At 34.2% G+C, this 107,195-nt stretch overlaps 12 protein-coding genes and 1 long non-coding RNA gene across 17 annotated transcripts; 4 read left to right on the plus strand and 9 right to left on the minus strand.

Moving 5' to 3' along the window:
- Positions 1-4,850: 4,850 nt before the first annotated feature.
- Positions 4,851-6,772, minus strand: LOC114746839 (protein PIN-LIKES 2-like). The gene has a single exon (XM_028935124.1). It carries the CDS (start codon positions 6,730-6,732, stop codon positions 5,371-5,373), a length of 1,362 nt encoding a protein of 453 aa, XP_028790957.1. The 5' UTR covers positions 6,733-6,772; the 3' UTR covers positions 4,851-5,370.
- A 5,520-nt stretch (positions 6,773-12,292) lies between these two features.
- Positions 12,293-15,542, plus strand: LOC114746845 (uncharacterized). The gene is made up of 3 exons (XR_003740316.1): positions 12,293-12,699; positions 15,327-15,329; positions 15,533-15,542. It is a non-coding gene; the product is annotated as an uncharacterized LOC114746845 (long non-coding RNA).
- A 2,735-nt stretch (positions 15,543-18,277) lies between these two features.
- Positions 18,278-24,027, minus strand: LOC114746846 (ABC transporter G family member 7-like). Its single transcript, XM_028935132.1, has 12 exons — positions 23,663-24,027; positions 23,311-23,501; positions 23,072-23,222; positions 22,775-22,907; positions 22,213-22,414; positions 21,302-21,578; positions 20,812-20,943; positions 20,282-20,502; positions 19,579-19,791; positions 19,347-19,431; positions 18,670-18,946; positions 18,278-18,583 (listed from the first exon to the last, which is right to left on the minus strand). Exons 1-12 carry the CDS (start codon positions 23,945-23,947, stop codon positions 18,573-18,575), a joined length of 2,178 nt encoding a protein of 725 aa, XP_028790965.1. The 5' UTR covers positions 23,948-24,027; the 3' UTR covers positions 18,278-18,572.
- Positions 24,028-25,596: 1,569 nt separating this feature from the next.
- LOC114746826 (pentatricopeptide repeat-containing protein At1g71060, mitochondrial-like) lies at positions 25,597-27,915 on the minus strand. The gene has a single exon (XM_028935109.1). It carries the CDS (start codon positions 27,845-27,847, stop codon positions 26,192-26,194), a length of 1,656 nt encoding a protein of 551 aa, XP_028790942.1. The 5' UTR covers positions 27,848-27,915; the 3' UTR covers positions 25,597-26,191.
- A 5,968-nt stretch (positions 27,916-33,883) lies between these two features.
- On the minus strand, positions 33,884-38,271 carry LOC114746825 (pentatricopeptide repeat-containing protein At3g56550-like). The gene is made up of 2 exons (XM_028935107.1): positions 38,001-38,271; positions 33,884-36,440 (listed from the first exon to the last, which is right to left on the minus strand). The coding sequence occupies exon 2, from the start codon at positions 36,358-36,360 to the stop codon at positions 34,603-34,605; it is 1,758 nt and encodes a 585-aa protein (XP_028790940.1). The 5' UTR covers positions 36,361-36,440; positions 38,001-38,271; the 3' UTR covers positions 33,884-34,602.
- A 1,926-nt stretch (positions 38,272-40,197) lies between these two features.
- Positions 40,198-42,435, minus strand: LOC114746801 (heavy metal-associated isoprenylated plant protein 22-like). Its single transcript, XM_028935079.1, has 3 exons — positions 42,304-42,435; positions 42,091-42,166; positions 40,198-40,617 (listed from the first exon to the last, which is right to left on the minus strand). The coding sequence occupies exons 1-3, from the start codon at positions 42,376-42,378 to the stop codon at positions 40,325-40,327; spliced, it is 444 nt and encodes a 147-aa protein (XP_028790912.1). The 5' UTR covers positions 42,379-42,435; the 3' UTR covers positions 40,198-40,324.
- Positions 42,436-44,470: 2,035 nt separating this feature from the next.
- LOC114746831 (mediator of RNA polymerase II transcription subunit 21) lies at positions 44,471-47,553 on the minus strand. Its single transcript, XM_028935117.1, has 5 exons — positions 47,246-47,553; positions 46,227-46,478; positions 45,448-45,525; positions 45,204-45,255; positions 44,471-44,857 (listed from the first exon to the last, which is right to left on the minus strand). Exons 2-5 carry the CDS (start codon positions 46,431-46,433, stop codon positions 44,781-44,783), a joined length of 414 nt encoding a protein of 137 aa, XP_028790950.1. The 5' UTR covers positions 46,434-46,478; positions 47,246-47,553; the 3' UTR covers positions 44,471-44,780.
- Positions 47,554-54,573: 7,020 nt separating this feature from the next.
- On the minus strand, positions 54,574-62,297 carry LOC114746835 (CWF19-like protein 2). Of its 3 annotated transcripts, XR_003740315.1 has the most exons (13): positions 62,133-62,297; positions 61,776-61,848; positions 61,090-61,656; positions 60,375-60,578; positions 60,123-60,287; positions 59,629-59,946; positions 58,900-58,983; positions 57,846-57,925; positions 56,944-57,307; positions 56,128-56,340; positions 55,224-55,575; positions 54,812-54,979; positions 54,574-54,701 (listed from the first exon to the last, which is right to left on the minus strand). XR_003740315.1 is itself a non-coding variant. In XM_028935121.1 (12 exons), exons 2-11 carry the CDS (start codon positions 61,818-61,820, stop codon positions 55,240-55,242), a joined length of 2,376 nt encoding a protein of 791 aa, XP_028790954.1. In that variant the 5' UTR covers positions 61,821-61,848; positions 62,133-62,297; the 3' UTR covers positions 54,574-54,979; positions 55,224-55,239. The 3 variants fall into 3 exon arrangements, 2 of the variants coding, with proteins under 2 accessions (XP_028790954.1, XP_028790953.1); XM_028935121.1 differs by having other exon boundaries at positions 54,574-54,979; XM_028935120.1 differs by lacking the exons at positions 54,574-54,701; positions 54,812-54,979 and having other exon boundaries at positions 55,026-55,575.
- A 2,460-nt stretch (positions 62,298-64,757) lies between these two features.
- LOC114746827 (uncharacterized) lies at positions 64,758-73,559 on the minus strand. The gene is made up of 6 exons (XM_028935110.1): positions 72,993-73,559; positions 72,614-72,759; positions 72,001-72,169; positions 71,070-71,168; positions 65,319-65,401; positions 64,758-65,221 (listed from the first exon to the last, which is right to left on the minus strand). Exons 1-6 carry the CDS (start codon positions 73,380-73,382, stop codon positions 65,101-65,103), a joined length of 1,008 nt encoding a protein of 335 aa, XP_028790943.1. The 5' UTR covers positions 73,383-73,559; the 3' UTR covers positions 64,758-65,100.
- Positions 73,560-78,422: 4,863 nt separating this feature from the next.
- LOC114746837 (heavy metal-associated isoprenylated plant protein 21) lies at positions 78,423-80,108 on the plus strand. The gene is made up of 3 exons (XM_028935123.1): positions 78,423-78,638; positions 78,722-78,797; positions 79,639-80,108. Exons 1-3 carry the CDS (start codon positions 78,567-78,569, stop codon positions 79,929-79,931), a joined length of 441 nt encoding a protein of 146 aa, XP_028790956.1. The 5' UTR covers positions 78,423-78,566; the 3' UTR covers positions 79,932-80,108.
- An 8,600-nt stretch (positions 80,109-88,708) lies between these two features.
- Positions 88,709-92,846, plus strand: LOC114746802 (uncharacterized protein ycf20). Of its 3 annotated transcripts, XM_028935082.1 has the most exons (4): positions 88,709-89,009; positions 90,180-90,385; positions 91,172-91,310; positions 91,829-92,846. In XM_028935082.1, the coding sequence occupies exons 2-4, from the start codon at positions 90,198-90,200 to the stop codon at positions 91,847-91,849; spliced, it is 348 nt and encodes a 115-aa protein (XP_028790915.1). In that variant the 5' UTR covers positions 88,709-89,009; positions 90,180-90,197; the 3' UTR covers positions 91,850-92,846. The 3 variants fall into 3 exon arrangements, with proteins under 3 accessions (XP_028790915.1, XP_028790913.1, XP_028790914.1); XM_028935080.1 differs by having other exon boundaries at positions 91,172-92,846; XM_028935081.1 differs by lacking the exon at positions 88,709-89,009 and adding an exon at positions 89,445-89,467 and having other exon boundaries at positions 91,172-92,846.
- A 5,490-nt stretch (positions 92,847-98,336) lies between these two features.
- LOC114746833 (cell surface glycoprotein 1-like) lies at positions 98,337-100,864 on the plus strand. Its single transcript, XM_028935118.1, has one exon. It carries the CDS (start codon positions 98,663-98,665, stop codon positions 100,805-100,807), a length of 2,145 nt encoding a protein of 714 aa, XP_028790951.1. The 5' UTR covers positions 98,337-98,662; the 3' UTR covers positions 100,808-100,864.
- Positions 100,865-101,006: 142 nt separating this feature from the next.
- LOC114746834 (tubby-like F-box protein 5) lies at positions 101,007-104,860 on the minus strand. The gene is made up of 5 exons (XM_028935119.1): positions 104,603-104,860; positions 103,025-103,403; positions 102,821-102,908; positions 102,126-102,258; positions 101,007-102,044 (listed from the first exon to the last, which is right to left on the minus strand). The coding sequence occupies exons 2-5, from the start codon at positions 103,385-103,387 to the stop codon at positions 101,369-101,371; spliced, it is 1,260 nt and encodes a 419-aa protein (XP_028790952.1). The 5' UTR covers positions 103,388-103,403; positions 104,603-104,860; the 3' UTR covers positions 101,007-101,368.
- Between the last annotated feature and the right edge of the window lie 2,335 nt (positions 104,861-107,195).

The following is a 107,195-nucleotide window of genomic DNA, read 5'->3' on the forward strand; positions in this document are numbered from 1 at the left end:
TAAAAATTTAAATGTACGGAAAGGACTTAATTTGTATAAAAGTTGGCAACCGTTTTACATACATAATTATCCCTTCCAACCTTATCAGTACTTCTTTTGCATAAAGTAGAGAGAACGTTTCTTTTGGTTCTATATATATAGGTCATTTATTAAATTTTAATATAAACATACTATTTTATTTTTTATTTAATATAATTTACTTTTCTTATTTTATTTATAAGTTATTTCTAATATATCTCACATAAATCAAGAAAACTCTTAAATTTCATTAATTCTTATTTAAAATTCAATAACTTTTTAATGTTATTTCTATTTAAGATAGATTATACCTTATATAAACAAAATCAGCATAATGATAAATAAAGGATAAAATTATACATCTATATAAAAAAATTCTCTTACTGCTCTATAAACAGAACCGAAAAATATTTTTTATAAATAGGACCAGATGAGTAAATAATTATTTTTAAAAAATATACATTAAATAAGTCTAAAATCACAAAATTATTATATTTTAATAAAAAAAATTAATGCAATTTAATACTTTTCTTGATCTATATTATCTTTATAAATAATTGGAATAAAACCAGAGAACTATATTACTAGCACGATTGTCGGCAAAAGGCAATTCAACGGATTCAAATGCATTGGCTCCTGCCCAACCCCCCCGTCCTTTTGTTCACTATTTTGCTCCCTTTCATTATTATTATTTTTTAAAAAAAAAAGGTGTCTCGTCACTTGAATGCTTTAAAATATATTTTTTAGTTTTACTGCTTGATTTGAAATATATATGATTCAGATTTCATAATTGTGAAAACTTTAATACTATGGTAAAAAAAAAAAGTTTCACCAATTTTTATTTAAATGATCTTTTTAATAATATTAAAATATATTACTACTTTTAATGATAATTATAAAACCTTATTTGTAAAATACTACTTTCAATTCTAATTATAAGATTTTATTTCTTAAAAAAAATTACAACAGAACAGTAATAACAAAAGCTAACATCCTTCGTTGCCTTGCCGCCTCCACTTGACGTAAAGGTGGAGTGCAGTGAAGGATATAAAAATTTTAAACAAGATTATGTGACTGCTTAGCTAAATAGACCACTAGGACAATCTAATCAATAATAGTATGATTTATTAGGATTTTCCAGTCCCTAAAAATATAAAAACAATCTTCATCAACAACACCTCTGGAAGGATGGGATCTAATAATTAAATTAACAAATTTTATGCAAACATTTGATAGTCCAATATAAATGATTTTATAACCAGTAATGTTAATTATAAAAAATAATTGGAATATTTTTTTAAAAAATTAAATTTAGATTACTCATATTTAGTTTAAATATCCAGAAACCATAATAAGTATTATTATTCATAAACCAACGGGAGTTAGATCTAGTAGAAGAGACTAAGAGGCTAATCTTTTATAACATAATGAACCAATGTTTGAATTTTTACTGAGAAAAACGCTCACATTTATTGCCCAACAAACATTTCAATCTGAGTTGGCTCCAATAAGATAATACCTGTACCTAGCAAAAAAGTATTATTATTCATAAATTATAAATAATAAAACTCATTTTCTGTATAATATAGGGAAAATCCCAGAAAAAGCCCTTGGAATATACCAAATCCCAGATTGAGCCCTTAAATTTCGAAAATGACAGAATGGGTCATTGACCCAATTTGTCATTTGTGAAATTCAGGCGAATTGACATTTTTGCCCTTGAGCAAAAGTGAGTTTATTCTCTAAACAAATCTAGGTAACGCTTATACTGTTCTAGTGATTACAAGATTCGTTGTAGTTAATAATAAGGTACCTGACAATAATAAGATACCTGACTATGAAAAAATGAGTAGTTATTCTCTACACAAATCTAGGTAATGCTTACATTGTTCTAGTGATTACTGCATTAGTTGTAGTTAATAACAAGACACCTGACTATGAAAAAGTGAATAGTTATTCGCTATACGAATCTAGGTAACACCTAAACTCTTATAGTGATTCCTTGAATCATTGTAGTGAATGAATAAATGAGGGCAAAATTGTCAATTCGCCTGAATTTCACAAATGACAGATTGGGTCAATGACCCATTCTGTCATTTTCGAAATTTAAGGACCCAATCTGGCATTTCTCATATTCTAAGGACCTTTTTTGGGATTTTCCCTATAATATATGTAAGACGTGCACTTATTTTGTTTTTTTGCCAACAAACGTGTTATTAGTTGTAAATATATATATATATATATATATATATATATAAATGCATTGTACAATATGCATAAAGTTTATTTTTAACGGTTGGCTAAAAAAAAAAAGCTGATTTTTGGCGACAGGCACGAAGGGTGGACCGTTTTTGTCTGTCACTTGGTGAGGAGCAAACAAAGCTTAGGCCCATTGGCCTTGCAAGTTGGGATTTTGTCTCACGCCCCCTGGAAAAGGCTTGTACATTTTTGTCCCGCTTAGGTGAGTCAGGCTTATATGCAAAATACAATAAGTAAATTATATAGATTAAAAGGTTGATTAAAATTAATTAAAATAATAAATATGTAAGAAAATGAGTTTTATTTTTCCAAAAATACTCTTATTGATGGAGAAAGGGAGAGTGAATGAGGGAAAATGGATAGGAAAAATAAATGCGTTAGATATCATTAATGCACTAATATGATAAGTAATTAATCGAGAAAAATTTAAAAAAAATTGGTTGAAACTTAAATTATTCTTTAAGTGTATTTTCATGGTGCAGATGGAATTTTACCCTCAACACCTCAATTTTTTTTAATTGTGTAATTTTATTTATGATTTTTTAAAATATAATTTTACCCACAATCATTTTATTTTGGTATAATTTTATTCATTATTAAATATATACATAAGCACATGATTATACTAAAAATGATAAATATAAGAAACAAAATAGATCAAATTTTTATATCCAAAACCAAGCTTGTACTCGAGAATAAACCGGTCCTCATTTTAGAGAGAGAGAGAGAGAGAGACATCATCATCACAAATGGTGCTGCAAGTCTAAAGCAGGGCCACAGAGAAAATGACAATTATTGAAGAAAGAAAAATCTTTGTTGGACACAAGGTCATCAAAATGTTAGGGTTTTGTCAGTTTCTGGAAAAGAAATTGGCAACACACAAAAAAAAAGAAAATCCTTTATTGATAGTCATATAGCCTCAGCAAGAAGAAAAGTCAGGATCCCTTTTATAACCTCACGCATTTTTTTTTTTGATAAAAATTTTTTTTTGATACAGTTCTTAAAACACAAATACTCTTCTATTAGAAACAATCATATTCAAAACACTATCCTGTACTAAATGTAGACACCTCTCTCGGTAAGGATTCGAATATTAATTTACCACAGAATTCGCACACTTGGTTACACCCAACTCTTTTTGGTGAAAAGACAATTTATTAAGGGGAAAAAAACCAAGTAAAATGACATACAACTATTTAGACCCTATTACACAATAAAAGCAAATGAAAACGCAAGGGTCCAACTATAACCGAAAGGAAAACAGAGAAACAAAATGGACAACATGCGCACTAAAACAAGAAAGAGAGGAGCTCGGAAAGTGCTTGTCCAACTTAAGCCATGAGACAGCAAGGTAAGCAGAGGATGCAGAAGATGAGGCGACCACAATTAGTGGAATACTAACTGTGCATGACTGAAAAGTTTTGCATAATTATGTGTACAAAGAAGCTAATTATGCAGACTGATTAGCATGATACGTTCTAGAATGAAACATCAATCGAGTCACATTATAGATCCACCTCCAGAGTGTAGACTACAGTAATTATGAATTATGATTTTAGCAATGATCTCCTAAATTCTGGTTAATTTGTTATTGGACTCCCTTCAAAGCTTTTGCCTCCTATTTTATTCCGGGAAACCAAAAAAAAAAAAAAAAAAGAGTAGGGCCACAGCAGGATAATAAATTAATAACCAAGCAAGCATGATAAAGAATCTCGCAAGCAGAAAGTGAAACAAAACAACCAAAGAGAAAAAGACAAAACAAGGAACTGTGAACTTTGCAGGAGTCGATTTAAGATCCACAGGGCACATGGTGCGATTTATTAAAAAGCCGGGTAGCAAGAATCCAAGGAACCACACATTTGTTTTGTCCATAAAAGCCAAATTCATATATAATATAAACTTTGAGGCAAGACTGTAACTTACCATAAGCCATGAATACTAAAATTTATTTTAATACATGAAAACAGGTCTGGTGTTATAGAGAAACAGGAACTTGGCTTTCGTGAGAAGGGAATTCACCAAATACAAGCATTTTTAAGCTCCAAATCATATTCAATGGGATCTTGAAGATCTTAAAGACATGATTAAAATAATTAAAAAAATAAAAGAAATGAAATATATGCAGCAATAGTGCATATTTTCTCACCTCTCAGCAAAACTGTTCAATTTCCTTTCTTCCTCTTGTGCAAAAAACACAAACCCATCATAACAGCTAAAATAAGCAAAACTATGAACAGTTGCACACCTGAGAATGGATTCAATCTCCTTCAGAGAACTAGAGTCCGTCATTATAATACCCCATGGTGAGGATTTCAAGTTTATTTTTCCTCTCATATATCTGCAAATTTTTCGTAACTTCGCACAAGCTTTCAAACAGAGGAACTTCCTACTTTTCATATCTTATATCCAATTATTGTCATGCCTTCCCCTGTAGAGGCTAAAACAATGCGATTTGGACAAAATGCATTAGGAGAAGTTTTGTACATGAGAAGAAACCAAATTTTGCAGGGCAGGTGTTCAATTTGTTAGGGAGAGAGGGAGAAGGATAGAAACTAGAAGAAAGAGTGAGCATATGCAGAAGAAAAGATAACATGCACTGAATCTCAATACTTGACTGTTTTTAGCTTGTGCCTTTCAGGAGAAGGAACTATAGTAGGTCCACTCTTATCACGCAACACAGATTTTAGCTATGGGCACAAAACACTCCCTGTAAACAATATAAAGCATTCATTTTACACTTTTAATGACGAAGAAGACAGCATAAAAGGGGGAGTTTATTACTAAATCAACTTCAAAGCACAACCTAGAAAACACAGTCCCCAACAAGAGGCTTCAATACCCATTACTCTGCAAACAGTAGAAACTACGGCCAATTGTTTGACAAAACCATCTTTCAGAAGGAAAACATCATTGAACTTGGAAGCTGGAGATCAAAGGGGGAAATCACCATTTGCATCCATCATACCTACCATTGCAGCACAGAGCAGGAAACAACTCATCTTAATTTAGCCTTATACTCCATAGGATATTGCAATTGTAATAATGGGCTCACTGATCCTCCTCAGCCAAGAGGTAGTAAAATATATGGCAAGATCAAATAAAGGGCAGTATTCTGAAGTAGACGATGATATACAAGGAAAGAGAGAAAAGGGCAAACACATGTTGCCAGAAGAGAATTGCTGAAGCTTCACTAACTGCATAACCCCTCAAGCTGGCTATTGCTCCCAGTAAAATGGCACTTGGTGTAGTGTATTGTAACAAAAGGACAAATCTAAACATGGCATCATTCGCAACCAAGAAATTCAGCTGATCAGACAATGCCACAATTCCAATTCCCATAATGGGAAGCACAAGGAGTCTAGCCACAATAATACCAATTGTAGTTCTGAGTCCAAGTGTAGACTCATTTGGGCCCTCAGCGAGCATTCCCCCAAGAATAAGCATCACAGAGGGTACCATAGCACCACCTAAAATTTCCAAACTGTCCTTGAAGAAAGATAGGGGAGCATCATTATCGAAGACGAATGCTTTCAGTTGAGGCACCGAGCCAATGATGATAGCTAATAGAGAGGCAATTGTTGGGGGTTGAAGTATGTGCTGAATTGGAGTTTGTTCAGCAACGACTCTGATCCTCCTAACAACTCTAGGCTCAGCTAAACACCTAATGGACCGAGGACTGTTCCCACTGCTTTCTGGGGTTATTTCGAGATCAGGTATAGTGGCTGCGGAAACTCCTGAAATGCTCTTAAAGATCCTGGCAATAAAGGGTGTCTTGGAATGTTCAGTCTCTTTATCTTCAATTCCAGGCCACTCAGCTTCTACAAGGAGTGGCCTACTGATATCATTAAGTGGGCGTACTTCCTCAATTTCAGCCCCTTCATCAACAAGCTCATAATACTCCATAGGAGGCTCCATCATGTGATAAACGAGAGTATAAACTAGAATTACAGCAACCCATTGAGAAAAGAGAGAGACATAGGCCACACTTCTTGAGTGGCAATTAGATCCAAATGGATTATTTGAAGTATGGCAGACAGAACCAAGTACAGCAAGAGGGAGATTTCCTGTGTTTCCAAATCCTGTCATTATTATGGTAAATCGGTTAAATCGAGGAGGTGGGCGACATATGACCACCACCAAGAACCCAAGTATGCAACCAAGAGCAGTGCTCACAAGCACATTGACAGGAATAAACCACCAATCCAAAAAATTCTTCAGAGTAATGCTTTCACCAAGTTCAGTAAAGATTAGACATGGCAAGAACAGAGCAAATACAAGTTTACTGAGGAGTTTGAATGTCGCTCTGGGGATGAGTTGCAGTTTAGGGTTTGCAAGGAGCAGTCCTATGACAGTTAGGGAGAGAAGTTTCAACAATGGCACAATAGCAGTCTGAAGATCTTCACCGCTAGACTTCATATCATTTACGTGCAAACCAACCACAGGTCCTCCTGACATTTTTTCTTAAGAACTTGAAGACGAAGAATAAAATCCCCTTCTGCAAGAGTTCACATAGCAATACATAAGTGAATAACTGAATATCCAAGCCCTTTATGCGAAAATCCATCAAATTACAACAACTGTCACAAAAAAAAAAAGGAGATCCAGGGCTTCAAAATCTATATACGATAATACCTGAATTGTATTAACCACCAAATCTTTTGCCAAAATTGATTGAAATCAAAACAAGATCTCAAAACTGTGAGCAGAATCTTAATATAAATCAAATGGAAGAGTGTTTATTGCTCAATGAAAAGGTGAAGCAGATTATAAGGAAACAACTGAAGAAACAGAGAAAATTAAAATTTTAAAATCAGCAGATGAAGAAAATTCGAAACCCATTTGAACAGTTGTAAAAGTGAAATCTTTCACGTTTATCTCGCCTCAGCAACGGATAAAGGATTCACGAAATTGTTGATAAGCCCGGGCCAAAGCAAACACTTGATAAGCCCGGGCCAAAGCAAATCAGCTCAAGATGTGGCGATATTGAATTATTGGCTTTATGACTAGGAGAGAGACAATGATGGCTTGCAAATTATTTTCCTAAAATTTATTTTAAACAGCAGATAAGATTTTTTTTTATAAAGAAAACAGGTTAATTCCATAATTTTAAACTGTTTTGAATTATTGTTTAATATTAAAAATATAGTCATTTACATTCTATAGTATTGAATGACTATCATAAAATTTAGTATCAAATCTCACACGATTTTATTGTTCTTTTAAAATTATTTAAGATTAAGGTTTAAGATTTGGTTTCAATAAACAATATTTAATAAAGAGAAAAAATATATCTCAAATTAAAAATTAAGGAAAAAAAATATAGATACATGGAAAATGATTTTTTCCTAATTAAACTCATAGTTATTAGTTTGAGATATGACTCTAATATCATTAAAACAAAGTTCATTGTTTAATAGAATTAAATCCCTAATAAGGTCATACAGATAATTAAATTTTATTTTCATAACTTTTTTTAATGAAATCAAGCCTAATTCTTGAAAAAATTACAAACAAAGACCCCTAATATGTAAAATTATAATTTGGGATCTTAAATTTGAAAAATAGTAGATAAGGATTGAGTCTCACTTTTGCAAATATAAAATGTTGGTGAAATGTTAAAAATACCCCTCAACTAAATAGTGATTTGATCTATTGAAATTGTTATTCGGTAAAGTAAACTTGTCATATCCCATAGTTAATTCGTCATTTGACATATCTTCAACCAAGTTATGATTTGGTCTACTAAAGTGAACTTGTTATTTCCTATAGTCAACTTGTCATTTGGCTGAGGGGCATTTCAAACATTTCACCATGATTTCATATTTGCAAAAGTGAGATCGGGTCTTTATTTGTATTTAAGGTCTCAAATCATAATTTTACATATTAAGGTTTTTATTTATAATTTTTTCTAATTCCTTTTGGATGCGTGAGACTACGATTGAATAAAGCTGAAAAGGTTGTAACCATTCTAACTTCTGTGGGTACCACGAATTTTGTTTTGTTTTGTTTTGTTCGTTGATATTTAAAAAGAACAGAAGTGAAACAAAAACCAAAACGCGTTATCATGGACCTTTTTGAATTTTTTCAAAAAACAAGGGTTAATTAATCCGTAAGTCCTTATAATTTTAACGAATTTTAAATCAGGTCCTTATAGTTTTTTTCTTTTTATCAGGTCCTTATACTTTTACTTTTTCTTAATTAGGTCCTTATATTTACTTTTCTTTTAATTAAGTCCTTATAATTTCACTAAATTTTAATCAGGTCCATGTAGTTTTAATTTTTATTTATTAATTAAATATAAGTTTATTTAATAGATTAATACTGAAATATAAAATATTAATTAAAATTAAATTAATTTATGTAATAAAAAAGTAATAGAATTAATTAATTCAGGAAATTTTTAGAACAATTTATTTTTTGCTGAAAAACTTAAAATCATTATAATAATTCAATATCTTTAGAATATTATTGTTTATAAACTAATATTAAATAATATATACTATTTTATGTATATAATAGTACTATTAGAATTTATAAAATAAAGAATAAAAAATTCGGGACTTAATTAAAAATAAGGTGAACTTATAAGGACTTGATAAAAAGAAAAATAAATACAAGGATCTAATTAAAACAGATGAAAGTATAAGGACCTGATAAAAGAAAAAAAACTATAAGGACCTGATTCAAAATTAGTTGAAATTATAAGGAGCTGTGGATTAATTATCCAAAAAAACAATATAGAAGTTAAAGTCATATAAAGTCCGGGGCTTTTTATGATTAGGGGAAATAACAACATATAATTGTCCGAATTTACATGTATGGCGATAATGTCGCATACTTGTAAGTGTGATTAGGTAAATAGTACTCTTCCGGTTTTTAATATAAGACATAATGTTAAGTTAGTTTTAGATCCCAAATATAAGACTTATTTTTATATTTATCAAATTTTTTAAATTACCCTTATAAATACTCCCTCAACCATAATTAAGTAAGTTGGGAGGAGGAAGGATATTTAAAAAAGATGATTATGGTGTTTTAGGAAAAAACATGTCATATTTCTTTAATTAACTAACTTATCTAACTTCTTTAATCTAATCAATTAATTCAATATGTCTTATATTAAGTATCGGAGTATTCCTTTCCAAAATTTGATGGTTGATTGTAGTTTAATAGTTTATAGATGATATCACCTTTTCTTTTTCGGTTAATTGGTATTTAGTGTTATAAGTACATTACGTTTGCTGTTGATCCCAAATGCGGCCAAACCCCGCTTCAATTTTTGTTTTTTTTGGAATGGCAATAATGTATTAACATTAACAAAACGTACAACAGCTTACAACGGCACAACAACCAAGCTACGTACTCTATAGAACTAAGGAGTTCACTAGCATTAGTTGTGTGATTGACAAGAGTACAAACAGGGATAATGATTTCCTCAGGGGTGGAGGATTCATTCATGAAAATACATTTGTTTCTATCATCCCATAATTTCCAGCAAAGAGTGCCAAAAAAGAGACGTTAGTGAGTATCCATGCATCTTGGGTTGAGAGGTTCCAAAGAAACCAGTCTTGGATGGGCTTTTGAAAAAATTCTTGAACACACGACTGTGGAATGGTTTCCTCCAGTAGGTTTTGGCAGTGGGGCAGCGTCGAAGGATTTTATCTAAGTTTTCTAGATCTGCATGGCAGAGTGCGCAAGTTCCTTCAGTGGCTATACCCCGTCTGATTCGTTCTTCATCGGTAAGGAGACGGTTTTTCAAGGCCAGGCATAAGAATGTTCTGATTCGTTGTAATCCTGGCCATTTTCAGTCCAAGACCAATTTGTGCTCTGTTCAGTTGTTTACCATTCTAGTCCCGTTAATAGTCTGTCTTAATGATGAAATTTTTGTAAGGGAATTTCTGTTTGAAAACTTAATTGGCTAAAATAACCTCAATTTGAGCATGTGTAAGTATGATATGTGAGTGTAATTTGTCTTTCACTATGTACAACATATCTTTTGGGATGTGTAAATGATTTCATATTGATAGTTATTGTATATTATTGTTGATGGGTTGTACACAACAGGAAAAAGAAATTACACTCAATGATTATAGTTGCACTTGTTCAAATTATGTCTTTTTAACTAATTAAGTTTTTAAATAGGGTTTCTAATCCGATTTCACTTTTTGTTAATTGTACTATTTAGTAACCTCGCATTATTTTTCTTTACAAGACATTTATACTTAAATGGCCGTCCCAAGAAATTCTTAAATTTTATTCCTTATATTTACATGTTTGGTTGTATTGTGAAAAGTTGATTATATTATCTCGTGTCTTTAATATAAAAAAACAGTTTGATATTAATTTGATCCTAAATATAATTTCATAATTTATTTTTGTCTCTCATATTTATTAATTTTTTACAGATAGCTTTTATAATAGTTGTACATATTAAAATTTCATCAAATGATGATTAGTTATAGCTAATACATATTACTAACAAGATATTTTTAGAAAGACAATACCTATTTATTATAATAATTAATTAACTAATTTTTTAACCTATTTAAATTAGTTAATATTTTTTAAGAATGAAATTAGTGTATATATATAGACACATATATACCTAAATGAGGTGATCAATTTAAAGGTAGAAATCAGAAAAATGACAAAAGGGCAACGGAAGGACAAACCCCACCACGTAGATAAGGGGGAAAAAAGAAGACAAGCTATCCAAATCATCCACCAAACAGCATCACGAGGATGACACTAAACCAGCTTCTTTTGGGGGAGAAAAAATGAACTAAAAAAAACAAAAAACAAAAGGGGGGGGGGAATATAACTGTAAAAATAGCTTTGTCTCAAAAATTACAAAAACTCAATTTTAGGTGAAAGCCAAACAGCCATTCAAATAAGTTGTCTATCCTTCCTTTATTTGGTTATTCCCAAGAGATATCCGGAAACTAGTTTTGGAGAGAGGAGCATTGAAGTCTTGATCTTTTAGATACTTCTCTGGTTTATTTATAAGGTATTTTCAGCATGTTTCACACAAACGAAGAAAAATCTTGAACTTCATTTATTCTCATTAAAATTTAATAAATTTCCAACTTTAACTCTATTTAATATACATTATACCTTATGTAAAACAAAATCAACACAATAACAAAATGAGGGTTAAAATTGTACATCTATATAAAAATTTCTTTCAGTGTCCTATAATAAGACCAAAAAATCTTATTTCTCTACCTTATAAATAGAACCAAAGAAGTATAATCTAAATGATTTTTGATAAGTACAGGTATTTTTTTTATTAGAGACAATCCCGTTCAAAATATTGTCGGACACTAAATGTGAGTATGAACTCAAACCTTGGTGATCAACTAGTGGTTTCTGCTAGAATTGTCCTCGTCCAGTTGTGTTGAATATTTGCCGCTGAAAGGGTATATGTTCATTTTTGTTGGGTTTTAATGTCCACTTATGATGAATTAATGGGCCCCAAACCCAATATAATTTTTCTAATATTAACAATTAAATGCTTTATATGGAGGCAAAACAAAAAAAAAAGATTAAATGCACTGTTGGGGAAAGGAAACAGATTGTCCATCACGAAAACTGTAAACTAATGGGTCCTAATTCCTATATCTAAAGGAGTGCGCGCGCACACATAAGGGAACATAGAATTTCTCTTCCGAAAAAGGTTTCCTCTCTTCAAATTTCTACTTTCTTCTTCTGTCTATACATTTGCTGTGTATGAATATTAATGATTTGCTACATGTGGGTTGAAATATATATCTTAATGGAGTCAAGTAAATCACCGTTTTGACAGTTTTTAATTCGGAGAAATTCATGAGCCTAAGTACATGAGCATTATATGAAGAAAATGATAAAATCCAGTGGATCTTATGAATACACAATTACCATATGTCAAAAGAGAAGAGAAAGAACATAAAATGTGGAATCAGCGTCTTCTATCTGTCAGCTCCTTAAAAAACTGAGAAACCCATGTGCAGCAACTACAGGTCCCAATAAAATTATTCAAGACAGAGTCCATTATATATGAGCAATGGTTTACAGAATGATTTAAAACAGAGGAGAAGAACAACAATTTGATTGATTACTTTTGATAAAATGAAACATCAATTTGTTTAGTTAATCCTCTATTTACATAGTAAAGAGAGAGAAGAACATCAACTTAATGAAACTGAGCATTACCTGATCAATCACAACAACGAATGCTCTGTATGCTGTATATATCACAAACATGTATAGATTCTGGGTACCAAAAAATTTCCCCCAGATCACCCTAGCCCTAACATAAAGCAACAAATCGGAATTCTTGCTTTCACTATATACACATAGATGGTTTCCTCAAGTCCAATGAATTAATAGAAATTAAGAAAGATGAATCCCTCCCAAAATCTGCTTACACAGCTCCACCAGATGGTACAAAAGAAAAGCCGACGAAGTAGCACACTCATGGCAAGCAAGGCAATCATCCCCAGGGCCAAGCTCGGCCTCGTGTTCATCAACTGCGTCTGCAGCACTCCCAGTGCCTCGCAAATCATGGAGTCATAGCTCGTGTAGTAACGCTTCTCCCAGTCCATCCAATCTTCCGGCGGCTCGTAGTTCTTCTCATCATCTTCATCTCATGGATTCTCTTCCTCAGAATGATCATGCTCTCGTCCACCATTCTCCCGCCAAAATTCTGATCCGCCGCTCTCTCCTCCACGCCAGGACGCTGGTTTTCCTCCGATACAGGCTCGGCCTCGAATTCGAATCAGGAACTGAGAGGAATGAGGGAGAATTTAGTCTATATCAATATTTTAACAATCAATATTAGTTTTTTAATGATTAGAGATAATATTACTATGATTTTAAATTTTTAAAGCAAATTTACACTCAACAAAACTTTTGGTGCTCAACATTCTTAATAAAAATTCATAGGATAAATCTGTATCTTAATCCATTTTTATAATGTTTTTTCTTTTTACAAAGTAACATGTTATTATTAGTATTATTTAAGTATGAGATTGCGTGTAAGTGTTTGAATTCCTTTCATTAAATAAAAATGACAAAACAATATTATCTCATGTTTTCTTGAAAGTATTTACTTTTATAAATTTTTATAAAAAATTAATATGAAATATAACCTTTTTTTGTAGATTTTTGCAACTACTATTATTTTTTAGGTCTTCTTCTCATTGAATAAAATGCACATAATTGAAAAAGTCTCCTTAATGAGGTGCTTAGGTTTATCAATATTTATCAAGGAGGGAGTCATGATTTGATTATTAAAAGGTCAAGAACTCAAGATTGAAAAGCATATATATATTTGGGACAGGAAAATATAAAACTTTTTCAGAGTAAAAACTTTCAAAATAAATTTACACATTTACCCATAAAAAATAAAGTAAAAACTAAAGTTTAATAAACAGGGGATCATAACTGATAACTCCTATCAATTCCCTTTGCCATTGATTATTAGTTCACTCCTCTCCTTGAATAAATGAGTAGAGCCGAATCCAAATCATATTTGGTTATCGTAAAAACTTGGAATATGAAATTTTAGTAAGCTATCATATAATAAATATAACAATATTTAAAATTTATATTATATTATTTGAATTTTTTTAATTTTATTTTGAAAGATTTCCTACGATGCCATTATTTTATTATTTAAATTTTAAAACTTATTATTGTTATCTCTTTAGTATTATCAATTCATGAAGCGTTTTAATCTGAAATTTTCAGGTAATTTGGATACTAAAATTTCATCATACCAAAAAACAAAAAGAATTTTATTGATATTTCTTTGCCTCATCTAAATAATACATTCATAATAAATATATTAAATTAAGATGACCCTAAACCCCAATAAAGAAGGATATATGAGAATATGTGTCTATTTTTTTATAAGTTAATTAAATATAAGTTTGAAAGAATGATGCATGACTATATAATAGTTATATTTACTACATTATCTCACGTTCTCAATTATATAACTCGCGCAAAAAGAAATTGAAATTATCCAAAATTAAAACGACGATGGTTGCAAATTATAGGTTCATGTGCGCAGGAGGAGAACATTACCCAGAACAGAGTGACGGTCTGGTGCGGGCAACTGTTGCCGACAAGGTAGGCCTTACCTGACAAAGGACGGCGCTAGACTAATAATGATATTAATCAGATCCTCTTCATCTTAACCGTACAAGCATTTAAATATACTGTTTATTTTGAATTACTCCGATCTTTAACATAAGACCCATTTAACTAATTTAATTAGATTAAAGAAGTTAGGTAAGTTAGTTAATTATAAAAAATATGACATGTTTTCCTAAAACATCATAATCATTTTCTTAATACCCCCTCTTCCTCTTTTACTTGATTATGGTTGATGAAGTATTTATAAGGATAATTTAGAGAAAACTGATAAATATGAAAATTGGTTTTATATTTAGGACCAAAATCAACTCAATAATGGGTCCTATATTAAGGATTTTGAGTGGTACTTTTTTATTTCTTTATTTAATAAAGGAATTTAACGGTTTTTTAGGTTGCTTTAAATCTATTCCAGTCAATAACCTATCTTCTGTTGGCCTAAAAACTGCGTTCTAAGTTAATTACAAATAATTTTGGCAAAAAAAAAGTTAATTACAAATAAGTTATTTTTATGAAGTATACAAGAGTGATCCATTGGAGCAATAAAAGCTAGCTCGATCATATCATAACATTTGGGATACGTTTAGTTTGTTTGACTTGATTCGACTTAACTAAGTAACATTAAGTCAACTATGTTCTCAATACTGAGAGATCTTTGTAGTCAAAAAAAATTACTGAAAATCTTCTTAAAATTTTTATTGTCGAAAGATATCTCCAATTTTTAGGCCTTTAAGGTGCAATTCATTTTAGTGATTTAATTTGAAAACATAAAATTTAAGGTTATTTCTTCAATTTGTTCTTCATTTACAAGTTCATAGCATTGCAATAACTCCCCCTGAAATCCCTTTGCACCTATTATATTCTAGTTTGGTAGTTTTCATCGTCTGTCCAATCATTTCGGATAATGCTAGATTGTATCTTTTATCTCACTGTAACTATTAGTATAGAATTAGCTGATACTTATTCCCTGTACACCATCTTTTTTTTTTTGGTTGCCCACCCAGTTCACCGGAGTTTTGTTCCGACTACATCTAGATCTGACCCGCGTCGCGTACCTGGCTGTGGTAGGTGAGTCTCTCAATAGGGATTTCTGCATACACTGAGGCTCGAACTCGAGACCTTGCTTAAGCAATACCAAGCCGCTTACCACTTAGACCAACCCCTGATCCTTGTACACTATCTTTCCTTCTTCTCTGAGAAAAGAAATTAACAACCCATGCATAGGCCTTCTACCTCTAGGCAACATTGCCCCTTCAGGCTTTTGCCTATTGCAAAAAAGTTCCCACTGCTCCCCCCTACAAGAGCCTTTGCAACTCTTCTCCAACTACATATAATTTATCTTAAATTATATTCAATATTATTCAAAACAAAAGTGATTTAGATCTAGTTATATAAAGATTAATTAAAGATATATTACATACAATTGAAAAAAAGTTACATTTGCTGAAAATAAATGAAATTTGCCCAAAAACCTGCAAATTTCAAGTAGCTTTGCGGATAAAATTTTTAATTGGAAAATTCTCAGCAATTTTCCCATAATTCTTCTGACTTGATTTTTTTTAAAGAAATAGTTGTCATTTTGAACATTTCCTTTCGGTATTCGCCAATTAAAAAAATATTTACATCCGTTTCATGTAAGAGGGCTTTTTTTTTTTTGGTTGGGGGGGGTGTGTTTACTTTTTATAGTAACATGCATATATACTATAAATATTATATAAAGAAAGAAAACACGTGCAATTGGAGCCGCCTTCCAAGTTTCTGAGAAATTAAGAAACGTCATCTACACGGACACCGCCGGAGAAAATTTCAACATTCAGTTAAACCAGCGAAGCTTCAGATTATAGTTAGGATATGGGGCGGCCACCTCCACACTCTTTTCCTTCATTTATCATCCCTCTTTCATGCCCCTACGCGTCAACCCAACACAGCACGTTATTCATTTAAACATTGGACTTTTTATGCCATGCAATGCATATAGAATCTACCAATATACCAATAAGAGTTGATCCAGTTGGTAAGGAGTCGGCTCATAAAGTATAAGGTGGTAAGTTTGAATTCCGATGCCGATATGAAGACTTTATTGGTGGGCGATATGTAAGTACCTCCATAAGCTTCTCTGAACTTAAAAGTCTGATGGGTTCTCGAGATCTAACTCACTTAGACTATATTGTTAAAAAAAAAAAGAATCTATGAATATCATCAGCCGAACTTACTGACTTATATATTGCTGCTGCCTATATATATGAAATCCTACACACACACACACACATTTATAGCACTGCTTCTTCTTCCATTGTTGAAAAAGATGGCACCATCTGCTTGTGCTTCTTCTCTTTGTTTGGGCCCAACAAGACTTTTTCCAAACAAGTTCTTCATCACTACTACCAGTAATTATGTGATGACTGCACCAAGAAGCTTCATTGCGTCTGCGTCAAACAGGGACTCTTACGGCCAACATTACGATGGGAAGCTGGTGGACGAAAGCATGATCGTTCTTCGCCTGCGAATTCAAGAGACACAGATGAAGATGAAGAAGAAGGAGAGTAGTGGAAGAGGTTGGAGGATTATGGAGTGGGAGACAAGGTACTGGGAACAGAATTATGGTTCTGATATATGTGAAGCTGTGGGGTTGTTGCAGACTGTCTTGATGGAAACAAGGCCTTGTTTGGCTCTTGCCATTCTGCTTTTGGTTCTTTTGAGCTGTTCGGTTTCAATGTCTCTCTCTGTGCTTCATTTGCTGGGGCTGACCAAGCACATCTTCATGTCCATTCATTTTTAATTATTCTATTCCGTCCTAAACATAAGACTCATTTTGTAATACAATTTAGTTTACACTGCAGAATGAGAAGAAGGTTCATTTTGAATAAAGTATTATTTGTCATTCACATAGCTAAGTCAGGTCTCAAACTTCACATCATGTTACACGGTTATAACTTCTAGAAAATATGCAAGAACCCCGCAACCGACCACGTCGCTCCAGCAATGCGGCGGCGGGGGCCTTTAAATTTATCCATTCTGCCTTCACCAATAAAAGAAGTGTATCGGTGAAAAACAATATGAAAGGAGAGGAGAAAATCTCAGAAGTGCTCTAGAAGAATTTTCTAAATTTGAAAAGTCGTTGAATAAATGAGACACACATTTAATGGAAAAGTGAAATATCTTAATTAATTTTGAATTTTTATCTGTAATAATTGCAACTATATTAATAATGGATGTGGATGCTTCATCTCTCTCCTATCCGTCGCTCACGCTCATTAAAATTATGTGATCGCCGACCAAAGCACCAAGTCTTTGTATTTTTTAAGAAAACCATAATTTTGACTTTTTAATTTTGCTTTTGAATGATACTCAAAATTAATCTTGCAAATCAATTTTATAAATACGTTACAACCAAATCTATTCTTGAAATCATAATTATAAAATCAATTTTATTTAAAATTTATTCTGCCTCTACCATTTTTATTTTCTTTTTGAGAGTTCTCCCCCTTAATTAATATTCTTTCCCTCCTAATGTTTTTCCCATCCAACTATAAATATAGGGTAAATCCAAATTCCGCGCTTTAATTTAGGGAAATAAATCACACATTACCAAATGCAATCACGTTCAATCGCAAAGAATTTGACATGAACGAAGTCAACGAACCCATTTGCAGTCGTAGGAACATACTGCGGATGGTTTATACCTACAAGGAATTCACGACCAAGCATTTGGCAGCAGATCTGATTCTCTTACATTTACTATCCAAATTTTATATCTTAATTTTATTTTATATCCACTCCTAATTATAATATCTCATTTGTAGTCTCATTTCCGGAGGTAGTATTTTAAAAATTATGCACATTTAAATGGAAGAGGGAGGGAGAATCGGAACCATGCAGATTTGTTCAAATTTGCCGTTGAAACTTGAAACCGCAGCACAGCAACAAAACGCTATGTTTTACACCTATGACAACTTGCTGCTATATTCAACACATCCTAAGTAGATCCACTATACATTCATCACATCGAATGTTGTCCCCAATGGCATTTCTAATCTGCGAAGGGTGTACCTAATCACATCATGATCAAGGCCCTGTTCTATAAGGAAACAAAGAGCTTATTGGCTTGTAAAGTCAGGACTGAGAAGGTCATCCTTTGCAAAGATCTCCCTCTTTACTTACTCAGCACCTGTACGAGATAAATCAATATATGATAGTTGAGTTGAAATCTGACAAGAACAGTACTAGTGCCCAGCAACCCAACTGACTACAAACCTTCTAAGATGAAAGGTCCAACAGGATCAGGTTGATTTGAATCAACCTGCTTCACTGGTTGATTTTCAAGTGGATGACCTTCTTGTTCAGGATTAAGCTCCTCAAGTTTTGAGTGTGATTTGTCGTGGTCGAGTGCAGATGGCTCAAGTTGCTGGTACTTAGGCTTGTTCTTCTCAAGGAGAAGGTAGGTGGTGCAGTACCAAAATAAGAGTATCTTGCTTTGTGCGACCACTGTATCCCTAATTTTGCTTCCTCCAAAGGATATGCGCTCCAGTGCCTGCGAGTAAGAGAGCGCGGATCAGGAAAGCAAGACAACAAACTAACAATCTCTATTAGAAGTGTTTTTAGACTATGCGAAAACTAGATAAACTAAGATGATTGATACAGATAAAAATATGGACACATGACTACAACAGCACAAGATATAGAGTTTAAATTCAAATTATAGTGTCGTAATCATAACGTATCAAACATGATACAGCTTTCCAAGCAATGGTACTTCATGGCAAATAACTGATTCTGTTGGATAGAATCAGTGTTGTTGATAGCTTACAATAAGCAAGATATAATTTGGGGCGGACTATTTGCAGAAACCATCCACTTTTAAGCAGTTGTATTGAATTAGCCCTTAGTTGGAAATTTTTCTTCGAAAAAAAAAAAAAAGGCTCCTTCCTCACCTGTTCTCCCGTTTGAATATCAAATGGATTATGATGTTCAAATTGAAGACCACTAAATTCATTGATGCAGAGTCCCTGAAAAGCCCTGAAAGAATACACGAACCAATTTCATCAGTGCCTAAGTAAAGGAAACCATATTCATCTTGGAGTATTCTTTAGCGCGAGAGAGCTTCCTTGTACAGGTTACATTATTGGAAAACTTTTAATTACTAAAAATTAGGATTCTGCATACCATCGAATGAGCGAAATGCGAGGAATCCAGCGGAAGATGATTGGAGTATTTTCAGGATTGACATAATAGCCTCCAAATACAATAAAAACAGTCATAAGCGAGGGGCCAACTGCCATGGCTGCTTCAGTGGTTGGAACCATTGCTCCAACAGTAAGACCCATCGCAGATGCAGCAAAAGATTCCACAGTGACTATGCCACAGAATTTCCCAAATCTGGAATGTCAAGCCTAGTCAGTAATACTTGAGATAATTTTTTTGAAAACACTTTGCACAAATCATCCCATCCAAAGGGTAAACAGAGGCAGGGACCAAGGGAGAAGGCATGTTTTTGTGGGTGTCAGGATATATTCGTCTATGCTTTTCAAGAGATAAGAGAAGCATATTATTAACATTTAAATCATTTGCATTTATAACAAATCAATAAACAATGCGACTCATTTCAAACTCTATGCTACAAACAAGACCTATATCTAGTAATCTTAGCAAAGTCATTTATCCCCTCTAAAATTCATTACAGCCCCTATAAAGGAAACATGTTATTTTGACAATCCTGTCCAGAGACCACTACAGAATTTTGCCATACATAGTGCTCTGTTTTCTCATGATATCAGAGGCAAAGAAATTTGCAATCTACAGTCAAAAAATTCAAAGAAAAAAGTGACATTGCAATTGTTGATCATAATGATTGACTTGGGTAACTGACCTCAGTAATGTAGGATGGAGACGCGCCATAGGGTACAAAACAGAACCAAACATCAGTGGAAAAGCTGCTCCAATAGGAATCTCAGCGAGCAATTTTGAAAACAGATAAGGACCCAATGAATAGGAGCCTTTTGCACGTTCTCTATCTACAATTGTCCGCTCCTTTGGAAACACCCCAACAGTCTTTGTAAGAGCAGCCATAGCTGTGTTTATTGCAGCAACCTGTGAATGCCAATCATGTGAGGAGCACGAAAAGGCAAACCTAATGCAGATTCCAGAGATACTGTAATTCTAGTGACTATCAAAATTATGGATACAATTTGTGCCTGCTCAATTTAATAGTTCGTACTCATGGTTGCCAAACTCTCTCGTAAGTTTGCAGAAGTCCCACCAAAATTTAAAGACATACACCCAATGGAATCATGTAGACTAACAGACAAAAATGCATTGAAAAATTTCAAAGTCCCTCTGCCCTGTAGATTAGCAGCCAATCAGGAAATAGGAATGAAAGAACAAAAACAACCAAACAACCTGCAGCAATCCCATTCTGTCTTGTATTGAAGTCTGAGATCTCCCCATTCTCCAGAAAACCGAACCAAAAATAACAGCTGAGGCAATTGACATCCTTGCTCGAACTTTGTTTGTTGGTCCATCACGGGAAGCCTAGTCAACCATTAGAATTTTCAAAGAAAATAAGAAACATAAGTTCCACTCTACTTACATGAGAAAGACCGAATCAATTAATTATATGCATATCTAGAATTTTGATTCATAGCCAGGTTAATCAGGGATGAAGACATGAAGAAAATAACTGATGTTGAAACCAAAGGTAAGGTGGGAGAAGAAGCAGATTTATCATAAAACAAGATGTGAAAAGGAGAATTGATACTTATGCCATCTTTCTAATCGTGTCTTGCCAAATGACATGATCAAGCCTCATTAATCTTTTATTTCAAGGCAAAAATAATCCTATGCAGGTCCTATCATGCACTTTACACAGAAAGTCAATACATAGGCAGACCTGCATCCATGCTCGCCTGAGGAGCAACCAGAACTGTTTCCACCAACCTCCTTTCTTCTTAGCTACAGTTCTCATCCCAATTCTCTTTCCATTTTTGTGAAGCACTTCTTTGGTAATTGGAGTTGCATATATTATCGTAGAAAGTCTTTCAGAAAATGACTCAACAAGACTATCAATTCTCTTCTGAGAGGAATAAACACTTTCAGTAGAACTGTAGTCAATGGATATAAGATCAGCCAAAAATTCAGCAGGATTCACATGATCAGGGCAATGGTACCTGTTACATAAACAACAGTCAACCATCCGTTCAGAACTAACTGTACAAGATGTATAGCTGTAACGCTGACTTGAACAGATAAACAATGCACTGTCAAAATATTAACAAAAAAATATTGAACAAGTCAAAGGGAGCATGTGTCTCCAAAGAAACAACACTTCTACATTTTTTTTTTTTTGCAACAACGGTTTGTATAACTCAAATAAAAAAACAATGAAAAACAAGTATTCACACTATTGCAAAATATTTTTCTCAACTTGAAGCCAAAATAGAAACATTTGCAAATTATTTTTTCCCTTACATAAGCGTAACTTCCATTAATGCTCGACCAAAAAAAAACAAGAAGACCCTCACTTTTCTCACACTGGTTTGTTACCTGAATCATGGTAATTTTAATAGTTCACTACAAGAATTGGTATAAATTCATGAAGTCAAACTAGAAAAGTGAATTATCTCAACATTATGATCAGTTTCAAGCAAAAACTCTATACAGCAAAGTGTAAAATTTAAATTTCTGACCAAATTAACTCAGACACCACATCCATAAATTATTATTATTACATTTTCTTTTCAAAAGACACCCCCCTATGAAAAATGTACGATTGAATAAAACAGAGAAGGTTAGAATGACAACCCAAGTTTTGAGAAGTATGCCAATGGTTCATCACGCGCAGGGCCAGCATAAACAAGTGAACCCTCAGTTAGCAAGACGATGTCATCAAATTTGTTATACACTGAACCTCTTGGCTGATGAATAGAACAAATTACTGTATGACCATCTTGTGCAAGGTGTTGGAGAGTTTCCACCACTTTCTCAGCCTGAAAGGCATCAAGTCCTGGAAGCACCACAAGTAAATTAGTGATGAATGAAAGAACAAAAACAAGTTATAATTTGGAGTTTAACTTCTGTTGCCAGGGAAAAAAAAAATGGAGTTTAGCTTCAGATTTTGTCAAAAGCTATGAGAATGGTTAAGCCATTTAGTCATTAACGCATAAGCTTCAGATTATTACGTTAAACATTAATTGAATGCAGCAAGGAAGCAGTGCCTACGTAGATGATGTTACAGTATACTTAATTCAAAAAAATAAAAAACATTGAGCAGTGCCCACAGGGTATTATATTAGCCACGTATTAAGCTATATTATATGCAGAACTCAGATCTGTTGCTAGGCAAATAATGGAGAGGCATACTTACCGGTAGTTGGTTCATCAGCAAATATAACAGACGGGCTTGCAAGAAGCTCACACGCCAAAGATAAGCGTTTCTTTTCACCACCACTAATTCCCCGAACTTTGGCATCACCGACAATGGTATCAGCGCAGCTGACCTTCAGAAGAAAGGGATTCAAGTTGCCAAAGCGGGTAAATATGAGTACCATAGGAGTAGAGTAGAATTATTTAAATATATGATATGAAGACAGACAGCATCCATAGTTAATAATCAGCGATCACTTTAACCCATTAAAAATTACAACATATGAGGGCATCTTACCAATCCTAGCTTGAACAAGAGATTTTTCACATATTCATCCCTCTCTTCCGCGGAAGATATGCCAGGCAGCTGGAGGTCTGTAGCAAGAGACAATGTTTCTCGCACTGTGAGCTGCGAGAAAAACAGATCCTCCTGTCTCACATAAGCAAACCTACAGCCATGACAAAAATAAGAACTCTTATCCTTAGATAAAGGAATCACAAGAAAAAGCAGGAAACAGAAGTTGCTAACAAGCCTACTTATAACTTCTCTTTGAACTAGGCCTGCCATTGAACTCCAAAAGGCCTGACAGATGCAGCCGGGGAGATGCTGCTAGCTGACCCGCAAGAACATTGAGCAATGTAGTTTTTCCAGAACCCGACGGGCCCATTATAGCTAATAATCTTCCAGGCTTCGCTTCTCCGCTCACATTTTTGAGCAAAAATCTCACCTATCAATTTAAAATTACAATTACCATTGTAAAGAATGATTTCAACTTACAAACTGTCCTCTTCATAAAATAAAACGTAATATCCGTAATTTCCAATTTCCTAACATAACAACTGAACAGAGCATTCACGAAGCGTCAGAGTAAGAAGACAGAAAACTCACAGACTTGGTGGATTTATCAGAAAGAGAGCAGGTGATGTCGCTCCACCGGATTGTGACCGGAAAAACTTTGCCCGAAACCGGACCTTCGCTCTCCCCTTCATCAATATCATCATTCGCCCCATCTCCCTGGTCCTCATTATCGGTTTCTGGGGGCAACACGGGACCGGGACCAGAGAAGAGGCGGACAAGGACGGTCACTGCCACAGCAGCGAGGACCTGGCCGAGACCGTTACCACCGAAGCCTGAAACCATTTGGCGCAACTTTTTCCCGCCAAAAGCCACCATTATGTTCTTCCAGTAATTGCTTCTCTTTTTCCTTTCGTCTCGCAGGGAACTACGTTCTCTGCTGAACCTCCTTGCTGATAACTGAAAATGCCAAAAACGGAAAAAGGAGTACAGGGAAGGACGGAAACGACATCGTTTCGTCGGAGCCTTGTTCGGCTTTTCAAGACGGCATCTAAGCTAAGCGGCCATTAAGTGACGCGTGTCGATTTCCAGATAAGATATTATGATGGGTAAAAGTGGAATTTGAGTGCCGTAAAATGCACAATTTGATGCTTTTCTTTGCTTATATTCCATATTTTGGATTTCCTTTGCCTCGATCAGGTTTTAGGAGATTGGTAATGGTTTGGCGTTATGAACTGAAGATCGATCCTCAAATGGCTTAAGTGATGGATCTCTAATTAGTTTTAATTTGAATTATCAAATTCTGACTTAAAGGTTCAAAATTACACTAAAAATATAATACTACCTCCAATTTTTGATATACGAGTTCATTTTACTTTTATTTTAATTTAAATATAAAAACCCAATTTATTTTATTATTTATATTTATTTATTTTTTTAAGTAGTCCTTATAATAAGAGATAATTAATATACAAATCCTTATAGTTTTGACCTATTTGTAATCAGGTCCTTATGATTTCTTTTTCTTTTTATTAAGTCTTTATAATTTCATATGTTTTTAATCATGTTCTTATAATTTTTTTCTTTTTATCAGATCCTTATTGTTTTATCTTTTTTTAATTAGGTCTTTATAATTTTTATTCTTTATTTTATAAATAATAAATTATTATAATAATCTTATATTAATATTTTTTTAAAATTTTTAGTTAAAAGTATATATTATTTATTTTTCAATTTTCATTTTTATTACTATAAAATTCAAATTATAGTAGTAAAATTTTCTAAAATTAGAATATAATTATAAATAATTTATAGTTAAGTATAATTGATTATTCCGATTAATTATTAATTACTAGATGATTATATTAATTATTTAATCTAATTATCTAATTATTAATTTAAAAATAAAATCAAGTTTAAAGAATAAAGTTAATAAATAATTTTTTTAAAACTAAAAAAAACTAATTAAAAAATAAGTGAAATTATAAGAACTTGATAAAAAAAATAAAGAGACATAATTAAATACACGTGTAAGTAAAAGAATCTGATAAGAAGAAAATTTTTTTATAGAAACCTAATTAAAAATCATATGAAACTATAAGGACCTGGAGATTAATTATTCCTTATAATAATAGTAGTTCTATCCAATATATTTTATTAGCAATAATATTTTAACAGAAACATATATTTATTACACATAACCAATTTAACTAATTTTTTTTAATCTATTCAAATTAGTCAATTAGCTCTTATATTAAGAATCGAAAGTAATACTATCTCTGGTTCTAAATATAAGATTTAATTGACTAATTTGAATAGATTAAGAAAATAAGTTAAATTAGCTATTTGTAATAAATATGTGTTGTGTTTTCTAAAATATTCCTAATAATCAAATTTGTTTGTTAGAACTATCATTATTAGAATGATTATTTGGGAAAAAAATGAATAAATATGAGAGACAAAATGGATTAGGATCTTATATTTAGGATCAAAACAAAAATTAAATAAGATCTTCTATTAAGAACTAACGGAGAAGAGATTTTGCCAACCAGTCCGTGTGCAGGAGCTGACTTCACTGCTATAAGTCAGATCTGAACATGCCAATCAGCCTCTAATTTCATTTATCAGCCGCCGGAAAGGGTCTTACTGAACTATAGTCCCTACCGATTTGCCATATATCTACCGAAGATATCAATGGAGATCAGAGCCTTTATGGAACCTTCATTCCATGCAGAATGCAAACAGTGATAATAACCCGCAGTTCAGCTGTTGTCAACAGAAGAGAAACCACAAAAGCTGATATTTTCCGGAGAAAACATGTAATGCAATGGTGATTGGAGATGGGAAACAATGGAAGAGAACTCATCTCTAGGGTGACCAACTTGGAGGTTAGAACGGCTGAAGTATTCAGTGGAAAGGCAAATGTAAGAGAAGGGTCAGTTGTTTGGCAAGATACAACGGATCAAATTTCCGAAAAGCTTCTTCCTTTGGCCCTCCTCAGAGGCCGCCCACCTAGGCAATGATCCTTAGTGGATCACACACCAAAAATAGCTCAATGACTGGTACAGATGGATGAGATGACCTTAGGCGTCCCTTGGGATTCTTGTGATGTATATTCCAGCGTCATCCAATGATAGGAGTTTTCCTAATTTTATCAATCTGTTGAGACAATAGTTTAGCTGTATTCTCCCTGCCTCCATCAAGAAGAGCGTGTTTCAAGTTACTAAACATTGGGCCAGGAGGTCGAATGCCTACATCCAACATCTCTTGAAAGTATCTGCAAGCGTCGTCTAATCTGTTTTCAAGGCATAATGCATTGATTAAGGTGGAAAACATATGCATTCCGGGAAGAATACCCTTAATCTTCATCTGATCCCAAACTCTGATTGCCATATCAACTCGTTCTTCATTACAAAACATCCTCACTACGATCTCGTAAGTGCTCACAGTAGGCTCACAACTGGAGTCACTACTCATTCTCTGGAAAACTAAGAAAGCTTCCTTTGTTTTTCGAGCCTTTATCAAGTGATGTAGAATTATGTCAAATGTTCGAGAATTTGGACCAACCCCACATTTTTTCATTTCATCAATCATCCTGTATGCCTCATACATCTTCATTGACCAGCAATAAGCCCCAACGACAGCATTATAGGTTGGTACTTCTGGGGCAAAACCACTAGCCTTGAATTTTTCAAAAAAATTGAGAGCCTCATCCAATCTCTTATCAGAACCCAACCCATTAATCAAAGTACAGAATATATGGGGAGTAGGCCTCAAATTTTTGGCTTCCAACTCATGATAGAACTCAATAGCTGCATCATATTTTCTAGCCTTACAATATGCACTGATGATAATGCCATAGCTAACAATATCTGGCTCAAAACCTTCATCCTTCATCTCCCGATAGACCTCATTGAGCCTCAGCAAATTTTGTTGCTGACCCCACCCTTCTAGCAATATTGTGTAGGACTTGACATCAGGTGCAAACCTTTTTTTCTTCATTTTGTCAAATAACTCTTGCGCTTTCTCAATACACCTTGACTTGCTCAAAACATCAATCAATCTATTAAAATCTGAAACTTCCAGCTTCATCCCAAACTGCTCCATCTTCTCAAATGTCTCCACTGCTTCTTTGGCTTTTCTAGCCCTTGCATATCTCCGTGCAACCAATGCAAAAGTGTCTTTAGTCAACAACTTTTTATGTTTCATGTCATTAACCATATTCCATACCATCTTGAATTGTTTAATCTTACCCAATGCCTCAATCAAAGCGTTGTAGCTCTCTGTACTGTATTTGAACCCTTTTTGCTTCTCTGCCCAACGAAAGAACAATAGTGCAAGAATACCAGCATTGCTTAGCTTCTTTAAGACCTCAACTACCAGTTCTGGTGAAACCTCCACTGAAATATTACTGAGAGACTCCTCAACACTAGAACTAGGTCTGCTTGATAAAATTTTACATATCGATTCAGCTGTGAGACCTTTAACATTATCTGGGTTCATGTCTTTGGCTTCAGAAAATGCTTCTCCTTGCATTATGCTATCACTAATGGACGTGTGGTAGCCCAGAGAAGGATGATTTCTTACAGATCCAAATGTGTTTTGCTCCAGGGGTTTCACATATTGATAGAAAATTGAACTTCCTACAGAAACTAGGGAACTAGGAATGGATGGAATAGAACAACAGTGAGAACTAGAAGCAGGGAAAAGATTTGGAGAGTTGACGAAGCTGGTAATGGTGAATCTTCTGGATACTCGTGCTAGCTGGATGAGGCCCATTTGAGAGGAGTTGCAGATTGACCCACTTGCTCCAGAGTTCAAGCTATGCTACAATCTTGCACATCAAAGCTGCAGCAAATGAAAACAAGAATGTAGAGACCAGGTTAATTTGATTTAATAAACGGAAGTGAGCAAAATCATGTGAAACCCATCCATGCTTCCATTTCCCCCACTCCCAATAGACTTGTACACAATTATGCCACCAATTTCATTTAAATGTAGGTGTAAGAAGTATCAAGTACTAGTTAACAAATCATATACCAACCCTAAGATCCAAATGGAAGACCATAACGAAACAATTCATGGAAGATAGAATGGCAATGGTAATAAGTTAAAAACAGGAAAGATGTGAACAAAGTGTCTTCATTTTGCTCTCAAGAAGAACCATCAAGAAAGGACGAAAAGAACTATCTGAAAGCAATGATTTGTGCAATTCATAATTGGGGGAGAAACAAAAAGTCTGGGAAGAAAAAGGATAAAAACAACTTTTAACGGTTTTGTATGTTGCATTCCCAACGTCATTACTAAAACTTCCGTAGATTTCACCAAACAGAAGAGGAATAAGATACAGGAAGGCTCCAACTCAACTACTTCCTCCTCATTTCCCAGGTTCAGTTTTTAGGTTCTGCTGATGTTTTGATGTAGAGCACCCAAAAATCGCGAATTTGAGCTATACATCGGAAAGTTACGCCATCAAAACTCACTATTGCCAATGGCGAATCCGGAAGTTCAATTATTACAAGATGAAAAAACAATTGGATTGTCGTGTTATACTGAGGAGTCACGGCATCGAAGTACCAGGATAAAGGACGAGAGAAACACGCAAAAACATGTTCTCGCACACTGAGGAGACGGAACCCTGGGGATTAGGGGCTAGCAGTGGCTCCTTGTAAAGGGAAGACTGAAAGAGTAGCGTCGACGTGAGGGGGTGGGCGCGCGCGAGGCCAAGAGCTGGATGGGCGTGTCCGCGTGGGCGTTGTTCCAGTCCAGAATCGATAATGGTTGGGACATAGAAGAGAGAGAGAAGCATCACGATGGCATATTGGTAAAATCACTCAATTCCAGAATCTTTGAATTGGGTTGATTGGCCTTTTGGGGTTTTGGCCCATGAAATATTAGGCTTAGGATTTTACCATCCCTTTCACTATATATTTCACTTACCCCACAACTTTCACCCGGCCGCTGGCTCCTCAGTTATCACACGGCATTTTGCCATTTTCAGAGTCTCACGTCTTCTCCTTTCCTTCAGATCTCTGATCCATTCCTATCTTCTTAATCAAGGAAATCACAGCCGAGAATCGGGATCCAACCCTAGAAAAGCCGTATCTCTACTGTGTTTCCTTGGTTAAGGAGATATACTGGATCATCCATTGTCATCCTCAACGACAACTCGTTGATCCCTATTCATCAGATTTGCTTGGTTTTCGGTTTCATCTGTTGTTACTTTCTGCAGAAATAGAGTTCTTATAAGAACATCAAATCATTGCATGAACCTAGCTTTCCACTCTTTCTCTTCTAATCGTTGCAAAGAGAGAGAGGTCCGATGATGAGATCAGACTCGTCTTCTGAGCCGGGATACTGAGGTTGTGTTTGGGTGACACCCCCAAACCATTAGGTTTGGGAATAAATCATCCAAACACTTACTCAGAAACCAAAACAAAACTATCCCAAAACCATTGCTTTAGAAAAAATAAATTTTTTTGTTTTTGAAGAAAAAAGAGAGAGTGTGAGAGCCTAAAGAATATATATCTTGTTATTTTTTTTATAAACATATTTAATCTTATATTTTATAAATATATATAAATTATTTATTAATTATATTATCTTATGTATTATTAACTATATTAATAAAAAATATATTATTAACAATTTTATTTCTTCAAATTAAAATATATCATAAAATTTATTTTTTTATAATTATTATATTAACTTATGTCTTTTTTTTTACTTTGTATATATAAAAAGTGCTTCTGATAACAATTATTCAAACACTCTTACTTCTCAAAATCATTTTTTTATAAAATCTATTCTTTCTAAAATCTATTCTCCAGAATTACTTTTCTAAATCATGATTTGGTTTCATCCAAAAACAGCCTGACTCTGTCACATTGAAACGGGTTCCAGATATGTCCCATTCCCATATCTATTTATTCGTTTGCGATAGATACTGTCTTTTTTCAATGGGTTTGGCATCTGAGTTATTGACTTCGAATAGAAGAGCCTGAAATAGCTGGGTTCTTAGAACCATCGATCTCGAGGGATAAATATCGACAGCTTCCTTAGAAGCACAAAGGAATGGAATGAAAATATTTAACACTGTCAAGCTCTTGCTAAGTAATCAGTTTCCAATTAACAATTAACAGATCTTACAATAGCAAAAAATTAACGAATACTCAATCACAAGGTGAAGTCCCACTGTAGGTAGCCGCGTGATGGGTGTCGGAGTTGACAATCACGCCGACATCGGAGAACACAAAGGAGGGGATCGATGGTTTGTATTTCTAATTCTTTCGGTTTCCAGGCTTCTTGGTTCAAGATTCCTGCTATCCTCGGGGGTATTGAAATATTAAAAAAATGATTTATTATTTCAGGATATATTATTCTTATGTAAATTAAAATTTAACTGATAAACAACTTGTGACAATACCTCATTTTACAACAAATAAATATCAGTGAATCAAGTTAAAGCGGACATTGCTGAATGCTAATAGACAGCATGCCAAGTTCAGCAACCATGCAATTTCAACGAGTTGAAGGAGAAACAAAAAGTTCTGACCTAGATGATAACAATTTTGCTGCGAAATCTAAAGCAGCATACCTCAGGTCATATACAATCCGCATTAGGTGTTTATTGAGATCATCTGACAAACAACAAGTTTGTTTGGAATGACTTATAGTAGCTTTTCAAACGTGATTTATGAAATACAAAATAAGTATATGAGAGGAGTTTTATCTCAAGTTGCGTGAAAATATTTATAAGCACTTTTATAACGTTGATTCAAACAAAACCAACATCATCCTAGTCTTTTCTGTTCAACATTTTCAATTTCTCTCCATCCCACTTGAACACTTACCACCGTCTCCTCATTCCTCCTTGTGTCTTCGTAGCCTTTTGGCTCTTTTAATTTTTTTTTAATTTTAAATCTCTTTATCAGTGACAAAATTAAACATTGCAATTAAGGGTTGAATCAAGCAAATTTTTTTAAAAGTAAAATCAAAGATTTAAATGTATTAAACAAAAATAAAAGGACCAAGCTGGGAAGACGGTGCTTGTTGCTCTGGTAGGATGGAGGAAAAAATTGGAAATGTTGAAGGGAAAATTACAATAGAATCCTACTTAAGAGAATTAAATACAAAAAAATCTTTTGAAATTATTAAATTATTCTGAAGTTTTAAAAGACTTCAAGAGAATTTATTTTTTTAATTATCAAATTATCTTTTTTTAAGGTACTTGCTATGAAAGTTATTAATTATTACATTTTAAATTGTCAATAACTGTTCTTTCAGTTGTCATTACAAACGTTAAAACATAAAAATAATTTGATAATTAAATGAATAAAATTTTTTACAATGAGGTCTCTTAAGACTTTAAAATAAATTGATAATTTAAAAGAATTTTTTGCATTTAATTTTCCTGTGTGGGATTTTATTATAATTTTGCCAATGTTGAACGTGGTATGATAGATCCCAGGTCACACTCTAACCACTTTTTGTTGTTGTTGGGACTGAAGTACTCTAACCCCTTTATTTGGAAGGCTTTGGCCTGCATTTAGGGTTCAAGAAGACCAGCTCATGCTTTTTCTTAAAATTCACCTCAATTCCTCTAGAAGCGGGATCCTGTCCCGTTGCTCTTGCTATCCCAGTCCTGGTTGAGACAGTCCCATTTTCCTTTTGCTTTTTTTTTTTAAGACATTTTTGGCTTACAGTTGGGTTATTACAATGGATTTTTATTTTTTTTCCCCTCTCTATTTCTAGTTCTTTGGGCTTTTGCCTTTTGAAAGCACCTTTTTATTTCATTTTATTTTAATTTTTTTGGGCTTAACAATCCTAAACAAAAACCCAAATAATAATAATTGGTAACACAATAACTCCAAAATTCATTTTCACCATTCCAAAAATCATAAGCAATTATAAGAGCTCTAAATAAAAGGGTGTTTGGATGAAAACCAAACCATGGTTTTAAAAGTGCTTTTACGGTATACGAGACAAATATGTAAAAGAGTTTGCCTCGTTTTGCGGAAAAGTGCTTTTGATAAGCATTTCTGGGTGCTTCCAAACACCCCCTAAATAATAGCCATTCAACTACATATGTGCTAAAAGCTACAAATATAAACATTTTATATTACACATACCTAAACATTGTGTTTTTAACATTTAATAATTATAAGATAAAAAATAAAAAAAAATATTACTGCCACGATGAGACCGAAACAAGAAGATCTCGTCCCATGTCCCGTCTGTCCTAGTCTTATTTTTTGTCCTATTCTGGTTTGTCCCGTTCCAAAAAACTTCAAGATGAGTCCGTCCCATCCCAATATGATCAAAGACTGGGACAAGCTAGCCAGGACGGGACTATTTTGAACACCCTATCCAGAAGCATCCAAAGCAAAAAAGAAATTGCTCCAGTGCTTCCTTCTTACTAATATGCAAGTGAATGTTGCATCAGCCATAGGATAAATGAAAAGAGGGGTCTGCTATGTCACTGAATTAGAAAAAAAATCATGATCTTTTATTTTACACACACACACACACACAAAGCTAAGAAGGAGAGGAAAAAAATACAAAAGAATTCAAAAGGAGGGTTAATATGGTACTCTTCCTATCAAAATAGGACCTATTGGGAAGTCGATGTTAGTCTTGTATGTAATACATATTTAACATATTTATCAATTTTTTTGTCAAATCCACCATATTGATATTCTCTTAACAATAATTAAATAAGAGAAGAAGGGAAAGAATTAATGAAAATGCTCAGTGTGTTTTAGGGGAAAAAAAACATCATATTTAATAATTTAATTAATATTCTTAATATATCCAAATTGGTTAATTAAGTTTGACATTAAAAACCAGAAGAATATTTAGCTTACCAATTAAAAAGGTTAACTACATAGCCTAATGATCTCTGCTGTGATGTTCACACTTCACATAAAGTGGATTGGTTGGGCTTAAAGAATATACTCCTCCAATATATTTCAGACATACTAATAAAAATCTTAAATTGTATTAATTTTTTTTTAAAATATAACAACTAAGGACAAAATAGTACATTCATATTAAAAATTTAATGAGATCACTTATAAATAGGACCAAGAAAAAACCTTCTCTCTCTCCCTAGGACTAGAAGAGTACTTCCAAGTAAAACTCCACCAAGGACAGGGATAGCAATGAGGCAACCTGATCAATGATGGTTGGATTACATCAAAAGGTGCTAAGTACTCACAGAACACCATTATCTGTTTGATTTCATATTCTTCCTTCAGCTATTTGGTTTAGAGTGTTAGGGTATGTTTGGCTCAATGAGAGGAAGGGGAGGGGAGGGATTTTAATGGAGGGAAGGGGAGGGGAGGGGAGTGGAAGGATTTTAATATCACCTTGTTTGGATTTATAAAAAAAGAGGGGAGGGGAGGGAAAAATATTTTAATATGGACAATTTTGCTCTTATTTTATTTAAGGCGTGGGCATAATAGTCACAACATGACAAAATATAAACATAATGGTCACAACATGACAAAATATGAACATAATGGTCATAATATGACAAAATATTGCCTTTTCCCTCCAAATCCTCCCAATTTTGGAGGGGAGGTTGAGGAGGGGAGGGGAGGGGAAATTTTAAAAAATTTTCCCTCCCCTCCTAAAATTTGTGTGTTGCCAAACAAGGGAAAATGATTAAAATCCTTCCCCTCCCCCCCCTCCCTTTCAAATCCCTCATACCAAACACACCCTTAAAGTGAGTGGGACAGATGTAATAGGTAGCAATGTAATGAGAGAATGACTAAAACTTCAGAATAAGAGGAGAAACACACGGAGAGAGAGTAAGAAATCACCAATGAAATAACTAACCAATTGTGCAGATATAGTAAAATGCATTTCAATATACATTTTGTGATATCACCATTCATGCATATATAAAGGAAACACAAATGAGTATTCATAGTTATAACCTGGCTCTAAAGTCACAAGACCCTCGGATTCAAAAGCAAGAAATCAAGCTCCAGGGTCTCCAGTACCTAGTTTGATTCGATAGTAGCTGTTCTGAGGATGAACCTGTTAGTGGATTTTTCCAGAGGTGCGAGTTCAACCTCCAAGAGTGCTCCTTTGACTTCTAGTGAGGGTGATAATCAGAAAGTAGCCTCCTCCAGTATGATGACCTTCGATAATTTGGCTACTTCTGAGCATGGATCACCAAAACAAACATCACTTCATCCAATCCCAGAGGCAGCCTAATATAGGTCCTAACATGAAGTTACAAGCTCAACCACCAAGGGACAACCTTCCCGTCCAAAGTAAAACTAGCTAAACATGGGAATGATTCTCATAATAAGACACTTTATAGTCTCCTTCGAACAAGAATCAAATGTGGAAGTTATAAGCCTGTCAGAATCTTGGGTTCTATCATAGTAATCACTAAAATAATCAATAGTACGAAGGATAATGATTCGTGCAAAGCTGAAGTTCAGCATCTCAGTAATTATAAAACCATGTCATAAAAGTGGAGAAAATAATTAAGAGGCTTTGAAGATAAATATGACTTTTCACCAATAGTCTCCACATGAACATGATCCATTACTGAAGTGATGAAACCTGACTCTATCCCTAACAATAATTTCCCGATCAAATGCTTTAGAAATATATTTTATAAACGTATGACAATCATTACAAACCCTCAAATTCTTCATTATTCGTAAACATGATTTGGCTGGTGTTTTTATCAACCCAAAGGCAATTGCCAATTTCTCACTATGTTTAGAACTTGAACTCCCCAAACTCACTTCAGTACTAAATAAAGGATATGTGTCCATAACCTCTTCCTCTTGTACATAGCCAAATAAGGCAGCCTGATGAATAATTTCCTCTAGTTTGGCATAAATGTTGTCAGACTCAGGGTGTGAATTATCATTCACAAGAAACTTGTAAATTTGATCTTCAACCTCAATCCAGCTCCAGGCCACGGTGGTCTTTATTCCTTGGCTTTGCATAAGTTTTCTCATCCGTGCAATCCCTTCTGTATCCTTAGCTCCAGCGTATAATGTGGCCATTAGCAGATAATCACCAGCATTTGACATCCCAACTCGGACCAGATTGTTCATGGCAATTTCGCCAATCATCACATTTCTATGAATTTTGCAAGAGCTGAGTAATGTGCGCCAAAGCACTGGAGCATCAAAGAAAGAAGATTTTATAAGCTTAAGTGCCTCATCAAGTTTTCCCGCTCGTCCAAAAAGATCCACCATGCAACCGTAATGCTTGACTTCGGGTTTCAGCTTGAAGTCAGAGCTCATCAAGTGGAAATATTGAATACCCTCCTGGACTAAACCCTGGTGACTACATCCAGATAATAAACCAAGAAATGTGATAGAGTTCGGCTGGACTCCAGCCATCAACATCTGCTTAAAAAGTGATATTGCTTTATCTCCATGACCATGAACTCCATAGCCAACAATCATCGAGTTCCAAGTAAACACATCCTTCTTCTTCATCTTGTTGAAGATAGAAAGTGCATTGTCTAAGCTTCCACATTTTGCGTACATATCAATAAGAGCGTTGGCAACATAAATGTCATACATAAAACCCTTTTTACGAGCAATTTTGTGCATTTGAATCCCAACATTTAAAGCTCCAATATGAGCACATGATGCAGCCAAGCCAACAAGTGTAAACCCATCCAAGCCAACATTTTTTTCCCGCATTTGATTGTACAATGTCAAAGCATCTTGATGAAAACCTGCTTGAGAATAGCACGATATCATACAATTCCAAGAAACCAAATCTCTGTCAGACATATCATCAAAAACTCTTTGTGCCCCCTCAATCAATTCATTAACTGCGTATGATCTCATCAGATTAGTACAAACAACAATATCTCTCTCATACCCTCGTCGGATTATAGATCCATGAACTTCTCTACATTTCTTTTCATCCTTAATCTTCTCACAAGCCTTGAGAACAAATGAGAAAATATAGCCGTTAGGTTGAGAAACTGAAGCAGAAATCATGGCGTTGTAGTAAAGAAGTGCTTGGTGAGGTGACGAGCCCTGTGCAAAGCCTCTGATAATGGAGTTCCATGCTTCAGTTGAAGGGTTGTCCATATGATGGAACAGATGTTGAGCATAAGACATGGAACCTGCGACTGAGACAGCACAGAAGTTCAAGAGTCTGTTGGAAATAGTAACATGGTGTTGGAGTCCACTAATGATGACATGGGCATGGATCTTTTTAAGCCTTTTGATGTTATTGCATCCTTGTAAGATGGTAAGGATTGTGCTTGGTTTTGGGCCAAGACATTTCAGCATATTGTAGTCAAGACCCAGTTGCTGCAATCATAGAAAATCTTCATACTTCATTAAATAACGCAGCCAATTTTGATTTTCAACTGCATTCAGCAAGACAATGCAATTAATAACGACAGAGCGCGCGCGTGCCCTAAACTGAATTAATATCTCATCTCAGAAAAGATAATAAAAGATGATATCCTAGTTTTTTCCATTAGTAAATATACATTTCAAAGGTTTTCAATTATATATAAGAAAATAACAATATCATAAGAGTAGAATCCCGATAAGCATCGAATAAATCAATGCCACATTAAGCAAATCAGTAACATTAATTACTGGATAAATAGGTTCAAGTAAATGCTAAAAGATTTCCGCCAAATTATTAACAAAGCATGACATTTAAAAATGACATTGACCCTAAGCAAGCAACATTCAACATAAAAATTGACAGCCCAAATATTCAATTTTTATTCTGAAGGGTCTAGGAAGAGAGTTGGATGATAGGGAGACTGTGGAGTAGTTCTTATATGGTAGTTTTGCGCACTTGTAGGCAGCATACAAGTACTTCCCTCATAATGAGTGGGTTTTGGAAATTCTATAGTTCAGTTACATATTGATTTGAAACGCAGACAGAATCCGAGAGAAAAGTGGTGTGAAATTCGGGACAGGCTAGCATCTTAAATAGATAGAAATTTTTTACACAGATGGTTTTTCTTGTGTTCCAACTCAAATTTTTTTGAAAAAAAATTACTTGTCAAAACCGAACAAACAAACAAAAGAAAAGGGCATGTATATCATGGCAAAAATAGAGAGAAATTTATCGGTCATGACAGAGACAGTTGGGGATAGACATGGTCAAAGGAATGGTATTAAAAGGTTACATTTCCCAAGCTCTATGAACCCCTTGAACTATCAGCTCACAAATTCTAAAATTTGCTATTATAACCAGCAATCGTTCAATTCAATCACAAGAAGAGCACACAATATACAAATAGTTAGAATACGAATATGCTAACAGTGCGCTGCTAAGTTCAAAGCACTCTGTAAGTTGCATTCAGAACCCATCATTCTGCAAACATCTCTCCTTAAGACTGGAAAAGAGAAATGCATCATTATACTCCCACAGTACACGGGAACAATGATGGCGTTGCAAATGAGGATACAGGGCGTGTGCTGAAGAAAACAGAATAACGCTTGACTGTAAAAGGGTAGCTCGAAGAATGGACAACAGTCAAGACGGAAGCGGGGCGCTCTTCCGCTGAGGAAAACGTAAATGAATGGCATTGTGAGTGTTGGCCGGACATGCCACCGTTCTCATTCGAGAGATATAAGAAGCTAAGCTCTGGTTTGACAAGTCAGGTTTTATCTTCAGGCCAAAGAAAATATAGTCAGTCCAAAGCCTAACATCACCATTTAAACAACCTGAAATTTTATGCAGTCTTTTAACACTGGACCTTACAACTCAATCTTGCTCTGAAAAGATCAAACATTAAGAATATAGTGTTTTAACAGCATTTCGAACCAGAAACAATTTAATCGGAACTAATACACAAGAATCATATACAACCTGAAATTCTGAGCAGCCATTTGAAACCAACAACATTTTTCACAGGGACACGCGAAGACAATAGACGAAGCAGAAAGGCGGGAAAGCTTACCCGAGGCCAAACACGAGCTCAAATCTGCCAGAATCCAACAACAGAGGCGTGCACGAAGCTTACCCGAACACGAAGCATACAGCACACACGAAGAACAGAAAGCAACGCGCAGACTGGAGAGATGAAAGGAGCAGACCGAGGCCGTGCGGTGAAGACTGGAGAGGACGAGCGGTGCTGCGGCGGCGACTACTTAGAGCTCAGGCAAGGCGGAGAGAGAGCGCGAACGAGTATGGACTCTGGAGGCTAGTAGCCGAGACGGCAATGCGCTGTAAACGTGCCGAGAGACGGCCGGAAACCTTGGACTACCGTCAGCTGAAATGGGAAAACAGTTTAAATGTTAGTAATTAATAAACTTAGTTAAATATATTATAAAAATTTTTTCACAAATTATTAAAATTATTTTTTAATTGGTAAAATAGTTTTTTTCGGAGAACGATATGATAAAAAAAACATTGATTATGCTAAGAATATTAAAAATGATTTTTTTTTTAAAAAAGAGACATGAATATTTTATTAATTTTTGTAACAGTTTTCTTAAGTCTTTTAAATTGAAAGTATCAAACTCCCCCCAAGTCTTGTAAATGAAAATAGAGGGAATATCTAGAAATACTCATTTTTATTTTAATTCTCTTGCAGTGGTAACGGGCAAACGGAGACCCTAGGCGTTGATTAAATTTGGTTTGGTCATCCTTTTAGGCCAATTGGACTAAACCCAAACCGGATGTATGCCTTTTAGAGTGTGTTTGGATGAAACTAAATTATGGTTTGGAAAATAATTTTTGGAGAATAAATTCTGAGAAGAATAGATTCTGTGAAGAATAGATTTTGTAAAAAAGTGATTCTGAGAAGTGAGAGTGTTTGGATAGTTGTTATCAGAAGTACTTTTTATATATACAAATTACTAAAAAAAACATAAGTTAATATGATAATTATATAAAAGATAAATTTTATGATATATTTTAATTTGAAAGAATAAAATTGTTAATAATATATTTTTTACCAACATAATTAATAATACATAAGATAATGTAATTAATAAATAATTAATATGTGTATATATGTTTATAAGATATAATGTTAAATATGTTTATAAAAAAATAATTGAGAAATATTAAAGTCATATTATTGTTGAGATCTACTTTGACAAGCACAATCATCTCTCCAATTTGAGCAAAAAACAGAATGAATTCACTTCTCCTGAAAACCATGGTTTTGGATTCCAAAACCATGGTTTTGGCCCAAACCATGGTTTCAGATTATTAGTCCAAAATTGATGCTGTTTGGGTGATATCTCACCAAAACCATGGTTTTGCCTCCCAAATCATGGTTTTGAAGGTCACCCAAACAGTCCCTTAGTCGCCTCCATTTGGCTAATCATCAATGGAGAAAGAATTAGTCTCTCACGATATTGTGAACAAAAGTTCAAATTATCACCGAAAGAAATGTTTATGTTTAGTGCCTGATCATTATATCTTTCAGGGTCTCCGGCATCCCGCAACATCTCTTTTTATCATCAAATTTGCAGATTTTGATTAGATTGGAGTCGACATATGCCAAGCTTTATGTGCTTCTCCTATTCTCTCTTTCTTGTTTTATTATTTGTATTATTCATCTTCATGCTTTCTCTATGTCTACTACTACCTTTGATCCTCATAAAAACTTGTTTGAGTTTTATTTTGATCTTAAATATAAAATTAAAATTTACTTTATATTTTATATTTATATATATTTTTTCTCTCAAAATAGTCTTTGTAACAATAGTAGTTTTAGATTGATAAAGATATTTTAAGAAAGACAACACCTATTTATTACAAATACTACCTTAACTAATTTTCTTAATCTATTCAAATTAGTCAATTAACTTTTATATTAAGACTTATTTCACAACTTCTATCATTCATAATAATACAAACTAAATAAAAAAAAAAGTATACTATATATTTAAGGATAAACATTAATGTTGTTCACTCTATGTGAGAAATTAGTGGCCTAGTTTTGCATAATTAATTATCGTTTATGCGAAATTACAAAGATGTACCTTGCACATATGTTTTTTTTTTAAATTCTAATCAAAGTGACATTCATATATATCTAGATTTTGTTTTTGCATTTTGGGCGAATACTTATTGATATCAACATAAAATTTACAATAATAACACTCTCTACAAACTACGCAAATAAAATCTCATCTTATCTTCCATACAATATATAATTAAGAAACATATCTAGTTATTATCTCAGGTCCTTAATATAAGATATAATTTATAGTTCAAATTGAATTACAAACTATATGTTATATTAAGGGTCGAGGAGGCAGTATAATTTTACATGATAGAACATGCATTAGGGTTATCATCATTGAAGAGTACCATAAGCTTCATCTCAGGAGTCTTAGGGTCTCCAAGTGCTTGAGGCACATTTCTGACAAAACCATTAGGAGCTTTGATGTCATAAACTCCAACTTCATAAGGGAAAGTGACTAACTCATGATCCACAAATGGCCATACTTCTACTCTCTTCCCTGTGCTCTTCACTTCCTCTATTACTTCTTCTGCATCCACATGCCCCTTCACTGTCACCCTTTGTTGCTTCTGGTTTATATCCACTGATTCCACCCCTTCATTTCCACAGTTTCCCCCATTTTAAAACATAATACCCAAAAAAAAATCATTATGAATTAAAAACATTCATATTATATGTATGATCCCATATTATTTTGTTTATATAATATAATAGGCTAATAGCCAGTTGTTTTCAAAGTAAACGTAGATGTTATCTTGACTTCCATACATATCTCAAAATATCATCTTTTCATTTCACCCAAAAAAATCATCTTCTCAAATAAATTAAAAAATTGATATTTGTATTATTTTAATAGCAAGAAGGATTGATTATTGAAAAGTAAAATTAAAAGAAAGTTTCAAAGGTCAAACATGGCTTGAGTGCATAAACAAACTAATGCGATTCCTTTGAACAAAATGAGAAGCTATCTGTTCACCAAATAAAATAAAATAAAGACACGATAAGCTAAGAAGCTAGCTACATGACGCTTTTTAGTTCATTAATTATTATGACTGAGATAGCATTAAAAGATTTTTAGATGATATATCTTTTTCATCTGTGATTTTTTATTTGTGTTCATATTTGGCTTCTCTTTCATTAAAAATTGTCTTTCCTTCACCTGTTTAGAAATTGATATGTTGACTTAATCCAACGGCTAAAGTAGGAGTCTGACACAATGACACATGTAATATAATACACAGCTTTCAAATCAAACCACTCTCTGAATCTTTAGATGAAATTAGCTGGTTAAATTTCAGAGAAATAGAAATGATGACAGCTTGTGGCAAAAGAAGTGTGCATGCATGTGTGGATGTAACTCAAAACACTCAGACCCAAATCCTAAATGTGTTAGCAATCACAACAAAATCGATTTTTTTTTTTTAAAGTTTTGGCCAAAAACTAGTAACCCAAAAAAAATCTAATGAAACACTGATAGTTATCTGTGGAAGCTGATCTGGGGATTGAAAGTGGTCCAAAAAATTAAACATAATATGTGGTGAGCAGTATTTGGTAGTTTGGTCACTAGGGAAGCATTATGCAGAATGCAGTATGTCTTGTGGATGAGTATTTGGAAGCAAATGGCTTATTGAAAGAGGGGATAGCTGGGAAGAAGACAAAGTGAGGTGGTTAGAAAAAAACCTGAGAAGAATCAATTGAAAATCAACATTGATTGTTCTTATCAGCCTAAAACAAGCATGGCTGATGACCTTATAGCCTAGTGGTATAAATACTCCCCTGTAAAGTGAGAGATCACAAATCCAATCCCGTTTGTAATCTCATACTATTAGTGCATGCCCCCCTAATTGAAACAAATAAGAAGAATCTATGAACTTTAGGACCGTTTAGTAGTGAGTAGCTCAAAGGAGGTGTGTCTTAACAATGGGGTTCAAGTTCCCCCACCCTCTTCTTATTTTGTGATTAATGGAAGTGACTCTTTTGGCCCAAAAAAAAAACTGTAAAGTATGAAAATAAACTCTTGTTATGGAACAGATGCATATATTGAAGAAGAAAAAGGTTGAAGAGAGACCTTTCAAGCCTTCCACAGCATTCCTAACTTTCCTGACACAACCTTGGCAGTCCATTTTCACCCTCAGATTTACTGTCTAATATATCCTCATCATCAACACAAAGAGAAATGATTTTAATTAGTTACATATATATACGGTATTATATTGAAAAACCTCGTGAATACATAAAGTTTAAAGATGTAAAAAGGAAAGAAAGATGTATAGGTCAAAACCTGCAAAGGAAAGCGTTTATGAAGGGGGGAAGGGGGACAAGAAAAGCATTGAGGAAGATGGTCTAGAAAGCCCATTTTTGAGAATGCGATCTTCCTTCTCAATCACAATGCTGATTCTCTGTAGGAAACCCCATCATGTTTGAATGGTCTTTTATAGTACTAAAGTCTTGTTCTATAGCAATATTCTAGGGTTTTCCATTTTGTTTATGCTAGTACTTCATCCGGTTCTAAATATAAGAATTAGTTGGAGATTCAATTTGGTCATAAACATATGAGCTTAATTTGTTTTGTTTTTGATATTTATTCATTTTTTTCAAAGCAGTCCCCATAATGATTATACATGTTAAATAATTTTTATTCTAATGCACATGATTAATAAGGATATTTTAGGAAAGACAATACCAATTTATTTATTACAAATAATTAACTTAACTAACTTCTTTAATATTCAAAAATTAATTATCTGACTCTTATATTAAGTACAAGAAGTGGTAATATCTATTATTTGTCGCCGTTGAATACCAATTAATAAATTCAAATGTGAAAATGTGACATATCAGATTACATACAAATAGGTACTTATCCATTTTATGAAGTTTTAGGCTGTCGTCACCAAATTTAAATATGTTATTGTTTATGACTAATGATTGGACGCAAGCTTTCCTTGTAACTTCCCTTGATGGGGGAACCTATGACTTCCATAGCATGAAGTAATTTGATTAATTCCACCATGCAGTCTTTCACGTCAGCCCATTTTATGAAGTTAATCTTATTAATGTTAAAAAAGTATTTAAAATAATCAAATAGAAGTTGCTAGGAAACAATCATCTAAATAAATGGACACGCAGCTTCAGTCTCTATTATACTAACTCCGGTCCTTAATATAAGATCTTGTTTTATTTTTATTTTGGTTCTAAATATAAAATCTCAATCTACTTTATCTTTCATATTTATACTTTTTTTTCCAAGATAGTATTCCTAACAATTGTAGTTATAGCCAATATACTTAATTAGCAAGGATATGTTAAGAAAGACAACACATATTTATTATAAATAACTAACTTAACTTCTTGTTTTAATCTTCTCAAATTAGTCAACTAACTCTTATAATTAGGACCTGAGGTAGTATTTGGCAGGATAGAACTTTCAGCCAAAAAAAAAAATATCGGGTAACACACAATGGATAATTTAATAATGATGGGAAGAGTCAAAAGACGTGTTTGGTTGGATGAATAAAACGCCTATGGAAATTTTCCCTTCTTGCCATGAAGAAACAGAAATTCTCGCCATACCTAAAATCTGTGGAATGTATAATAACAATTTTTAAGTTAAATATGTATGTTACTTCTATTTCTTTTTCACCTTATCATACATGCATCCTCCCTATTACACCGAAGCACAGCATAAATACATGATTCCTGTGAAGCAATGGAATGGGGTTTACTCTGCAATATGGTCTGCCACGTGGCAAATCTGCCAACAAGCTACAGATTTTAATAGAGGGAATGGTAGGAAAAATGGGGGAACGGATTCTAATGCAAGCCGCTCAAGTCTGTATTTGCGGATGTATGTATTTAAATTGCATAAAATTAAGAAAAAAAATTTATTAACAAAGAAATAATGGATGAAACTAACTAAGAGCAGAGTCTCTCCATTACCCCTTCTTTTTAGGAGATTAAAGCTGTCAAATATCTCCCCGACTCGTTTGGGAGGTTGAGGCAAATGAATAGTTCTAATTAAGTTTTGGGAGGTTGAGGCAAATGAATAGTTCTAATTAAGTTTTTCTTTCTTTTGATCAAGATCAACCTCCACCCCAGTGGCCCGAGGTGATGGATGATGATAAGAGAAGATTAATAAGTCTTACTTTCATGTAATATTTTGCTGGTTTCCGCCTTGGAATTAGAAAAAACAAAGTTCTTACATTCATATATGAGAGAAAATGAGATACTCAATGGCACAGTCCAGAATTTACATCTCATTTTACACGCATCATTAAAAGACTTCTTTTTTTTTTTCCAAAAAAAAGAACACACAACAACTTACACATTTGTATATGTCAAAAATTGGAATCAATATGGTCACTCTGGGTGTTCTTGAGGGCCGGACATTCTTGTTCTTGTTCTTGTTCATATAAACATAATAAGACATTTTAGAAGATAATAAGATGAAAGAAATAATTATAAGCCTTTTTCTTTATGGTAAAAGATGAAGAGGTAGATGTTATCACATTTAAAAAACAAAAAAACAAAAAGATGAAGAGGTAGAAATATTCAACATATCTGACCACTGCTAACTCAGTTTCTAGCACAAATACCATCTTCATAGCATGTACAGGTCACATCAGAGAACGAAGGTCAAGCTATTTTCGGCAGATTTGATGTTTCATGTCAAGAGAAAAGATAAAGTTCGCGCCTCCATATACAAAGTGCTAATCTCCTAGCCTTCTGCAAAATAACACGAAGAATTGAATGGACGCTTTAATCTGGTTTCTTCAAGTTCAGGCAGTTATCTGATGCTTGCCTATACAACTCCTGCACTTGATTTAATTCCTTCTCTGACATCAACAACATACGAAGAATGTTAGGCAGTCACAGATCATATTCGCCAAGAAACTAAAGTATCATCCTATCTTTGTTGTAATTCTATTAAGAACTGATATATGTGGATCACATATACACAGCATTATTCGACTACAAATGGGGGGGAAAAAAGTGCAATGCCATCTATAGATCCATGAGACAATTTATTATTTGTTTGGCTTTCTTATACCAACTCCTTGAATATGCTGTTTGCTACATAGAAGTATTTCATATTCTCGTTTGGCTATTTAGAATTAATATACCTTCTAAATAGCAGAGAAGGCAAATACTAGAGAGATAAAGTGAAGAAGGAAAACAGACCTGCGGCTTCCAACTGCTTCTGAAGTTCTTGGCCTATTACATCATTTTCAGCCTGTGAAGATTAAAGAACAGTGTAGGAATATGGATTAGATTTAGCAGCATCGCACTCTCGCAAGGCATGGAAATTATCAGACAACAATATATTCCCGTGGGTTTTTCAAGGACAAATGCCCACATAAGATTACTCTTACAAGCCAGGAAACAATAAATGCTATATGATTAACAAATAACTTGAGCTCCATACCTGTAATTCTGCAATCCTCTTAAGTTGTTCTTCTTCCCCTCCCTCAGATATGGGAAGCGCAGCAACCAATGCATCAAACTGGACAAGAAACAGATGACATACTCAGAGAATCACTAGGAAGTCATGAAATAAAGTCACTTCGGACCCTTTAAGGAGGGACACACAATAAGAAACAAAGGTTGCAAGCCTGCAGGGAAGAAAAGATGCCATCTTATACAGCCTTGTGAGCCTTGACAGACAATCAATCAACTATTTTACAGAATAAACAATAAGTAGAACTTATTTTCACTCAAATGCTCATATAAGCATGAAGGACAAACACTTGAAGAGCAGAGTCATGTCTTCCTAGCAAGGATACCATAACATACATCTTAAGTCTGAACTGCGTTATTTTTTATGTGCATAATCTCAATACTATTCTTCATACCAAAATACATGAGATTCATGTAGTCAACCCCACCTAGTAAGATAAAGCTTGTTGTTATTGCTGCAATTTCTTCAGTACTCAACACATAAACATATATTTGACACACTTCCATATATCAGTTGAAGTTACCTAACTTATATCCATCAATAGTGATGTATTAATATGATTTTTCAAGTCCATTGCATTACATGCCCTTAAGCTTTGAATTCTACTGTACACCACCGCTTACGTCATGTTCTGTTGTGTTTGATGTGCTTCAAACTCTTAAATTCCCATTCCTACTGCATATGAGAGAAATCTGGTCCTATATACTGGCCTTATTCTTTTATACTTTGACTAAAAATGTACATACCTGCTTTGCAGCCTTTACCAATGCAGCACTCATAAGCTTGGGTTGTTCTGCAAAATTTGCAGCATCCTCTGTAGGATGCGCAGGTGGTTCTGGATAATTTGGTGACAGCCGATTAGGAGGAGCATCCCTTTGCAATGTCCCAATGGTATTAAAAGCAAGATGGGCAAGTAAATTAACTTGTTCTTGAAGTTGAGAGATTATATCCATTACGTAGACCACGTGTAGAAGAAAAATGTCTCAAGTAAAGTTTAACTGCAGAAGAACACAAAGCAGTTATATGTATATTAAGTATAAATAAACACTTTTATCTCAGCTATGGCAATTTATCCCAAAGTTACTGGAAACATTGACACTTAGAAACTGCATCCATTTGAACCTAACCCATGCTTACACAGTTACAAGACCCTTCTGCATATTAATCCAGAGATTACTGTTAAAAATTGTCCGGCTTCTCTAGACACTACACCAAGCCTGATCACAAGTCATATACCGAATGAAAATAACTGCCTCAACTAAAGTCAATCTGTCTCATGTATACTACCGATACAGCCAAAACCACCAACCCAAGATAAGTGATGCCAATTACAAGATTTGACATTCCCTGAATCACATAGTGAAGACTTGGTAGTTAATTGATGTTCAATTACTGTCCAACATTCTTATAGTTATCTCATCATGGCTTCAAGGAGTTTATGTTATGGTTAATTAAATTCCCAAGCAATACAAGTATACCATATAAATTAAAAAAAAAATGGTGCTAACACTGCATTTGTAACTCTTCCCAGTTACCAATAACATATATACAGCAGAGCAATCGCAGAGAGTGAGTTTGTGTATGAGTGAGACTTCGCAGTACCAACCAATCCCTACCAAACAGGCGCCAAATCATGTACATTCGAGCAAAGAACCAAACAGAAGCCAAAAAAATAGGAGGCAGATCACTCGAAGAGGGGGATTTAGGGATTTTGGAAGGATATGGCAGAGTAGTGTGAAAGTTCGAGAGAGAAATTGAAGCTTACCCCGGCGATGTTGAGCAGCGAAAGCAGTGTAGAGAGGGGATGCGGCGGCCAGCAACCTTGGAAAGGGAAGAATGAAGGAGTAGCGTCGACGTGAGGGCGTGGACGCGGGCGAGGCCAAGAGCTGGATGGGAGTCGTAATTGGGACCGCCTTTGATCTTAACTCGAGTTCGCGAGAGTGTCAGCGTCCGCGTTGTTCCAGAATCGGTTCGATAATAGTCGAGAGATATCAGCTTCAAGAGGTCCGAATCGAACTCGAAGCAGAATCACACGGGAGCGAAGGGGAGAACCGAGAAGCATCAAGAGGACATATGGGTAAATTTAAAAGCGTGATCTGTTATTTTCTTTGCTTTTCGTTGTTGATTTCTACCTCGTATTGCTCCTGTTAAAGTAATAATATCCGGTATTTATTCAAAAAAAAAAAAACAGCCTTTGGGTTCCATAGACATGGAAAAAAAAAATTTGCACAGTGCTTCCATCAAGTTATTTATATTTATTATATTAATTTTTCTAATGACATATGATTATATATCCTATTTTTTAAATATTAGTATTTAATATTCCCTCCGTTCCTTATTATAAGAGACATTTGATGCTTATGGCATGTTCCTATATATAAGAGACACTTAAAGTTGTCTATACTTTTTTGTGTTGATTTCCTATTTTACTCATATTTATTGTCTCCAACTCACACTCTCTCTCCCTCCTACTTCTCTTTCTTTTAATAATTTAATTGTTCTATCTCATGCTCTCTCTCCTTATTAATGAGGGCATTTTTGGAAAAAAAATTATATTTTTTACACATTGATTGTTCTTAACTAATTTTAACTGCTTTTTTGATCAACGTAATTCGGTTATTTGTCTCTTATAATAAAGAACGGAGGGAGTAGCATTTAATTATAAATTTACACAAAACAAAAAAATAACACATAATCATGTGTGATTAGAGAATTTGATATACTCCTAATGGATATTGATATAAGCTTTTTCCCAAAAAAAAACTACAAGATAAATATATATAACTATCAAAAACCTCAATTGACAAATAAGTAGCATAAACTTGTTATTTTTTATTCTGTGACTTCTTATTAAACCTTTTAGTAATTATAATTTTTTTTCTTAAAAGCCCATAATAAATTTACCCAAAAAAAGGAAATTTTTGGATGGATTAAGAAGGTGACTTATTATATAAAAACTGTATTAAGGAAAACTCAAATAATTGGTAAAATGAAAAAAAAAATCTTTGAAATTAGTAAATAACAAATCAATAATCCTAATTTGCAAAATGTCAAATTAAACCCTTTGTGCTAATTTAAAATTTTTTTTTTGAGTTATAAGAGGGCAGGTTCAAACTCGCAACATGTACCCCATACATACCACTCGGCCAAGCGGCCAATGGTGCTAATTTAAAATTTTGTAACGCTGCTTTTGATTTCCAAAGTTTAACACCGTGCAAATATGCCCCAACACATATTTAGTTGTATATTTGCTGCTACTTTTGATTCTTAATATAAGAATTCGTTTGACTTTTATTTTAATCCTAAATATAAGACCCCATTACATATTTTATCCTAATAATAAGTGACCAGCATGAACTTGTTCTCATTTCCTTTTCCTATCCTAAAACCTGTCATTACATACTTTTTAATTGTCAATAGACTCTAGGTTAATTAAATCCATTCCTTAAGACCTAATTGTAATTCCCCTAAAAAAAAACATAAAACCTTCGCAATTATTTTTATTTGCTACAATAAATGTTACTTGGCAATATCAACAATAAGTGCTTGATCAAAGATGGTAGATGGTTTTTGCTTTGTAATGCCTTACTGCCTTTTGTTGAGTAATTGATATACAGTTGCTATTGGAAAAATATTACATAACAAGAAGTCAAGAAGTATTACCTGGAAACCTATACAATTTTCACTTGCTACAATAAGTATTACTTAGAAATATCTACAAGTCAAAAGTGTGTTAGAAACAGAGGCGCAGAGGTGTGATCACCCTTCATGGAGCTGTTTTGTCCAGTCGAAGGGCTCCCACTCTTTCAAGAATCTGGCAACAGCTTGTTTCTGCATGAGCATTGAACGAAATACTGCAGTTTCAGAGCTATCATTTCTTTAAACAGATATCTTGTATTTCATGAAATAGCAAATAGATTTGCAGGGTCACTAAGAGCAACGAAAAGCCAAAAGTAGAGAGTAAATGCAATGGAGACATTATGCAGAAAGCAATAAAATAATAACCTCAAGCATATTCAGATAAAAAAAAAAAAGTGATCACAGCAAATAGAAACATAAAAATCAGTTTCTACCAGCATTAAAGGGCTATTGATCACTGATAGCAATATCATCCTACTGCTAACACCGAATACCCCAAAGAATAAAGAAACTACAAAGGAATAGCACTTTCTGCACTCTCCATGTAAAATGCCCAGCAAAGTGGAGCAAATATCATCTATGGTCAAGTCAGTCATGGTGTCAATATATAATACTACCTCCGATCCTTAATATATAACCTTATTTAACTTTTATTTTGGTCCTAAATATAAGGCCTCAATCAACTTTGTCTCTCATATTTATTCATTTTTTTTCAATATAGTCCTTCAAATAATAGTAATTCTAGCCAATACACTTGATTAACCAAGATATTTTAAGAAATACAATACTTATTTATTAGAAATAACTAACTTAACTTATTTTTTTAATATACTCAAATTAGTTAACTAGCTTTTATATCTAAGACCGATAGTACTAGACAAAGAAAGTGTTCGAGATCTAACCTTCTTGAAGTATGAAGGAGCCGTTCTGGCGACATCTTTGGGTACTGGTATGCACTCAATCATGCAATGACGGCGCTGTTGCGCTAATCCAATCACGGTTTCAAGAAAAATCAACTCCTTCTCTTGCTTTGCGAACATCATACTTGAGCATTGCTTGAAATTATGAACTTCAATCCACACATCATCATCCACAGCTCTTGTAGCTGATTCATGCTGTCAAGTATAGTAGGCAAATACACAATTTAGAGCTGAAAGGTTACTAACATTATTAATAGTTATTACAACACTGTCTTATTTTACAGATCCAGAAACTCAACTTAGTTCACCATATTTCAATTAACAACAAATTTGCGATGAACAACAAACAAAAATTTAAGGTCAGGTTATAAAAATTGGCGTTGCTTTCACTTTTTTCCAAAGACAAGCAATAGGACAACCAACCATGACAACCATAATTTCTAGTCCTTGTGACTACAATCTCATCTAAGACTTTCATCCTTCCCCATAGTCTCAATAGAAAAAGATAGTTCAAATCTTTAAGGATAAGCATTTGCTTCAGATGCCTTTAAAGAAACATGTGACCAGATCATTATTGAGTATTAATACCATTGCTGCTTTAAACCAGTAGAAAAAGTGTGTTGTAAGGAAGTTAGTTAAAAAGACAAGAAGCATACCGACATCAAAGGTAAGCTCACCAGAATGGGTAAAATGCAACAATGAGCGGGCACCACCGGCTGCCAATTTGGTTAGATATGTGCAATTTGCAATTGAAATCACAAGATGCATTGGACGATCTGTATTTTCCAGGCAAAAGAAGCAACGCTCCTGCTGTGTTGAAATATGCTTTGCATGATCATCATTCTTTGGAAGGCCCTTTTTGCTGGGTCAGAATGGGAAATGTCAACAGCAATCTTAAGTGTTAATGGTAATTGAGATAGAATTCTAAAAATAGAAAAATACCTGCCTGAACTTCCTTCAGTTCTTGGACTGATTATGTATCCTTGATTCCCCTGCTTTGAGCTCATACCCTTTGCCCACATAAACAAGAGAAGATAAAAAAATGGAATCAGGTTATCTAGTTTAGAGATAACTTTTTCTCAACTCACCAATAATTTCTCAGCTTCGTCATGCTTTCCCTTCAAACGTAGCTGCAAAGCCTTAGCTGTTAATTGGTTTTCAGTCATCCCATCCTTTTCATTTTGCATAAAATAAGAAATCTTACCAGGGAGCAGAAAAGAAGGTAACAAAAAAATAGGGGAATAAGATATTGAACTTAGTAATGAAGAAAATAGAAAACAAACAAAAGTGACAAGGCCAGAGAACCCCATAGAACTCACCACATTTTCCTGAATAACTCCGTGGAACTCTTTTTTCTTCTTGGAACCATTATCTGCTGCAAAGATCCTGGCATCCTCAGCTGCCACAGCTTGAGTTTTTCGTTTACCCCATAATAAAGAATCTTGAAGTTTAGGTGCCTGCATTCTCCAGTGCCCGACTGATGCACCCTCTAGTTATGTCAAATTCAGTAACCTCTACAAGAATTTGTAAAATGAACTGCACATAAAGATAATATAACCATTGGTAAACCAAATAATCAAGATTTTATAGGAACTTTTCTGAATGTCTATCAAGTTTTGCACTTAAATAAAAACTCTAGATGATAACATTTAGATAACTTGCGCCCGAAAATATGATTTTGTAATTGAATTCCAACTTCAATACAGATTTACAGAATTAAACTAGCAAGTGCCTTCTCCAAGCTCAACATGATTGTCTTATAAGATGCAAGAAACACCATCCTAACTGCAGAATCCCATCATACTCCTTCAAAGGAGAAATACATATGAGATATAGATTGATTCCATGCTATACTTGGAACGATATTTCAAAAAATTTTACCACTTAATGTATTATGATTCTTAGAACAGTATTTCATAACTTAGTTTAATTTAATGCTAAGTTTGCCTCTGATTGCTTTCCAGGGAGAAACATCAGTTTAGATAACTTTAACAGCAAGTATAACCTTATTTTCCACTAAAACCCAGTCGCTAAACAAGCACAGTAACATGAGCGTGACAGAAGGTGAAAAGTGGAATGAAAACATAAAGTTAAATTAAATATTAAGTAATATAAAAAAATAAATATTAAATAATATTAAATATTTAATAAGTACTACTATAAAATTCATTATGCTATTTGGTTTATTTAAAACCATTATTTTATATGCTGGTTAAAAAATTATTATTTGATATCAAGATATTTTTTTATATTTTATTTTAATCAAAATTGTATTTTTTTATCCTAAGGTCAAATTTTTATTAACGAGAAAAAAGAAAACAATACACTACTTTTTTTTATGAAAAAAACAAACACTATCCATGTTAATTACGTTGTAATTTAATATGGTTATCAAGATGACTTTGTCTTTCCATTAAACAAACAAAAACAATACGCCCCTGAATCAGGGAAACAAAGGGCCTAACCCCTTTGATTCACCTCAAAAAAAAAAAAAAAAAACAGAAATAGAGAAACAAAAAGACACGCACACTCACATTTAGGGCCTCATAAGTTATACTACCTCCGATTCTAATTATAAGATCTTATTTGTAAACTATAAATGAGATTTTATAATTAGGACCAGCCATAATAACAAATACCCTCATAATAGACTTTGGGCCCACAATGTAGCTAAAACATAACAAGCACAAAAAATATTACTCTTCCGGTCTTTAATATAAGACCCAATTCTTGAGTTGGTTTTGATCCTAAATATAAGATCCATTTCTCATATTTATCAATTTTCTTTAAATTACCCCTATGGATACCCCCTCAACCATAGTCAAGTAGAAGAGGAAGAGGAGGTATTAATAAAGATGATTATGGTGTTTTAGGAAAAATGTGTCACTTTTCTTATAATTAACTAACTTACCTAACTTCTTTAATCTAATCAAATTAGTTAAATGGGTCTTATATTAAGGATCAGAGGAGTATTCTAGTCCACACATCCAATTTTGGCCCAAAAAAGAAGTCGTTATTTCCAATTTTAGGCCCCATTTAGAATGTTGTCTCCCAACCCTTCTTAAGTGTGGCCCAAAACTACATCTTGGGCTAGAACGAAAAGTCCTTACATCCAATTTGGGGCCCTACTTAGAAAAATATGATTCCAGTCCACACATCCAATTTCAGCCCAAAAAGAAAAGACCTTAAATCCAATTTTGGGCCCTATTTAGAATGTCGTCTCCTAACACTTCTCAAGTGTGGACGGCACTGGAAAAATGATGTGGAGTCCCATGGAGAGGGATCGAGTTGCTGACTTTCCTGCTAAAGAGGGCATGAGTAAATATTTTCTCTCAAGGCTCTTGTCCTCCACGGTTAGGCGCCTTAGTTACTTCTCACGTTCTGAGTGTATAGATCTAATTTCTCCTTTGACTAGTTTGTATTTTACTGAGCAACTCACTCTCTTGTATTGGAAAAAAAAAGAAAAAGGAATCACTCCACCTTCTCATTTATTGTTTCAATTGTCAAAATCTAAATTTAATGTTTTATAAGATAATTTTTTTATATATTCTTTATTATGATCCTTAATATAAGAGCTAGTTGACTAATTTGAGTATATTAAAAAAATTAGTTTGAGTTAGTTATTTGTAATAAATAGGTATTGTCTTCCCTAAAACACCTTTGCTAATCATGTGTGCTGGCTAAAATTACTATTTGATAAAACATTTAATATGTACAGCTATTACAAAGACTGCCTTGAAAAAGAATGGATAAATATGCTAAACAGAGTGAATTGGAATATTATATTTAAAGCCAAATTGAATATCAAACTATTGTATTAAGTACTAGAGATAGTATCATGTTGAACTGTCCTAACTAAAACTTAGGAGTTTGAATTTATTTATTTGTTTTTAATAATTTAAAATTTTATTAATAATTTTGCAAAGGGTGAAGGTGCATTTGATCACTAATATTATCTCTCATGTGCACTTAATACCTTAATCTTGATACAATTTGCTGGTAAAAAAAAATCTTGATACAATTTTACCCATGATTTTTTTTATTTTAGTGTATTTGAAAAATAAGATCATAAATAAAATTATACATAAAGAAAAGATCATGGGGCATGGAGGTAATTTGCAGTATGTATGGGCATCCTTATAACCTGGAGGAATACGAAAAAGCCAATATTAATATTTTTTTTAAAAAAACATAATTTCTAGTATATTTCTTAAAATTTATTATAATAAAAACAATAATATTGAGCCCTATTCCTTAAGCCATGTCATAATATTCACCATAAAATTTGTTCATATTTGTTTGTAAAAAAACATATTTTCTAGTACATTAATCTTTTTTAAGGGAAAAAATTCCCTAAAAATCAATATCTAATTGTGAATCATGAAGTCAGCTTCCTAAACATCTGCTGCTTAGCCTTCGGAGGCTTCATTTCAACCCATGACAGCATATCTAATCTAACCATACGATGAATTTGAAATCAAACACTTCGGGTCATTAAGGTATTTCTGGGGTACGGACACACACCCCAAACTTATTAAAGGAGACTGAGCTGCTGATAGCTAGGCTTGCAAATATTCCAATGGAACCATTAAACCCAATCGTACAATTGGAAAGCTAATTTTCTCACCCCCACACACAACTGTCAACAGGATTCTTAGGTATCTACAGAAAAACCAAGACAAGGTTTAGAGCCGATGGCTTATAAATAACTTTTTAATGGTGATTTACAAAATACGAGATAAGTATGTGAGATGAGTTTTGTCTTAGTTTACATAAAACATGCTTATAACTGATTTCTATCGCTTTGCCAAACAGGACCTTAGTTAATTGCAAAAGGCGACGCTAGAGGCATTGCGTTTTTAAAAGATCCTAACTGAGGCGGCTCAACGTTTGAAAGATATTATTGGCTATTGCTCCTATGTATGGGGCATCCTTATAACCTGGAGAAATAAGAAACAGCAAGTGGTCTCAAAGTGGTGCTGCATCTGAGTATAGAATGTTATTTCTAAACTGCACCGAAATAATACAAACAAAATATGCCTTTCTCTAATACATAAAATCTAAAAGAAGATTTCTCACCCCAAAAAAAAAAAATCTGAAAGACAAAAATGCTAGTGTTATTTTTACTCGCTACAATGAGTATCTTTTTACAAATATCTACAAGTCAAATTAAGTTGGAAACACCAAATGATAGGTAAAATCACCCTTCATGAAGCTGCTTTGTCCAGTCAAAGGGGCCCCACTCTTTTAAGAAGCTGGCAACTGCTTGTTTTTGCACATCCACTGCCTCATAACGCCGGCGCCGGTACATGTCCTCCTCAGCCAGATGCAGCATTCCCCTGATGACATTAAGGCCAAGGTTGCTATTGAACTGCTTCTCATCATCTATAACATGCACAAAACCTTTGTTCAGTCCAAACTCAACGTGGAAGTAAGGGAAATGCTTGGGAATAGAATTCCGCAATCCCTTTTGACTTGTATCGATGAGCTTTTTGGCATTGTGCTGGCTCCACTCATCTTCAGCTTCATCAATTGCCTGTGATGCCATCAATTTGAGAAGCGACAATGAGTTGAAAATTTTGAAAATAAAGATGAATCGAATCACATAGTGAGCACAAAATGAAAGAGCATGAATATAGTATATCAGCATTGCACCGAATACGGCTGCTTTTGAGGGGTCATTTCTTCAAAAACAGTATCTTGTTTTATTTCATGAGATAGAATTCGGTGTCAGTGATAGCAGGGAAAAGCCAAAGGTACAGACCAAATGCAGGGACATTTAGCAGAAAGCAATAAAATAATAATGTCAAGTATAATCCAAATCAAGATAACAACAAACTATATCACAGCATGTAGAAACATTAAAAATCAGATTCTACCACTATCACGGGGCCTTTGACCACAGATACCAGCATCAATCCCACTTCTAACAACAAATACCATAAAGAATAAAGCCAATTGTCAATGGAATAGCAATTTTTGCAAGCTTAATGTAAATGGCAGCAGAGTGAAGTATGACTCATCAATGATACAGTTAGTCCTGGTGTCAACAGATGATACTAAACAAAGATGATATTTGAAATCTAACCTTCTTAAAGTACAAAGGAGCCTCTTTGGCAATATCCTGGGGCAAGGGAATGCATTCAATCATACAATGGCGACGCTGTTGTGCCAATCCCATCACAGTTTCAAGAAACACCACCTCCTTCTCTTGCTTTGCAAACATCATAATGAGGCATTTCTTGAAGTTCCGAATTTCAGTCCACACAGTGTCATCCACAGTTCTTGTAGCTGATTCATGCTGTAAAGTAACAAGTAGCAGATAAATACAAAATTTTAGAGCTGAAAGGTAAATAATAATATTAATAGTAATTACAACACTATTGCCTTATTGTAAAGATACACAAAGCTCAACTCAGTCACTATATTTCAATTAATGCCACACATATGATAGCCAAAAAAGAAAAATTAACGTCCGCCTTATACTTCTATGTTGCTTTCCATTTTCCAAAGACAAGCAGTGGTACCGCATAAAATCAGGACAGTTTAAGCAAATGCCAAAAAAATTATAGTCCCCGTCACCAAAATGTTGTCCAAGACTTTCCTCTTTCCTCATTGTCTCTATGAAGATACTTCAAAACCTTAAGCATGACCATTTTGCTTCAGATGCCTTTTTCATAGTTAAATAATTTCTTTCATCATACATAGAAAATTGTGTCCCGGTCATTATTGAGAGATATGCAGCAAAGGTCATTATTAGAGTATTAAGACATTCGCTGCTTACTAAAAAAAAGTACTATGACATTCAGTCATATTTTAGAATTTTGTTTCTGGTAGGGAAAATCATGATGCTTTAGGTTAGTTTGAACACCAATTAGTATATTGACAATAAAAATAAGCTCACCTGAATGGGTAAAATGCAACAATGGCCAGGCACCACAGGCTGCCACTTTGGCAACATCAGATATGTGTGATTTGCTATCGAAACGACGAGATGCATGGGACGATTAGGATTCTCTAGACAAAAGAGGCAACGCTCTTGCTGGGTCAAAATCCGCTTAGCAAGAGTGTTCTTTTGAGCCGTTTTATGGTCATTGCTATCTCTCTTCTTTCGGCTCTTTCTGCTTTCACCATCTTCATAGTCATACTCATCATCTGCCCGACTAGAAATTTTAAACTGCTTGTTCTGCATAATCTTCTGAGCAAGATGCATATCAGCATCATCCTCTCCTTTTTTCTGCTGAAAGGATATGCTCTGCTTGGCATATCTTACAAAGAGTGGAAGTGTCAAAATAGCTATTACAATGGCAATTTACAAGAAACAAACAGCTACTACGCAGTTTTCAGAACAAGGACAAGCACGTAGAGCAATTTTTAGTTACTTAAATAGAAGAAAGTACAAAGAAACGAAAACAAACTATTATATAAGAAGAATTAGCATTTTTTCTGGAACTATTGAAGAAACTGCACCTTAGTCACAAGGCACATCAGAAGTAGCTATATCAAACATATCCAGAATTAAGGGACTTAGAAGATAGAGTGGTAAGTCCCACTATTTGAATATATTTCTATCCCTAAACTTAGTCTCTTGTCACCACTAATTGATTAACAGGGCCTAATTAGTGGTTACCGTGCATCACGGGCATGTAGGTAATGTTAGGGAGTTCTATGTGTTAATTGATAGATTTCATGTCTAACTCCTAAATAATTTTGCACCTTGGTCTATTTGATTTCTTTGGTTGCATAGAGATAGACTCAACCAAAAATAAAAAAGATCGAGATAGAGTTCCAAAAAGAGGGAAGTACCTGCTAGCACTTCCGTCGGTTCTTGGCCTGATTATTTGATCTTGATTGCTTGGTTTTGTGGTCATGCTCTTAGACTTTTGCTGCCCATAAGAGAAAAGGAAACCAGAAAACGGGTTCAAATATTCAAATTATCACTGAACCTAAAGGATATGTTGCAGATGACAACATGACAATAGATATTCCAAGCAAGACAAAAAATAATAAACAGCAAAAAGAAAGAGCAACACAACTACTCCCATTCTCTCACAACCGCCAACAGACAACAAAAATTGTTAAAGAAAATTATCCCAATGAAAAACTCACATAAATAACATGGTAAGTTGTACAAGAAGACTGACAACAGAGAAAGGCTGACTGTTAAAAAAACTAGACTAAATCGTAGAGAGTAAGGGGTAATGTCAAAGAATTGGGAGTCTTGGAGCTTCATTGTCTGGCAGTCTTATAGAAATAAAACCTTATCAGCAATAAGAGAGTCATATGAATAAAAGAAGCTACAAAGGCTGGTCTGTGTTGAATTTTCTTCAGTACCTAAGTTCCACTGAGCATAATTTTGTTATCACCCTAAATTTCACGAACAAATAAAAATGTTCATCCGTGCAGTGAATACTGAATGAATTCAAGTCTAGTTTTGTGAATAAAATTCTAAACATGCCTAACATGCGTCTAGTTCCAGCCTAAATAAAAGAAAATCAAGACGATCAACATTCCAGAAAATTTAAGGCTTAGGCCCCAGTTTGTTCTCATTCTCAGGGGACAGAATACCAAAAATTCAGCAGAGCATCTAGAAGTCATATTCTCTTAATATTAGAAATATGCTTCCACATAAACAACTGGAATGTTCGCTGAAAACAAAACTGTTAGCAATGACTGTCACCTCACTATTTGATAACTTTAAAAGAAATGAATTGATGAATTAACTAGAATTAAAGCCAATGCAGAATATATACACTCTACAAACCCTATAGAATGAGTGCGCCAGAATAAGTAAGAAAGCATAGAACTTAAACTGCAATATAAACAAAGTGTAGATTAGAGGAACATTTTCTCATCTTACCAATAATTTCTCAGCTTCTTCATGCTTTCCCTTTAAACGCAGCTGCATAGCCTTAGCTGCCAACTGGTTCGCACTCATCCCATCCTTACATTTTTAGCATAAAAAGAAGAAATCTTATTAGAGACCAGAAGAAAAGGTAACAAAAAAGAGGGGGACAAGAGATTGACCTTAGCAAAGAAGCAGAAGAAACAAAAACAACTAACAAAACAAGCTAGACATCAATACCCAAAAAAAAAGAAAAAACAAAAAGATATGGTTACTCCCGCCCCTTTGGATGTCTATTACAAGGACATCCTTGAACATAATATGAGCTGAAAACCAAAGAAATGCCAAAAATTGCCATGCTGTCCCAAATTAGATCTAAGGGCCTGGCGACAGTCTATGAATAAAAACATTTCCTTTCCTCATCACAGCTTCACAAGAATCTATTATCCATGAAAAATTTTCTTAGTTATCGAAAATTCTAAATATTGTCAGAAACCAAAACAAACCATCATTACCTAACACAAAGGTAAAGAGAAAACTTTCCAAACTCAACACAATAGAGGCACAAAAAACAGACTCATTCCAGCTAGGGGATATAATATCAAAGATGTTTAATCCTCCATCACAGTAATACTATTACATTCATAAGCATTCATCAATTCCAAACTACAGAGTTACGAATAAGAGTTGCATTGGGGAAAAGTGAATCCAAGAAGAATGTGATTTTTTTTTTTATTGTATTACCCCAAGGCCTGGTGTATGTGGATCTTGCTCTTTAATATTAGGACTCATCTGGGCAGGTCTGTCAGCATCTGATGGAGAGCTTTCCACCTTGATATCTTCCTGAACATGCCCATCAAAATCATTCTTCTTCTCGGAAAGGAACTCATCCATAAAGTTACCATCGTTAGCAAACTTGTTTATGCTAGATGCTGCTGCAGAAATAATCCTTGCATCCTCAGCTGCAACAGCTTGACTTTTACGCTTACCCCAGGATAAAGAATCTCGAATTTTAGGCGCCCTCATTTCACGGTGTCGGACAGATACATCCTTCAAGTAATCCTGCCAGAATTTTATCAAGCAAATTCAGTAACCTCTACAAGAATTGACAAATGAATTTCATAAAATATAATGTTAATTCATCAATAAACTGGATTCATTTCATTAAAAATTAAAAAAAAAAAAAAGGGGAAAAATATAGCAACAGAAAATTTTTTTCTCAATGAAATCCAACTTACCCTTTTAGTGTCCTTTCCATGATTATCTGAATCTAGTGTTTCTTCTTCGGTCAGTCCTCTCTTCCTGCTTTTAATGGCACGCAAATGAGAACGAGATGGGGCTGCTGCATGAGATGCCAAAGATGCAGTCAAACCACCAAGTGAACCCCATCTTTCTCCCACAACCTATACTTATTCAAATGCATAAAAGTAATTAGGAGCAAAAATCTCAAAGATGGACTCAAAGCATATAAGAGAGGCAGCACACAATACCTCCTCCAGCCTTCGTCCCTCTCGAGCTGCTTGCTCTTGTGCCCGCTTCAATGCTTTAAGTCTCCAGCTGGCTCCGCCATCCCCAACAAGGGAAGAAGATAAGAGTTGGTCTGCACCAGCTTTAACCCCATCACTATCTTCTGGGTAACCACTTCCATCATCTCTCAGGTATGGATTCAATTCCTTGGGATTCACAGTCTCTGTCTATGGGAGGAAAAGCGTATGGTAAGCAAACACTGTCTACTTTGAATAAAAAAAACAAGAAAAAAGCAAACACTGTCTACCATATGGGTTGAAAGATTAAGACAAATTTCAAAACAAAGGCACATTTCAGACTGATAGAATATGGAAACACATTCTAATTGGAGCATCAACAACGGAAAATAAAACATGACTCACTCCTACATCACTTGGGCCAACAACATACGGTAGTAAACAGGCCAGTTAGAGTGTAGACAAGCACAATAGTTATCAATTTCCAATAAGATATCAATGGTCCAAAACTCTCCTCCACTGAGGAATATCATTAGACAGCAAAAATTTCTCAAGCAAAATCAGGTCAAGAGTCCTAGATGTACAGTACAAAATTATTAAGAGCCAATAAGATATCAAAGATCTATATGTATGCATTATCCTTTCTTTCGTTACAACTATATTGGATATAGCAGTGTTTTAACGACTGAAATTAGAAAAATTTTCTCCAACTAAAACATACCTCCTCAACTGAAGGTTGCTCTGCTATTTTTTCAATTGGTTCTGCAGGCCTCTTATTTTCAGACCGAAGCATCCACTCTAATCCCATTTCTTTTCTTGCGATCTCCTTCTCACTTAATGAATTTGGTGCAATATTTATACCTTCCTCTTTTATCTTGTTCTTTTGACTCCCATCGTTTCTTTGGGTCTTTTTAGGCTTTGCTTGTCCATCCAAAAAGCTATCACTATCATCAGAAGTTGATGAAGAACCTTCTTCAGATGTATATTCTTTTTTACCGCTCCTCGACCTTAATCTTCTTTTTGACCTTTCTCCAGAGTCATCAGACCAATTATCATAAGTTCTCTTTCGTGTCCTTTTCTTACGCTTCTTTTTGTCCTGTGAACTTTCACTTGATGAAGAATCTTCTTCCGAGGAGTACCACTTCTTCTTTCCAGAAGCCCTTTTGATCTTTTCAAGACTCTCATCATCTGAAGAGTCATATCTAGAGCTCTTCCTTTTACTCTTACTCTTTTTCTTTCTAGCATCAGATTTGTTCCTCTCTTTCAAGGAAGAATCTAAGTTCTCATCCTGTCATAGCACCGATATAACAATGAAAGTTTTCAGTTCAGCCTAGCTTATCATGATCGTAAACATATATGTGTGTGTGTGTATATATGAACATCTGATTATGGCAGAAATACGCTAACCTTATTGATCTGATCACGAGGGATGAATTTCAATCCAGAAAACATTCCCTAATTAGGTATAGTATACCAATGCCTGTACAATAAAAATTTCGTGTATTATTTTACCAAAAGAAATTTGCATAACATGAAGCGACAGCATAACTTTCCAAATGAGACTACACTCTGAAGCATGGACAGGAATATGCATTTATAAACTAGAAATATCGTTTAAGTGAAATGCAAACAGAACGTAAAAATTTCAACTTTGCACTGAATTAAGATAAAACAGAACACCCCAGAATAATAAAAGTGAAATTTCACTTAAAAGAGCAACTACTACTACATATGAATACATGAAAACAACAAAAAGAAACTTACAAGCGCGATAAATTTCAAATTCTGAGGCCGAGCACAGTATCAAGGTCGACGGAAGAATAAGGGTGAGAGCGGAGAGCACTGAGATCCGATTTGACGCGGCCGGATTGCGATTGGTGAACCTGCTCTGGTTCTCACGTTATAGGATTTAAGGGGAGAGACGTCTATTATTTTGGGCGGTGGGGTGAGAAGTGATGCCGATGCTGCGGGAGAATATGAATTGTGGGGATTGCAAAGAAAATAATTTGTTTTTAAATTGCATTTGCTTAAATAGCATTGTTTAGCATATATTTGGTCAAGGATATTTTTTTTGGGCCAAAATTTGGTCAAAGATGTTTTTTGGGAGGAAAGAAAAAAAGCACACACCCATTTACTATATTTTATATTTGTTATCACCTTTTTTTTTAATTTATTATATAATGAGATATTTTTAAATAATCATCAAATATATATTTTATTTTCGTTAAGACATGCTTTATGCTGGGTAGATAATCATCAAATATATATTTTATTTTCGTTAAGACATGCTTTATGCTGGGTAGATGGTAAAAAGTCTTACTTATGATAACAAATAGGAAAAAATACGTAAAATTAATACTCTTTCTGGTCTTTTTTTACAAAAATCTAATAACTAAATTATACGATTTAAGTTAAAAGTAATAAATATGTAAAAAATTATTTTTTTTACAAACATGCCCTTATTTATAAAGGGCAAGTAAAAGAAAAAAAATATGAAAAGGAATGTAGCAAACATTTTAATTAATGCAATCAATAAAATTAATTAGGAAAAAAATAGTAAAAACACATTAATTGTTTAGATAACTAGAAGTGGAATTTTATAAAAAAGAGCAAAGCAATTCAATTTTTAAGCTCTTATAAAAAAAAAAAATCGGAAGGAGTAGTATTTAATACTTTGATGGGTAAATATGCAATTTCACACTTAGTCTTATTTCTAAAGTGCAACCAACACTTCATCTTTTTAGTGATACAATTTTATTCATGATATTTTTATTTTAGTGCATCTAAAATATAAAATCAAGGGTAATATTGCAATAAAAAAAATCATGGGTAAAATTGCACTTTTAAAAAATTAAGAATGCTAGATGCACAGAAAAAATAAGATCAGAAATAAAATTGCACGTTTATCCTTTTTTATTTCATGCTAAAGTATATTATTAGTCTTTTAATTTTATGCAACATTTTAAATTTAGTCACTTAATTTTAAAAAGCTTATTTTTAGTCTTTTAATTCCTAAAACAGATGACAAAAAATGATGATAATTATATAATTTCAAGACCAAAATGGATTTAGGATAAAATCATTTATTGAGATATTACATATTAATAAAATATTCTCAAATGTTAATATATTAAATTTAATTTTCAAAATAAACATGATTGTTATAAAAAATTATCATTTAAGATTAATGATTTTAAATTTAAAGAATTAAAAATAAGTTACAAGACCAAATGAAGCCCTATATAAAATTAAAAGATCAAAAATGGTATACTTTAACCATTATTTTATAAAGGTATAAAACTCATGCCGTTTTGAGCATTTCTATATTTCACCTACATACATGGTATTAACTGGAATAATGAAGCCCAATCTTGCTAACTCCAATCCAAAAATAAATACAATATATTTCAAGTTGTCCCCAGAAGAAAAACGCTTAGCCCTAAACACGGGCCACAATCACACAAATATTTAAAATTGGAAAAAAAAATCCATTTGTCCCCTGTAATTTATTAATTTTCAGTTTGATCCTTGTACATCAAATATTTAAAACTGAATCCAAATCAATCATCAATCATTATCCTAATTTGATGGTTATTGTAATTCCCAAAAGGGATCTTGTAATTCTATTCCCTTGGAGTTTCGTTTACTGATCACGGCTCTCCTTTTCAATTGTCCATAGTATTACATTCAATCCTTAATATGAGACTTAGTTAATTAATTTGAAAAAATTAACCACCGGCCTATTGGCCTAATGGCGTGGATGTGTGCGTGGGTGTGTGTGTGATGCGGGTTCGATCCCGCTCCCTTGTAACTCAAAAAAAAAATTAAAAAAATTAATTAGGTTAGTTATTTGTAATAAATAAATATTTTCTTTTCTAGAATACCCTTGCTAATCACATGTATTAGCTAAAACTACTATTTGATTGAATATTTAACATGTGCAACTACTACAGAGACTACTTTAAAAAAATAAATATGAAAAACAGAATAGATTAAAATGTTATATTTAAGACCAAATTTAAAGTCAAAATAATTCTTATATTAAAAACTGACATTGAGTTTATCAAACCAATGGCACTATTTGATGGGTTATTGCATGTACGTATCATTGTTAAACTATTAACATATTAACTTCGAAATTTCTTTACGTTGACCTCTTTCTTGCGCTTATTTTCCTTATCATCCAACATATATTTTTTTTTTAAGCCTTTCCTGTGTATGCACAATAATTTACTTTTCCCGAAGTTATAAACCTCATGCATATGTATAAAAAAAAAAAATGCAACAGTCACGTGTCGAAACTATTAAGTTCTAATTTTAAAAAATAGAAGAAAATAAATATTTTATCTTTTAGGGATAGTGGGTAAATTTGGTTTGAGAAAAATGCTCTTCATAGAAGCAAAACTTGCACTTCATCTATATATGACTTGCTTCTGGTTTTATTCTCTATCATGATGAAAAGATTACGAGAGGAGGTCTTGACTTGATCAATTTGATTCTCAAAGAACTGAACAAAACCAGGCAAGCCCGCTGCTTCTATTTGATCAGAGATTAGCATTGAATCTCATCAGGTGGTGTAAGCTGCTGGAACTCTGTTGTGTGCTGTGTAGAAAGACACTGGCTTTTCTGAATCATGCTTCACAGAATCACCATCATCTTCAATTCTTGCAGCATGAAAAATGAGTAATCCCTTCCATTGGCAGTAACCACACAGACTTGTGACAAGTCGACTTTACTCTGCCTCAGCTGTAGGACTGGCGATTTCTGACAGCGACGGCCTAAGGAAAACGTATAAAGCAGGACCCAGAAATGGTACCAGCGACAGAGGAAGAAGCCAAGAACCTTTGTCAAACCTGCAAATTGAACCTACCATTAATGCTTATGCTTGATAAACCATCTATTTAATTGCCTTCTTGGTATGTAAAAATGAAAACATGCAAAGCAACATACCATTTCCGAGCAGTCATATCATTGTAAACCCAAAATGGAGCAAATGAAGAAAGCAGAATAAAATCAATGGACATGATATGGATCTGCAACAAGAAATCCCAGTGTTACTTGTAGTTAAAAAACTAAAAGGAATGTTGAAACATAAATGAAGCGAAAATTTTCAAATGAAAGTATACTGATTATGAACTGCGTTCAGTTTAACCATAAATTTGGCATATAATGACCAGGCTCCTGATGGAATCAGGTCTGTATTGATATTATCGAAAGGAAAATCTGCCCCTCAGTGTATGGTTCTGAAGGGGAAGACGAATACAATGCAGAAAGGACCTATCACAGCTACTGGTCTCTGTGTATTCGAGAGACACAGACCTCTCCCACAGCTCACCCAAAAACATGCATAACCTCCCTATAACAGACTACCCCTTATAACAATATTTCTCTCGTCTCTCTCCTCTAACCGTTTAGCATACAATCTCTCAATTGCCCTTGGGCTTCCGTTTAACATAAACCAACTTAGGTCCAGATCCCGTCTCATCATTACCCCCCCCCAACAAGTGTGTCCTTGTCCTCAAGGACAAAGGTAGGAAACTGTAAGCGGATGGCATCATAATCTTCCCACGTGCTATCATGTTCAGGGAGGTGGAGCCATTTGATCAGCAACTCAACTTGACCATTGGTCAAACGTCGGGATTTCAGAACAGCTTCCGGGTGGACCCATAACTCCAGGTCAACAGTAAGGAACGGAGGAAGAGATTGCGGGACAACTGCCGCAGGGGGAGCCAATCGCAGTTGAGAAACATGGAAAACCGGATGGAGTTTCGCATCTGCAGGTAACTGTAGCTTGTAGGCCACTGCCCCGACTTTGGTCAGAATAGGGAAAGGGCCATAGTATCGTGGGCTCAACTTCTCATTAGGGCGACGAGCTAAGGATCGATGTCAATAGGGTTGCAGCTTTAAATAAACCTTATCACCAGGCTTAAAATTGACGTCGCGACGTTTCTTGTCAGCATACAGCTTCATATATTGCTGTGACCGTTCCAGATTGGTCTTGAGTTCATCTAGAATAACATTGCAGGCACGCAAATGTTCAGTGACGGCATCCACTGATGAAGAAGATTCTTGAAATCGATATAAGGTTGGGGGATCCTGTCCATACAAAGCCTTGAAAGGCGTCATGCCAGTGGAGCGATTAAAGTTAGTGTTGAACCAGAATTCAGCCCAAGCAAGCCATTTGGACCAGTCAGTAGGATGAGAGCTAGAAAAACAGCGCAGATAAGTTTCAACACTTCGATTCACCACTTCAGTCTAACCATCACTTTGGGGATGATAGCTAGAGCTAAAGCTCAAAGTGGTACCTAACAATCTGAAGAGTTCCTTCCAAAAGTTGCTCATAAAAATCCTGTCGCGGTCGGAAACAATGGAACGAGGAAATCCGTGTAGTCGCACAACTTCATTCACAAAGACAATAGCAACATCATGAGCAGAATACATATGGCGAAGAGTGAGGAAATAAGCATATTTGGTCAGACGATCCACTACTACAAATATAGTGTCGAACTTGGTAGACTTGGGTAACCCACTAATGAAGTCCATGGAGATGTCGGTCCAGACTTTATCCGGAATTGGTAGTGGCTGAAGTAACCCTGCTGGACTAGTGGCCAAATGCTTATTTTTAAGACATGTATCACAAGCTGCTACAAATTTCTGGACATCCCGGCGCATACCAGTCCAATAGAACAGAGAAGCGAGCCGCTTATAAGTGCGTAGGTAACCTGAATGACCGCCTATGGGTGATGCATGGAAATCATGGAGCAATGAATAAATCCGGGAGGAATTTTTGGTATCACTAACCTTCCTTCGAAAAATAAGTGACCCCCCTTGAGAGTATAACCGGGTGGAGCGGTTTGTCCAGTACCCAGCGCTTGGATAATTGAAGCTAGCGTGGGGTCAGCCTGAACCTCTTGATCCCATGAATCAATCGTAGAATGCTGCAAAACAGATACGGCTCGCAACTCACAATCAACCCCTCGGCGAGATAACCCATCTGCTGCTGAATTAGAGGAACCAGGTTTATATTGAATCTGAAAGTCGAACCCCATCAGCTTAAAGACCCAGCGTTGTTGTTGACCATCTAATAATCGTTGCCCTAGGAGGTATTTCAATGGTTTTTGATCTGTCTTAATGACAAAGGGTCTCCCCATTAAGTAATAACGCCACCTTTTGACAGCAAAGACAATGGCCATGAGTTCACGTTCATACACAGATCGTTGCTAGTGTTTTGGGGATAAATGATGACTATAATATGCCACAGGCCGCCCATTTTGCATCAGCACAGCTCCCAAGCCCGTGCCTGAAGCGTCTGCTTCTATCACAAAAGGAGCCTGAAAGTCTGGAATGGCCAGAACAGGGGTTGATGACATAGCCTGCTTCAAGTGGTCAAAGGCAGATTGGGCCGCAACATCCCAATGGAAAGCATTCTTCTTGAGCAAACAAGTGAGGGGAGATGCTAGTGTGCTATAGTTCTTGACAAAACAGCGGTAATAACCCGTGAGACCCAGAAATCCACGTAGGTCCTTCAGCGTCTGTGGAGTGGGCCAAGATAACATGCTCTGCACTTTAGAAAGGTCTGCATGAACCCCATCCGGAGAGATGATGTGGCTGAGATATTCCAGCTGAGACTGAGCGAAGATACATTTCTTGGTGTTGATGACCAGGTAATGTTGACGTAGCACCTCCAGGGTTACTCGTAAATGCCGTAAGTGTTCCTGCCTGCTCATGCTAAAAACCAGAATATCGTCAAAGAAAACGAGGATAAATTTTTGTAAGTACTGACGAAAAATTTTGTTCATGAGAGACTGAAATGTCGAGGGGGCATTCTTGAGGCCAAAAGGCATCACCATGAATTCATAATGGCCATCATGGGTACAGAAAGCGGTCTTGTGCTCCTCACCAGGCTTCATCCTTATCTGATGATAACCAGACTTCAAGTCTAGCTTCGAGAAAATTTGAGCTCCATGTAATTCATCTAATAATTCCTCAATGGCAGGGATAGGAAATTTATCTTGGATGGTGATTTTGTTCAATGCCCTGTAGTCAATGCAAAACCGCCAGCTGCCATCTTTCTTTTTGACCAACAGAACAGGGCTCGAGAAAGAACTTCTACTAGGACGAATCAGGCCAGCCTGTAACATGTCCTGTACCATCTTCTCGATCTCTGATTTCTGGGAGTGTGGATAACGGTATGGTCGAATGTTAGGAGGGGATTCCCCTGGTTTCAACTCAATGGTGTGGTCAACCGAACGATGAGAAGGTAACCCAGTGGGTAGTGCTTGTACTGTAGGGAACTCCCCAAGGAGCGCTTGGACATCCTCAGCCACCTCAGTAAAATTAACATCGGTGATCTTGAGCTCTGTGAATTCAATTAAGAAACCTTCATCCCTGGATCGCATGGATTTGAGTAACGAAGTCGCGGTCATCTGTGATTTCTGCAAGGATGGATCGCCACGCAAACATACCCATTCCCCGCCAATATCAATCTTGATAGTGGATCGTTTCCAACTCACCAAAACTTCATCCAGTGATTCGAGCCAATCAGCTCCTAGAATTATATCAGAACCACCCAATTGAAAGGGATAGAGGTGTTGCGTGATATGGAGGCCTTGGATCACAATGGGAACATCCCGGCAAATTCCCCTGCCTTGCACATGCCGAGAATCACCCACCTGGATAGTGAAGGACAAGCGGGGGTCGAGGGGAAGGTTGAGAGTATTGACCAGATCATGATGAATAAAACTGTGGGTGGCACCGCAGTCAATCAGAATCAGAGCTGTATGCCCGAACACCGTTCCTTTGAGCTTAATAGTTTTTCCCCCGGTCACTCCTGACAAGGCATTCAGAGATAAAGCCATCAGTTGCCCAGTAGCCGTCGGCTCTTCTGTGGTGACGTCCGGGGTGGTAGTGGTGGCAACCACATCGGGTATCGCGGACTCACTGTCTTCCTCAGCTTCTTCGGCCAATATCAACACCTGCAGTTGCTTCTTCTTACATTTGTGTCCCGATCGGAACTTTTCGTCACACTTAAAGCAGAGACCGAGCTCGCGTCGCCTTTCAATTTCAGCGTCAGTGAGTTTTTTTGGGATTGATTTGGTAATATGAGTCACCGGTATGTCAACCTTCTCAGTGACGCGTACACCCTTTGAATCATCCAGGGAGGATGTGATATGGGTCGACGGTTTTGGCGTTTTCGTCGTGACACGAGTTGGGCCTGGACGCGTGGCCCATTTGTCGACATCCCACGTCTTGGGCGCTCGGTCAATGCGGTGATCGTGGAGCGATAATTTGACCCAATTTCGTTCTTCAATCCGCAAAGCCATATCCATGAGTTCTCGGATAGAATGCAACAGTATCATCCGGAGATTGGCCTTGATGTCTGGTTGCAGGCCGTTTAAGAAGGCATCGATCAACACCTCGTCTTCACATTTATCTAGAGTAGCTGAAAGGAGCTCAAAACGTTTGATATACTCAGCCACCGTCCCCCTCTGCCGGAGCGCCATTAGCATTTCATATGTTCCCCCACACTGAGAAGGGTGGAAACGCAACACCAGAGCTCGTTTAAGTTCAATCCAGTTACGGAGTGGGCTACGTACCTCACACCATTGGAACCAGTTTAGGGCCCGACTCTCAAAACAGAGTACGGCAGCGTCCAGTTTATCCTCATCGGCAATCCGATTAAGCTTGAAGTACCGTTCAATCTGAAAGATCCAACCCAACGGGTCCTCACCCGAGAATAGTGGCATGTCAAGTTTCCGCAGATTAGAGAAGTCACTGCGAGGCTCCTTCGCTTCCGTGTCTCCTTGTTCCTCTGTTCGTGGGAATTCTGCTGTTACCTTAGATCCCGGTGACTCTTCGGCTCTAGCACCGGACTCTTCAGAACCCTTAGTCTTACGCATTTCGGACAGCATTTCAGTCATCAAGGATTGTAGTGTAGCCATATCACACTTGATGGTGGACACATCCCCCCGTAACAGCTCAACACCTTGCTCGGTCTGAAGTAACCATGTATCCATATTTTCCACCTTCTGCTCCATTCAGGTCACCATTCGCTAGATCGTAATGGCTCTTATACCAGAATGATGGAATCAGGTCTGTATTGATATTATCGAAAGGAAAATCTGCCCCTCAGTGTATGGTTATGAAGGGGAAGACGAATACAATGCAAAAAGGACCTATCACAGCTACTGGTCTCTGTGTATTTGAGAGACACAGACCTCTCCCACAGCTCACCCAAAAACATGCATAACCTCCCCATAACAGACTACCCCTTATAACAATATTTCCCTCGTCTCTCTCCTCTAACCGTTTAGCATACAATCTCTCAATTGCCCTTGGGCTTCCGTTTAACATAAACCAACTTAGGCCCAGATCCCGTCTCATCAGTTCCAAAAAGCTAGTAACCATAAATTTTCAAATGAAAATATACTGATTATGAACTGTGTTCAGTTTAACCATAAATTTGGCATATCATGACCAGGTTCCAAAAGACTAGTAACCATTGATCAAAGTGCACGATTTTAGAATGAATCAAAGAAACAAGCATTGAAAGATTGGGAAGCCCATGGCAGCAGGTCCTCCGATTAATGTGACTGACCCATAGAGTTTAATGGTAATTTATGGAAATAACCCACCGTTATCCATTCATACTTAGTTGCAGGGAAGCTAATTTCTGTTGACAGAAAAAGAACATAGACTTACAAATTTGCTTCCCCTGAAGTACTGAAAAAATTCTTTCCAGAGTGCCCCACCAGCTAAACCCGCATATGTGATGATGGCTAGTCCTGCAGCAAGTAAGATCTGAAGTGTAATTGAGTTAAGTCACATACTCAAGAACAAAAATGAAATCAAGACTTTAAAATGATGGCGCCGTATAACATGCCAATCTTTCAACCATAAGTTGAAATCACAAGTGCGTCAAAAGACCATTGGTGCTTAACAAGGGCATGCTGGTCATATGTCCAGGCTTTCAGACTTAAGCTACTCAAAGCCAGCGTGGATTGTTTGGTTCAACAAAGGCAATTGATTAGTTGCACTAACAATTGTTGAATATTTTTGACATGATCAGTAGGTCACCTGAGAATTTTCACTTAGAACATGCAATTGTAATTGTTATAGCATGCAACAGGAAATTTGTGACCAATTTGATGCTCATTTCCCCTTTAAGTATCCCTATAGAAGCAAGAAAAACCAACACTATGATTATTTTTGGGCAACCTATTATCATCACCTCTAGTCATGTAGTGGTTAGCAATCTAGACATAAAATGTGGAATATGGGTCACAATGAAGGTTGCGGCATCTAGGTGATCTGCTTAAAACACTAACCATCAATTGAATGATCTTGCATTTTGTTGTGTCTCTAAATGAATGATAAATAGTGCTTTAGGTCAAAACCACCCATCCACGCAGCACGGAGGCTTGCATTATATGTATATAAGGGCTCTTTGAACATAACTATCATGTCTTCACCCAAATTAAGCATGCAACAACAACTGGGTGAGTGGGTTTGGCTGAGGCTGGAACCGGAACTGAAATGCATAGCCATGGGCACAATTAATCAGATTATAACTATGCCCACTTGTCGCACTGGATAAATTAGATTGCAAGCTCAAGTGAAGATTTGCACTCACCCCAGCAGTTACTTTTGATTCCAGAACATTCAATGGCAAGGTTCTAAGCTCACTTTCTTCAACACGAGGCGGTGGTGGTTTCCAAAGTACAAAATAGGGGAGAAGAGCATATGCGCCACCAAAACATGAAAGTACTAGGAAGGGCCAAACAGGAATATTGCTTTTCGAGCTGCAAAAACAACAGATTTAAGAGCTTAAATCAGCTCCAGAATTGTTGAACAGTATAGAAAAGATATGAAATAAAAGATGTATCACTTGTCAGATGAAGTTGCTACATTATAAGATCTGTTGTTAAAGTGCCACTGCTGCTTGTGGTAGCGTGCAAAACTCATTATAAATATAAAAAGAGAAAATCTTACCGAATTCCCCTTAAACGAGAAAGGAAATAGGAATATGAAGTTGAAACCCACTGGTGGCTACCAGTGTATTCTTTTTGCTAAAAAATTAGAACAGAAAAGTGAGCAGACGAAAAATCCATCATTTGAAAAGGGATTCAACAAATAGAATCAGACAAATCATATAACATCCAATTATCTAATAAGTTTCGCCAGAGCACAAGAACATGGATGCATTATACCCAAACTTCATCAGTGATAGAAAGAAATAGAGTTACCTTCTTCCCGTAGGAAGCAGCATCATGGTATACACCAAGGGCCACAAGCCCATTACGTACCACAATGATACAATCACTTCATTCATTCTAAAACCATCATCTCCTATCAAGTTCAGGAGCTTTTTCAAGAAGTACAAATCCAGTGTCTGGGGGAGAAATGATAAAGATAAGCTTGAGATACAAAATTGCAACATTCAATAAACATGAGAAATTTGAATTTAAAATATATATCTCATCGAAAAAACTTATAAATGAATCTGAAAAATACCTATTTAACTAAAGCTCCCTAAAAAGATAGATTTTCATCCAACATGTAATTGTACAAAAAACCTGGGTGATTGTAATTGTAAGTGACAAACATAATTACAGTTAAATTTACCGGGGTCTGGTTTGGAGCGAGAAAGGAAACATAGTATATGAGTCCACCCCACAACATGAAAAGCAAAATGGACGTCGTCCAATCCCTTCCGTCCCCGCCATTTCCATTCCCGCCAAGCTCACTTTCTTTCCTCAAGTCGGGATCTTCCAAATTCTGCCGGTTCAAGGAACTCTGACAGATGAAGAGACGACTCTTACTTTGAAACGAACATAGCGAGGTTTTAACATCAAGAGGTTTGAATACGTTAACCGATGCTGCTGTTGATTTAAATGCAAGAATTCGGAGTTGAGAATAGTGGGTTTGAAGTGGAATTTTCGATTTTGGTTTGTTGAGAGCAAGAGATGGTAAAGTGGAGAAGTTACAGGAGATGAGATTGGCTTTAGCTATCATAGTCGTAAAACTGGAAGAGGCTAAATGATTGTCTTCTGGTTCAAGAGAGGCCCTCCACTTGTTGTTAAAACGCTGCAATGCCCTATGTCATTCTAGTAAGCCAGTTGGCAACGAAGACTGGGAGAGATGACACACAGAACTCAGAAGACCCGACCGAAGGCTGGCGAGTGGAAGACTGGAAGTGGATTAGGCTCCGCTCGGCTTCCAACCGCAGACTGAACGCAAAGCGTTGTGAAGGTTTTTGGGAAAATTTCACTTAAGGATCACAGTAGCAAGTTAATTTTCAAAAGCCCCAAAACAAAGTGAAATAGCACTACACTTCTGTGGGGTGAATTGAAATTAATTGATAGAACGAAAAGACAGAAATCCCTGAAAATAAAGAAGAAATACTTGCTGAAAAAAGCGAGAAGAAGTTCGTGCCATTTTCAAACCCACCGTTATACAATAATGAAGGGAGACTATCCACCGCCGTTAGCTGAGAAAAATGCAATGGCCGATTATCAATCTGAAGTTTCGTTCCTCCGCCGTCCCTCAAAGTCACTATTGGCATTGGCGAAAGTATGAAAAATCGCTACTTTGTCTTATGGCATTGCGTCGCCTTCATTACTGATACTTCGTGTGTGAGGTTTTCCTTTAAAATTTTTCATTTACTCCATCTAACTTGGTGAGCACCTGTGGATTGTAATAGGTGAATATTATAGAATTGGGTATTTAAATGACTGGATAAGTAGTTAGTCAATGAGGAAAAATCTGATGGTACCTTTGTTTTTAAAAAGAAATTGTCATCTTCTTTTTATTTTAAGTTGTTAAAGATGATATGTTTGTGATTTTTAAAAAATGAATAAAAAATGGTGAAGATTAACTGTCGTGTATTATTAAAAGAATTTGGGAAGATAGAAATGAGAAGGAAAGGTGACATGAAAGTTAATTGTGCAGAAAAATGATAATTTGATGTTATCGAAATTTGTATTTGTATTGTCGATGGTGTTGTAAGTTTCCTCCTATGTTGATCAATCTCTTCTCCTTCCCCTTCTTCTAGTTATAGTAATTACCGCATGACACCAGAACAACGGTGATAGAACTTGTGTGTCAATTTTTGAGAATGCGTTTGAGAGCTTTGGTAAAATGAGAGAGAGAAGAGTTTTAAATGAATTTTTTGCCCTTTTCTTTTCAAATTTCGGGGGGAATAGATATTTGGGGCAATAAATTCTTTTATGTTCTCAAATTTATTTCATTCGGCTTCTTCAGTCTTATAGTGAGATTTCAGAATTATAAAGGTATTTTTAAAAATTAATTAACTGCAGTGGTTTTTAAGCGAAATTTTTCCAACTTTTTCTCTTTTAAAATAAAAGCATTTTCTTAAATGGGATTTGATCTGGCTCTTTTTAACTAATTAACTGTCAATTGGAGGATGCTAACCATATGATCATAATTTGATGATATTAAGGTAAATATTTTTATTTATTTTTGTGAATAAAATTCTTTAATTTTTTTGCCATCAATAAAATTCTATATTACTTCTATTTTATATTAATATAATGTTTAGATTTGGATTTATATGGGTTCAATTGTGTACCAAAGCAAATTCATGCCTTGCAATGGATTGGAAAATGACATAACTTGTATTGTTCATGACTATTTGTGAATTTATTAGTTAATATAAGAGTTGTTTAATTCATTTAGGTACGTTAAGAAAATAAAATAATTAATTATAATAAATATGACATAATCTCTTTAAAATATCTTATACTATTATAACATAAATTAAATTTCTTTGACCCAAAACATTAAATTAAATATTAATTTATAAATTAGATAAATTAGTTATTTTTATATAACATTAAATTAAAGAAGAGTTGTTTAATTAATTTATGTCCATTAAAGAAGTCAAATAAATAAATCAACTAATTATAACAAATGTGATATCATCTCTCTAAAATGTCTTTGTATAACATTAAATTAATATTAGTTTATATGTTATGTAAATTAATTTTGAAAAAAATGATCAATATGAAATATAAAATAAAATGAGATGTTGTGTACAAGGAATCAAAGGCAAATATAGTGATAAATGAATTTTATCATCCTATGGAAGATAATCTTATTTTGTTTGCCACCAAATGTTAATCTAATTAATAAAGAACCAGCTTATAACTTATAAAGTTGTGTGTTTAATCTTACTACTAATGTGAGAATATTATTAATAGGCAATTTGTGAAGCACTCTTTGAGTAGAGCCTTGGGAGTCAACTCATATAAATTTTTATATATTAAAAAAATCTTCTTTCTAAATTTGGAAGCATAATTTTTTCCTAGCAAGCTTCGAAATTTAGTTCACATAAATTTTATGTACAAAATAAATTCAATTTTGTCTTGTATTTCGTAAGGATAAATAATATGCAGATGATCCGTAATTGAGATTGATGTGCACGTACTCCATAATAAAAAAAAGAAAATGTAGCATTTATAAGTATTTAACATGAACGTGACCCCCAAACAAGTTGATTATAGCTGTTAAAGTTACGTGATTGCTATAATTCCCCTTTACTTAGGTCGCAAGATTGGCATTTCACTATCGTTTATCACATTTATGGAGGCCGAAAGAATGGTTGGAATAGTGAAATTAGTTATTATGAGTCCTTTTCGGGTTATCGCTAAGGATTTGGACATGCCAAGTTAAATTTTGATTCACTGAAATGATAAGGTAATATTAAGGTGGAAGATTATGTGGCGGGTAAAATATAATATTTTATTTTATTTTATTTTTTATGATAAGTTTATGAAACTTATACTTCATTATCTTTTTCCAAACTCAACTATGAAGAATTTTTATTCATGAAAATCTCAATACAATAACAATAAGTCTTATAAACTTACTTATTGAGTCGGCTACATGGGTCATAAGATATTATTAGACTCTGTAGATAACAAAACTTTTAAATAAATTATTGATTAAGAGGTCCCGTTTAATAATTTTATCAAATATTGTCTTCAATTTTTTTATTTCTTTTTATTCAAATTTCAGTATGAAAACTATATTGAACTACTTTTTTAAGGAGACTGAGACAAACTAGACTCATAAAGTAAACACATATTTTCAGTGCATTAAATTGAATTTAAGAAATGAGATTATATATATTATATTGTTGGCAATATATATATATATATAAGTAGTACAATTTAATACTAGTATTTTATATTGTTTTTGGGCCAATCTGATGATAGTACGCAATTTCGAATGAGGACACAAAAGGCAAAGAAAAAAAACAAAAAGTATCCAATTTCAATACAAGTTTTTGAAGCTAATATTTGGAAATTACTATTAAAATTTATAATGCATCAAGCTTCTGTTTTATTACTCAAATAATATATATATGTGTAACAATAATATTTATAATGTAGCACATCATAAGACAGAATCACAGAAATTTCAAAGAAAAATAGAAAGCAACTTCACAATAATATAAGTTCCCCTTTCGTAAGGAAAAAGATATTTTAAGCCGCTTTCATGGTATTAAGTTGCCATTACAATCCTATATTACCATTTAAATTCTTAATAATTTAAATTTTATTTGTGTGAATGCATCTTAGAGATAAATCAATAAGCAGATCCAAAAATTTATTGGGGGATTAAGAGTGTTGAAACTTCAAAAAAAAAAAAACATTGTGATAATCATTTTTTAAAAATTAGGATTATTCTCAACCAAGATTCAACAATACTGAAATTCAAAGTAATTCATAGTATCAAATACCATATATAGATCTTATCGTAAAAAATTGAAAGAAGAATATTTTCAATTGATTAAATACATATTACTATCATATATTATTTCCATAAATAATAAATAAAGAGATTTTGATTAAAATATATAAAATTTTGATGAAGGAATTGAATGTGGTCAGATGGAATAACTTTTGCATCTGTCTAATCTAAAGTCTGCGCTTTGAACCCAATCAATAATCGCCTACTTATCCTTATTCAGAGGGAGGGACCAAAATCAGTGTCACGAATCTATACATATACATATATATTAAAATTATATGATTTTTATACATATACATATACATGTACATATATATTATAAAATTTATTCACGGAATTTTGTTGACGAAATGGTACAAAACTCTTGTAAATTTAAATCGTGTACAAAAATTTTTTTTCTTGACTTCTAAAACATAATAATAAATCTTCATGAGCTTTAAAGTCTATTATATTCCTCTCGAAACTTTTTTTTTTTTTGATGGGACTCGAAACTTTTCTTTGTGCATAATTCTTCTCAAATTTTGATTAATATGCGGATAATCCTCTTTAACTTAAGCTTTTATGTGGATAAATAATGTATAAAATCAATTATAGAGAAGTTATATGTATAAATGAAAGAATTTAGGTGCTTCATTGTAAAATTTCAAAGGTCATTGAGTGTATGTATAGCTGATCCAAATTTTAGAGAGATTATATACTCCTCCGATCTTTAATATAAAACCTAATTAACTAATTTAAGTAAATTAAGAATGTTAGTTAAATTAGTTAATATGTTATGTTTTCCTAAAACACTTTGAGCACTTTTCTTAATTTCCTTTCCTTCTTTCTCTACTTGATTATTGTTAAGGAAATATCAATAGAATTAATTTGAAAAAAAATTGATAGACATTACATATAGAACCAACACTAACTTCCCAAATAGGTTCTACATTAAGGATAGGGGGAGTATCATTTAACCAATCTTGTTAAACTATGAAAGTCCCTCCATTAATTTTAAAACTCACATAAATTTTTATATAAAAAAATAAAATTACTCGAATTCTCATAAGCTTTCTTGAATTAGATAGTCATCCTCTTTATTTTAAGAGAGGTTCTTATATTTTTTTTAAAAAAATGAATTGTGCTTTTTATATGTGTCGTTGGTTATAAATTTTATATTTTATATTAAATATTGATGATATGTATGCTAAAATGGAGCACAATTTGTTGAGAGACCAACTTTTTTTTATGCTTTATATAAAGGGAACCACTTGCGTTGTGAATCCATATTTTGATGAGCCGCCCAAAGTTCCTTTTCTCTTCACATCTTCCTCTTCCATCTTCTCTGTAAACTGCTTGTTTTGTCCATTTAAGTACTCTTTCTCTATCTTCATCCTCTGCTCCATTCCAACGACCCCAAACAAATATTAGAGACGACAGAAAATGGGAGTGCTTGCTTTTATTTCAGATTTCTTCATAGTTTATGGCAGGAAAAAGAGACGCAAACCATTGCAGGTCTAGTTTAATTCCCATGTCTCCATTTTCTTTCTGAACTCTGTTTTTAGTTTTGATTTCTGGGTTTGAATGTGTTGTTACAGACTGTCGAACTCAAGGTGAAAATGGACTGTGATGGCTGTGAAAGAAGAGTCAGAAATGCTGTCACTCGCATGAAAGGTCCCTTCTTCTTCTTCTTCTTCTTTCTTCTCTCACCTTCTTCTTTTCAATCAGTTCAGTTCAGATTTTGACAAGAGTTAATCTGTTATCAGACAACCTAGTTTTACGAGGCATTCTGGGCTAGACTATGATCAGGTTCACTATACAGTTTCCAAAATCTCTGTTTTAAGTATAAGAAAATAAGGGGTGAAAACTTTCGCACTGTGATGATGTTTTAGTCTAAGAAGCATTCATTGTCAATAAATGCATAATGAAATGATATGTGGTGTTTAAGTGCAATTTAAATATGTTGTCTTGTCTCATGAATATCAGGTAAGACTCTACTTTTATGGCACTGGTGGTTTGTAATAACTTAACCGCCAGTCAAGAGACATTTTATTGTAACTCTTGAAGTTGGTCTTTTATTAACAGAAGAGTAATAAATATACATTTTTTTTATATTTCTTTTTGTCAGTTTCAATTAAAAGTTAAAAACTAATGCAATCTCTCCTATTCTCTTTGCACAAAACATGGAAAAGTTGATTACAAAAGAAAATTTTCCCAATATTAACACACACATTTTAACTACAAAATAACTCAAAAATATAAAACCCTGCGTATAAAATATCCTCGCCTCACATTTTCAGCACTAATATTATCCTCGTTAAATAAGAAGAGAAATAGAAAGATGCAACATATAAGTCCTACCACTCTCTTATATCTCTCTCCCCGTACGCTTTGTCGTGAGAGAGAGGTTTGAGTCTCGAATGAAGTTCACTTATTTCTTATGTTTTTCTCTTTCTCGCGGCATGATATAACATCTGAAAAAGTTAAAATTGCAAATGAATTACTATGTTATTAGGTGTGAAAGAAGTGGAGGTGATAAGGAAGCAAAGCAGAGTGAAAGTAACTGGCTATGTGGATGCAAACAAAGTGTTAAAGAGGGTGAAGAGAACAGGGAAGAGGGCAGAGTTTTGGCCATATGTGCCCGTGAACTTAGTGGCATATCCTTATGTACCTCAGGCTTATGACAAGAAGGCTCCTTCGGGTTTTGTCAGGAATGTTGCTCAAGCAATTCCTGCTCCAAATGCTCCTGATGAAAAGTTCACCACCCTCTTCAGTGATGAAAACCCTAATTCTTGCTCCATCATGTGATTCCAACATCTAAATTAAATTACCTATTTAGGGTTTCTATATGTTCTAGACATGACGAGAATGTAAAGGATTTTCTGAATTAAGTTTGGAGGTTGCTTTGTTTTGTAACCTTTTATCATAAGGAACCAAATCTTTTTGGTTCCAGGTCATGTGAATGAAAATTGGCTTGTTTAATAAGTTTCATTGTCCATATATAATCAAACATATTTCTCTAGTCCTATTTATAAGGTAAAGAGAGAAGATATTTTTTATTCTATTTATAGGGCATTGAGAGAAATTTTTCATATAGATGTACAATTTTGCTTCCATTTATTATTGTATTGACTTTGTTTACATGAGATATAATGCATATTAGATAACGACAAAGTTAGAAAGTTGTTGAATTTTAAATAAGAGTTAATAAAGTTGAAAATTTTTGTTGATCTGTGTGAAACATTTTGGAAGTGACATATAAAGAAGACCAGAAGAGTACTTATTATTGATCGTAATTAGTTATAAGATCGAACAGTGGCATTATGGTTTAATCATAATCTTTTCTGGATTCTCACCAAATGTTGTAGGATATTATTTATTACTCATCAATTCGTGAGTATTATTTCACTTTTTTAAAAAAAGAAAACATTAATCACTTTGTAGTATATCTGATGAAAGCTATGCAAGAATTCCCTTTCTTTTTTACCAAGGCGAACCTGATCTTCTAATGACATGCGTCCCCTTTTCAACGTAAAGGTAATCACATAATTTAATTACTAAACAATTAATTAAGAAAAAATATAACTTTTGCTACCTAATTTTCCCCCTCAATTAAACTTTAATTCAAAACAATTCAGTTCTTAATAGTTCTTGATTCAGAACAAACAACTTATTTCCTAACTTAATAAACCACAGGAAAATAATATCAAGCTGACAGATATAACCTATTTGTATCATTAAGTTTAACAAATCAATAACAGTCAATTGTGTTTATATTATATATATATATATATATATATATATAATATTATAGTTGAAGGAATATGGACACTGTAAGCAACTTTTTGCCAAACTTAATAAAAATTTTGTGCATGTTAAGAGTTACCCAATGTAATGCTGTTAATTATTCCCATGGCCATCATTTGTATCCACAAAAAAAGAAGATTATTACTTAATTAAATGCGATTTTTAAGGCACCTGAATCTATATATCCTAATCCTAATTCCTAACTAATGGAGCTCTAAAGCATAGTTAAAACTTAAAAATAATGTTTATGATTTGTTTTATTCTGCAAATCAAAGCAATATATGTTGTGCACGTAGATTATCCATGTATAGTAAATAGTAACAATACTACTCTAACATGCACTTTTTTCTTTTTACTAATATATTCTGAAACTAGAGTTTGAATTTCTTTTTCTCTTAATAATAGTTTTTTTTTTTTTACCTTGCTTAACAATAGTTGTTCAAACCATTAAATTTGGCGAGTATAATAAACATACCAGCAAGGGTATATCCCAAATATTGACTAAACAGATTATTCAATGATATACTTTTTGAACAGAAGATATAGTTCTAAAATATATACGGCGATCATTTGATCTTCTCTTTAACATTGACTAAGACATAGCATATATATTTTATGATTATTTGAGAAAATAGTATACATATGTGAGAGTGTGCGTGTGCCTTTTTTTTTTGGAGACATTTGCTCATTCACTTTTACAATATAGATTATTCCAAGAATGTACGTTACTACCTTGTTATATCTTATATTTAGGACTTGAGATAGTATATATGCGCATGATGAACTGGCACGTGCACAATTTCAAATGAAAAATATTTGGCAAAAATGTACATTTAGTTTTTTAATTTTATGTAAGGTTTCAATTTGATCCCTTAATTTTAAAAAGTATATTTTTAATCATTTAACACTAAAATTATTAGTTTTAAATAATTTTTTTGGTAATTAATAATCATCGTTCTCTTGAAAATTAAACTTTAAATATAAGCATTTGAAAATGTTTTATCATTATTCAAGATCTCAATATTATCTTTTTTTATTAATGATTTTAGGGTTAAATGATTAAAAATATACTAATACTTTTTAAAGTTAAAAGATTAAATTGAAACCTTACATATAAAGTTAAAGAAGTAAATGTATACTTCAGCAAAAATGTTTTATATACAAGTTTAAATTTTTGAATTACTTCATGATAATTGAAATCTTAATTAGCACCATTTTAGGGTACAAAATTTTAAGAGTAATACTTAGATTAAGTTCTTTATATCCATTATATCAAATTTTTCAATCATATGACCATAGATAATATATCCAGTTTTTGAAATATTATCATTTATATCTTAATTATGACCTTCTTAAATGATCATAGAATTATATATGAATGAGAAATTGGAAGTTCGCAAAAACATTATTTTTAGTGAAGAATAGAATCTTTTAAAAGAAAAAAGTAAGAAATAAAAATAAAAGAGGAATGTTCTTCTTGTTTATTGCTTTTCTTTTATTTGCCATGACATGGTGCCTGTGCTTAATCATTCATTCATATAATTGTGCAATGATTGCATAATGTTTTCATGCACTTTTTATTTTCATACATTTATTGAGTAACATAAGAGTAATAATAATTTAATTAATTATATTGAATAGATACTCCTCCGGTTTTTAATATAAGACCCATTTAACTAATTTGATTAGATTAAGGAAGTTAGGTAAGTTAGCTAATGATAAGAAATGTGACACGTTTTTCCTAAAATACCATAATCATCTTTTTTTAATACACTCTCTCCCTCTTCTGTTTGATTATGGTTGAGGAAGTATATATAAGGGCAATTTAGAGAAAATTGATAAATATGAGAAATGGGTCTTATATTTAGGACCAAAACCAACTCAACAATTAGGTCCTATATTAAGAACTAGAAGAGTATATAAGTTTTGAGTGCTCATCCGGAGTAATAAGCACTCAAATTTATCATATCTGAACTGTTCAAATTAGATCTAGATAATTAAGTTTTGGATGCAGAATAAGCTCATTTAACTTTGAGTATATTTTACAACTGTTGACGGTAAAAATTAAAGTTGGGCTAAAAAAATGTAAAAGTTTAAGAGGATTTGGGGAGATTTTATATGAATAAAATGTTTAGGTCAATTTTATGTCAAAGCTCATTAAGTCCAGAGAGAAATCGTACTACTAAAAAACCATTTACATAAATAATTCTCTATATACTAATTTTCATATTTTTCTTTTACAATAACCCTCTTTTTCCTGGTCAGAAAATTCTCCCCACCATCAAAAGAGCACAAGAACGTGTAAAAGGAAAAAAAAAATATATATATATATATATATATATAAATATCAATGAAAATGAACTTTATGGAGAAAAAAAGAAGTCCTACAAGAGTATGTGGCAGCAGAACAAGAGATCTGGGTTCTTTCACAGATTGAAAAGCAATTTAGATGCCTTGATTCTTAATACTGAAACTTGAAGCTTCATGATTGGGGAGAGGAATAACAGGTTCTTCTAAAAGTGAAAAAGAAGAAGAAGATAAAAGGAAGAGCCTAACTTTTCGAAATTCCCTTTTATTACTTTTCACTAGGGATAGATTGATCAGCAGGAATTGGAGTAATGTTAGAAAATATTATCCCCTAGCAGCCAGTGCCAACAACATAGGAAGGAGGAAGGGAAAGCCGTGATTTCCTTCTACAAGATACTATTATTTTCTTAAAAAATAGCCGTATGATATTCATTATTATTGTCAAGGATCTTGGGGCGCTGCTGGATTTCATTTATTTTGAGGTGTTTAAATTAGTTTTTTAAAAATAATTTTATAATATAGGAGATAAATATGTGTGAAAAATTTTATTTTAATTTACGTGAAATATTTTTTTTAAGTGCTTTGCATTTCCAAACTCCCCTTTTTATTGAGTTGCCCACACAAAACTGGAGCATTAATCTTAACTTCAATTGCATTGCGCAGCAAATTCGGAGAAGGGAATAGTTCTTTAGAAGGAAGGAAGAGAGAGCTCCTTTATAAGTTATCATACGTTTTATATTTTACATATACTATTTTTAATCTTCATAAGATTTAGATAACTAATTTACAGTATTAAAAAATTAGTTAATTTAGTTATTTATAATAAATAAGTATAGTATTTTCTAAATTAAAAATATTTTTCTTTGCAGTAATAAGGGAAAATGACATAGAAAGACCAAAGAACATTACTATACCAAAAAAACATTAATAACAATCAAATATCTTGAAATTTTTATTTTTCTTTTAAAAAGACCTTGACCTTTAAAATTAAACTTTTTCTGAGTTAGTTTTCCTAGTACTTATTTCATATTTTCAATATTTATCTTTTATATATTTTAGTACTCATGTTTAGAATTTTTAATAATCAGTTCTCAGTTTATTCTGGTAATCATTTTAGATATTTTTGGAACACCCGTCTTTCATTTTCTAACGTTTATCTGTCATTCTTTTTAATATTGAAACCATTTAAGATAACTAATGAAAATGTGAAAATAAGTATGAAAAATAGGGAAGACAGGTGTTAAAAAATTACTGAAAAAATTATAATTTCAATAAAAAAATCATATTTTTTAAAAATTTTAATTTCAGCCACAGATTAGATCCGGACAATAATTTAACACTAAAAGAACAAAAAATGAGCACAAGAAAGTCTGTGGATCCTGGATAGCTCCAGCTTGTTCATTCTCATGAACCATTCCTGGCCGTATCCCATACCGATGAGGTGCATCATTTATGGTGGCCTCTTTTCAACCAGCCACGTTATCCGCAGTGCCCAAAGCAACCATGGAATCCCCCAGGCCCGGAATAACAGGCGTCAGGTAACTTTTCTTCACTACCCATGGGGGATCACTAGACGTGGGAATCAGGGTCGGCCTTTCAGAGCTGGCGGGTTTAAAAGGACCGGCCTTTCAGGATTGAAGTTTCAAAAATACCCCAATTTGCTAGGCTCGACCCTTAAGCTACAGGGCTCAGGGCCGGCCCGCAGGCTTTTGGCCCGTTTAAGAAAAAAAATTATTTTTTATATTTGTCATATTTTTTATAAAAAATAAAAATAAACCAATGAAATTATTAAAAAAAGACATAAATATGAATAAAATTAAGTCACAAATATAAAATATCATCATATATAAATATCCATCAACATCCAACAACATCTAAAACATTTATTAACAAGATAACAACATCCAAAAGTTTTATGTATAGTGCAATTGTGCAATAAATAAACACTATCATTAATCTTTTGAAACTTCATCATCACTATAATTAATTACTCTTCTTCATAAATATATTTTTTTTTTGTAACAAAAATATCAAATTTTTCTTCTTTATAGGAATTTTACTTTTAAATTGTACAATCTAGCTATTATTTTACTTTAATGTGATAAACATTGTTGTTGAAACTCATGAATTTCTAATTCAAATTATAGAAACATAAGTTATATAAGTATAAAAATACTCTATTATCAAATATATATATGGTTTAAAAATATCAATGCATATAATATAAATCAAATTATTATTAAAGTCCAAATTAACCCATTTTTTAAAAATTTAATTGGATAAATTATTGTCTAACACTAAATTTAATTTTAAAATGATAATAATAATTAAATATTTGAAATATTATTAACAATGTAAAAAATTAATAACATTAGAATTATATAAAAAAATTATAAAAAGGCTCAAAAGAGCCGGCCCTTTTAAGCCCTCGGCCCTCCAGAACTTATTTCCCATTTAAAGAGAAAAATATCAAGCCCGACCCTCATAATTTCAGGGCCTAAATGGGCCGGCCTGACGGGCTCGGCCCGTTTTCCTGACTCTAGGGATCGCTCCATCCCCACCTTGCCAATTAAGAAATGTTTTCTTATATCCAGAGATAATTTTTTTTCTAATTTTTTACAACGATATTTTTTTTAAGAAAAGTCTTATTAGTAAGAAAGATTTGATAAATTTTTATACATAAAAAGCACTGGCACTCTATAAATTTTGTATAGACGAAGCGCTAATACTCTAATATAGGTCATTCTCCACAATATAATTTTTAATAAGAGACTTTTTCTCAATTTAAAGAGCCATATTAACAACTTTTCACTATTTTGTTGTGGACAAATTCTCAACATTTTGCCATCTCAAATGAATCGATAGCTTTAGGGAAAATAACATGAAAATGACACAAAAATAATACTTAAATTTGGAAATCCCCATCTAGCCACTTAAATAATGAAAATCTTCATTTGATTTGAGGTTTTGAAATTTACTAAAAAAGACCAAATTGCCCTTTATTTTTTTTTTAAAAATAACATCAAGCACCCTTACGACCGGTCACCAAACCTCTAGTGACTAGAAACCTTTTTTTGAAATTTTTTCAAGTCCAGTAATGTAATTAACAAGTTCTTTATGATTAACAAATTTGTTATAGCATTTAACAACATGTTTTCTAGAAAATTCAAAAATTGACATTTTTACAACTTTAATAACATGGTTAACATGTTTTTTAACACTATTAATAAGTTTGATATAATAGTTAACAACATGTTTTTTTAGAAAATTTAAAAAATAGTATTTTTACAACTTCACTAATGTGGTTAACAAGTCATATAACAATATTAACAATTCTTATAATGTCATTAACAAAATTTCCTACGAAGTTTGATGTTTTTTGACATTGGCTCCCTATAAAGATTGCACAAAATATTTTTTATTTATTTATTAGGCAATCAATATGGTTACGAGAGTTGTTATTATCATTACATGATTTGTTAATAGAGTTGTTAATGGCGTTGTGAGAGTTGTTAATATCATTACATGACTTATTAACCATATTACTCAAGTCATAAAAATACCACTTTTTAAACTTTCTGAAAAATTTATTGTTAATTGTTATATTAAACTAATTAATAGCGTTAAAAAACTTGTTAACTGCATTATTAACATTATAAAAGTGCTAGTTTTTTATTTTTCTAAAAAACCTGTTGTTAAATGTTATAACAAACTTGTTAATTGTATCACTGTATGTGAAAAAAATCTCACAAAAATAATTGCCGGTCACCAAAGCTCTAATGACCTGTTGTCGTCCAGCTGTCGAAGCTCAGGCATCAAGCAGCTCGCCTGAACCCCGACAGTTGCCGCCTGCTTTGAAGCTCTGGTGCCAGTAAGCGTGCTTGATGGTTTTTTTGAAAAAAAAATTTAAAAGGCAATTTGGTCTTTTTAGCAAATTTCAAAATCCCAATTTGATCATGTGTGTTTAAAGGGAGATTTTTATTATTTATGTGACCAAATAGAGATTTTCAAATTTAAGTGTCATTTTGCCGTAGCTTTATTTCCAGTACTTTTCCATGAAATAAAAGACACACGTCCGACACACACCGATCACATATCTATTTAGAATTTGATCCCATAACTTCTCCTATTTAAGGAAGGAGAATCCTTAAAAATTTTTTTTAAAATTACTAAATTCTAAATCAAGTTTGGTAGTAATATTTTAATAGATTTTAATAATACCAGACCTATGAATAACAATATATTTTTTTGTAGAAATTTCTTATTTAGGATATAATAATTTCAAATTTTTTTGTGAGATTCTCTATGAGGGCTACACACACCCATCACATACCTATTATTTTACGCATTAATATTGAAAGACAAAAAGATATATAAGTTAAGACAAAATGTCTTTTTTTTTTTTTGGGTTTATTTTACTTGTTCTAAAGTTATCTTAAGAAAACTGATCCAGACATGCACCATTTTGAAATTGAGCCCATTCACACAATTTTTTATTATATTAACCTCTATGAGATCTTTTTTCCCCTCCAACAAACCCCTATAAGACTTGTACGGAAAAGCCTTGAAAAATTTCCGAGAGTTGGATGAAATTTGGAGGTCTTTTGATATACAAAAAAAAAAGAGTAAATATAAAAAATATAAGTTTTCAATTCATTTTATTTCTCGTATTTATTTATTTATTTTTTAAAGTAGTATTTGTAATAGTTACATTTGTATATATTAAAAGTTTTAATAAATAAGAATTTTAGCTAATACTCTTTTCTGTTTAAAATATAAGCTAAACTTTGTTGGATAGCTTTTTTTATAAGATAATATTTATTTTTATTTAAATATTTAATGAGTTTTTTTTACAATTTTATTCTCATATATTCTCTTTTCTTTTTAATTTATTTATTATATCTTTTACTTATCCTCTTTATTAATAAGGGTATATTTAGAAAAAAATATATGCCTTACATATTTATTATTTTAAACTGATTTTAACTAGTTTTTTTAATAAATATAAATAGATAAAATTTAACTTATATTTTAAACTGAAAAAAATATACTCCTCCTGTCCTTAATATAAGATCCATTTAACTAATTAGATTAAGGAAGTTAGATAAGTTAATTAATTATAAGAAAAGTGACACATTTTTTCTAAAATACCATAATCATCTTTCTTAATACCCCCTCTCCCTCTTTTACTTGATTATAGTTGAAGGAATATTCATAGGAGTAATTTAAGAAAATTGATAAATATAAAAAATGGGTCTTATATTTAGAATTAAAAATCAACTCAAAAATTAAGTCCTATAAAGATCAGGAGAATATTATTAATAAAGATATTCTAAGAAAAAATAACACCAATTCTAACAACAGGTCCCAAAAAGAAAGTTTGGATGGCCCCAAAAAAAAAATCGTTAATAAGCTTCGTTTTCGGCTCCGGTTGTGCCGTTACGCAGAGAAGAAAACCTGAGTAGAAGGGGGAAAACCGGTGACCCCCCACCTCTGCATACCTTATCATGTATTTCCTCCAAGTTCTAAGGTTGCATGACTATTATTTGTTATTGTTCAAATATGGTTGCCGGTGAATCCTATACATTCTACTTGAAATTAATTATAACTCCAACGAAACGTTGTCTGAGTAGCGGATCCATTTTTCTTCGTCAACGAACAAGCATTCTACCTTCAGTCCGACGCCGTCCACTGTTGTCAGCCCTGCATGGTTGTGCTCGGGCAAGTAGTGAAGAAGTTTTACCCTGAGGCTTTTTCTACTCACAAAATCCGGTGAGATTGATTTTTTTCAATCTGGCTTTGTTTTTGTTCGCCGCGTCATCTGTTCCCTGCGCGGTTGTTGTTTTAATTGTTTTCATTTTAATTTGGCTTTGAATTTGGTCGTCTAATCGTTTGAGTGCTGACGCTTTTGAATTTGGGGATATTTACGGATTGAGTTGAATCTTGTTACTAGTTTTTACTTGAACTGTTGCCCTCCTCATTTTGATTCCTAGCGATTTGTATGCGTTGGATTGTGTTGTTTTGTAATGTTGGATTTATTATGTATTGGCATTCTGTTTATTAATCTTTTTATATTATCATCAATTTAGAAAATTCTCGAGTCATCTATGAATTACTTTCTTTATCCCTATTTACTTGTCCCTAAACACAAGTCCTGTTCTAAACTTCAGGTATAATTATTACTTGCTTTTAACAATACCCTGGTAGAAGATTGAGGGCATTAAATAAAGGTAATTAAGATTTAAAATAATGTGTCATCAAATGGAGGTCAAAACTGAAAAGGAAAAACAAAAATTCCTTACATTTAGAGTACTTATTTTGCAAGGTTTTAAAAACATTGAGATATTCACTAGAGAAAGAATGGCCTAGATTATAGTTGAGTCAAGGACAATTAATCACATTCATTGAGATGAATGAGGGGCACAAAAAAGATGGTAGCAACAAATAATAAAATTTAGACTATGTAATTTACTTTGACTTCATTGTTTTCTCTGGTTATTGGGTTATTCTTGTATGTGTCTCTGTTGTATGATGGTCCTGTTACTCCATCATTTGTTGGTGACGATAATACCATGAGAAGAAGCCTTATTCTACTAAGTTGAGTCAACTACTTAGAACACACCACATCATTAATCTTCATCAACAACAATTCTTTGGTTCAGTAGCAGTAATAATAAGTAAGCAAAACAGAAGCTAGCATGGCAAGGGATAGAATATGTTTGATATACGGAGACATGCATCAGCAAGGGTCTACTTGCTGAGGAAATGATGGTGATACCCGGTTCCTTAGTTGCAGATTCATTCAATCAATATAGCAACAGTTGAGTTGTAGCTTTGATTATTATGTTTTCATTCATCCCCCATCCGGTGCTGTGTCTATCTCTTTCCATGTCTTTTCTTTTTGACTGTTCTTGGATCCTTACCTTTTTGTATAATCTCCAGGTGTTACGATATTGCATCATGATCAAAACCAGAATGGCTTTATCCCACTATTTGACAAATATCAAATGTTTATCTCTTGGTTATGTCAGCTCAGGAGTTGCTGATGTTTGTCTTGCTCCATCATTTTACAAAACCACGTTTGACCAGAAGCAATGGTCTATATGCTTCTTCAGTTATGCTCAACCTTGTTTAACCAACAATTCCAAGTAAGTAGGTGGTAATATGTGTTTGCATTGGTTTTATCTTGCCGGACAACAGAGACATGTATAATGAGATCACTATAATCAATCAATGCATGGGTGCAGGGAGTCGAGGAGTTTTTAATTGATAGATGGTTTTGTCTAAAGTTAGAGCAATGCAGATTTTCTGTTATTTTGGTTGGTTAATTGTTGTGGTCAAAGTAAAAGGAAAAACTATTTACTTGCCCTATATATTGATGGAATTTCCATCTATCTCTACATGTTAATTTAGCATGATGGTTTGCAAAATGAAATGATTTCAAAGAATTTATGCTTTTAAAATATTGTTAGGTGGTTTAATTTGCTGTAAACTTTATGGAAAGGTATTTTATAGCCATTCAAGGTGAAAAGTATACAGATTTTGATATGTTTGTAATTAGTCTCTGTTGCGATTTGTAAGTTGTTATGATTCAGCGCCTCAAAATTAGGCCTTTCAAAGAAACTTTTTACATAATTTTTATTGGAGAACTTGATCGCAGTAAATAAGAAACTATTCCCAAGTGAAAAATGAAGTCTTATCTTTCTTTAGAAAGATTGGTTTGTCCAAAAGCACTTCACCATTCACTTTCACAAATGGGTCACCTTTTTAGCTGCTCTGGTATACAGGTATTCATGTGACCACATATGGTGGCAGGTTAGCATCTTTGAGATACCTTAGACGTTAAATATAAAGCATTGATTATATGAAGAAATCATTAATGAAGTATTGGGTGGGCTTTTCTGGGGATACTAATTCTATGTGGTTTTCTATAGGAGGATGGCATGGTCTGTTAGAAGCAGCGTAGACGACAGCAGTTTCACTCCATCTACTTCTAATGAAAATAATGGAAGGACCCGCCTAATTAGGGTGATTCAAGATTTTCTAACCAAGTTAGGTGCTAAAATTCAGAAGGTACAGAAAAATCTTCCAATGAAACTTATTTTTTTCTTGATTGGATTTTATTGTGCAACTGCTTTTGCCACTGTTATTGGACAAACGGGTGACTGGGATATTCTATCTGCTGCCTTGGCTGTGATTGTCGTGGAAGGGATTGGGGCTCTCATGTATACGGCTTCTCTTCCTGTATCTAGCAAGGGTCGGAGCCTAATCTCCATGTTTAATTATTGGAAGGCTGGCCTAACTTTGGGACTCTTCTTGGATTCATTTAAATATTGACAGTGTTGCTTTATCTGCTTCATCATTCAGAAATGACTCTGAATCATTATTGGGTTCTGCAACCTCCTTGTGAATTGGATATCGTTATCTTCGTGCTTTTACCATTTGGCTTTTAGAAGCTTTTTTTCAGTTTTCAGAGATTCATAAAGAATATATCAGTATACATTTGAGCTACACTTCATTGGACATAAAGAAAAAGGTGTAGTCCTTTTTGAGGCCAGTGCTCTTGATTGATTATTTTCATTTGTGATCAGCATAGCAATGGCTCTGGCTAGTAAACTTCGAAGGATAGATACATTCAACAGTCACTTCAATTGTTGGAGTTCTGTTGATTTATATAGAGTACCTCCTTCAGCAGCAGATCACTCCCTCATCCCCTTGCTGTCATAATTGGATCACTAGATTTTAGCTTCTGCCATTGGGGTGCAGTGAGATCCCCTTATGTGTGCCCGGTGTTGACTTGTGCAAATGGACGAGGTCATCTGTTGATGTGTATGGTGAATCCTTTTCTGTGATAAATATGTTGTTGCTCTACAGAGGAAGAGTATGAATCTCTGGAATCTCTAACTCAGGCAAGCTGGTTCAGTCAAAATTGATATTGACAAACAATGATGTGATGTTGGAAGTATTTGGCGATAACAAGCAGATATTTTATTTGGCAAGTAATAATGTAGGAGTGAGAAAGGTTGCTTTAGGTCCAAGGCTCAAAGCACCCTGCAATTAGTGTATACTGATCAACAAGGTATTGCTTGCAATCTTTGAGCTTCAAGACCCTTTGAATCTTGTGCTGTCGGCTGATTACTTGGGTCCAATGAAAATACTTAAAAGGCAACCTCCGTCCTCCTATGTACCCTGTGTCCCCGGTCCATCATTGATGATTTAATATCAAGACCTCTGGGTACATTTAAGAAACCAAGATTTGCATCAGTGGGATCGATACTTGAAAACCAAGATTTCTAGGCTCATTCAAGTAGCGCGCAGGCAATGCCACTCATTGGAGCTGATTGTTTGCCTGTATCTCTTGTGCTGAAGATTCTGCTCTGAAACTATCCACTGTGTACATAGTAAACTATCCTAAAAACAGAAAAGCATACCCGTTATTTGTACATACTGCTGTAAATTATCATCATCACATTTTTAGCATACAAATGTGCGGAAGCATCATGGCATGTTGTAGCAAGACTAGTTATTGTGATGCGCCTATATGTTGGTCTTTTGATAATTATAATTCACTCATTCTGCATAATAAATCAGCTCCTCCAAGTATATGAAGATTCCTGTCCCTTTTTTCTTTTTGGGTGCCCAACTAGACTCCTATCTGTTCGGATCATGGGAAAATATAGTGGCACCACTGCAATTATAATTCACTCATCTTTCTCGGGACAAACATCAAGCAAAGCTGCAAAAGAGAGGCCTTTCTTCGCCAAGGCGTCAGCAAGGGCATTTCATTCTCTTGGGAATATTGACTAATTTTAACTCCCTGCCATATTCCATCATCTCATGGATTCGCATTGAAAGAAGGCTGAAGTTCCTTGAACTGGCTCTGTTAAGTAATACATCAGTGAGGAGTTTTGAATCTGATTCAATGATGACTTTCTCTTTCTTCTTTTTTTTTTAACCACCAATGATGACTTTCTTGAATCCAAAGTCCCATGGTAATTTAATTCCCCTGAAGATAGCCCATCCTCTGCTTGTATAACATTACAGTTTCCTAGAGTGTGAGTGAAGGTTTTATTTCTGTTGATCTTTTGCCTTGATGCCAGACAAAGTTTCTCCAAGCAATGTTTGCTTGAAGAACATAAAATAACATCAATTCATCAACAAAGAACAAATGAGTGATTGAAGGCCCATCAATAGTAATCTAACTGGAATCTATGTATTAAATACCAGTAGTGCACAAAACTGGGTTCCTGTGGCCTCATGTGAATATTAAATTCAAGAATTTTTTTTTTTTACAAATATTCGAATTATTTTGCCTTAAAATTTGAAATTTTAGCCAACCATCAAAAGAAATTTTTTTAATAAATGCTCCATACAAAAGGTAAAAGAAAGAACTTGACTGGTAACTTTTAACAATCGATCTCATTAATAAATACTCATTTTTAATAAGAATAAAAAAAATTAATAGATACTCTAAATACGAGGTTGTTATGTCCTATAAATAGGATGATGAAAATTTGTTAAAAAATGTCTTCTAAAAAGAATGGCAATATCTTACAGTGCACACTCTCTGGTCTTACTCGTATTGAAAAAGGGTATAACTTTTATATAATTGTGAAGAACATAAAATTATATATATTTTTTATATGGGATATCTACAATTATCACGCTAACTAGGTTTACTCAATAATTTGCTCTAATACAAATATTACAACTCAAACATGGCGAGAAATCTAGACGGCTAATAATTATTTGTTCCCATAATCATTGCATTCTTAAAAAGCTCTTTTTTTTCTCCAGATTATGATGCATGTTTCATGAATGGCTTTACTTTATACTGACAAGAACTCAAAAAGTAACCACAAACAAAATAAAGAGTTCTAAGTTTTACATCAAAGTTTTAATATTAAAATTATAAGTGCCATTGACATGTTATTGATCGAATCGTGGTATAAAATATTACTCCAGCAATCTCGTTTTACTCACTTAAGAAACTGAACAAATATTGTCAAGATGGCATAACAAATACTATAACCCTCCAACATAACACACTATAACCACCAATAATCCAGAAAAATGATATTTTTTACGGGGTTGGGAGCACTAAGAAATTAAAACAAGTATTTTTATGTTTTGGAAATTAAAACAAAACTTTTTTCATATACTATGTTCGGTTCTTGATATAAGAGTTAGTTAAGGGGTTGAATTTAGTCATAAATATATAACTTTTATCCATTTTATCTTTTATTTTTTTTCCAAAATATCTTTATTGATTGTTAGGGGTTTCTACTAAGAGATAATTCTAATAATCTAAATGTACATGATTAAAAAAGATAATTTAGGGAGACATGGACACATTTATGACAAGTAACCAACTTAACTAATTTTCTTAATATTCTTAAATTAGTTATTTACACAAGAACCGGAGATAGCATTTATTTTATACAACATAAAGTTAGTTGATCTGAATAAATATGATATCTTGTAAACTAGATTTAGGAAGTGTTTGGATGGAAACAAAAGTATAGTTTTAAAAGTACTTTTACGGTATGGAAAGTAACTACGTAGAAAAATTTATCTCGTCTTGCAGAAAAGTACTTTTTAAAAACATTTTTATATGTTGCCAAACACCTCTAGGTGATTTAGGATTTGTTTGGATTGACTTATAAATAACTTTTCAAATATGATTTACGAAATATGAGGTAAGTATATAGGAAGAGTTTTATCTCGACTTACGTAAATTTGTTTAAAAGTGCTCTTTGAACGGACTTCCAAACAAGTTCTCAGAGGTTCAGGATCGTTTGGAATAATGAAAATTTGAATTTAAAGTGTTATAGGAAAGTTTCCACCCAAAAAGTGAAAGACTTGGGGAGCTCTTTAACTTCATAGTTTGATGGCTGGCACCAAACCATGTACTATGTGGTTGACAATGGAGCCCAAAGCAAGTTTATTTTTTTTGGTATTGGAGCCAAAAATCTCTTGTGAACAGTGTTTTGAGTGTGGAGCCATCATTGAGCCGTCTAAAAGCATCAGCTGGAGTGGAAGAGAATTAAGGGATATATTGATATTGATGGAGAATGGTCGTCGTGATGGAAGAGGTGGCTTTGTAAGGCTTGAAGTTGTCACAGCTTCTCTGGGATTTCTGACTAATTTTGAGGATATGTATAAACTTCGGACTTTTGTTGCAAAGTCTCTTAACCCTGCATTCACCTGAGAAGATAGTCTTCCTACTATTCAAGAAGGTTCTGAGATGCAAGATCACGACAAATTCAAGATCATGACAAATTTGATATTTAGATGGAATCAAAATCATGATTTTAAAACTATTTTTACTGTATACGAAGTAAATATGTAGAGGAATTTATTTAACATAGGAAAAAGTATTTTTTAAAAACACTTTTCAAGGAAGTCAAATACATGATTTTATTCAATTTTGGAAAGTGGACATGAAAAATATTATTTCTGAGAAGTTGCCAATAAGGGCACCTGCCAAAATCTGCCTGCAGAGAATGTATCAGGTTACTTTGCCTGCTACCATATAGACAAATACTCATCTCTACTTCAAAGCTGTTCAAGGCAAGTGCGTGAACTTGTTAATTCATGCCGCCTATTGCTTACATATTTTATTTTCCTCTTTGAGCTTCTTGCAGAGTTGGCGTTAATCGGCATACATTTTTCTTCTGTTGCATACGAAAGGATTTGCAACTTCTGTATAAAGTTAGAGCTCATCTTATGATGTTGTCTTTAGGACCGTTCAGATCCAATAACTCTGTAGTGTGTTGACTTTGCTGTTTTTTGCAAGTCGTCATTGAAAACTAAATTCACCTGAGAAGTGGGAACTGAACACGTACCTCAGTAGCATTTTGGACTCCCCAAACCCTGTTTTTTAGCCTCACAAATGTGTCTATCGTTATTTTGATGAGGCTGATAATTAATGGGTAGCATTTTTTGTAAAATCTCAAACTAATTAGTATATAGATTCACAAGCAGGTTATATTTATTTTGATAAATGTGCTGTCAATGGACAAGGTAAGTGTTGGCTTTTCCCTATAATTATGCTATTTATTACTCCCTCTGTTTCTTTTTATGAGTAACAACTACTATCTCCCTCTTGTTCCTAAATATAAGCAACATATGCAAGTTGTATTAATTTTTTTTTAGCAAATTCTCTATTTGCTCTCATTAATTACTTATTTTAATACTCAATATATTTATTATCTTATTTTCTAAACCATCATCTCTCCATCACACATTCTTTCTCTTTCGTAATTTTTTTATTATAATAATTTTCTTATTCTCTTTCTTATACTCTTTGCTCCCAATAAATGAGGGCATTTTAAAGAAAGAACTTCTAATTTCTATACATTTATAGTTTTTAACTAATTTTAACTAATATTTTGATATACGTGATGAGTTCTCATGCTGCTTATAAAAAGAGACGGGAGAAGTACTTTTCTACACCTATGCCCAAAAGTTTAGTTAAGATGTTTAGACCCATTTATATCCATGAATAAATGTCCCTTTTTGTTTTTGGAGAAGTGACTACAAAGAGTTCATTGGATTATCTTTTGCCTCCACTCTGCTCTTGCAAGTCAGTTACATGTTGAGGACGAATTATCAGAAACTTGTATATCACTCTGAATAATTTGATCAGGAAGTGCCATAATTAGGTGTTCCCTTTTTTGATCTGCAGCTTAAGGTCACTTCCCTGAGTGGGAACTGATATGGAACGATTAGGAATTTTTGATTGGATAAGAGGAAAAAAGAAAGGGAAAGAAATATATGTGCCTAATTGTTGATTCTACATATGATCTATGATAACTTGATGGAAATTCTGCGTTTCAGTTTCTTTCCATGCAGAATGCATAAGGGTGCATTCTAAGTCTTGGTGCTAACAACATTCATTGATGATTTCCTTTATCTTCACAAGCATTGACAAAATGCCATCATGCCTAGTTAATTTTTTGAACATAATCTAAGTCTGCATGATGTTTTTGTTCTCTTGAGAGATTGATTCTGCATGTGGTGGTGTGCGCTTTGAAGCGCAGACTTGGTAAGTATACAGGTAGGAGTTTATCCATACAGGTTCTACGGAGGAGGAGCATCATTATACTTTCTCTTGTGTTCTTAAACGGACTTTGATCCATAATTCTTGGAGGGAAGAAGATGAGGACGATGTTGCACCGGTGAGAGAGAGGGGGAATAGTAGTAGAAAGAAAAAGAGACATGATGGCAAAGACAAAGGAGATCCTCATTTCATCATTTTATATAGTGAAATGAAGATAGTGCTCATTTGCAAGCGCAAAATCTAAATTGACCTTAAAAAATTTGTATATATTAACTCCTTTTTATTTTTATAATTATGATTATAATTTAAATACTATTTTCAAGTTATCAAATATGCAGATTTCGGTTAGTAACTGTTTGTAGTTTGTGCAAACTTCAATTTTACAAATCTTAATCCAAACTAAATTTATTTTTAAAAAAAATTTAGGGATTGTGGCATGAAGCACATCATTTAAAGCTTGGTGATCAAAATTATTTGTTGAGACGTGTCATGGAGGTTGGAGGGTTTAAGGGGGTATTGGTGGACCCTTTCCTTTTGTTTGAGGAAATCAATATAAAATTTTTACACTATTATCTTATCTCAAAAGTGATTTTGCTAATAAATAATTTGCTTTTTAATAGTAAAATCAAACTTTATTTCCTTCTGAACCTGTTGTCCATGAGTCCTGAGATGATTGAAATTCCTCATCCCAAACTGCCCTCCAAATGGTTTCAATCATTATGCTCCACTTGCTATCCACCTCCACCAAAACCCTTTTTATAAATTCAAATTAATAACAATTCAAGTTGATTAAATACTTGCATAAACTCAAATGAACTGATTGAACATTATTTTTTAATATTAAAATGTTTCTTTTTAAAGGGATCTGCTCCCATAATTCTTTTCTTCATAGTGAGCATGAAGGTAGACACTCTGGCTGTTCATTCACACAACATAGCAAGCAAAATATATAATTAAAACGTAAGTTCAATGTGAATTGGAACACCAGCGAAGTGTACGAGTTGCAAAATGAACACAAAAGGCTGAGGCAAAGCATATACTTTGGAATTCCTGCAGTGAGAGGTAAAGGAAATTTGCTTTCTCTTCTTTCACAAGATTAGAATAGTTTGCGACATTTTATCATATGATAAAACCAAACAAAAGCATTAAAGGGCAACCTTTGAAAGGAATAAATACCAAAAGCTCAAGAGGAAGCAATAAGAAATCGTGAGTTCACAAAATACTTCCGCATCTAAGGTGTTATTTCAGGTATTTCTGCATCCACAAAATATTGCAATCTCCAAATCTGCCTTAAGCCAAAATCTTAGTGACACATATCATCTTCCTCTTTAGTCTTAGAGATCTTTGTCCTTGACCACCAATGGACAAGAAAAAGAAGAGATTTCGATTTCGATTTCCTTGGTTTTCAGCACCATCAACTCCACAACAGCGTCCCATTGTTCTTCCAAAAGATGAACCAAAACCATCAACTCCACAACAGCGTCCCATTGTTCTTCCAAAAGATGAACCAAAACCATCAACTCCACAACCGCGTCCCATTGTCCTTCCAAAAGATGAACCAAAACCATCAACTCCACAACCGCGTCCCATTGTCCTTCCAAAAGATGAACCAAAACCATCAACTCCACAACCGCGTCCCATTGTTCTTCCAAAAGATGAACCAAAATCCCATGAGGAAGAAGACACAAACATCCTCATTCATGGGTCACCTGAGAAAACCCCAGCACGAGCTCCTACTCAGGATATCCCAATAGCTGATCTTCCACAAGACACACCATCTCATTCACTTCAGCCAGATAAACCATTTTCCTCTGAATCATTGGCTTCCGTGTCCTCTTTCCCAACTCCACAGCCTCAGCCTCTAGCTCAACAAGAAAAGGAAAAGATTGCGGTGACTCAGCAAGAACTAACCCAACCAAAGATCTCTCCTCTTATGCCTGAGCCAATTCCAGATATAAAGGAATCACCTCTCAGAACCATTTCTAAGTCTCAAGATAAGACTCAACCAGAAATGTCTTCCCATGTGTCTGCAGATTCACAGCCAAAGACAGAATCTCATGTGTTTGAGTCAATGCCACAGTCAAAAGAATCACCATCCAAAACCATCCCCAAACATCAGGTAACAACCCAATCAGAGACCTCTCCTTATGTGTCTGAGCCAGTGCCACATATGAAGGACTCACCTTCGAGAACCACCCCTAAGTCCCAAGATCTAACTCAACCAGAAACATCTTTCCATGTGCCTAAGTCAAGTCCACAACCCAAGACAGAGTCTCACGTGCATGAGTCAAAGCCACAACCAAAAGAATCACCATCTAAAACCATCCCCAAGTCTCAAGAAATAGCCCAGTCAGAGACCTCTTCTCATGTGTCTGAGCCACTACCCCAGCCAAAGGAGTCCCCTTTTAGAGTCATTCCTGAGTCACAAGATTTAACCCAACCAAAAACATCTTCCCATTTTGCTGAGCCAATCCCACACTCCAAGACCTCTCCTGTGCTCGAGTCGATTCCACAATCAAAAGAATCACCATCTAAAGCCATCCCCAAGTCTCAAGAAATAGCCAAATCAGAGACCCCTTCTCATGTGCATGAGCCAGTGCCACAACTGAAGAAGTCACCATCAAAAACCAGTCCTAAATCCAAAGAACAGACCCAATTAGAGTTCTCCTCTCATGAGTCTGTACAGAAGACAAAAGTAAAGGAGTCTCCGTTGAAAACTAGCTCTCATGTGTCTAAGCCAATGCCACAACAGAAAATGTCACCATTAAAAATCATCTCTATTCCAGAAGAACCAATCCAACCAAAGACCTCTCCTCAACCTAAGAAGATGTCCTCCAAGCTCCATATGAAAGCCCCTACTTCAGGAACCCAACCTACAGATACATCTGGCATGGTCATTAGAGCAAAAAGGAAAAAGCAGGACACACGAGAAAGTATAGAGAGCAAAGTCATGTCTGCCTCCAATTCCACCGGAAAAGTCACCGAAGTTGTTAGGTCAGTATATCCGGTTACCAAGAATATGTCCAGCCCTTCCCATCAAGAGGATATTTCACCCACTGGGGAGAAAACTCCCCTGAAAGAAGGAATCAAAGAGGATATTTCCAGGTTTGCTCAAAAACTAGCAATGGGGCAGACTGCAGACGCCATGGAAGACAAATCCGTAAGTGCAATTACTCTGGCTGGCGAAAACAGAGGAGCAACAATGCATATGGGCTCAGAGTCAACTAAGAAAGAAGGGTCAGTTCACACACACCAAGACTATTGGACCGATTCGGAGGAGAGCCCTGAGGTAACCACCGAGTCCGATAGAGAGGAAGGGTCTGGCAACAATTCGGTTGAACCAGACAAAGTGGGTAATGCTTATGTCAATAGTAATATACAGAGCATCAATAACTCACTGATGTATCAAGGGTCGGTCACCGAAGAAGATCCTGGAGTTCAATTGATTCTTCCCCGAAGGGCAGCAGAGTCCATCAACTCTGATGATGAAGATTCAAAAGGATAAAAATATCAAGACCCTATGATAAAATTAGCACATCATTTATTTCACACTCACCCATAGTATACTGCATGGGAGATAGGAAGTTTGTAATTATATTTATAACCAATGAAAAAAAAAAAAGGATGCCGTCTGATCCACTTCAAACTAAAAAATTGCCAGATATCAGCTTCAGGCCCGCCCTTTCACAGTTTCAACCATTCTGCTAACTGTAATCTCTCAATTTCAAGTAAGGCTGGTTCAATTACAAAATGAGTATACAACGCGTCATTTAGCAAATTACATACCTAGGAAGAATATTTTTTTTTTTATACACGATTAGCTACACTATGCAAGGAGAAATTAATTACTCTGAAAACTTGCCAATTAAACACCAAGCCTAACAGCAGGGTCAACAAAATTGCAACTGCGAAGGAAGGCTCTCAATATTGGCTCAAGAGTCGTAGCCCAGCTGCTTTCTCCGTTTTTCCCCCCCTTGCTTCTTTCCTTTTTGTTTTCAAGAATATGTACATGTATAGGGAGGCAGGAGTAGCATGAAGTTAGCCCTTTATGAGACAAGGCATGTGATCACTCGCAAGCAGGTTTCGTATCAAAGCTGCTCAAGCAGATTGCAAAGGCCTGAAAAGCAGAGAGGGGGTAACGGTAATCCATAGTGAAAATGTCCTTTCCAATCTTCCCAAATTGTAGTATCACTCTATCCTGTTCTGCCGCTGAAATATTTTGCCAAGGTTCTGCGGCTGCTACAAGCTGGAAGTTCTTCACAGAGGCCACTGTAACACGTCCCTTGAAATTCAAGCACCAACACTGCAGTTGTTCATGCCATCTAGGAGCTTTATTTTTCAAAACCAGTGGCTCCCCTGCAACGCAGTTCGATTCTGGGGACTTGTCGTCACTATTGGACTCATTCTCAGGTCCTGGCTTTTCCCCTTTTGACATGTGCACGGTACATAAATGCTCATCAAGGTCATTATTAAACTTCACAGGAGTGGGAGCAGTGCCCCCTTCTTGGATGGAAGATACAGGAATTGAGTGCATCGTACACCGCATTCTCCTTGGGCCTCTTGTGCGGAGAACATTGAGCTCATAAGATATGGTGGCCACATTACTCTTTGCTGCTGTAGCAGCCCTTGGAAAAACCTGCTTTGAATGGATTCTTGGCTGCAATTTACTATTCAATGGAAGGGAAGAGTCGGGAGGAAACTGACTATCCAAGATCGTGAACTTGGTGCCTAGAAAATTAGACCTGTTCATTGCTTACAGATCAATTTCTCAATAAAAGAACGTAGCAACCAACAAGATAAGACGTTGCAGATGTGTGACTAACCTCAGCTTTCCAACATAGGTATTGTTTGCTTTAGAAAAATCATCTGCAACCAAGGATATCAAAAATTCTGTACTTGTTGCCCGTCTAATCTTCTTTGCTGCCAGTAGCAGTTTGCTCATATCACCAGAGAGAGCTACAAAACGATAAAACCCAAGCAGGAGATAATAAAATTCGGTTAAACACACCCCAGTGGTAACTACGCATTAAATAACAAATGCTTCACTTCTAAATAACTAGAGAGGTTTTCTCCAAAAGAAGAGCTAAAGGGAGAGATGGGAATGAAAGATTCATTAAAGTTTGCATACAAAATCTGGTCTTCATAACAGCTTCCCCTGTTACTTGAGACCAAACAACATAATTAACAAAGTACTTGACAACAGGAAACTTTAGAGGAAAAAATTTTTGTTTCAAGAATTTTTTTAATTTTTGTGCCCCGTTTGCCAAAATCACGGAATCAAAGCAAGAGTCTTCGCTTGTAACGATTTGCCAACATGAGCAAAGTTACATGCTTTTTTAAATCATATGATCAAAAGAATTCGCTCATGAAGGTGATTGCAACAAAGTAATGATTCAAGAGGATGGTCTTTTCAACGTGTTCAATACCATGTTTAAATTAAAAAAGAAACCTCCAACTCTTCACAACAGCGATATAAAGCAACAGTGACAAAGAAACTATGAGAGATCATCCATATTACCCGGGCTCAAACCAAGATATAAATGATATTTTGAAGTCGCCCGTTCTCTCTTTATAAAACACTGCATTGGAGTCTCTCTTGGACCAGGCTAACAGACAGAGAAGCGTCAGCACATTTTAATAGGGGTGAATCACAAATTAGTAATATGTACTTCTGAATTTAAGATACGTAAGTAACTACATAAATTGCAATGAGTTCGATTACCTGCCTCAGCGATATGGGAAAGGTAAGCCACCCACACTGTTCTGGTGTCTTTACCACCTCCTCTGTTATTCTTCTCCATGATCTACAAGCTGACGCACAGGCTACAACCGCCCTCCGGGCAGGCCAGGAAGTTTCACTTGCTTCCACCCTTTGAATTATATCTAATAACAACTCAGGTGGTAAGTTAGCCCAGCGACTCTGCTCAGTCACTAACAAAGATGATGATGCCGGTGAGGACAGTTCAGGTGCAATAAGAGATTTTCCACGGCAATAATTACGCTTGGCATCCATCCCTCGTCTTGATATACTACCCATGCCATCTCGAATTTCCCTGAGCTCACGAACAAAATCTCTGAATGGCATTATGGTTGGACTAATACTGCAATTAAAAAGGCAAAAAAAAAAAGGACAGAAGAATTTCGTGAGTTTATAGAGCTTCAGTGCATATCTATAATAGTTCAGTGGATCTACCACTGATGCAGCGAATCACTACTTGATTACGGATTGTTATTAAGTAACTCAGTTGATATCGTTCAAATGAACAATAAGGAACAATTCCGGGATATCAAGGAAAAAAGAATTTGAAATTAGCCAGGAAAAGAACTTTAAAGGGGGTCATAAGAGCTGACAACGAGACCGTTATAGAAGTGTTGCAAGACAATGTAACAGTATTATCAAGGAAGAGAACTCTGCTATTTTGGCTCAAGAGGCAGATACCGCATTATTTACAGGTCTATGCGCTGTCCACCAAACCAGCCTTTCAATCCATGCAAAATGCCAAGAGAAAGACGATGAATGGTGAACACATATATGGAAGAATAAAATTCAAAGAAAAGTTGGGACGCAATTCGAATCCTAGATACAAAATCTTTGGCATCTGAATCAGAGGCACAAATGAAATGTAAAGCTAGAAAGAGAAGAAAGGTGAGGAGGCTCAAGAATTGAGGCGGAAATTCGTGCACAGAGAGACAAATGCTTAGAAATCCACAAAATTTCAGAGGGAAGTTGGAAAGCAGAAAGAACGAGGGGGATGGTGGAACGGAATGAGGAGAATGCCTCCAAAAAAACTGAACCACTTACCGAAGCTAATAACTAGGAGAAAGCAAAAAGCTAAAGGAAGCACGAGGCACTCTCGAATATTCAGTATACTAAAACTTCATAGCGAAAGCTTCCAACTAATAATCACGTATTATAATATTATATAGACCTGCCCTGTTGAATAGGATTCAGTTCATGGCAACCACTTCATCCATTGTACTTGGGAATTAAGTACACTGAATCAACTCTAATTTTTCTTTCTGGGGAATTAGAGACGAGGAAAGAAAGAGAGCTCGAGCTGTTTCATAGAATACGACAGAAGTATATGCAAATGCCTTAATGTCTGTTTCAGTTTGACCGTTCAAATAATAGTAAGAAAATAATTCAACTGAAGTATCAAAGCGTGCTGATAAACATATTCAAGAAAAGGCTAAGTGGATTAGGTAGAGCCCAGCGCGAGAAAGAAGGTAAAAGCAGGGGAAAGTCAGAGAAAGCTATCAAATAACCAAAACATACGCAAATATATGAAAGTAATCTCACCAGTCAATGACGACGGAGACGAGTAAGGTCCGTATGGATAGATAGAGAGCAATGAAGTGAAGAAATCGGCAATGGAAGTTCCAGCGACGAAGCAGATGCCATGAACGTGAGGAGCAGAGCCGCCTTGGTTTTGGGGTAGCGTAATGTATCAGAAAGCACAAGTTTTTGAAGGAATAGAAGAGAAGGCGTAACAAATTTTGAATGAGAGAGGAATGGGCGATTGTGTCTGCTTGAAGCAATAAATCAGAACCTGGCCTGCTTCACCATTAAGGTACAGTGGGAGCTTAGAAGTGGAGGATTGAGCGATATTCATAGCACATGGGAGGAGGAGACTGGGGTGAACGGTTGAGATGATAAAGATTCCAACGGTTGAGATTGAGGTAAATTATAACCATTGGATCTGAGGATTGATTACCCATAATTAAGTTATTTAAAAAAATTATGCATGGTGAAATTTTATTACATTTCATTACATGCTCTGTTGTTTTTCAGTACCTTTGTCCGAATGACAATTTAGTCAGTAACTTTTTTGTTCTTAATCACAGGAATTAAAATCAGAATCATCTTCTAGGTTGGCAGGAAAGATTTTAAACTTGGAAAATTATATGGAAGTCCTAAAAAAAATTAATTATGTTTTCAGCTTCACAAAATTTAAATAATTTCAATTAATTAAATATTTAGCACATATGGAATGTTGAAAGTCAAAATTTGTAACCTCCCATATCGTCAAAAGGGACCAAGTATGTTTGAATGGCTAGTTTTGAAGAGTGATTTTTATTCGGATGATACAAGTGAAGATGGGGGGGGGGGGGGAAGAAAAATATTTAGTAAGTTTCAAATGTCAGCTGAAACCTACTTTTTGAGGGGGGAAAAAAGGAGACTTGCCATGCTTGTTCAAGGTAGTGAAACTTCTTCCTAGATCACGTAATTTGCATATCAAACAAATTAAACAGGATTTTTATTATAAACTTAAGCTTAGAATATCATCTTTTTTGGTACTTTTTGCCCCAATTACATTAAGCAAATCTATTAGGAATTTGTTTGGTACGAGAAAAAAATGAAAAAAATAAAAGAAAAAATTTTAATAGACTCAATTTTTCTTACCTCTAATTTCCTCACAATAAGTAGAGAGAGGGAGGGAGAGAGAGAGAGAGGGAGGCATTATTAGGTAATGATGGATACAAGTGATGACGGGGATGAGCTGAAACCTCAAAATGTTGACCCCATATGGATGGCTTGTATTGGTTGAGGATGGCATTAGGTGAATAAGGCGGACACATATACGATATTGTTTGGGATTCACCCAAATCTTTCCTTGCACTTGGACGTGGTGTTGGACTGTGACACATGATCTAATTACATTCCCTTCCCCGCCCCACTTGTTCCTTCATATACACCTATGTATATACTACTTCCGGTCCTAATTATAAAAACCAGTTGACTAATTTGAAGAAATTAAAAAAGTAAGTTCAGTTAGTTATTTATCCTAAATGGGTGTAATTTTTCCTAAAAGCCTTACTAATCAAGTGTATTGACTAAAACTATCATTGTTAGAAGGGCTACTTTTAAAAAAAAGTATAAATATGATAGACAAAGTGGATTGAGGTCTTATATTTAGGACCAAAATAAAAGTCAAATAGAGTCTTATATTAAGGACCGGAGGTACTATGTAGATTCCCTTTCCCATAACTTTCCAAACACACACACACATATATATCTTGATTATCTTCACATCCATCTATATGGCTCATCCATCACTCAACGTTTTTGTTCCTTCCTCACCCTCCACTTGCTACCAACTTGTTGCCCACTCTTGATTTGCTTCTTCTTCATTTACTCCTACCTACTTTTGTGAATGCAAAGTGGTATTCACGGAGAGATGATGGACATAAAAAAATGTATGTGATTATCTTTCATGCATGCTCACATCTCATAATTAGTCATGAAGCTTTCTATTCCATTTTTTTTCTCTCCTTTATCTCTGCCATTGAATGCATATTGATATATATATATATATATATATATAGATGCTCATACTATATATATATATATATGACTATAAATGTTGTGGGATGTTAAGATGGCATATTGGGGCTAGCTGAAAGATGAACTACTCCCTCCTATTCTAAATATAAAAACTAAATAACTAATTTACTAATGTTAAGAAATTAGCTAAATTAGTTATTTATAATAAATATATATTAGTTTGCCTAAAATATCTTTTTTAATCATTATATACCCAGTGATAACACTCTCTTTAATACATATAATTAATAGGGGATAGGTTGGGAAATAAATTATAATTGCAAGGCAAAGCCGATTGTGATTTGCAATTATTAGGACTACTAAAACAAATCTTTTAACTAGCTCTTTCATCACTACAAAAAAAAAAAAAAACAACTTATTATCAACATAATTACTGACGAAAAATTATTCGGTTACTAATTTCTGACGAATTACCAATGAAAATTCTATCACTAAATTTAGCGATAGAGTAAAATTTTATCACTAAATTCCATCATTAATCTGTTGAAAAATCTATCAGTAAATATTTAGTGACGGAATTAGCATCAGAATTTTTTCTGTCAAAAAT

This window comes from Neltuma alba, unplaced genomic scaffold (assembly GCF_004799145.2).
Source record: "Neltuma alba isolate B1F8T4 unplaced genomic scaffold, ASM479914v2 tig00005117_pilon, whole genome shotgun sequence".
NCBI lineage: Eukaryota > Viridiplantae > Streptophyta > Magnoliopsida > Fabales > Fabaceae > Neltuma > Neltuma alba.

Bases quoted from the DNA above. Each gene is read 5' to 3' on its own strand.
- LOC114746839 (XM_028935124.1), bottom strand. From the start codon at position 6,732: ATGTCAGGAGGACCTGTGGTTGGTTTGCACGTAAATGATATGAAGTCT.
- LOC114746846 (XM_028935132.1), bottom strand. From the start codon at position 23,947: ATGGTGGCTTTTGGCGGGAAAAAGTTGCGCCAAATGGTTTCAGGCTTC. The intron at 20,944-21,301 runs GTCTGCCTATGT...ATGGTTGACTAG, and splicing joins TCAGGCGAGCATGGATGCAG to GCTTCCCGTGATGGACCAAC. The intron at 20,503-20,811 runs GTTGTTTGGTTG...TGGCATTCACAG, and splicing joins ACAGAATGGGATTGCTGCAG to GTTGCTGCAATAAACACAGC.
- LOC114746826 (XM_028935109.1), bottom strand. From the start codon at position 27,847: ATGGGCCTCATCCAGCTAGCACGAGTATCCAGAAGATTCACCATTACC.
- LOC114746825 (XM_028935107.1), bottom strand. From the start codon at position 36,360: ATGCTGAAATGTCTTGGCCCAAAACCAAGCACAATCCTTACCATCTTA.
- LOC114746801 (XM_028935079.1), bottom strand. From the start codon at position 42,378: ATGGGCTTTCTAGACCATCTTCCTCAATGCTTTTCTTGTCCCCCTTCC. The intron at 42,167-42,303 runs GTTTTGACCTAT...AGGATATATTAG, and splicing joins ATAAACGCTTTCCTTTGCAG to ACAGTAAATCTGAGGGTGAA. The intron at 40,618-42,090 runs GTCTCTCTTCAA...GTGGAAATGAAG, and splicing joins TGCTGTGGAAGGCTTGAAAG to GGGTGGAATCAGTGGATATA.
- LOC114746831 (XM_028935117.1), bottom strand. From the start codon at position 46,433: ATGGATATAATCTCTCAACTTCAAGAACAAGTTAATTTACTTGCCCAT. The intron at 45,526-46,226 runs GTATGTACATTT...TTTCTTGTCCAG, and splicing joins TGGTAAAGGCTGCAAAGCAG to TTTGATGCATTGGTTGCTGC. The intron at 45,256-45,447 runs GTATGGAGCTCA...TAATCTTCACAG, and splicing joins AGAGGATTGCAGAATTACAG to GCTGAAAATGATGTAATAGG.
- LOC114746835 (XM_028935121.1), bottom strand. From the start codon at position 61,820: ATGTTTTCTGGATTGAAATTCATCCCTCGTGATCAGATCAATAAG. The intron at 60,579-61,089 runs GTATGTTTTAGT...TTCCTCCCATAG, and splicing joins AGCAACCTTCAGTTGAGGAG to ACAGAGACTGTGAATCCCAA. The intron at 57,308-57,845 runs GTACTTCCCTCT...ACTCTTTGTAAG, and splicing joins ACCGACGGAAGTGCTAGCAG to ATATGCCAAGCAGAGCATAT.
- LOC114746827 (XM_028935110.1), bottom strand. From the start codon at position 73,382: ATGATAGCTAAAGCCAATCTCATCTCCTGTAACTTCTCCACTTTACCA. The intron at 71,169-72,000 runs GTGAGTGCAAAT...ATTACACTTCAG, and splicing joins AATCAAAAGTAACTGCTGGG to ATCTTACTTGCTGCAGGACT. The intron at 65,402-71,069 runs GTAAGTCTATGT...TTCTTGTTGCAG, and splicing joins ACTTCAGGGGAAGCAAATTT to ATCCATATCATGTCCATTGA.
- LOC114746837 (XM_028935123.1), top strand. From the start codon at position 78,567: ATGGGAGTGCTTGCTTTTATTTCAGATTTCTTCATAGTTTATGGCAGG. The intron at 78,639-78,721 runs GTCTAGTTTAAT...GTGTTGTTACAG, and splicing joins AGAGACGCAAACCATTGCAG to ACTGTCGAACTCAAGGTGAA. The intron at 78,798-79,638 runs GTCCCTTCTTCT...CTATGTTATTAG, and splicing joins TGCTGTCACTCGCATGAAAG to GTGTGAAAGAAGTGGAGGTG.
- LOC114746802 (XM_028935080.1), top strand. From the start codon at position 90,198: ATGATCAAAACCAGAATGGCTTTATCCCACTATTTGACAAATATCAAA. The intron at 90,386-91,171 runs GTAAGTAGGTGG...GGTTTTCTATAG, and splicing joins TGTTTAACCAACAATTCCAA to GAGGATGGCATGGTCTGTTA.
- LOC114746833 (XM_028935118.1), top strand. From the start codon at position 98,663: ATGGACAAGAAAAAGAAGAGATTTCGATTTCGATTTCCTTGGTTTTCA.
- LOC114746834 (XM_028935119.1), bottom strand. From the start codon at position 103,387: ATGCCATTCAGAGATTTTGTTCGTGAGCTCAGGGAAATTCGAGATGGC. The intron at 102,259-102,820 runs GTAATATGGATG...ATCGTTTTGTAG, and splicing joins ATATCTTGGTTTGAGCCCGG to CTCTCTCTGGTGATATGAGC. The intron at 102,045-102,125 runs GTTAGTCACACA...AGCAATGAACAG, and splicing joins ACCTATGTTGGAAAGCTGAG to GTCTAATTTTCTAGGCACCA.